This window comes from Salmo salar, chromosome ssa27 (genome assembly GCF_905237065.1).
Source record: "Salmo salar chromosome ssa27, Ssal_v3.1, whole genome shotgun sequence".
Classification (NCBI taxonomy): domain Eukaryota; kingdom Metazoa; phylum Chordata; class Actinopteri; order Salmoniformes; family Salmonidae; genus Salmo; species Salmo salar.
Window position 1 is genome coordinate 5383679 of NC_059468.1, and position 102265 is coordinate 5485943.

Consider the following 102265-nt stretch of genomic DNA (forward strand, 5'->3'; position numbering starts at 1 on the left):
ACGCCTTGTCCAAAGAGGTTTTAAGTACATTGTACCCTTGGCTATTTAAAAAAAAATACAATTGTACCGTCTTGTTTAATATAAGGAATTTAAAATGATTTATACTTTTACTCAAGTATGACAATTTAGTACTTTTTCCACCACTGGATGGATAGCATTTATTTCACATGACCCATCAATTTACACAAGTGTATCTGGGTAAGCGTCATCTATTTTTATTTGGACACTTTCTGTTTACCTGGAATGTATCCTTATTGTAGGCTTTTTAGTCTTTAGCACATGACCTTGTGAATCCTTAAAGAGATGGGTGGACTAAGGCTTAAGTGGGTGTGAACAATGCTGAATGGGTGTAGACAAAGGAGAGCTCTCTAGTAGGTACCAAAACATTCAAAGGCCCTTTTCTCAAAAGTGAGTTTACAAGTGTATCAACTTTCAAAGTAGAATTACTTTCCCATTGTTCCTCAAAAATGCCGTGTATGATATACCATTTTGTAGCGCTGAGTCTCTACTTGTATCCAATGTAAGAAACTGAAATTCTAATTTTGCTACATAAGACCGAATCCAGGTGGTGAGTCACAAATATACAAAACTGAAATACCTTATTTACATATTCAGACCTTTTGCTATTAGACCTGAAATTGAGCTCAGGTGGATCCTGTTTCCATTGATCATCCTTGAGAGGTTTCTAGAACTTGGAGTCCACCTGTAGTAAATTCAATTGATTGGACATGATTTGGAAAGGCACACCAAGCCATGAGGTCGAAGGAATTGTCCGTAGAGCTCCAAGACAGGATTGTGTCGAGACACAGAAGGGTAATCTGGGGAAGGGTACTGAAAAATGTCTGCAACATTGAAGGTCCCCAAGAATACAGTGGCCTCCATCATTCTTAAATTGAATCATTTTCGAACCACCAAGACTCTACCTAGAGCTGACCGCCCGGCCAAACCGAGCAATTGGGGGAGAAGGGCCTTGGTCAAGCCCACTTGGAGTTTGCCAAAAGCCACATAACGGACTCTGACCATGAGAAACAACATTCTCTGATCTAATAAAACCAAGATTGAAGTCTTTGGCCTGAATGCCAAGCGTCACATCTGGAGGAAACCTGGCACTATCCCAACGGTGAAGCATGGTGGTTGCAGCATCATGCTGAGGGGATGTTTTTCAGCTGCAGGGACTGGGAGACTAGTCAGGTTCGAGAGAATGATGACCGGAGCAAAGTACAGAGAGTCCTTGATGAACACCTGCGGCAGGGCGCTCAGGACCTCAGACTGGGGCGAAGGTTCAGGAGTGGCTTCGTGAGTGGCCCAGCCAGAGCCCGGACTTGAACCTGCTCGAACATCTCTGGAGAGACCTGAAAATAGCTGTGCAGCGATGCTACCCATCCAACCTGAGAGCTTGAGAGGGTCTGCAGATAAGAGTGGGAGAAACTCCCCAAATACAGGTGTGCCAAGCTTGTAGCGTCATACCCAAGAAGAGTCAAGTCTGTAATCGCTGGCAAAGGTGCTTCAACAAAGTACTGAGTAAAGGGTCTGAATACTGATGTGAATGTGATATTTCAGCCGTATTTTTGTAATATACATTTGCAAAAAATTCTAGAAACATGTTTTTGCTTTGTCATTATTGGGTATTGTATGTAGATTGAGGGGGGAAATGATTTAATCCATTTAAAAGGCTGTAACGTAACAAAATGTGTAAAAAGTCAAGTGGTCTGAATACTTTCCGACTGCACTGTAAGGAGGAAGGGTTTCTGCTGCTGGTCAGTCTGTGAGACAGACATGCAGCCTCTGACTGGGGAGAGAAACAGGCTTGCTTGAGCCTACTGAGAAACAGCCCTTCTTGAATTATGTAGCCTACTAGAAACCAGCTGTTTAAACGTTTATAATACTACCAAAGTTGTCTTTGAACTCACAAAATGTAGCCCAATATAAGCGTGACCAATTATCACTCATTTTGAGAAATACCGCTCACACGTGAGATACGCATCTTGTCACAATAGAAACTTTCTCCAATCGAAATATATCCTTTTCTATACTATTCTTATTTGTGCTTATGAATTTTACATGTTAAATGTGACTGTACTTATTTATGTGTTACAAGTTAGCTCACATAAAGAAGAAAGAGGACAGAGAGCGAAAGAGGAACTATTGCTCAGTTCACTACGGAAGTTCAGAGGACATATGAATAAATAAATAAAATTCCCTCCTTATGGAGAGATCACAACTTATCTCATCACTACAACACAAAAGTTTTGTCAGATCAAGATCATTTTCTTGTGATCACGACATAAAATGTCAAGATAATCAAAAGTACCATGCTGCTGCTGCATAGATCGCAATGCGCTCGTGGGGCATTGAAGCCCAGAACGATACCGGACAGGCAGCATGGTCTCCCAGGCTGCGTGGCGCCCCCAAGACCACAGCCAATCTCATGCAGCCAATCTCATGCAAGGAACAACGCAGCTAACTTGGCTAGTCTTGTGAGCTAGTTAGGTAGTCTTGTTAGTTTATCTATGCTGGTTGTTAGCTTCCATAACTGATGTGTATGCCCCATGAGGGCATAATGCCACATGAGCTCTTAGCTCAAGGTAAAGGACATTTAGCTTGCTAACGTTTTAACTTATAAACTGATGAGCTCTAAACACAAATGAACGCACGATGTCTCAAAACAGCGACGGTGGGTTTGTGCCCATAGGCAATGTTGTTGCCGGTGATGTCTGGTGAGGACCTGCCTTACAACAGGCCTACAAGCCGTCAGTCCAGCCTCTCTCAGCCTATTGCGGACAGGCAGGTCCTTACCAGGCATCACCGGCAACAACGTCGCCTATAGGCACAAACCCAGCGTCGCTGGACCAGACAGGACTGGCAAAAAGTGCTCTTCGCTGACGAGTCGCAGTTTTGTCTCACCAGGGGTGATGGTTGGATTTGCGTTTATTGTTGAAGGAATGAGCGTTACACTGAGGCCTATTCTCTGGAGCGGGATCGATTTGGAGGTGGAGGGTCCGTCATGGTCTGGGGCAGTGTGTCACAGCATCATCGGACTGAGCTTGCTGTCATTGCAGGCAATCTCAACGCTGTGCGTTACAGGGAAAACATCCTCCTCCCTCATGTGGTACCATTCCTGCAGGCTCCTCCAGAAATGTCCAGGAACTTGTAGGTGCCTTGGTGGAAGAGTGAGGTAACATCTCACAGCAAGAACTGGCAAATCTGGTGCAGTCCATGAGGAGTAGATGCACTGCAGTACTTAATGCAGCTGGTGGCCACATCAGATACTGACCGTTACTTTTGATTTTGACCCCTCCTTTGTTCAGGGACACATTATTCCATTTCTGTTAGTCACATGTCTTTGGAACTTGTTCAGTTTATGTCTCAGTTGTTGAATCTTGTTGTTCATACAAATATTTACACGTTAAGTTTGCTGATCCAAATAGGATCGGACCTCCATTATGGCATCTGCTGAGGGATTCCTTCGTGCTGCATCCCCAGTTGCTCTCTCGTCAAACAGCATCCAAACAGTAGACGTTTGTGGCACTACTGCTGGTGCTTCTGCTCCCTCTTCTTCCTGTTGCCCTGGTGCCTGACCCAGCTGACTGCTGGGGCTGTCCCTCCCTTCTGCTGAGGTTATTCTTTATAGAGCCTCATCAATCGCTCAGGCATCACTGAAGACTAACTTCTTAAACCTGGGGTCAAGTGCAGCGGTTTCTGATAGCATGTGATTATATTCCATTCTGTGGAACTTTCTGTCCATTGATGAACATAGGGTGTCCATTACATTTAAGTCATTTAGCAGACGCTCTTATCCAGAGCGACTTACAAATTGGTGCATTCACCTTATAATATCCAGTGGAACAACCACTTTACAATAGTGCATCTAAATCTTTTAAGGGGGGGGGTTAGAAGGATTACTTTATCCTATCCCAGGTATTCCTTGAAGAGGTGGGGTTTCAGGTGTCTCCGGAAGGTGGTGATTGACTCCGCTGTCCTGGCGTCGTGAGGGAGCTTGTTCCACCATTGGGGTGCCAGAGCAGCGAACAGTTTTGACTGGGCTGAGCGGGAACTGTGCTTCCTCAGAGGTAGGGAGGCGAGCAGGCCAGAGGTGGATGAACGGAGTGCCCTTGTTTGGGTGTAGGGCCTGATCAGAGCCTGAAGGTACGGAGGTGCCGTTCCCCTCACAGCTCCGTAGGCAAGCACCATGGTCTTGTAGCAGATGCGAGCTTCGACTGGAAGCCAGTGGAGAGAGCGGAGGAGCGGGGTGACGTGAGAGAACTTGGGAAGGTTGAACACCAGACGGGCTGCGGCGTTCTGGATGAGTTGTAGGGGTTTAATGGCACAGGCAGGGAGCCCAGCCAACAGCGAGTTGCAATAATCCAGACGGGAGATGACAAGTGCCTGGATTAGGACCTGCGCCGCTTCCTGTGTGAGGCAGGGTCGTACTCTGCGAATGTTGTAGAGCATGAACCTACAGGATCGGGTCACCGCCTTGATGTTGGTGGAGAACGACAGGGTGTTGTCCAGGGTCACGCCAAGGCTCTTAGCACTCTGGGAGGAGGACACAAGGGAGTTGTCAACCGTGATGGCGAGATCATGGAACGGGCAGTCCTTCCCCGGGAGGAAGAGCAGCTCCGTCTTGCCGAGGTTCAGCTTGAGGTGGTGATCCGTCATCCACACTGATATGTCTGCCAGACATGCAGAGATGCGATTCGCCACCTGGTTGTCAGAAGGGGGAAAGGAGAAGATTAATTGTGTGTCATCTGCATAGCAATGATATGAGAGACCATGTGAGGATATGACAGAGCCAAGTGACTTGGTGTATAGCGAGAATAGGAGTGGGCCAAGAACAGAGCCCTGGGGGACACCAGTGGTGAGAGCACGTGGTGCGGAGACAGATTCTCGCCACGCCACCTGGTAGGAGCGACCTGTCAGGTAGGACGCAATCCAAGCGTGGGCGGCGCCGGAGATGCCCAGCTCGGAGAGGGTGGAGAGGAGGATCTGATGGTTCACGGTATCAAAGGCAGCAGATAGGTCTAGAAGGATGAGAGCAGAGGAGAGAGAGTTAGCTTTAGCAGTGCGGAGAGCCTCCGTGACACAGAGAAGAGCAGTCTCAGTTGAATGCCCAGTCTTGAAACCTGACTGATTAGGATCAAGAAGGTCATTCTGAGAGAGATAGCAAGAGAGCTGGCCAAGGACGGCGCGTTCAAGAGTTTTGGAGGAAAGGAAAGAAGGGATACTGGTCTGTAGTTGTTGACATCGGAGGGATCGAGTGTAGGTTTTTTCAGAAGGGGTGCAACTCTCGCTCTCTTGAAGACGGAAGGGACGTAGCCAGCGGTCAAGGATGAGTTGATGAGCGAGGTGAGGTAGGGGAGAAGGTCTCCGGAAATGGTCTGGAGAAGAGAGGAGGGGATAGGGTCAAGTGGGCAGGTTGTTGGGCGACCGGCCGTCACAAGACGCGAGATTTCATCTGGAGAGAGAGGGGAGAAAGAGGTCAAAGCACAGGGTAGGGCAGTGTGAGCAGGACCAGCAGTGTCGTTTGACTTAGCAAACGAGGATCGGATGTCGTCAACCTTCTTTTCAAAATGGTTGACGAAGTCATCCGCAGAGAGGGAGGAGGGGGGGGGAGGGGGAGGAGGATTCAGGAGGGAGGAGAAGGTAGCAAAGAGCTTCCTAGGGTTAGAGGCAGATGCTTGGAGTTTAGAGTGGTAGAAAGTGGCTTTAGCAGCAGAGACAGAAGAGGAAAATGTAGAGAGGAGGGAGTGAAAGGATGCCAGGTCCGCAGGGAGGCGAGTTTTCCTCCATTTCCGCTCGGCTGCCCGGAGCCCCGGAGCCCACATAGGGTGTCCATCAACTGTGTCACATGTCCTGTGGTTACCTCCCATTCCTCATGGGTCAGAGCATCAACAGGTGCATTGACCATGGCCAGGTTAGAGATGATGGCATCCTTTGACTCAAGAAACCGCTTCAACATATAAAATGTTGAATTCCACCTTGTAGTGCAGTCTTGTTAGGCCTCAGCTCAGGCATCCCCATCTGGCGTTGTGTAGACTTTAGTTTTTCAGCACCGACTGTGCTCCTATGGAAGTATTCCACAACTGCTTTCACTTTGTTCACAGTGGGCTTCATCACCTTCAGAGCATCTCTTACAATCAGGTTGATTGTGTGGGCAAGACATGGCTGATGGGTCCATTTAAACATTTTCATGGCTTTGGTTATGTTAGCTTCATTGTCGCTAACACAACAGACCACTTTTCCATCTACTTGCCATTCTCTGGCCACTCTCAACAGTTCCTCTGCCAAGTTCTCTGAGGTGTGTCTGTCGCTGAACTCAAAGCAGTCCAGAAGACAGCTATACATCGAAAAATCTTCAATGAAGTGACATGTAACCAATATGTAAGAAGTGGTTACCCTTGATGTCCAGCAGTCAGTGGTAAGGCAAACTGCAGTAGCTTTTTGAACTCTTTCCCGTAATGAAGCCTGTGTGCTCTCGTACATTGTGGAATAAGTGATTTTGAAGGGGTTTTCCTGCTTGGAATTGTGTACATTGGATCTAGACTATTGCTATAATTTCTAAAACCTCTGTCCTCCACGATCGACAATGGCTGGAAATCGGTGGCAAACATTTTAGCCAATGCAATATCAATTTGGCATAAACTGGTCCATTGAAGACTGCGTTGCTGTGGGTCGTGGAGTAGGCCTACTGGACTGAGTGGATACATCTCCACCACTATCACTAGCAGGCCTACTTGACTGAGTGGATACATCTCCACGTGTGGAGGTGCTGGCTCCACCACTATCACTAGTAGGCCTACTTGACTGAGTGGATACATCTCCACGTGTGGGGGTGCTGGCTCCACCACTATCACTAGCAGGTCTACTGGACTGAGTGGATACATCTCCACGTGTGAGGTGTTGGCTCCACCACTATCAATAGCAGGTCTAGTTGACTGAGTGGATACATCTTCACGTGTGGAGGTGCTGGCTCCACCACTATCACTAGCAGGCCTAGTTGACTGAGTGGATACATCTTCACGTGTGGAGGTTCTGGCTCCACCAGTATCACTAGCAGGCCTACTTGACTGAGTGGATACATCTCCACGTGTGGAGGTGCTGGCTCCACCACTATCACTAGCAGGTCTACTGGACTGAGTGTATACATCTCTACGTGTGGAGGTACTGGCTCCACCACTATCACTAGTAGGCCTAGTTGACTGAGTGGATACATCTCCACATGTGGAGGTACTGGCTCCACCACTATCACTAGTAGGCCTAGTTGACTGAGTGGATACATCTCCACGTGTGGATGTGCTGGCTCCACCACTATCACTAGCAGGCCTACTGGACTGAGTGGATACATCTCCACCACTATCACTAGCAGGCCTACTTGACTGAGTGGATACATCTCCATGTGTGGAGGTGCTGGCTCCACCACTATCACTAGCGGTCCTACTTGACTGAGTGGATACATCTTCACGTGTGGAGGTGCTGGCTCCACCACTATCACTAGCAGGTCTACTTGACTGAGTGGATACATCTTCACGTGTGGAGGTGCTGGCTCCACCACTATCACTAGCAGGTCTAGTTGACTGAGTGGATACATCTTCACGTGTGGAGGTGCTGGCTCCACCACTATCACTAGCAGGCCCGCTAGTTTCTCGAAGCTCCGCTACAGCAAGCTTCACAGTTGGGTGCACAGTTCAGATTTGCCGGTCTAGGTTGTGCTTAGAACCGGCTTTATATGAGATTTTGTTTTGGCAAATTCTACACTGTGCTCTAACGTTGTCTACATTATTAAAATGCATCCAAATGCTACTGTGCTTCCGACTCATTTTTCAGCTGTTGTTTTCACAGCTGTCCTTCCTCTCTCTCCTCGGCTGCTAAGTGTGTGACTGTGAGTGAATTGGCTCTGGCCCTCCCTCACGCATCTTTGGTTCATTGGTTGACACTGTGTGTCTGATTGACAGGAACAACAGGTGAGGCTGTTAGTCTGAGCAGACAGTCAGAACGAATATGTGTGCACTTGAGCATTTAGGCCTATATTATTTTTAATTTTTTCGTTCTTTGAATTAGTTAATTCTATTCATTTAAATCTTTTGATTTTTCCCATTTGAATTTTTTTAAATAAATAGATTCGGCTCTTCTGACATGCGAGCCGGCTCCCAACGTTCACCTACAAGAGTCGGCTCTTGGAGCCGACTCGTTCGCGAACGACCCATCACCAATCTCCAGTTTAGAGAATATCAACTCGTGAGAAGTCAAGTGAGAAAGCTCCAGTCATCGGTGTGTTTTCCCACCCGTTAGCTTTCATTGTGTGTTAGCCAAGGCCAGTGTGTGTCCTTGTTGATATGCAAGTACATATTTCATATCTTTCAGGTGTTTATGTCTGAAGATGCACTCTGCGATAATGTGATATTTATGATTATGCTAATTAGTAGTTTCTACTGAGAGCTAGCTATTGCGAGCGGGCTCTCTGTTTTGGTTGTCATATTTCACACATTTAACCCTGTTTTTGTAAAGGAAAAGGTTCCCCAGTGTGTTGTTTATATGCCCTGTAATTGAATAGGTGTGTGGCATATCATTATATGGGTATTACATTGTATTTGACTGTTTGGGGGTATTCAAGTTAATTGTGCAGTTGTAGCCCTGTACTGAAGATGGTGCTATGCTTTGTAGTACATGTGCAGCGGCACCACTTTGATCTTAATTAGTGCAGTCACAGTCATTTTGAATTGCGTTGTATGGTCCTGTATAGCATTAAGTTATCACAGTCACGTTATAGCCATGCAAATTGTTTAAGAGAGGTGAATTGGAGATTGTATTCTGTCATTCACTGTTGTATCTTTATTTCTCTCTTGAACTTGCAGACCAAACACACTTTGGTTGAAACAAGTTGCCAGACCACTAAGTGCCTTTGCCCATCCATACTACATACACTGTGTGGTTCCGTGCCGGTGCATATTCAGTGTTATTAAACCACCTCAACTGGAATCCTACCCGTCTGTCATCTGTGCCCTTAACCCCCACAAGATAAAACCTAACCTAAAGAATATACAGTTCACCAAGTCCTCACTTACACAAATGAAAGCATGTTCGCATGAAATTGACCATCCCTTAGTGTAGCAATCAATAAAAACGTATGTGCCGATCCACCATGGGCTCACTGTCTCAGCCATACTGTCAATATGTCCACTCCTATTTCTAGAGTTTATTTCAGGATCTCGACAAAGCGACTTTTATGTCGTGATCATGATAAATAAGTAGCTACGATGGGAAAATAATTTCCAATCCATCATGGTATATTATTGAGGTGGTCAAATTGGCTTGTCTCAAATATTGGGGGCCTTGACCTCCCCGCAAGTTACACACCTGACTCCAGCACCATCACAGTTGAAAACCATATCTCAGTCTGGCTAGGAATGAAGCAGAAAAAGACAGCAAGGATCAACATACATTACTCATCCATTCTTAATGAATACACCAACACAGATTTCATACATACAGTATTTAATTAAAACAATTAAATATGACAAACAAATAAAAAGGCTCAACTTAGGACCAGGATCAGACAAAGACAAATCAAATGTATTTTACATATAACTATACTTCTAAAAGTGTCACAATAATTTCATAAAATCGGGCAAAAAATCTAGCGCATACTGTTACCGAAGCAATTTGTCAGTTGTATCTTATTAAGTACGATGTGCAGCCAACCACAATAGAGATGCAGGGTTTGGAGATTTTCAGAGGAATCCTTTCTTAGGGAAGCGGGCACTCATGTGGCACAACTGGACCACTGCATGTTGTTCTCTGTCTATAAACCTCTAGCTGTAACACGTCAAAGTTCTTTCAATAAAGATCTTCAGAAGAAATGTATAATGCCAGAGCAGTGGTCCTAAACAAATATAAATGTATTTCTGTCTAGCCTAGAATAATGGTTGGGTTACACCTGGGTTGCTTCCCAAATGGCACCCTATTTCCTATATAGTGCACTACTTTTGACCAGAGCCAACATTAGAGTACTATAAAGAGAATAGGGTGGCATTTGGGAAGCAATCCTGGTGTAACCCAACAGCCAGTTGCTCAGAGTCTAAAGATCACATTGTTTATTGCTATTCACTTTAGAACATACCATCACTAAACATCTACTAAATGATTAAAGGGAACCAGGGGTGAAAATCCCATGCATTACAGTAAACAGTTTGCCACTAGGGAGGCAGTGTAAAATATCCACTGTAGTGTCTAGTTATTAAATGCAACATTTTTGGTTGTGCATTGTGAGTGCCTGCCCACCTTATCATTTCCACAAGCTTTTTTGGTCCTGACACCTCAAAACTGATTGGTTCTGCATATTGTTGTGTTCTTGGCATACAGTATGTCAGTGGTACACACAAACAGACACCCAGGCGCACACGTTGGACAGTATTGTCATGTATCAATATATACGTATCAATGTAGAGAGGGACATATTGCCCTCATTGTTTTTAAAGTAAGATATCTTCTTTTATTTACTTGTTTTCAGCACCATCAGAAAAAGGCACGGTCTATGGAGTATAGTCCAAGGATGAACAACCCTTTCCCACAAAAAACTTTGAGAGATGCACACACACACACACAAAATCAGACGAAATGTCTCAGATGAAATCAACACTCAAAAATGGAGTTCACATTCACTACCTGTTCTAGTAGACTAGGCTCTGTGAGATGAATGGAATCTACTGAATGGAAGCTAGGCTACTCTCCAGAGATGATTAGTTCAATGAACAGAGAGGAGGGTGATGGGAAATAGGGGGGAGGTTCATCCAATCAGTCATTACAGAACACACCTGCCCCCCCCAAAAAAATCAACAATCCCCCGCACAGTAGGTCATTTATTTGCTACAGATGTAGCTTCGGTACGACACGCTTTGCTTGAACATGGAACAAATAAACACCACATCAGTCTATTGCATTTGGATTATTATTAGTGACCGTATTACCATTGTCTTCTATATTTTATTATCATTATTGTTTTATTTTTATAGAATTTGTTAGCAAAAATAAGTGTTCATTATAATATACAAATATATCTCAATTTCAGAATTGTAAATGGTTTAGAACAACACGAAAGAAGACATCTGATGTCCAGTGTTTAGAGAGGGGAGGCATCACATGGAGGAGCCTGGTTGAGTCCCAAATGCCACTGATTACCTACATAGGGCTCTTAACAAAAGTAGTGCACTATGGGCCACTGCATTCCCTACATAGTGCACTACTTTTTCCCAGAGCCCTGGTCAAGAGCAGTGCATTACATAGGCAATGGGCTGCCATTATATAGGAAATACAGTACATTTGGAAACTATTCAGACATTTTTCCACATTTTGTTACGTTACAGCCTTATTCTAAAATGGTTTAAATTGTTTTTTCCCCCTCCTTAATCTAAACACAATACCTCATAATGACAAAGCAAAAACATGTTTTTATAAAAATAAAAAAAATGAAATATCACATTTACATAAGTATTCAGACTCTTTACTTTGTTGAAGTACCTTTGGCAGCAATTCTTGGGTCTTCTTGGGTATGACGCTACAATCTTGGCACACCTGTAATTGGGGAGTTTCTCCTGTTGTTCTTTGCATATCCTCTCAAGCTGTCAGGATGGATGGGGAGCATTGCTGCACACATATGTTTCATCTGGTTCAAGTCCGGGCTCTGGCTGGGCCACTCAAGGGCATTCAGAGACATGTCCCGAAGCCACTCCTGCGTTGTCTTGGATGTGTGCTTAGGGTCGTTGTCCTGTTGGAAGGTGAACCTTCTGAGGTCCTGAGTGCTCTGGAGCAAGTTTTCATCAAGGATCTCTTTGTACTTTTCTCTGTTAATCTTTTCTTAGATCCTGACTAGTCTCCCAGTCGCTGCTGAAAAACATCCCCACAGCATGATGCCGCAACCACTATGCTTCACCGTAAAAATAGTGCCAGGTTTCCTCCAGATGTGACGCTTGGCATTCAGGCCAAGGAGTTCAATCTTGGTTTCATATGACCAGAGAATCTTGTTTCTCATGGTCTGAGAATCTTCAGTTGCCTTTTGGCAAACTCCAAGCAGGCTGTCATGTGCCTTCAACTGAGGAATACTTACGTCTGTCCACTCTATCATAAAAGGCCTGATTGGTGGAGTGCTGCAGAGATGGTTGTCCTTCTGGAAGGTTTTCCCATCTCCACAGAGGAACTCTGGAGCTCTGTCAGAGTGACCATCAGGTTCTTGGTTACCTCCCTGACCAAGGCCCTTCTCCCCCGATTGCTCAGTTTGGACGGGTGGCCAGTTCTGGGAAGAGTTTTGGTGGTTCCAAACTTCTTCTATTTTTGAATGACGGAGGCCACTATGCTCTTGCAGACCTTCAATGCTGCAGACATTTTTTGGTACCTTTCCCCAGATCTGTGCTGACACAATCCTGTCATGGAGCTCAGACATTTCCTTCAACTTTCATCACTTGGATTTTGCTCTGACATGCACTGTCAACTGTGGGACCTTATATAGACAGGTCTGTGCCTTTCCAAATCATATCCAATCAATTGAATTTACCACAGCTCAATTTCAAGTCTCATAGCTAAGGGTTTGAATACTTATGTAAATAAAGTATAATTTTTGTGCAAAAAAACTGTTTTTGTTTTGTCATTATGGGGTAGTGTTTGTAGATTCATGAGGAGAAAATCCATTTTAGAATAAGGCTGTAACAAAATGTAGAAAAGAGGTCTGAATACTTTCCGAATGCACTGTAGGCTGCCATGTGTCTCCCCTGTACTATCCCCCAGCCTCAGAATAATGCGTCATTCGTAAACCAAGTGGGAATTTACCACATACAACTGGGAAAATCCACTTGAATGGCCCTCCAACTGCTCATTACTAGTGGGAAATTTGTCCATCCTGTGCTCCCACATGGTGACCTCTGTCACCTACTAAGGAAATTACCTCGATAACAGCATTTTCAGAAGTTAAATGCAACAAAACATTTTTAAATAGCAATCTATTAATATGGTTTTTGAACACTAATTTGTTTGCAAGCATGAGAGCTGTACTTTTCATTTATGGTTTACGCAGCTTGTTAGCCATTAGCCAATCGGCATTTCTCAATGAGTTCAAAGCACGTGAATGCATCCCACTAGTATTTACGACTTCACAACTGGTAAATTCCCACCTCCCACAAACAGCAGCAGTTCCCCCCCCCCCCCCTAGATGCAAAACCCCGCCCACTGGGCACTAGAGGTCAATTCCGTGGCATCTTAGAGAGATAATTCCTTCATGTTGTACTGCTTTAAAAAAAAAAAGAATAATAATAAATCACACAAGCAGGGCAGCTACACATTAGCCCACAGTTACAGTTGATGAGATCATACCTACACTGTTCTTTAAGTAAAATCAAATGCTGGTTATGTCTGACATCTTGCAGGAAAGTGTACATTTTGCTGGGACTTAATTCACACATACAGTTTGGCCCCCGGGGTACTGATGACTAAAATATCACACCCTCTGGGAATTAAAGCATGTCCCCTGTATCATAAGTGGAAAGTCCTCTCTACTGTTACTCCTGATCCTTTAAAACACCAATGAAGCTCATAATGTCTGAATACAAGAGGGGGTTCTACTACCCCCCCCCATACTGCACCTCTCAGCACCAGGGTATGTGTCTCACCTGAAACACATGCATCTTTAAGTGCAGTACATTGTCATATTTTTATAGTCTCTCTTTGTACGAATATATATGAACAAAATAACATGTGGTATAGCAGCTAGTTTGGTTTCTGGTAACACGTAGCTATAGGACAATGAGTGTGGCAGAGTGCTGGCCATGCTACAACACTGCCGCTTCTTTTGCAGTGAGAGCAGGGATCAGCTGTCCCCCAGTCGGACAAGGCTCATACCACCCATGCTTCAAGCCCCATGCAGATGACCCCAGTCCTCCCCCTCACAATCCCACGAGGCACATTGAGTTTCGTCTCGTTCCAGTTTGACCAAACCAAAGGCCTCACCTGGAGGATACTGCACAGCAAGGCAAAGGGAGAGAGACAATGCCCTTCAAAATGTGACAAAACGGCTTGATAAAACTCAAATTTGAAGGCTTACTTTGAACAGTGCAAAATGAGTCCTACCACTAGAGGGTTAAAATGAACGATACAGATCTGTTAGCTAACTGTCCCCACCTTCAATTGATCAGTCTACATATTAAAAAATAATTCACATTAAAAATGAAATCATGAAACTGAATCCATGCAGCCATACACGCTGTGCTCTCTAACCCCAGACATTCCTAGACAACATATCATGCTTACAGTAATGCCTGGATGAGATTATTTGACTGTATAACTAAACTAATTAACTGATCTCAGAGGAGCTCCAACTAAAATAGATACATCCTTGGTCTTTCAAATTCTTCTTTCCACCTAAAACGGGCACATAATTCACCCCATTTACTAAAAAAACACGTATTGTGTCATGTCACCCCCACATAACCCACAACCTAACCATTTTGTGGCATCAGTCCTTGCCCCAGTTTACATTCTTTATCCGTTATCACCTGCCCATATCCGATCATAATGGCCCAAAAACATCAAAATCGGTATGTTAACCATAGAACCCCTTTTCATGCATTAACAACTTATTGCACTAAAAGGTGTGACATCAGTTCCTTAGCTCAAATTTCACAAACAAAACGAACAGTGCTCTATTGCTGAAAATGATAAATAAGATTCATCTCAAATCACAGAAGGAGGAAAAAAATAAAGATAAAGTGAAATCTATAGCTACCACAGTGAACTCTGTAAAGGTTCTGAGTAGGTCCATGGTGTGGCCAGGGTTGATATTCTAAAAGTACGACAAACAATACCTGTATAAAAAAAATAAAATGCCTTTTGATATTGAAAGAGGATTGCCGTGTTAAACTCTGACAGGCGCAATGACTGCAAGTAAATCACCATTGGCTTAAAGAGAGCAGAGTAACTGGGCGAGCAGCTTGCTCTATGAAAAAGGGCATAGCTGTGATTCACAAGCGTTCTCGACTAACAGGCATCGCCATGGCAATCAGACTTCTACAGAACATACAAAGACACACATATAATGACAACAAGCTAACGAAGACATTTAAAAGAGGTCAATTTATACAATTGAACATGGATAGGCAAGTCATCATATCAGCACTGGGTTGAAGAACAAGACTGATCCTCACTGGACCTGCTATAACCCCACCCACCACCTGAAACCATCCTTTCAATCAATTCCCCTGTCTTGTCTTCTACACTCTGGCATTTTGAAAGTAAGACAAAGCAAAAGTTGAGCACAGCTCAAGGAGCAGTATCAGAGACGATCCATTAATTAAAAACACAGCAAAGGAGAACAGGCTGGGAGAGGATTGGCTGGTTTCATATTGCATAACGTTGCTGTACTCCCCTCTGGTTGTTGTTATCCTTAGCTGCTTGATATCCCCTCATCAGGACCAGAGCTGCGCCAGCCCAGAGTCCGATGTGCGATGGCTGACCCCCACTAGGACACAGAGGCTGATAGGGTGGGGTGTTGGGAGGGGTATTCTACCGCTCAGGCGAAATACATAGTCCTCAGTGTGTCGTGATGAATCTGAACAGCCTTGGCGAGGGCCGTGGGGTCTCGGCCATTACTCTGCCCCGAGACGTGGCTGCCCTCCGCACTGCGTGTGTTCGAGAGAAGGAAGTGAGGAAACGAGAAAGGGAAAAGGACAGAAAGAGAGGGAGAGAACATTTATCTTGAATGAACTTGAATATTATTTTATAATCAATACATGACATCGGCCTCTAGTTTCTTTTTACCTGATAAACAGCACGAGACATTGATTTTAGCCCTACAGAAAAGTATACCGATCACACCGAAATGAATCCCTTTTCCCCCCTCACCTGTCATGTTCTTTGTCCACCAGGTGGTAGCGGGCGCGGAAGGCCACCAGGTGGGCATAGTAGGCTGGCGCGGGGATGGAGACGGAGCGGGTGCAGCGGACGTAGGTGTGGCACAGCTGGTAGGTGAGCAGCTGGAACTCGTCAGCTGTGAAGCAGTTGTCGTCCCACAGAACATGGTAGTGGGAAGGTCTGCTTGTACCCTGGAGGGAGAAGGCTAAGTCTGTAATACCACAGGAACAATGCAGGTTCCATGGAGAGAATACCAGCATTGATTCAACACTGACAATGAAGTGTAGTGGAAAGCAATAGAGGCCGACGAACCTCTGAGAAAGTATCAATGACGGCAAGAGTCGACATTAGGGAGAAATAAGCAGGATATTCTACCTGAACTTGTCCAATAAGAATGCTGACTTTAGTAGTAGAACGTTTTCCCATTTTATGCCTATTGAACACAACCCTGATATGAGTCTTGACACACACCTGTATTCCTGCGTGGCTGCAGAGGTAAAAGTCAAACTCATAGGGGTGAGTGATATCTGTGTCCACAGTGGTGCCTGCAGGAATGTTACCACTCCGTCCAACCTGCCAAAGAAACAACACCCCATTTAAAAACAGTTCAATCTAAGCCTGGCAGATAAAGTCAATCATTAATGTACAAGGCAAGATCCATAGCACCGCTTACCCGCTCATTGCGGTCTGCACAGAAGAGGCGTGTGTGGTGGCGTTTCTGCACCACGATGTAGGTGATGCCCGGCTGGTACTCCTTCTCCAACATGATACAGGCTTCCCTGATGGCCAGCAGCTCATAGTACAGCACCTGCCACACAGAGAGAAGTCAACTCACCAGCAAAGAGTGGCAAGCGGTGACGAATTTAAGTTTAAGGCTAATAGTCTATGAAGAACATTGCTATTTGTAATAAATGTATTTCTCACAATAGGGACATCATTTGGCTTGGCTGTCAACTTTAAATGAGAGACTGAGGGGGACAATTGTTTTTAACTAACCTGTCTGAACTGACCCTCTGACACGCCATCCCTGTAAAATATTATTCTGGTGGGTTTGTAGCGGGTGGACTTGTAAAACTGGATGAGGAGTTCCCGCACCATGGAGGCCAGGTCCTGGATCACCTCCTGTCTGGGTCTCTGGACCCTCACGGTGGCACAGTACCTGCTGGGGTGGGCGTCCATACTGCCCACCACCTGGATAGAGCCAGAGAGAGGAAGATGGTCAGAAACATGACTTCTGACACCATGTTTTCAGAAGGCTATTGTAGGGGTCTATGTAATAAAACAAACTAGTAGATTACCAATGTACTAGATCCATCAGACTCCATGACAACTAGATAGACAAGGCAGTGTTTGTGAGGAAAGTGGAAACTAGAGTGACAGGAAGAGACTGACCGCTGCGATGGATGGCTTCTTTCCGTCTCCAGCTGGAGGGTGAGTGACGTCGGCCCCCAGGAAGATAACAGGCTGCTGGAACACTGAGGGACTGGGTGGAGAGAGAGAGACAAACATCAGACATATACTACCGTCCAAAACTTTGGGGTCACTTTAAAATTTCCTTGTTTTTGAAAGAAAAGCAATTTGTTTGTCCAATGAAATACCATCAAATTGATCAGAAAAACAGTGTAGACATTGTTAATGTTGTAAATGACTATTGTAGCTGGAAACGGCAGTTTTTTAATGGAATAAGAGGCGTACAGAGGCCGATTATAAGAGGCATACAGAGGCCCATTATCAGCAACCATCACTCCTGTGTTCCAATGGCACGATGTATTAGCTAATCCAAGTTTATCATTTTAAAAGGCTAATTGATCATTAGAAAACCCTTTTGCAATTATGTTAGCACAGCTGAAAACTGTTGTTCTGATTAAAGAATTAATAAAACTGGCCTTCTTTAGACTAGTTGAGTATCTGGAGCATCAGCATTTATGGGTTCGATTACAGGCTCAAAATGGCCAGAAAAAAATAACATGCTTCTGAAACTCGTCAGTCTATTCTTGTTCGGAGAAATGAAGGTTATTCCATGTAAGAAATTGCCAAGAAACTGAAGATCTCGTACAACGCTGTGTACTACTCCCTTCACAGAACAGCGCAAACTGGCTCTAAATAGAATAGAAAGAGGATTGGGAGGCCCCGGTGTACAACTGAGCAAGACGACAAGTACATTAGAGTGTCTAGTTTGAGAAACAGATGCCTCACAAGTCCTCAACTGGCAGCTTCATTAAATAGTACCAGCAAAACATTAGTCTCAACGTCAACAGTGAAGAGGCGACTCCGGGATGCTGGCCTTCTAGGCAGAGTTGCAAAGAAAAAGACATCTCAGACTGGCCAATAAAAAGAAAAGATTAAGATGGGCAAATGAACGCAGACACTGGACAGAGGAACTCTGCCTAGAAGGCCTGCATCCCGGAGGCGCCTCTTCACTGTTGACTTTGAGACTGGATCTTCAGTTTCTTGGCAATCTCTCACATGGAATAGCCTTCATTTCTCAGAACAAGAATAGACTGACACGTTTCAGAAGAACGGTCTTTGCCATCCATCGCAGCAGTCAGTCTCTTCCTGTCACTCATAGGTGTTTTCCATCATAAAGTATATATGCGTTTCTGCTAAATAGGGGTTTTCTGCCTGTGGCCACACACACCCGTTCTTTCACTTTGCTTTACCGTTGGTGTGGGACCAGGATGTTGTTGATGCCCCCCAGTTTGACGTTGATCTTGAGGCAGAGGTTGGAGAGGGTCTGGGGGGACGTCTTCACCACGTTCTTCACCTGGACACACTGAGTGGCCATGCCGAGGAGGGTGTCTCCAACTCGCTTCACCTCAGCTGTTGGAGAGACAAAGGGAACCATTTTACACCTGGTGCCATATTGTAGGGCACAGGTAACAATTTACACCCAATGCCATATTGTAGACACCGGTAAACATCTTACACCTAATGCCATCTTGTACATGGTATACTAAGGCTATGGAAATAACCAAAATAAATACACAGTCGTGGAAAATTACATAATTAGTAGGCGACAGATTATGATTTTTCAACGCCGATACCGATTAAATCGGGTTTGTTTGTTTGTTTGTTTGTATGTATATACACAAATATATATATATGTGTGACAATTACAACAATACTGAATGAACAATGAACACTTATTTTAACTTAATATAATTTAGAAATAAAATCAATTTAGTCTCAAATAAATAATGAAACATGTTAAATTTGGTTTAAATAATGCAAAAACACAGTGTTGGAGAAGAAAGTAAAAGTGCAATATGTGCCATGTAAAAAAAAGCTAACGTTTAAGTTCCTTGCTCAGAACATGAGAACATATGAAAGCTGGTGGTTCCTTTTAACATGAGTCTTCAATATTCCCAGTTAAGAAGTTTTAGGTTGTGGTTATTATAGGAATTATAGGACTATTTCTCTCTATACCATTTGTATTTCATATGCCTTTGACTATTGGATGTTCTTATAGGCACTATAGTATTGCCAGCCTAATCTCGGGAGTTGATAGGCTTGAAGTCAAACAGCACTCTGCTTCAAGCATTGCGAAGAGCTGCTGGGAAATGCAGGAAAGTGCTGTTTGAACGAATGCTTACGAGTCTGCTGCTGCCTACCACCACTCAGTCAGACTGATACATCAAATCATAGACTTAATTATAATATAATAAACACACAGAAATACAAGCCTTTGGTCATTAATATGGTAAAATCCGGAAACTATCATTTAGAAAACAAAACGTTTATTCTTTCAGTGAAATATGGAATCATTCTGTATTTTATCGTATGGGTGGCATCCATAAGTCTAAATATTGCTGTTACATTGCACAACCTTCAATGTTATGTCATAATTATGTAAAATTCTGGCAAATTAATTACGGTCTTTGTTAGGAAGAAATGGTCTTCTCACAGTTCGCAACGAGCCAGTCGGCCCAAACTGCTGAATATACCTTGACTCTGCTTGCACAGAACGCAAGAGAAGTGACACAATTTCCCTAGTTAATATTGCCTGCTAACATGAATTTCTTTTAACTAAATATGCAGGTTTAAAAAAATATACTTGTGTATTGATTTTAAGAAAGGCATTAATGTTCATGGTTATGTACATTGGTGCAACTACAGTGCTTTTTTCGTGAATGCGCTTGTTAAATCATCACCCGTTTGGCGAAGTAGGCTACGATTCGATGATAAATGAATAAGTACCACAGTGATTATTTGAAACGCAGGACAAGCTTGTTAAACTAGTAATATCATCAACCATGTGTAGTTAACTAGTGATTATGTTAAGATTGATTGTTTTTATTAGATAAGGTTAATACTAGCTAGCAACTTACCTTGGCTCCTTGCTGCACTTGCGTAACAGGTGGTCAGCCTGCCACGCAGTCTCCTCGCGGAGTGCAGTGTAATTGGCCATAATCGGCGTCCATAAATGCAGATTATCGATTGTTATGAAAACTTGAAATCGGCCATGTCGATTAATCGGTCGACCTCTAATAATTAGTCAAGCTATCCTGTGTTTTACTGCTTAAAGAATAGTCTTGATATATGCTAGTGTTTTTTCTAACCTGATACAAACTTGTCTTGGTGTGACTTACAGTTGTCGGAAGTTTTAATGACTCCAACCTAAGTGTATGTAAACTTCCAACTTCAACTGTATATCCACAGTAAAACGAGTCCTATATCAACATAACCTGAAAGGCCGCTCAGCAAGGAAAAAGCCACTGATCCAAAACTGCCATCAAAAAGCCAGACTACCATTTGCAACTGCACATGGGGACAAAGATAGGACATTTCTCCAAAAGGTACTCTGGTCTGATGAAACAAAAATAGAACTGCTTGGCCATAATGACCATCATAATGTTTGGAGCAAAAAAGGGGGAGGCTTACAATCCGAAGAACACCATCCCAACCGTGAAGCACGAGGGTGACAGCATCATGTTGTGGGGGTGCTTTGCTGCAGGAGGAACTGGTGCACTTCACAAAATAGATGGCATCATGACGGAAGGAAAATTATGTGGACATATTGAAGCAATATCTCAAGACATCAGTCAGGAAGTTAAAGCTTGGTCGCAAATGGGTCTTCCAAATGGACAATGACCCCAAGCATACTTCCAAAGTTGTGGCAAAATGGCTTAAGGACCACAAAGTCAAGGTATTGGAGTGGCCATCACAAAGCCCTTACCTCAATCCTATAGAACATTTGTGGGCAGAACTGAAAAAGCGTGTGCGAGCAAGTAGGCCTTCAAACCTGACACAGTTACACCAGCTCTGTCAGAAGGAATGGGCCAAAATTCACCCAACTTATTGTGGGAAGCTTGTGGAAGGCTACCTGAAAAGGCAATGCTACCAAATACTAATTGAGTGTATGTAAACTTCAGACCCACTGGGAATGTGATGAAAGAAATAAAAGCTGAAATAAATCATTCTCTCTACTATTATTCTGACATTTCACAAAATAAAGTGGTGATCCTAACTGACCTAAGACAGGGGCTTTTTACTAGGATTAAATGTCAGGAATTGTGAAAAACTGAATTTAAATGTATTTGGCTAAGGTGTATGTAAACTTCCGACTTCAACTGTAGATACTTTTGTACCCGTTTCCCCCAGCATCTTCACAAGGTCCTTTGCTGTTGTTCTGGGATTGATTTGCAATTTTCACACCAAAGTACGTTCATCTCTAGGAGACAGAACGCGTCTCCTTCCTGAGCGGTATGGCGGCTGCGTGGTCCCATGGTGTTTATACTTGCGTACTATTGTTTGTACAGATGAACGTGGTACCTTCAGGCGTTTGGAAATTGCTCCCAAAGATGAACCAGACTTGTGGAGGTCTACAATTTTTTTCTGAGGTCTTGGCTGATTTCTTTTGATTTTCCCATGATGTCAAGCAAAGAGACACTGAGTTTGAAGGTTGGTCTTGAAATACATCCACAGGTACACCTCCAATTGACTCAAATGTTGTCAAGTAGCCTATCAGAGGCTTCTAAAGCCATGATATAATTTTCTGGAATTTTCCAAGCTGTTTAAAGCTATAGTCAACTTAGTGTATGTAATCTTGACCCACTGGAATTGTGACACAGTGAATTATAAGTGAAATAATCTGTCTGTAAACAATTGTTGGAAAAATTACTTGTATCATGCACAAAGTAAATGTCCCAACCGACTTGCCAAAACTATAGTTTGTTAACAATACATTTGTGGAGTGGTTGAAAAATGAGTTTCAATGACTCCAACCTAAGTCTATGTAAACTTCCGACTTCAACTGTAGCTGTAAGCCCTGTCTTATGACTAAGAGCCATTTGGGTGCAACTGCAGAATGTGACATCCCGTGGGTTTACTATCTACAGAAAGTCACAAACTTTGGAAACTTGCAGAAAGGAGTGCATAGAGTTCTTTTGAATGCAGTTAGCACAAGCTTGATAGCCCGAGGGCTCAACCGTCTATCTTAAGTCTGCACGGACAACTAATTACCTTTTACACACCATCAGCTGACTGCGACGTATACAGAAAGGGGTTGTATTTTCTCTATAAAGCAATTTAACTTTTTTCAACTCAGCCATTCTTGGTGATGGATGATTGCTTCATTTTTGCAAATCTTATAAAATTGTTGTTTGAAAGAGTCGGTCTCTCTCTTCCAATAGAATTGCTACCACAATTTGGCGATGAGGAGGGATGGCTAACTCCGCTTGCTGATTGCTCCCGAGGAGACCGAGGGATGATATATGTACGTCGTCCCCACAGTGACTGTACCCAACCAGAAGCCATGGATTACAGGCAACATTCGCACTGAGCTAAAAAGGGTAGAGCTGCCGCTTTCAAGGAGCGGGACTCTAACCTGGAAGCTTATAAAGAAATCCAGCTATTCCCTCTGATGAGCAATCAAACAGGCAAAGCGTCAATACAGGACTAAGATCGAATCGTACTACACCGGCTCCGATGCTCAACGGCTGTGGCAGGGCTTGCAAACTATTACAAAGGGAAGCACAGCCGAGAGCTGCTCAGGGACATGAGCCTACCAGACGAACTAAATAACTTCTATGCTTGCTTCGAGGCAAGTAACACTGAAACATGCATGAGAGAATCAGCTGTTCCGGACGACTGTGTGATCCCGCTCTCCGCAGCCAATGTAAGACCTTTAAACAGGTCAACATTCACAAGGCCGCAGGGTCAGACGGATTATCAGGACGAGCATGTGCTGACCAACTGGCAAGTGTCTTCATTGACATTTTTAACCTGTCCCTGACTAAGTCTGTAATACCAACATGTTTCAAGCAGACCACCATAATCCCTGTGCCCAAGAACACTAAGGTAACCTGCCTAAATTAATACCGACCCGTAGCACTCACGTCTGTAGCCATGAAATGCTTTGAAAGGCTGGTCATGGCTCACATCAACACCATTATCCCAGAAACCCTAGACCCACTCCAATTTGCATACCACCCCAACAGATCCACAGATGCGGCAGATGATTGCACTCCACACTGCCCTTTCACACCTAGACAAAAGGAACACCTATGCAAAAATGCTATTCATTGACTACAGCTCAGCGTTCAACACCATAGTGCCTTCAAAGTTCATCACTAAGCTAAGGATACTGGGACTAAACACCTCCCTCTGCAACTGGATCCTGGACTTCCTGACAGGCCGCCCCTAGGTGGTAAGGGTAGGTAACAACACATTCGCCACGCTGATCCTCAACACGGGGCCCCTCAGGGGTGCGTGCTCAGTCCCCTCCTGTACTCCCTGTTCACTCATGACTGCATAGCCAGGCACAACTCTAACTCCATCATTAAGTTTGCCGATGACAACAGTGGTTGGCCTGATCACCGACAACGATGAGACAGCTTATAGGGAGGTCAGAGACCTGACCGTGTAGTGCAAGCACCACAACCTCTCCTCAATGTGATCAAGACAAAGGAGATGATTGTGGACTACAGGAAAAAGAGGACCGAGCACGCCCCCAATCTCATCGACGGGGCTGTAGTGGAGCAGGTTGAGAGCTTCAAGTTCCTTGGCATCCACATCACTGACAAATTAACATGGTCCAAGCACACCAAAGACAGTCGTGAAGCGGGCATGACAATGCCTATTCCCCCTCAGGAGACTGAAAAGATTTGGCATGGGTCCTCAGATCCTCAAAATGTTTTACAGCTGCACCACCGAGAGCATCCTGATGGGTTGCATCACGGCCTGGTATGGCAACTGCTCAGCCTCCGACCGCAAGGCACTACAGAGGGTAGTGCGTACGGCCCAGTACAACACCGGGGCTAAGCTTCCTGCCATCCAGGACCTCTATACCAGGCGGCGTCAGAGTCATGGATTGTTCTCTCTGCTACTGCATAGCAAGAGGTACCGGAGCGCCAAGTCTAGGTCCAAGAGGCTTCTAAACAGCTTCTACCCCCAAGCAAAAAGACTCCTGAACATCTAATCAAAGGGCTACCCAGACTTTGCATTTGCATTGCCCACTCCCCCCTTTTTACGCTGCTGCTACTACTCTGTTATGATCTATGCAGTCACTTTAATAACTCTACCTACATTTACATATTACCTCGACACCGGTGTCCCCGCACATTGACTCTGTACCCCCTGTATTGTTACCCCCTGCTATTGTTATTTACTACTGCTCTTTAATTTGTTATTCGTATCTCATACTTTTTTTTAAAGGTATTTTCTTAAAACTGCATTGTTGGTTAAGGGATTGTAAGTAAGCATTTCACTGTAAGGTCTACACCTGTTGTATTCGGCGCATGTGACAAATAAAATTCGATTTTATTTGAAGTCACGTGTGTAAGAGATAACCAGGAGAGAGTCCTTATGAAAGCAATTCCAGAATAATATCCTGAGGTACTATAGCGATACCAGGACAAAGTCCTGAAGAAATATGCCATGGGTTACCATCGTAAGATGTAAATGTATGAGCTATGTGATTCCAGGACAGGGTCCTGAGGTTCAAGTCAAAAATATTCCTGCAGGTTAGACAAACATTGTAAAAGAAAATGAATGAATCAGTGTACTGGTAAAAGCTAGTTATGATTGGGAAACCAGCTATAAATTTAAAACCTACGTGGGAATTTGCATAGGAGGAACTGCCATGTGGGTATAACATTTAAAATAACATATAATAATGAAGAAAATATATTTTAGAATTATAAGAAAGGAAGATGGGTGGGTTCGGATTTCTAAACTTTAAATATGATTAATCATTAGTTATAATAGAGACATGAGGGGTGCCATAGTCTAGGGTCTGTAGGAAGAAGGTATATGGTGGGTGCAATTAAGCTTGGAATGTGCTGAGTGCAGGGAAAACGAGCACTGATAAGGGGAGAGAGCTGTGGATCAGTGATGAATGGGGTCGAGGTCAGGTCACATTAATGGAGAAGGAACAGTTTATTGCCCGTATCACATAGTTTCCTGCCTAGCAACAGAGATGTAGTGTTTAGAGAGAAGGAAGAGATTCCACCCCAAATTGGGGTATATATACCACCACTGGTGGAACCATGTCTTTGTCTGTTCAGCTTTTCGATCCTTCGGGGTGAATAAACTTGGTTTAAGCTTTCATAGTGTCCGTTGAGTTCTTACTCTGATATTTAGAACCTAACACAAATTAAACACTGTTTGTTTGTTTGTTTATATATATAGTGGAGTTTCACAATGGGAGCCAAGAGCAGCAAGGGAGAACCTTGCCTGACTGATATGCTCACGGGACCAGTGAAGGTAATGGCAGATAAATGGGGCAGGGACATTCTGGAACAGGTACCGCTCTGGCACAAAGTAGCAGATTTTCCCTTAAAAAGGCACATTGATTGAAATTTTATTAGCAGAATGTAGAAATAACTTAGAGAAGTTTGAGGAAACCAAGAAAGCCAAGAAATGTCTAATAGATTGGGGTATGTTTAGAAAGTGGGAGAGGGAAGCCAAAAGACAGACAGGAAAGTTAAAGGAATAATGCTGAAAGAAAGTAACAAGAAGAAACACACGGAGGAAGATAAGAAGAGGAAAAACATAGATGATGATGATGATGTTTCCACCCCCTATTATACCCCTGTATCCACTTCACCAGCACCAGCCCTGGTTGTCCGACAGCAGCTCGCTCAGCCGTCTCCCCCACCGCAGCTCTACCAGCAGACCACTCGGAGGAGCAGAAGTCCGATCCATGCATCGCCCACATTGAGTCCTGTCTCTGGTGTTGATGGACTCTGGGAACTTAGTCCACCATCGATGCCGACCCCTACCACGCAGCTAAGTCCCTTACCCGCAACGGTCACGACCAGAACAGATAAAAAAAGGGGACTTGAACACAACCTTTCTCCAAGCACCTCTGGTAACGTTCTCTAATTCACAACCGCGATCTGTGGACGGTGAGGAGGGCCATGTCGAATGGCACCCGCTCGTCGACATCCAGAAGACAGGACGAAATGAAGGACATTGCTAAAGAACATACAAATCTTACAAAGGACACTGGTGATTTTACCACACAGCTACTTAAGATGGCCCGACTGTACAAGCCATCTGCAGCTGAGATCACACACATTTGTCGTGTTAAGATGAGGTTGCGATGGGCAGACGTTGAGGGAGGCTTTGATGAAAACTACCAATGGGAAGAGGGTGGAGCGTATCAGACCCAACTGGTTACACTGTGTGATCAAATAAAATAAACATTACCCACCCATGACTGATTGGGCAGCTATCCATAGTTGCACGCAGAAAGCTAGAGAGTCATTGGAACACTAGACATGGGCTGGAAACCTGCTACTGAAAGCATAGCGGGCTCAAACCAATGACTGATGGCCGCCGCAATGACTATGACAGCCTCTTTAAATCTGACCTAATGAATGGACTTTTGCCAGCCCTTGGTAAACAGGTTAAAATGACCTGCATTGGCTGGGAAACTACCAGTCTACAAGCAGTTATTGAACACTGAAAATATGCTGAGAGGCAGCAACTGTCTCAAGAAGACAAGACAAAACAGAGAATAGAAAAAGAAGGAGTGAAGTTACAAGCTGCACAGCTGGCTTTTTAATCAAGGACAGGGCCAGCAGTGGCAGGCTCAGCGAACACCTCAAAATGATGGACAGAGGGGAAGAGGAACAGGTAGATGAAGAGGGGGAGCCAGTGCTAACGGGTGGGCCAGACAAGAGCAACAACAGGAAATTTGCTTGTTACAACTGTGGAAAGGAGGGACATTTCGCCAGAACATGTCGAAACGAACCTACCGACCAGGGGGCAGTGAGGTGGGGGGGAACGTAATCTGCAATGTCTGTCATAGATTTAGAATTGATGTCCAAACCTCCCACCACTGTAGGAGCTTCGGGAGTGACTATGAAAGAGTTGTTCACAATGCCCCTACCTGTTAAAGTTAATAACACATGCACTAACCATCAATACATTTTTGGGGGAATGTTGTCCTGTAAAGTTGGCAGGAAGCGATCTCTGTAAATTGGGAATTCATATTCTTTGTGAAGGAAAAGCCCTCACTGTTGTACAGCCTCAGGAGACGTCGCCTCATGATGTTGTCCGACACGGTCTCAACATGAGTGGTACTATGCATGGGACGTACAGGATATTCACGGGTCACACTATGACCCTACTGATGAAAATGTATCAACTGCTCGCAGTTGTTGGAAACAGAAGGTAGCTTTATGTCACAGACTGGCTTACATTGGATCGCACATTTCTCACTATTGACAAGAGATTTAGATTATGAACAAAGTTGGCTGACCGGGACCATACCCAAGAGAGCTTACTTTGCAGTGACATGTATAGTGGGCCCTAATTTTGTGCTTTAAGTGTTAAATTGACTACAGAACAGGCTTTGTTGTATGTATTTAGTGACAGGGTGCCACGTGTATCGGTAGCTAAAAACAGATGTTGCTGCTTGGGAGGATATTGGTATTTGGTTTAAGTCTGCGTTGCAGGGATGGGTCTAAATTCTCCCCCAGCATACATACTTTGTGTGTTCCATTTGTTGGGCTGTACATGTTCAATGAGATGTACATGGCCTTGATCGCACTAAACAGATGATTTCCATGGAGAATGAGTCGCCCTTGTTGATTGGTCTCCCGGACTCTATGGGCTAAAGATAAATATGACATTGGGCGAAGGGGGGGGGGGGGTTGAACCGCTTACTGTCACACCTAAGGGCCCACACAGACCAAGGTGAACTCAGTATCCCCTGAGGAAGCTGTCAAGGGGATTACCCGTTCATGCTTCATTGGTAGAAAGAGGAGCTATTGTGCCTTGTCCAGACTCTCCCTGTAGTACCGCCATTCTTCCTGTATGAAAAGTCTCAGGTGATTGCCGTTTTGTTCAAGATCTCAGACCTGTTAACAATGCAGTTTATGCAATGGCTCCTGTTGTGCCAAACCCCATTACGATTCTATCTTCTGTGTCGGCAAAATGGTTTTCAGTTGTTGATTTGGCTAATGCTTTTTTTTTTTGCATTCCCGTCGCACCAGAATCCCAGTTCTGGTTCGTGTTTACGTTTTTAAACAAGCGTTGGACTTAGACCATCTGCCCCCAAGGTTACTCGGTATCGCTGGTGGGATTTTCTGCTGCTTTGGCACAAAATTATGTTAATACAGTATGTCGACCAGTTACTGTGTTCTGAACAAGCATGTGAAGTCGACATCAGAGCTCTGTTAGTGTTTCTTGCTGAAAATGGCACAGAGAGCTCAGGGTGGGGTTTACAGACCTGCTCCACAATGCCAGCACAATCATGTGGTTCCCCATCATCGTCAGTTGGCAAATATTTTTAAAACCAAATACTTTCAGACTTTTACTCAAGTAGTATTTTACAGGGTGACTTTCACTTGAGTAAAAGTAAAGATACTTTAATAGAAAATGACTCAAGTATGAATATGTTGTACTTTTTCCACCACTGCCTACGGAGTTACTACTGCTGTAGATACTTTAGAGTGCAAAACTGCCATCACATCTGTCAGCTCAGGCTGCAGAATTGTTTTCACTGACTAGGGCGTGCATTCTAGCTAAGGATAAAACTGTTACCATTTATACTGATAGCAGATACGCGGTCGGGGTGGTGCACGATTTTGGAACATTGTGGCTGCATCGTGGGTTCCTTACATCATCTGGTAAGACGATTTCACATTCTAAACTGATTGCGAAATATGAAAAACTGTCTCTAAAGGGAATGCTATGGCTGACATGGCTGCAAAAGCAGCTGCCATGTTGATTGTTTCCCCCACTCTCCAAATGGTTTCACTTTTTGTTTCTGCAGCAAATATGGTCCCGTGTGGCTCAGTTGGTAGAGCATGGTGTCTGCAACGCCAGGGTTGTGGGTTCGATTCCCACGGGGGGCCAGTACGGAGAAGAAAAAAAAATGTATGAAACGTATGAAATGTATGCATTCACTACTGTAAGTCACTCTGGATAAGAGCGTCTTCTAAATGACTAAAATGTAAATGTAAATATGTTTTAATTACAGGGTGTTTCTGATCTGCAATCAGGCGCAGAGCCTGGGGAGGTGAGACAGTGGAGGAAGAAGTGTTCCTTTGACGGCCTTCCCATTTTACCCAGATCTTGCTGGCCAAGATCACGTGTCAAAGGGGGAGTAGTAGAAATTGTACATCATTTTTTGGTTTCCTCCTGGATTTTGTGCTAAGTGTTTGATTTGTATGACTAACAATGTAGGCAAAGGCTGCTTATGTCAGCCCACCCAAGGCCTGAAGGACCTTTTGAGCACATAATAATGGACTTCATTGAGCTTACTCTATGCCAGGGGTATACATACTGCCTGGTTGATGCCTTCTCCAAATGGGTAGAATAATTTCTTTGTAAGCATGCCACAGCAATGACTGTGGCAAAGGACCTACTAAGGGAAATCTTCCCTAAGTGAGGCCTGCCGTCCAAATTGAACGGCTCTCATTTTGTAAATAGTGTTATTCCGAACATCTCTGAAAGTTTGCAGATTGACCTGTAAATACATTGTAGTTATCATCCGTCCAGTGGTGATCTCAGAGAGAGCCAACCAAACACTGAAAATTAAATTGATTAAACTGATGGCTGAGACCAGATTGCCATGGGTAACAGTAATGCCTCTGATGTACATGTGTGGACACGCCCATCGTACCACTGGTTTAGCGCCTCATGAAATACACACAGGAAAACCCATGATAATGCTTAACACTCCATTCCCACAGAACAGGTTGACATTGATGGGTTGCAAGGATCAAATGGTAAGTTACTGTGCTGCACTTAACAATGTTCTGAAGTCTATTTTTCCCAGGGTAAAAGCAGCTTTACCTGAATAAAAGTAAGGACCCCTCCACAAACTTCAACCAGGCAATTGGGTGGTCATCAAGGACCTCCGCAGAAAGGCCTGGCACCAACAGCGCTGGACTGGTCCATTCCAAGTGCTCCTGACAACCCAGACAGCGGTGAAAGTTGCAGAGAGGTCTATGTGGGTTCACGCCAACCACTGTAGGAAGGTGCCCCACAACCCAGATGAAGATGTACCAGCTGATGTCCTGTCGTAGGCAACCCCAGATGCCATGGGAGGACCAGGACCGCACTCTACGCATCATGTTTGTTGCTTTCGTGGTCAGTCTTCTTATTGCAGCTGCTGTATGGACCCTGGGAGGAGCAGTACAGCCCAGAGTGAGAGAGTAGTGTCCACAATGCAACTGAAGAATACAACACCAGCATAGTCCCACGGTGTGACTTAAGTAACAGCCGCTCCAGCTCAGGACGGGAGTCCAGCAAACAATAGTCGCCTAGATACCAGGAGGAGGAGGAGGAGGAGGTCGATGCATCCACTTGATGAGCATCACAGCTGGAATCACGAGGGAAACACTTGATGGTCACTGTTTAATCATACAGTAAAAACTGAACTGATGGTAGAAAACAGCTCTTGCTATGTAAGTAGTCTTTCCACACTCAGCGATCTCACAACTCTTACAGTATTCAGTAGAGACCAGTATTAATGACACTATGTGCACTGGAAGTGCTCTTATCAACTGAACCTTCACGGGGTAAACCTTCACAGGGTAAAACGCATTAATGGTGATTTGTCATCGACAAAAAATATGAGGTGGATTTGATTGTCCACCAAAAATATTTTAGACCCAAGACACTGTACCAGAAGCTACTCTAATCCAAACCCGGTGAACCGCATTCCAAACATGCCATTGTCACAACCCAAGTAATATCTCCATACCACAATTCAACAAATCCTATCTGGGAATGTCAACATGTGTTAATTACACTGTCTTCCCAATAGGACGTAGCTGAATAAATGGAACATGTGCTTCTAGCATTCCCAGTAAACTAAATGTGGGGTACACCACTATTCAGACAGAAACAGACATTCACTCTCCACATCAATATGGCCACGTATACTGATCATTATTGGATCTGTGTTGATAAGGCATATCTTTATTTACCAACAAATTGGACAGGGTGCTGTGATTTTGGTCAACTAAATATCTCCATTGTTGTAATGCATAAAACCAACTGCTCCATTCCAAGCAGATTGAGACGGGTTAGAAGGAGCATTTCACAACTGAATGACGTTCCAATTGAGTGGTCCTTGAAACTTGAGATAATTGCTTGGTATGGAGCATCGGAAAATTCCCATGATTTAGATCGATTAGGATATCATTTAGAATCTTTGGTAAATTTAACCACTTAAGGATTTTCGATAATAAGACCGGCATTGCAGAATAGGGTAGCACTTGATATGTTGCTAGCACGAGAGGGGGGAGTGTGCCAAATGATAGGTGACCATTGCTGTACATGCATACCCTAGAAGGCCAGCATCCCAGAGTCGCCTCTTCACTGTTGACGTTGATACTGGTGTTTTGCTGGTACTATTTAATGAAGCTGCCATTTGAGGACTTGTGAGGCATCCGTTTCTCAAACTAGACACTAATGTCCTTATCCTCTTGGTCAGTTGTGCAACGGGGCCTCCCACTCCTCTTTATATCTGGTTAGAGCCAGTTCGTGCTGTTCTGTGAAGGGAGTAGTACACAGTGTTGTACGAGATCTTCAGTTTCTTGGCAATTTCTCACATGGAATAGCCTTCATTTCTCAGAACAAGACTGACGAGTTTCAGAAGAATGTTATTTGTTTCTGGACATTTTGAGCCAGTAATCGAACCCACAAATGTTGATGCTCCAGATATTCAACTTGCCTAAAAAAGGTCAGTTTTATTGCTTCTTTAAATCAGAACAACAGTTTTCAGCTGTGCTAACATAATTGCAAAAGGGTTTTCTAATGATCAATTAGCCTTTTAAAATGATAAACTTGGATTAGCTAACACAACGTGCCATTGGAACACAGGAGTGATGGTTGCTGATAACGGGCCTCCAAATGCCTATGTAGACATTCCATAACAATCTGCCGTTTCCAGCTACAATAGTCATTTACAACATTAATGTCTACACTGATGTTATTATCAATGGACAAAAAAAAAAAAGTTTTTCAAAAACAAGGACATTTCTAAGTGACCCCAAACTTTTGAACGGTAGTGTATTCAAAACCCTTTGTTGTGAGACTCAAAATTTAACTCAGGTGCATCCTGTTTCCATTGATCATCCTTGAGATGTTTCTACAACTTGCAGTCCACCTGTGGTAAATTCAATTGATTGGACATGATTTGGAAAGGCACACACCTGTCTATATAAATAGGTCCCAAAGTTGACAGTGCATCTCAGAGCAAAAACCAAGCCATGAGGTCGAAGGAATTGTCCGTAGAGCTCCGAGACAGGATTGTTTCGAGACACAGATCTGGGGAAGTGTACCAAAACATTTCTGGAGCATTGAAGGTCCCCAAGAACACAGTGGCCTCCATCAATCTTAAATGGAAACGTTTGGAACCACCAAGACTCTTCCTGGAGCTGGCCGCCCGGCCAAACTGAGCAGTCGGGGTAGAAGGGCCTTGGTCAAGTCTCTGACCTTGAAATGAGATTCCCTGGTCTGATGAAACCAAGATTGAACTCTTAGAGCCTGAATGCCAAGCTTCACATCTGGAGGAAACCAGGCACCATCCCTACGGCGAAGCAGGGTGGTAGCAGCATCCATGTGGTGGGGATGTTTTTCAGTGGCAGGGACTGGGAGACTAGTCAGGATTGAGGGAAAGATGAACAGAGCAAAGTACAGAGAGATCCTTGTTGAAAACCTGCTCCAGAGTGCTCAGGACCTCAGACTGGGGCAAAGGTTCACCTTCCAACCGGAAAACGACCCTAAGCACACAACCATGACAACGCAGGAGTGGCTTTGGGACAAGTCTCTGAATGACCTTGAATGATCCAGCAAGAGCCCGAACTTGAACCCAATCAAACATCTCTGGAGAGACCTGAAAATAACTGTGCAGCAACGCTCCCCATCCAACCTGACAGAGCTAGAGAGGATCTGCAGAGAACAATGGGAGAAACTCCCCAAATACAGGTGTGCCAAGCTTGTAGCGTCATACCCATGAAGACTCGAGGCTGTAATCGTTGCCAAAGGTGCTTCAACAAAGTACTGAGTAAAGTGTCTGAATACTTATGTAAATGTAATATTTGTAACAATTTCTAAAAACCTTATTTTGCTTTGTCATGATAGGGTATTTTTGTGTTGATTGATGAGGGGAAAAATACAATTTAATCCATTTTAGAATAAGGCTGTAACATAACCAAATGTGGAAAAAGTCAAGGGGTTTGAATACTTTCCAAATGCACTGTGTATAGACAGTACCAGTCAAAAGTTTGGAAAATCTACTTATTCAAGGTTTTTTCTTTATTTCTACATTGTAGAATAATAGTGAAGACATCAAAACTATGAAATAACACATATGGAATCATGTATAACCAAAAAAAAGTGTTAAATACAAATATATTTTATACAGTAGCAAGAAAAAGTATGTGAACCCTTTGGAAATACCTGTATTTCTGCATAAATTGGTCATACAATTTGATCTGAACTTCATCTAGGTCACAACAATAGACAAACACAGTCTGCATATACTAATAACACGTTTTCATGTCTTTATTGAACACACCGTGTAAATATTCACAGTGCAGGGTGGAAAAAGTATGTGAACCCTTGGATTTAATAACAGGTTGAACCTCCTTTGGCAGCAATAACCTCAACCAACCAAACATTTTCTGTAGTTGTGGATCAGACCTGCACAACGGTCAGGAGAAATTTTGGACCATTCCTCTATACAAAACTGTTTCAGCTCACCAATATTCTTAGGATGTCTGGTGTGAACCGCTCTCGAGGTAATGCCACAGCATCTCAATCGGGTTGAGGTCAGGACTCTGACTGGGCCACTCCAGAAGGCATATTTTCTTCTGTTCAAGCCATTCTGCTGTTGATGTACTGCTGTGTTTTGGGTCGTTGTCCTGTTGCGTCACCCAACTTCTGTTGAGCTTCCTTTGGTGGACAGAGCCTAACATTCTCCTGCAAAATGTCTGGATAAATGAATTCCCAAGTTATTCCGTCGATGATAGCAAGCTGTCCAGCCCTGAGGCAGCAAACCAGCCCAAACCATGATCCTCCCTCCACCATACTTTACAGTTAGGATGAGGTTTTGATGTTGGTGTGCTGTGGCTTTTACCCCTCAACACATAGTGTTGTGTTCCTTTCAAACAACTCAACTGTAGTTTCATCTGTCCACAGAATATTTTGCCAGTAGCGCTGTGGAACATCCAGGTGTATTTTTGCAAACTTCAGACGTGGACAGCAGTGTCTTCTCCTGTGAACACCATTCTTGTTTAGTGTTTTACGTATTGTAGACTCAGAGATGTTAGTGTGTTCCAGAGATTTCTGTAAATCTTTAGCTGACACTCTAGGATTCTTCTTATCCTCACTGAGCATTCTGCGCTGTGCTCTTGCAGTTATCTTTGCAGGACGGCCATTCCTAGGGAGTAGCAACAGTGCGGAACGTTCTCCATTTTATAGACAATTTGTCTTACCGTGGACTGATGAACATCAAGGCTTTCAGAGATACTTTTGTAACCCTTTCCAGCTTTATGCAAGTCAAAAAAATGTAATCTGAGGTCTTCTAAGATCTTTTGTTCAAGGCATGGTTCACATCAGGCAATGCTTCTTGTGAATAGCAAACCCACATTTTGTGAGTGTTTTTTAATAGGGCAAGGCAGCTCTAACCAACATCTCCAATCTCATCTCATTGATTGGACTCCAGGTTAGCGGACTCCTGATTCCAAATAGCTTTTGGAGAAGTCATTAGCCTATGGGTTCACATACATTTCCCAACCTACACTGTGAATAGTTAAAATTATGTATTAAATATAGACAAAAAAAATACAATAATGTGTGTGTTATTACATTTAAAACACACTGTCTATTGTTGTGACTTAGATGAAGATCAGATCAAATTTGATGACCAATTAATGCAGAAATCCAGGCAATACCAAAGGGTTCACATACTTTCTTGCCAATGTATTTTGTCATCTTCAAAGTAGCCACCATTTTCCTGGATGACAGCTTTGAACACTCTTGGCATTCTCTCAACCAGCTTCATAAAGAATACTTTTCCAACAGTCTTGAAGGAGTTGCCACATATGTAGAGTGATAGTTGGCTGCTTTTCCTTCAGTCTGCGGTCCAACTCATCCCAAACCATCTCAATTGGGTTGAGGTCGGGTGATTGTGGAGGCCAGGTCATCTGATGCAGCAATCCATCACTATCCTTGGTCAAATAGCCCTTACACAGCCTGGAGGTGTATTTTGAGTCATTGTCCTGTTGAAAAACAAATGATAGTGGGACTATCAAGTGCAAATCAGATGGCATGGTGTATCTTAGCAGAATGCTGCAGTAGCCATGCTGGTTAAGTGTGCCTTGAATTCCAAATAAATCACAGCAAAGCACCCCCACACCATCACACTCCTCCATGCTTCACACATAAGGAGATCTGTTCACCTACTCTGCATCTCAAAGACATGGCGGTCTTTTGACTCCAGACCAAATGACAGATTTCCACCAGTCTAATGTCAAATGGTTGTGTTTCTGGCCCAAACTATTCTCTTCTTCTTAATGGTGTCCTTTAGTAGTTGTTTCTTTCCAGAAATTCCACCATGAAGGCCTGATTCACGCAGTCTCCTCTGAAAAATTGATGTTGAGATGTGTCTGTTACTTGAACTCTGAAGCATTTATTTGGGCTGCAATTTCTGAAGCTGGTAACTCTCTGCAGCAGCGGTAACTCTGGGTCTTCCTTTCCTGTGGCTGTCCTCATGAGAGCCAGTTTCATCATAGCGCTTGATGGTTTTTGTGACTGCACTTGAAACTTTCAAAGTTCTTGAAACTTTCCTGATTGACTGACCTTCTTGTCTTAAAGTAATGAGACTGTCCTTTCTCTTTGCTTATTTGAGCTGTTCTTGCCATAATATGGATTTGGTCTTTTACCAAATAGGGCTATCTTCTGTATACCACCCCTACCTTGTCACAACACAACTGATTGTCTCAAATGCATTAAGAAGGAAAGAAATTTAAACAAATTAACAAGGCACACCTGTTAATTGAAATGCATTCCAGGTAACTACCTCATGAAGCTGGTTGAGAGAATGCCAAGAGTGTGTAAAGCTGTCAACAAGGTGGCTACTTTGAAGAATCTCAAATTTAAAATATATTTGAATTTGTTGAACACTTTTTTTGGTTACCACATGATTCCACATGTGTTATTTCCTAGTTTTGATGTCATCACTATTATTCTACAATGTAGAAAATAGTACAAATAAAGAAAAACCCTTGAATGAGTAGGTGTGTCCAAACATTTGACTGGTACTTTATATATACAGGGTTGGGTAGGTTACTTTCTAAATAACCTGTTAGTTACTAGTTACCTGTCAAAAATTGTAATCAGTGATGTAACTTTTGGATTACCCAAACTCAGTAATGTAATCAGATTACATTCAGTTACTTTCCCCTGAAGAGGCATTAGAAGAAGCCAAAAATGCATGTTACCAATTGAAAGACATCTATTGCAGGATAAATCAATGTTAAAGTTTAGATATCTGGCCATATATGGATGTTACATTTTACTTTATGGGTTGGTTATGTAGGCTTCTTCTAACCCATACTACTACACATAATACGACGATTAAATTATATCTTTAGTCTATCAGAATTCCAGCCATTCCAATAAATCTTAAACCCCTTGAAATACAGAAGTATAGATTACCGGTAGCCAAATTGTTTTACCTGAGCATAACCCCAAAACAAAGGACTTAGACAGCCCTACTCTGTTGTTTATGGTGTGTCCAAACTTTTGACTGGTACTCTATATATTTGAGAATCTTCAAAGTAGCCACCCTTAGCCTTGATGACAGCTTTACACACTCTTGGCATTCTCTCAACCAGCTACAGGAGGTAGTCACCTGGAATGCATTTCAATTAAACAGGTAATGATAATTTGATAATTTGTTTAAATTTCTTTCCTTCTTAATGCATTTGAGACAATCAGTTGTGTTGTGACAAGGTAGGGGTGGTATACAGAAGATAGCCCTATTTGGTAAAAGACCTTGCCATAATATGGACTTGAACAGCTCGAATAAGCAAAGAAAAACGACAGTCCATCATTACTTTAAGACATGAAGGTCAGTCATTCAGGAAAGTTTCAAGAACTTTGAAAGTTTCTTCAAGTGCAGTCACATAAACCAGCCCAAATAAATGCTTCAGAGTTCAAGTAACAGACACATCTCAACATCAACTGTTCAGAGGAGGCTGCGTGAATCAGGCCTTCATGGTTGAATTGCTGCAAAGAAACCCCTACTAAACAACACCAATAAGAAGAATAGACTTGCTTGGGCCAAGAAAGCAATGGACATTAGACTAGTGGAAATCTGTCCTTTGGACTGATGAGTCCAAATGTGAGATTTTTGGTTCTAACCGCCGTGTCTTTGTGAGACGCAGAGTAGGTGTGTGGTTCCCGCATGTGTGGTTCACACTGTGAAGCATAGAGGAGGAGGTGTGGGGGTGCTTTGCTGGTGACACTGATTTATTTGGAATTCAAGGAACACTTAACCAGCATGGCTACCAAAGCATTCTGCAGCGATACGCTATCCCATCTGGTTTGCGCTTAGTGGGACTATCATTTGTTTTTCAATTGGACAATGACCCAATACACCTCCAGGCTGTGTAAGGGCTATTTGACGAAGGAGAGTGATAGAGTGCTGCATCAGATGACCTGGCCTCCACAATCACCCGACCTCACCCCAATTGAGATGGTTTGGGATGAGTTGGACCACATTGATGGAAAAGCAGCCAACAAGTGCTCAGCATGTGGGAACTCCTTCAAGACTGTTGGAAAAGCATTCCAGGTGAAGCTGGTTGAGAGAATGCCAAGAGCGTGCAAAGCTGTCATCAAAGCAAAGGGTGTCTACTTGAAACAGTGTTTAGTCTGGGACCGTACCATAGACAGGGGTCTTCCCAGGTAGGATGACGATGATGAGCTGCAGGCCAGTGTAGGTGTTCTTCAGGTGCCTGAACATGGGCTCCACGCTGTCTGATCCCTGGGCGTATTTACAGAAACATGGCTGGCCCTGGATGGGCATCCCAGCATCCTTAGAGATCTTACGCAGCTGGTCAGTGAAACCCCTGGAGAGACAGAGGGAAGAAGAGAGAGAACAAGAAGGAGAGAGAGGACGAGAAGGAGAGAGAGGAGAAGGAGAGAGGACGAGAAGGAGAGAGAGGACGAAGAGACCCAAAGAGACGATATGGACGGACACACAGAGACAAAGTGTGGCAGAAACCAACCCAAATAAATCACTGGAAAAATACATAAAATGCAACATTTAAAATGTTGGTCCCATGTTTCCCATGCACATGATATAGAAGATCCCTGACATTTTCCATATGCACAAAAAAGCTTATTTCTATATAATTTTGTGCACAAATGTATTTCTCCTTCGCCAAGATAATCCATTCACTTGACAGGTGTGGCACATCAAGAAGCTGATTAAAAACAGGCCACTGTAAAATGTGCAGTTTTGTCAAACACAATGTCACAGATGTCTCAAGTCCTGAGGGAGTGTGCAATTGGCATGCTGACTGCAGGAATGTACACCAGAGCTGTTGCCAGAGAATTGAATGTGCATTTATCTACCATAAACTGCCTCCAACGTTGTTTTAGAGAATTTGGCAGTAAGTCCAACCAGCCTCACAACCGCAGACCACATGTAAACACGCAAGTCCAGGACCTGCACATCCAGGTTCTTCCCCTGCTGGATTGTCTGAGACCAGCCACCCAGACAGCTGATAAAACTGTGGGTTTGCACAACCAAAATTCTCAGCGAAGCTTATCTGAGTGCTGGTATGTGCAGCCATAGGCTACGGACAACGAACACAATTGCATTCTATTGTTGGCAATTTGAATGCAGAGATACCGTGACGTAATCCTGAGGCCCATTGTCGTGCCATTCATCCCCCACCATCACCTCATGTTTCAGCATGAGGTGACGTGTACGACAGCGTGTTCCAGTTCCCGCCAATATCCAGCAACTCCTCACAGCCATTGAAGAGTGGGACAACCTTCCACAGGCCACAATCAACAGCCTGATCAACTCCATGCAAAAGAGAGGTGTCACGCTGCACGAGGCAAATGGTGCTCACACCAGATACAGACTGGTGTTCTGATCCAAGCCCCTACCTTTTTTTAATTTTTTTTTTTAAGGTATTTGTTACCAACAAATGCATATCTGTACTCCGAGTCATGTGAAATCCATAGATTAGGGCCTAATTTATTTATTTCAATTGACTGATTTCCTTATATGAACTATATGTAACTCAGTAAAATCTTTGAAATTGTTACAGGTTGCGTTTATACTTTTGTTCAGTGTAATAAATGTGAAATAACAGATATGATAATAATATTTGTATGTATATTATGTTATTGCATTGTACTGAGTAGTTAACTGTTGAAACAGAGACCTCTCTGTCTGTGTGTGTTTATGATGTACAGTATATGTCTGCATGTATGAGACAGACAGCACTCACTTGAGGATCTCCTCGCGACACTGCCTCTGCGTGGCGAAGCAGGCGATTGCCCACATCTTGATCTCCACCCCGGTGTGGAACTGTTTGCCCCTCATGTCCCACACGCCGTGGCTGGGCGTGGCCACCGTGCGGTTCTGCAAAGACACCACAGGGTTCACCTGCTGGGGCTGACACACACAGAAGGGGGGAGAGTATCATTTAATGTATCTAAAAACACTGTCATGCCATTTGTCATAGCCTTCACACAAGAAAAGTAGAAGAAAAGAAAAAGAGGGAAAAACAGAGGTGGGTGAAATGGTGGTAGAAGTTGACAGTTTGTCAAAAGCGACAAAAGTGAAAGAACCAGGGGCAAGAAAGAGATGGTGAAGCTAAATCACAGACATGCACAGAGACATGCAGATGAAGGATGATTTAAAGGGTAGATACCATGAAGTGTTCCGAGCTCACCCTGCCGCCGTACTGCAGCCCGGGGGCTGGCAGCACACGGCCCGTCACCTGCGCCATCTCGTCACGCACGCGGAACTGGAACTCCTGGACGAACGGGTCCACCTCATAGTTCGCACTCCGCACCTGGACACAGAGAGGGGAATGATAGAGGATAGAGGGAAAACAGGAAATCATTAGTTTGGTGGTGGATGAGGCGAGTTTCCAGACTTACTACAGTATGTAAGCGCTTTGAGCATCTGGAAAAGCAGTATATCAATGCAATCAATTAGTATGATTAACTATATAGACATGTCACTCAATAGTTGTAATACCTCCCAGTCATTGGAGGGCGCTATAGACAGTACTCACCAGCCTGCTGATCTCCTCCTGTCTGTCTGGGGCAGAGCGGGCCGTGGCTTTGATCATGGTGGACGTCTGGTTATCAGTGAGTTTTTTAATACAGCGCTGGCCAGCTACTATGTTGCACACCTGCAAGGAGACATAGGAATGTGAGTTCAAGTAATTTAATACAGTAGAGAGCTGTATTGGTAGAGTTTTATGCTTAGGGCCCTGAGTTTATCCTGAGCAGATGATCTGACCAGGAAAGACAATAACTCAAGGCTCTACAAAGAGCCAATGGCAATAGTATTATTGGTACTCACCTCCAGGGGCAGGTAGGTGTGTTTCTGCTCCTGGCCCACCTGGAGGCAGGGGAGGTGGGGGTACTTCAGCTGCAAGCTGTACTTCTCTCTGAAGTACTGGGCCACCGTGCGCTCCACTGTCTGACCATTCTCCAGCTGCAGGGGGAACCTGGGGGTTCAGAGAGGAGAAACATGGAGTTTTGGGTCTTTGTGCTCATCTAGTTTTCATGTTCAACTCTTAGGGGTGGTTTCTCGGGACACAGATTAAGAGAAGTCCTTGATCAAAAAGCATATTCAATGGAGATTCTCCATTGAGCTTGCTTTTTAGACTTAATCCATCACGACTGGTCTGCCGACGTAATCGTCCGATGTGGTTTCAACAGGCTTTTCCGTTGCGATGTCGCCGAAGACCCATCCGCTAGCCCTGGTCCGCTAGCTTTCTGAACGCCGTTGTTTCCCGCTCGCCTGGCGTAGTAGCAACTACCGAACGGCTCCCTGACTCACCTATTGCTGCTCATTGGACCCTATCATCACTCGGCTACACAGCTGATGTACTGCGTTAGTGAATAGTTCAGCAGGCCTCTGTTTATCTGTCGGCCCCAGCCTCGAACTCAGGTCCTGTATGTACCTAACTGACCCTCTCTGCCCATTCATCGCCATTTACCAGTTGTTGTCTTACCTCTCCCGATCAACACCCGTGACTGCTCTATGCCTCTCTCTAATGTCAATATGCCTTGTCTACTGCTGTCTTGGTTAGTACTTATTGTTTTATTTCACTGCCCCCAGTCCCGATCAAAACGCCTTAGATAGCTCTTTTGTCCCACCCCCCACACGTGGAGACCTCACCTGGCGCCTCCAGAAATGCAATCTCTCTCATCGTCACTCAACGCCTAGGTTTACCTCCACTGTACACACATCCTACTATACCATTGTCTGTACATTATGCCCTGAATCCATTCTACCATGCCCAGAAATCTGCTCCAGCGCACTAGACGACCAGATCTTATAGCCCTTAGCCGTACCCTTATCCTACTCTGGTGATGTAGAGGTTAATCCAGGCCCTGTAGCCCCCAGTACCACACCTATTTCCCAGGCGCTCTCATTTGTTGACTTCTGTAACCGTAAAAGCCTTGGTTTCATGCATGTTAACGTCAGAAGCCTCCTCCCTAACTTTGTTTTATTCACTGCTTTAACACACTCCGCCAACCCTGATATCCTAGCCGTGTCTGAATCCTGGCTTAGGAAGGCCACCAACAATTCTGAAATTTCCATCTCCAACGACAACATTTTCCGTCAAGATAGAACTGCCAAAGGGGGTGGAGTTGCAATCTACTGCAGAGATAGCCTGCAGAGTTGTGTCATACTATCCTGGTCTGTGCCCAAACAGTTCGAGCTTCTACTTTAAAAAATCCACCTTTCCAGAAACAAGTCTCTCACCGTTGCCGCTCGCTATAGACCACACTCTGCCCATATGTGAATTGATTGCCCCCATACCAACCTCATCCCGTCAGTGGTTATTCTTTAAAAGTGCTTTCCTCCCCATCTTAAATAAGCATGCCCCATTCAAAAAATGTAGAACTAAGAACAGATATAGCCCTTGGTTCACTCGACTGTCCTTGACCAGCACAAAAACATCTTGTGGCGTACTGCATTAGCATTGAATAGGCCCCGCGATATGCAACTTTTCAGGGAAGTTAGGAACCAATATACACAGTCAGTTAGGAAAGCAAAGGCTAGCTTTTTCAAACAGAAATTTGCATCCTGTAGCAAACGCCAAAAAGTTTTTGGGACACTAAAGTCCATGGAGAATAAGAACACCTCCTCCCAGCTGCCCACTGAACTGAGGCTAGGAAACACTGTCACCACCGATAAAATCTACGATAATCGAGAATTTCAATAAGCATTTTTCTACGGCTGGCCATGCTTTCCACCTGGCTTCCCCTACCCCGGCCAACAGCTTTGCAACCCCCGCAGCATCTTGCCAGAGCCCCCCCACGTCTCCTTCACCCAAATCCAGATAGCTGATGTTCTGAAAGAGCTGCAAAATCTGGACCCCTACAAATCAGCTGGGCTAGACAATCTGGACACTCTAAAATTATCTGCCACAATTGTTGCAATCCCCATTACTAGCCTGTTCAACCCCTCTTTCGTATCTTCTGAGATCCCTAAAGATTGGAAAGCTGCCTCGGTCATCCCCCTCTTCAAAGGGGGAGACACTCTAGACCCAAACTGTTATAGACCTATATCCATCCTGCCCTGCCTTTCTAAAATCTTCAAAATCCAAGTTAACAAACAGATCACCGACCATTTCGAATCCCACCGTACCTTCTCTGCTATGCAATCTGGTTTCTGAGCTGGTCATGGGTGCACCTCAGCAACGCTCAAGGTCCTAAACAATATCATAACCGCCATCGATAAAAGACAGTACTGTGCAGCCGTATTCGTCAACCTGGCCGAGGCTTTCGACTCTGTCAATCACCGCATTCTTATCGGCAGACTCAATAGCCTTGGTTTCTCAAATGACTTCCTCGCCTGGTTCACCACCTACTTCTCAGAGTTCAGTGTGCCAAATCGGAGGGCCTGTTGTCCGGACCTCTGGCAGTCTATGGGGGTGCCACAGGGTTCAATTCTCGGGCTGACTCTTTTCTCTGTATATATCAATGATGTCGCTCTTGCTGCTGATGATTCTCTAATCCACTTCTATGCAGACGACACCATTCTGTATACATCTGGCCCTTCTTTGGACACCGTGTGAACAAACCTCCAAACAAGCTTCAATGCCATACAACACTCCTTCCGTGGCATCCAACTGCTCTTAAATGCTATTCAAACTAAATGGATGCTCTTCAACCGATCGCTGCCCGCACCCGCCTGCCCGACTAGCATCACTACTCTGGACGGTTCCGACTTAGAATGTGTGGACAACTACAAATACCTAGGTGTCTGGTTAGACTGTAAACTCTCCTTCCAGACTCACATTAAGCATCTCCAATAAAAAATGATATCTAGAATCAGCTTCCTATTTGCAACAAAGCATCCTTCACTCATGCTGCCAAACATACCCTCGTAAAACTGACCATCCTACCGATCCTCGACTTCGGCGATGTCATTTACAAAATAGCCTCCAATACTCTACTCAGCAAATTGGATGTAGTCTATCACAGTGCCATCCGTTCTGTCACCAAAGCTCCATATACTACCCACCACTGCGACCTGTATGCTCTCGTTGGCTGGCCCTCGCTTCATATTTGTCGCCGAACCCACTAGCTCCAGGTCATCTATAAGTCTTTGCTAGGTAAAGCCCCGCCTTATCTCTGCTCACTGGTCACCATAGCAACACCCACCCGTAGCACACGCTCCAGCAGGTATATTTCACTGTTCATCCCCAAAGCCAACATTTCCTTTGGTCGCCTTTCCTTCCAGTTCTCTGCTGCCAATGACTGGAACGAATTGCAAAAATCACTGAAGCTGAAGACATATCTCCCTCACTAACTTTAAGCATCAGCTGTCAGAGCAGCTTACCGATCACTGCACCTGTACATAGCCCATCTGTAAATAGCCCACCAACTTACCTCATCCCCATATTGTTATTTATTTTTGCTCTTTTGCACCCCAGTATCCCCACTTGCACATCATCATCTGCACATCTATCACTCCAGTGTTAATGCTAAATTGTAATTATTTCACCACTATGGCCTATTTATTGCCTTACCTCCCTAATCTTACTACATTTGCACACACTGTACATAGATTTTTCTATTGTGTTATTGACTGTACGTTTGTTTATTCCATGTGTAACTCTGCTGTTGATTTTGTTGCACTGCTTAGCTTCATCTTGGCCAGGTCGCAGTTGTAAATGAGAACTTGTTCTCAATTGGCCTACCTGGTTAAATAAAAAATAAAAATATATATCTCTGTATCCAGGAAGCTGCCCATTAGTCCAATTTAGAGGCAATTCAAGGCTTCGGTCCAGGCTGTGTCAGTTACCCTACATTGTGATATTTGAAATTTTATCCAGAGCAACTTAGAGGAGCAATCAGGGTTAAGTGCCTTGCTTAAGGGCATATCGACAGATTTTTCACCTAGTTGGCTTGGGGATTTGGTTACCGGGCCAACGTTCTTAACTTCTGGTCTGCTTGCCGCCAAACTACACATATCCCTGTCTCTCTGTGTATAGGTACTCACGTCTGGTGGCTGGCAGGGCGGCGGGTCACGTTACACACTCTGTACTTCCTCCGCATCGTCCCGCAGTGGGTCACTTCCACCTTCAGACCTGGACACAGCAAAGCACGGAGGAGGTGCATATGTTTGAGAAGAACTATTCATTCAAAATTAATTATGGCCCTAATCTATGTATTTCACATGACTGCCCATTCATGTGAAATCCATAGATTAGGGTCTAATGAATTTATTTCAATTGTTGAGCTTATATTTTTGTTCAGTAAAAAAGGATTCAGCAATACAGAAAGGAATGAGTGAACTATCACAATACCAATATCCCTACAACCAAAACAAAGTTATGACAAAAACATTAGCCCTGGATTTCAATAGTGATGCAAGGAATCTAGCAATGTGTTCCATTAAAGTGTTAGTTAGCATTGTTGTGCCTGGGGTGGTGGTGGTGACGTCACTCTGCATACCTTTGATCTCTTTGGTGAACTTTACCCTGTGGGAGTCGGTGAGGGGCCGGGGCTGCTCGTCTATGTTATGGATGTCCAGGACCTCACACATGAACTGGATCACCGGCTGGGCCTTGTAGAAAGCCGTGGCCGATACTACAGAGGAGAAGTGGTCAAATTAAAATAAGGTACTTGAATGCGGCTTAAGATCCATGTTATGATAGTCAACAACCAAATTCAAATAGCAAGAGTTAGAATATGTAAATTCCAATCAAAGACATGACTGACTAAACAAAATGCAACTAAACACAGACAGAGACTGACTGAGATGCTACATCATTGTCATCCAGACAACATGGAAAGAAACAAGTCCCTGCCACCAGTGAAGAATACGTTATTATTGTCCATGTTCCTTACAGTCAAGGGAAAAGGCCCTCACCGTCAATGTTAAGCATCATCTTCCACATGGCGGGCCGCACCGACTGGTGGAAGCCGAACCACACCTCCCTGCCCCCGCCCAGGGGATGGTCGTAACCCTCAGGGGAGGAGAAGAATGAGCGCCCCACTGGGGTATACCTAGGGAGAAGAAAGAGAGGGTCACCTTTCACAGCCAGAAAATGTATTGAATTAGTCTACTCATGTTTTATTCAAGACATAGCTTCATTAGGTTGTATATCTTTTTTGAAAGAATCTATACTATAAACTACTACTATATTCTGGACTATGAGTGTTGATAAATACACACTCTTAAATTACACAACCAACAGAATAGCTTGTTCCACATCTGGAAAAACACAGCAAAGAGCTTCTGACAGCAGTTCTATAGTACATGAACACTCCTAGGCCCATACATAAAGAGAAATCTGTAATGCCACTGCTGTCCAGTAGGGCGGCAGTGACTCACTTCATGGAGGGCAGGTGTCGCAGCACCACGTCCACAGCGTGGACAGGGTTGGTGCTGATGGGCTTGTCCAGCTCCAAGGGCTCAGGCATGGTGCGCCCTGTCAGGACCTCGTGCAGCAGGTGCCAGCTGACTAGCGACACAAACCTGATGGACACTTTGAAGGGGCGATCCTTACCCCCCTCCCCTGGCAGGGTGACATCCAGATCCACCTGAGGAGAATATAGATAGCTTGAACTTCTATGGCAACTCAATGAATCACCAGAACACCCATCTGACATTCAATATGGTAAATTACACTACAAATGTTATTGTGTGTGTGTGCGCGCGTATCTCACCCCTGCTGTGGCGACCGGTAGGGGGTTGGCTGTGTAGAGGCTCCTCTTCCCATCGTAGACTGGCCTTCGGTCCCCAAAGATGGTCACCTTGAAGTGCTTCACCATGGAGTCCACCACCTCCCTATAGGGAGAGACAAATATATCGACACTCCAGCACTGATCCATAACCCTGGTCTTTAATGTGGGTAAAGTGATGCTGAGTACAGTTCATGTGATCACATGAAAGATCTGCAGCCAGTTTGTGTTGTTTTGAGAATGTTCACACATATGATAGGTCTGTGGGTTTGATCAAGCGCAGCTTGTATACCTGTTGACGCGACGCGGGCACTTCTCGGGATTGATGTCTACTTCATAGAGGTAGATGTCCATCTTGGGGATATCCACCTGGAAGCAATTGGCCAGAAGCTTGATAGGCTTCCCCATGGTGCCAAAGCCAGGCCGCCGCGGAACTGAGAACAGGGCCTGGGCCCCAACATCTCCTAGAGAGAGGAGGGTGAGAGTTAAGAGTGAGTGAGAATTCTCCTGACTAACACAAACTTTGTTGGAGAGTATAGTAAGGGTGTGCCAGCCACACTACACCCATACTCTACCAAAGCGCTTTCATGACAGCCTCGTCGAAAACTACTCCGGTAACCATGACATCACAAAACCACACACTACCCACACTTACAACTCAGATGAGCCACACACTAACTACTCTGACACACACACACACACACACACACAAAAGACATGACACTAGTGACGTGTAGTTTGTGAAGGATTCGTTCTTTTTTAACTACTCTTTCTACTGACTCGAGAGTCATGGTTTGTATTTCTGAGTGACTTGTTAATTTTAGTCGTTCGTTTGACCTGCTGGCCTCAATGAATTCTACAGCACGCGCTCCTCCGGTGACTCAGGAGAGGTGATCCAACCAACAAATGCCTGTAATATGCAGTGAGGTAAAAAAGTATTTGATCCCCTGCTGATTTTGTACGTTTTCCCACTGACATAGAAATGATCAGTCTATAATTTTAATGGTAGGTTTATTTGAACAGTGAGAGACAGAATAACAACAACAAAAAAATCCAGAAAAACGCATATCAAAAATGTTATAAAATGATTTGCATTTTAATGAGGGAAATAAGTATTTGACCCCTCTGCAAAACATGACTTACCGTAATTTCCGGACTATAAGCCGCTACTTTTTTCCCACGCTTTGAACCTCGCGGCTTAAACAATGACGCGGCTAATATATGGATTTTCCCGCTTTCAATTTTTTTTTTATAATAATAAAATAAAAAACACATTCTGTGACGTGCTCAGTTTTTTGGCGGCATGAAGCTTTCATTAGACCAATGAAATTGACGAATGGGTTAAGGTCAAACAACTTTTTTGTTTACTGTTTAGATTAAATCGAGCGCGCTCAAACTTCCCATCATTCTGATTACGGTAGTCATTTTGTCACCCTCATCATGGCAAAGACACGGAGAAATGCATATGATGCAGCTTTCAAGTTGAAGGCGATTGATCTGGCTGTTGGGAAAGGAAATAGAGCTGCTGCACGGGAGCTTGGTCTGGAGCAATGACTTTGTTGGTAGGCTACTGTTTACTGCTAAATTTTTCTTTTTTGTTACAAGCCGTGTTTCGTTAAAGCCTGTGCAAAGTTCATTTGTTTCAATGTACCGGTAGGCACCTGCGGCTTATAGACATGTGCGGCTTATTTATGTTCAAAATATATTTATTTAATTCAGTGGGTGCGCTCAATAGTCCGGAAATTACGGTAGTACTTGGTGGAAAACCCCCTGTTGGCAATCAGAGGTCAGACATTTCTTGTAGTTGGCCACCAGGTTTGCACACATCTCAGGAGGGATTTTGTCCCACTCCTCTTTGCAGATCTTCTCCAAGTCATTAAGGTTGAGGCTGACATTTGGCAACTCGAACCTTCAGCTCCCTCCACAGATTTTCTATGGGATTAAGGTCTGGAGACTGGCTAGGCCACTCCAGGACCTTAATGTGCTTCTTCTTGAGCCACTCCTTTGTTGCCTTGGCCGTGTGTTTTGGGTCGTTGTCATGCTGGAATACCCATCGACGATCCATTTTCAATGCCCTGGCTGAGGGAAGGAGGTTCTCACCCAAGATTTAACATCAACGTCCCTTTGATGCGGTGAAGTTGTCCTGTCCCCTTGGCATAAAAACACCCACAAAGCATAATGTTTCCACCTCTATGTTTGACGGTGGGGGTAGTGTTCTTGGGGTCATTGGCAGCAATCCTCCTCCTCCAAACACAGCGAGTGGAGTTGATGCCAAAGAGCTCCATTTTGGTCTCATCTGACCACAACACTTTCACCCAGTTGTCCTCTGAATCCTTCAGATGTTCATTGGCAAACTTCAGACGGGCATGTATATGTGCTTTCTTGAGCAGGGGGACCTTGCGGGCGCTGCAGGATTTCAGTCCTTCATGGCGTAGTGTGTTACCAATTGTTTTCTTGGCGACTATGGTCCCAGCTGCCTTGAGATCATTGACAAGATCCTCCCGTGTAGTTCTGGGCTGATTCCTCACCGTTCCCCACGAGGTGAGATCTTGCATGGAGCCCCAGGCCGAGGGAGATTGACAGCTCTTTTGTGTTTCTTCCATTTGCGAATAATCGCACCAACTGTTGTCACCTTCTCACCAAGCTGCTTGGCGATGGTCTTGTAGCCCATTCCAGCCTTGTGTAGGTCTACAATCTTGTCCCTGACATCCTTGAAGAGCTCTTTGGTCTTGGCCATGGTGGAGAGTTTGGAATCTGGTTGATTGATTGCTTATGTGGACATTTGTCTTTTATACAGGTAACAAACTGAGATTAGGAGCACTCCCTTTAAGAGTGTGCTCCTAATCTCAGCTCGTTACCTGTATAAAAGACACCTGGGAGCCAGAAATCTTTCTGATTGAGAAGGGGTCTAATACTTATTTCCCTCATTAAAATGCAAATCAATTTATAACATTTTTGACGTGCTTTTTGACATGTTTTTCTGGATTTTTTTGTTGTTATTCTGTCTCTCACTGTTCAAATAAACCTACCATTAAAATTATAGACTGATCATTTCTTTGTCAGTGGGCAAACGTACAAAATCAGCAGGGGATCAAATACTTTCCCCCCCCTCACTGTATGTGCACAGGCAAAATATACTGAACAAAAATATAAAACACAACATGCAAGGTTGTTTTCTTTACAGAAATGTTTGGCAATCGACTAGAATCGGTGGAATACATGTTGGCTTATAGAGCAAAAACTATTCTGGGTACCAGAGTAAAAGTATTGTAGGGAATACTCAGTAGCGTCTGTAGAACGTCACCGAACAAAAATATAAACGCAACATGTAAAGTGTTGGTCCCATTTTTCATATGCTGAAATAAAAGAACCCAGAAATGTTCCATATGCACAAAAAGCATATTTCTCTCATTTGTTTACATCCCCAGCCTCAACTGCAGACACGTGTAACCACACCAGCCCGTGACCTCCACATCTGGCTTCTTCACCTGCGGGTTCATCTGAGACCAACCAATATCCAGAAACCTGACAGCTGATTAAACTGTGGGTTTTCCCAACTTAAGAATTTCTACACAAACTGTCAGAAACTCAGGGAAGCTCATCTGCATGCTCGTCGTTCTCACCAGGGTCTTGACCAGAGGTCGACCGATTATGCTTTTTTCCCCCCCAACGCTGATACCGATTATTGGAGGACCCAAGAAAGCCGGTACCGATAAATCGGCCGATTTCTTCTTTTTTTTGTAATAATGACAATTTCAACAATACTGAATGAACACTTATTTTAACTTAATATAATACATCAATAAAATCAATTTAGCCTCAAATAAATAATGAAACATGTTCAATTTGGTTTAAATAATGCAAAAACAAAGTGTTGGAGAAGAAAGTAAAAGTGCAATATGTGCCATGTAAATAAGCTAACGTTTAAGTTCCTTGCTCAGAACATGAGAACATATGAAAGCTGGTGGTTCCTTTTAACATGAGTCTTCAATATTACCGGGTAAGAAGTTTTAGGTTGTAGTTATTATAGGACTATCTCTCTCTCTCTATACCATTTGTATTTCATATACCATTGACTATTGGATGTTCTTATAGGCACTTTAGTATTGCCAGTGTAACAGTATAGCTTCTGCCCCTACCTGGGCTCGAACCAGGAACACATCGACAACAGCCACCCTCGAAGCATCGTTACCCATCGCTCCACAAAAGCCGTGGCCCTTGCAGAGCAAGGGGAACAACTACTCCAAGTCTCAGAGCGAGTGACATTTAAAACACTATTAGCGCGCACCTCGCTAACTAGCTAGCCATTTTACATCGGTTACACCAGCCTAATCTCGGGAGTTGATAGGCTTGAAGTCATAAACAGCTCAATGCTTGAAGCACAGCGAAGAGCTCCTGGCAAACGCACGAAAGTGCTGTTTGAATGAATGATTACGAGCCTGCTGCTGCCTACCATCGCTCAGTCAGACTGCTCTATCAAATAATAGACTTAATTATAACACAACACACAGAAATACGAGCCTTTGGTCATTAATATGGTCGAATCCGGAAACTAGCATTTCGAAAACAAAACGTTTATTCTTTCAGTGAAATACGGAACCGTTCCGTATATTATCTAACGGGTGGCATCCCTAAGTCTAAATATTACTGTTACATTGTACAACCTTCAATGTTATGTCATAATTATGTAGAATTCTGGCAAATTAATTACGGTCTTTGTTAGGAATAAATGGCCTTCACACAGTTCGCAACGAGCCAGGCGGCCCAAACTGCTGCATATACCCTGACTGCTAGCACGGAACGCAAGAGAAGTGACACAATTTCCCTAGTTATAAGAAATTCATGATAGCAGGCAATATTAACTAAATATGCAGGTTTAAAAATATATACTTGTGTATTGATTTTAAAGAAAGGCATTGATGTTTATGGTTAGGTACACATTGCTGCAACGACAGTGCTAAATCATCACCCGTTTGGCGAAGTAGGCTGTGATTCGATGAGAAATTAACAGGCACCGCATCGAAAAAATGCAACGCAGGACACGCTAGATAAACTAGTAATATCATCAACCATGTGGTTAACTAGTGATCATGTTAAGATTGATTGTTTTTATAAGATAAGTTTAATGCTAGCTAGCAACTTACCTTGACTTCTTGCTGCCCTCGCATAACAGGTAGTCAGCCTGCCACGCAGGCTCCTTGTGGAGTGCAATGTAAGGAAGGTGGTTAGAGCGTTGGACTAGTAACCAGAAGGTTGCAAAAACGAATCCTCGAGCTGACAAGGTAAAAATCTGTCGTTCTGCCCCTGAACAAGGCAGTTAACCCACCGTTCCTAGGCCGTCATTGAAAATAAGAATGTGTTCTTAACTGACTTGCCTATTTAAATAAAGGTGTTAGAAAAAAAGAATAATTAAAATTGGCCACAACCGATTGTTATGAAAACTTGAAATCGTCCCTAATTAATTGGTCATTCCGATTAATCGGTCGACTGCAATTTGGCAGCATACCTGACTTTAGTGGGCAAATGCTCACCTTCGATGGCCACTGGCAGGCTGAAGAAGTGTGCTCTTCACAGATCAATCCCGGTTTCAACTGTACCGGGCAGATGGCAGATAGCGTGTATGGCATCGTGTGGGAGGGCAGTTTGCTGATGTCAACATTGTGAACAGTGCGCCCCATGGTGGCGGTGGTGTTATGGTATGGGCAGGCATAAGCTACGGACAACGAACACAATTGTATTTTATCAATGGCAATTTGAATGCACAGAGATACCATGACGAGATCCTGAGACCCATTGGTGTGCTATTCATCCACCGTCATCACCTCATGTTTTAGCATGATAATGCACAACCCCATGTCACAAGGATCTGTACACAATTCCTAGAAGCTGAAAATGTCCCAGTTTTTCCATGGCCTGCATACTCACCAGACGTCACCCATTGAGCATGTTTGGGATGCTCTGGATCGACGTGTACAACAGCAAGTTACAATTTCCGCCAATATCCAGCAACTTCGCACGCTGCATGAGGCAAATGGTGGTCACACCAGATAGTGACTGGTTTTCTGATCCATGCCCTTACTTTTTTATTTTAAGGTATCTGTGACCAACAGATGCATATTAGTATTCCAAGTCATGTGAAATCCATAGACGAGGGCCTAATGAATTTATTTCAATTGACTGATTCCCTTATATGAACTGTAACTCAGTGAAATTGTTGCATGTTAATTGATCGCATTGGGCAATATTTAATTATGGAATGTTATGATGGACACAGCTTTGTAGAGCCAAAACATACACAGCCTCTGCTCAACTAACTAGACAATGAATTGTTTGGGGTGCTGCAGTTCAAATTATATTGTGCTCATCACCCTCACGGCAGTCAAGCAATGCATTCTGCCAACAGTCGTTCACAATCTAGTCCGGTTGTGACCACAACTAGACCTTGTTTCAAATGTAACAATAAATAATCGTATTTATATGTCTAGCAATCAACAAATGTACATTGTAACGTTGGTTTTGTAGAGTCAGATTGTACTGTCTGTGATGCCGTGTCCCCAGTGTCTATCACTCGCTCCCATGTGTGTCATTGCCATGCCAACAGCACCCATGTAGATGCCACTTCTCCATGGCAACACAGACCATGCTGACAAGATGAAAAACAGACACACATACCAACCTAATCAAGGGTCCAGCTCAAAAGAAGATGATCTAATCATGAGTTGGACAATGCAAGGTTTTGCCAGCCAGGAACACAATTAGCCTATACACTCAAACCTTAACTCATACACTGACTGCACTACTAAACAACTAGCTAGCTACTGAACCTAAACCTAACAAGAAACAACCGAGTGTACAAGATTGGGCGGCAATGGAGGTGTGGATGGCTAACTGCCTCTTATTTCTCATCCTCTTCCATTTACACTTAGGCTGCAAGTCTACCCACACAGAGCTCTGGATCATGGGCTCTCTTGGCTTCCACATACGGAACCTACACGACAAACACCATGTGGAAGTTGTAAGCCTATACAACATAGATCATCAAAGTGAGTGCCAGTGTTCAGCCAGGTACAGGCACTCAGCAGCTGTATCCTACATCTATGGCTCCACTCTCAAGGCATGTTAACACACATGGGTCATTTTGTGGGTGCAAAATGTATCAAAATATTTTAATTCCACTAAAATACAGTACAACAAAGTGTCCTTTGGAGGAAGTAGGCAACTTTACTTGGCATTTACAGTGGGGGGAAAAAAGTATTTGATCCCCTGCTGATTTTGTACGTTTGCCCACTGACAAAGAAAGGATCAGTCTATAATTTTAATGGTAGGTTTATTTCAACAGTGAGAGACAGAATAACAACAAAAATATCCAGAAAAACACATCAAAAATGTTATAAATTGATTTGCATTTTAATGAGGGAAATAAGTATTTGACCCCCTCTCAATCAGAAAGATTTCTGGCTCCCAGGTGTCTTTTATACAGGTAACGAGCTGAGATTAGGAGCACACTCTTAAAGGGAGTGCTCCTAATCTCAGTTTGTTACCTGTAAAAAAGACACCTGTAAACAGAAGCAATCAGATTCCAAACTCTCCACCATTGCCAAGACCAAAGAGCTCTCCAAGGATGTCAGGGACAAGATTGTAGACCTACACAAGGCTGGAATGGGCTGCAAGACCATCACCAAGCAGCTTGGTGAGAAGGTGGCAAAATTTGGTGCAATTATTCACAAATGGAAGAAACACAAAAGAACTGTCAATATCCCTCGGCCTGTGGCTCCATGCAAGATCTCACCTCGTGGAGTGGCAATGATCATGAGAACGGTGAGGAATCAGCCCAGAACTACACAGGAGGATCTTGTCAATGATCTCAAGGCAGCTGGGACCATAGTCACCAAGAAAACAATTGGTAACACACTACGCCGTGAAGGACTGAAATCCTGCAGTACCCGCAAGGTCCCCCTGCTCAAGAATACATATACATGCCCGTCTGAAGTTTGCCAATGAACATCTGAATGACTCAGAGGACAACTGGTGAAAGTGTTGTGGTCAGATGAGACCAAAATAGAGCTCTTTGACATCAACTCAACTCGCCGTGTTTGGAGGAGGAGGAATGCTGCCTATGACCCCAAGAACACCATCGCCACCGTCAAACATGGAGGTGGAAACATTATGCTTTGGGGGTGTTTTTCTGCTAAGGGGACAGGACAACTTCACCGCATCAAAGGGACGATGGACGGGGCCATGTACCGTCAAATCTTGGGTGAGAACCTCCTTCCCTCAGCCAGGGCATTGAAAATGGGTCGTGGATGGGTATTCCAGCATGACAATGACCCAAAACACACAGCCAAGGCAACAAAGGAGTGGCTCAAGAAGAAGCACATTAAGGCCCTGGAGTGGCCTAGCCAGTCTCCAGACCTTAATCCCATAGAAAATCTGTGGAGGGAGCTGAAGGTTCGAGTTGCCAAACATCAGCCTCGAAACCTTAATGACTTGGAGAAGATCTGCAAAGAGGAGTGGGACAAAATCCCTCCTGAGATGTGTGCAAACCTGGTGGCCAACTACAAGAAACGTCTGACCTCTGTGATTGCCAACAAGGGTTTTGCCACCAAGTACTAAGTCATGTTTTGCAGATGGGTCAAATACTTATTTCCCTCATTAAAATGCTAATCATTTTATACAATTTGACATGCGTTTTTCAGGATTTTTTGTTGTTATTCTGTCTCTCACTGTTCAAATAAACTTACCATTAAAATTATAGACTGATAATTTCTTTGTAAGTGGGCAAACGTACAAAATCAGCAGGGGATCAAATACTTTTCACCCCCCACTGTATCTCCCAGGCCTCATTTAAGACACCAGATACAGATTAAGATTTGATATCAAACTGGCATAAAATCGGAAAACATGACAATCCACCAGACTGTGTCGAATGAGTGCTAAGATAGCAGACAGCACAAATCATATCATCCATCTCCAATCATGGTTGGTTTCAATGGTTTTGACAGCTCAAAAGTATGCCAACAAATATTTTTCTCACAAAGCAGCTGCCCCTAGGTGATAGTTCATTGACTTTGTGGCTTTCATGCTGAATTGATTGATAATTAAGCGAGCCAAATGGCGCAGCGGTCTAAGGGACTGCATCTCAGTGCTGGAGATTTTACTACAGACCCTGGTTCGATCCTGGGCTGTATCACAACCGGCCGTGATCGGGAGTCCCATGCTGGGCCAATTTTCGCATGGACACAGAGTTCCATGCAACAATTGACCCAGTATCGTCCGGGTTAGGGGAGGGTTTGGCAGGGGTAGACAGTCATTGTAAAAAAATAACATTTGTTCTTAACTGACTTGCCTAGTTAAATAAAGGTGAAAAAAAAGCACTATTCAATAACTTTGACACCAGCTGGTGTGGAAGGCAGGCAGGCAACTCCCAAACAGCCAGCCAGCCTCTCATGGGCTTGAGATAATTAGACACACCTGACGGGCTTGCCACCTGCTTATGACAGCCGTCGACAAACCTAATTTAGGCGTAAAAGAAAAGCTTGAAACTAGATACTGTCAGGGGAGATTCTCTTCTGCACTGTTCAACCAATCCAGTAAATGTGGAGGAGTTAAGATGGAGTGTTGCCTTGTTAACGTCCTAAAGCGTAAGTCACGTCACAGGCTCTCTTTCCATTTCCCCTGAAAACCAGAACATCCGGTTGTTGGGGACTCTGCAGAGGTCACGTCACAGGCTCTCTTTCCATTTCCCCTGAAAACCAGAACATCTGGTTGTTGGGGACTCGGCAGAGGTCACGTCACAGGCCCTCTTTCCATTTCCCCTGAAAACCAGAACATCTGGTTGTTGGGGACTCGGCAGAGGCAACCAACCAGCAAACACCTCCATTCCGCCAGCATGCAGCACAGGGAGAAAAAAAAAAGAATCAAAATGGTCATAATATTTTACAAGGAAATGCTAGCAGACAGAATTTTAAGAATATGAAAAATTTGAAAAAATATTTTATAGCACAAATAATATTGACATTGTTAACAGTATAAAAAAATTGATTACTATCAATCAAATATATTTATAAAGCCCTTCTTACATCAGCTGATATCTCAAAGTGCTGTACAGAAACCCAGCCTAAAACCCCAAACAGCAAGCAATGCAGGTGCAGAAGCACGGTGGCTAGGAAAAACTCCCTAGAAAGGCCAGAACCTAGGAAGAAACCTAGAGAGGAACCAGGCTATGAGGGGTGGCCAGTCCTCTTCAACCACCCCTCTTCTGGCTGTGCCGGATGGAGATTGATAGATATTTGTATTACTGTTGTTACATGATAACTAACTCAACTTTATAATGCTACTAATAATAACAACAAAAATAATAACAATACAATTATTTGTATAATATTAAATCAACCTTAGAAAATCCCACTGTTAATTTGCCCATTTGTATTGCACTACGTTCAGAATGTTTTTCATATTGGACATCCATATCACACAGCACATAATTCCCTGTACATTGTGTCGCAGTAAAAGCGGGGTCCATTCTACGCATAAGCACATCTACTGTTGAAGTTTACACCCAGAGGAGCGTCACTTCTGCAGCCCTTAAGAGTGGCCTATCAGCCTAAATCCATTTTTCATATTGGACTATATTGCACCGTACATAATTCCCTGTACAAAACAGATGAGTTTGAACAAAAAGCTTGGTCATAGGAAGTGTTAGACTTTCACGGTGGTCAAATAGGTTTGGGTGTGGCCCCTGGACACTATATGGTACAAATACACTGCTCAAAAAAATAAAGGGAACACTAAAATAACACATCCTAGATCTGAATGAATTAAATAATCTTATTAAATACTTTTTTCTTTACATACTTGAATGTGCTGACAACAAAATCACAAAAATAATCAATGGAAATCCAATTTATCAACCCATGGAGGTCTGGATTTGGAGTCACACTCAAAATTAAAGTGGAAAACCACACTACAGGCTGATCCAACTTTGATGTAATGTCCTTAAAACAAGTCAAAATGAGGCTCAGTAGTGTGTGTGGCCTCCACGTGCCTGTATGACCTCCCTACAACGCCTGGGCATGCTCCTGATGAGGTGGCGGATGGTCTCCTGAGGGATCTCCTCCCAGACCTGGACTAAAGCATCCGCCAACTCCTGGACAGTCTGTGGTGCAACGTGGCGTTGGTGGATGGAGCGAGACATGATGTCCCAGATGTGCTCAATCGGATTCAGGTCTGGGGAACGGGGGGGCCAGTCCATAGCATCAATGCCTTCCTCTTGCAGGAACTGCTGACACACTCCAGCCACATGAGGTCTAGCATTGTCTTGCATTAGGAGAAACCCAGGGCCAACCGCACCAGCATATGGTCTCACAAGGGGTCTGAGGATCTCATCTCGGTACCTAATGGCAATCAGGCTACCTAGCACATGGAGGGCTGTGCCACCGCCAAACCGGTCATGCTGGAGGATGTTGCAGGCAGCAGAACGTTCTCCACGGCGTCTCCAGACTCTGTCACGTCTGTCACATGTGCTCAGTGTGAACCTGCTTTCATCTGTGAAGAGCACAGGGCACCAGTGGCGAATTTGCCAATCTTGGTGTTCTCTGGCAAATGCCAAACGTCCTGCACGGTGTTGGGCTGTAAGCACAACCCCCACCTGTGGACGTCGGGGCCTCATACCACCCTCATGGAGTCTGTTTCTGACCGTTTGAGCAGACACATGCACATTTGTGGCCTGCTGAAGGTCATTTTGCAGGGCTCTGGCAGTGCTCCTCCTTGCACAAAGGCAGAGGTAGCGGTCCTGCTGCTGGGTTGTTGCCCTCCTACGGCCTCCTCCACGTCTCCTGATGTACCGGCCTGTCTCCTGGTAGCGCCTCCATGCTCTGGACACTACGCTGACAGACACAGCAAACCTTCTTGCCACAGCTCGCATTGATGTGCCATCCTGGATGAGCTGCACTACCTGAGCCACTTGTGTGGGTTGTAGACTCCGTCTCATGCTACCACTAGAGTGAAAGCACCGCCAGCATTCAAAAGTGACCAAAACATCAGCCAGGAAGCATAGGAACTGAGAAGTGGTCTGTGGTCACCACCTGCAGAAGCACTCCTTTATTGGGGGTGTCTTGATAATTGCCTATAATTTCCACCTGTTGTCTATTCCATTTGCACAACAGCATGTGAAATGTATTGTCAGTCAGTGTTGCTTCCTAAGTGGACAGTTAGATTTCACAGAAGTGTAATTGACTTGGAGTTACATTGTGTTGTTTAAGTGTTCCCTTTATTTTTTTGAGCAGTGTATATCACTGTACAGGAATAAATATTAATTGTTTGTGTCCATAAAACCAGGGTCCAGTCTGCCCTTTTGTACTGTCGCTTTAACTCTTTGCTGACTGACTAATTCAGGACAATATCTTAATTACAAAACAATAAATGAGAAATGTTTGCTTCCAGTGTGAAATAAAATGCCATTCTATACCAGACTTGCACTCTTGGCTTGCCCTATAATGGAGGTGACAAATTCTGACCGTTTGGCATTTCATTAGGATCCCCATTAGCTGTTGCAAAAGCAGTAACTACTCTTCCTGGGGTCAACACAAAACATGACATAATACAGAACATTAATAGATAATAACAGCTCTAAATAAATGTTTAAAAAGGAACACGTAGCTTACATATCAAAGTATACACAAACTATCTAGGTCAAATAGGGGAGAGGCATTGTGCCACGAACTATTGCTTTATCTGTTTTTTGAAAACAGATTTGCTGTTTATTTGAGCAATATGAAATGGAACAGAGTGCCATGCAATAGTGGCTCTATATAATACTGTACGCTTTCTTGAATTTGTTCTGGATTTGGTGACTGTGAATAGACCCCTGGTGGCATGTCTGGTGGGGTACGTGTGTGTCACAGCTGTGTGTAAGTTGACTATGCAAACAATTTGGGATTTTCAACACATTAATGTTTCTTATAAAATAAGTGATGCAGTCAGTCTCTCCTCAACTCTTAGCTGAGAGACTGGCATGCATAGTATTTATAATCAGCCCTCTGATTACAATTAAGAGCAAAACGTGCTGCTCTGTTCTAGGCCAGCTGCAGCTTAACTAGGTCTTTCCTTGCAGGGCGTGCTAAAACGTGCATCAGGTCAAGTGTTTTGGCCAAACAAACATGTATTTCTTTTAGGAAGTATCCGAAGAAACAAATCATATTTCTACATGTTGGTATAACCCCAATCACATAGATTTTGTTCTGAAAATGACATGGAAACTGTCATTTTGCCCACTGGGCTGAGACTACCTGAAGAGGATCTTGCATACAATTTGAATCTTCTGTTTTACTGTTGATGTTTTACAGTTTCATGAAAAGTTTGATTAACTTTAGTGATATTTATCATGAAAAAATAATGCTTTTTTTTTACCAAATTGCACCTCATGAATCAACATATTGTTTGTTTGTAGAATGAGTGACTCAAAACTTTGTGGATTTTGAAAGGAATAGGGCTCCCGACACAACATACATAAAATGGTGTACATTGCAATAAATGATAGGAACACAAAAACAATGTTGACAATTTAGGCTTGAAAAATAAGCAAATCACAATATCTCAGAAATACTTAAATTATCCCATGAGATTTTCGAAATTGACATCAGGTGCATCCTGTTTCCATTGATCATCCTTGAGATGTTTCTACAACTTAATTGGAGTCCAATTGTGGTACATTCAATTGATTGGGTATGATTTGGAAAGGCGCACACCTCTCTATATAAGGTCCCACAGTTGTCAGAGCAAAACCCAAGCCATGAGGTCGAAGGAATTGTCCATAGAGCTCCGAGACAGGATTGTGTCGGGGCACATATCTGGGGAAGGGTACCAAAACATTTCTGCAACATTGAAGGTCCCCAAGAACACAGTGGCCTCCATCATTCTTAAATGGAAGAAGTTTGGAACCACCAAGACTCTTCCTAGAGCTGGCCGCCCGGCCAAACTGAGCAATCGGGGGAGAAGGGCCTTGGTCAGGGAGGTGACCAAGAACCCGATGGTCACTCTGACAGAGCTCCGGTTCCTCTGTGGAGATGGGAGAACCTTCCAGAAGGACAAACATCTCTGCAGCACTCCACCAATCAGGCCTTTATGGTAGAGTGGCCAGACAGAAGTCTCTCCTCAGTAAAAGGCACATGACAGCCCGCTTAGAGTTTGCCAAAAGGCAGCTAAAGAACTCAGACCATGACAAGATTCTCTGGTCTGATGAAGCCAAGATTGAAGGCTTTGGCCTGAATGTCAATCGTCATGTCTGGAGCAAACCTGGTATCATCCCTACAGTGAAGCATGGTGGTGGCAGCATAATGCTGTGGGGATGTTTTTTAGCGGCAGGGACTGGGAGACTAGTCAGGATCGAGGGAAATATGAACAGAGCAAAGTACAAAGAAATCCTTGATGAGGTCCTGAGCGCTCAGGACCAGGTTCTCAGACTGGGGCGAAGGTTCACCTTCCAACAGGACAATGACCCTAAGCACACAGCCAAAACAACGTATGAGTGGTTTCAGGACAAGTCTCTGAATGTCCTTGAGTGGCCCAGCCAGAGCCCGGACTTGAACCCGATCTAAAGTTTGGACACACCTACTCATTCCAGGGTTTTTCTTTATTTTGGACTATTTTCTACATTGTAGAATAATAGTGAAGACATCAAAACTATGAAACAACACATATGGAATCATGCAGTAACCAAAAAAGTATTAAACAAATCAAAGGACATTTTATATTTGAGATTCTTCAAAGTAGCCACCCTTTGCCAAGAGTGTGCAAAGCTGTCATCAAGGCATTCTCTCAACCAGCTACAGGAGGTAGTCACCTGGAATGCATTTCAATGAACAGGTGTGTCTTTATTAAAAAGTGAATTTGTCAAACGTATTTCCTTCTTAACGCGTTTGATCCAATCAGTTGTGTTGTGACAAGGTAGGGGTGATATACAGAAGATAGCCCTATTTGGTAAAAGACAAAGTCCATATAAGAACAGCTCAAACAAGCAAAGAGAAACAACAGTCCATCATTATTTAAGATATGAAGGTCAGTCAATTCGGAACATTTCAAGAACTTTGATAAAGTTTCTTAAAGTGCAGTCGCAAAAACCATCAAGCACTATGATGAAACTGGCTCTCACGAGGACCGACACAGGAAAGGAAGATCCAGAGGATAAGTTCATTAGAGTTACCAGCCTCAGAAATTGCAGCCCAAATAAATGCTTCAGAGTTCAAGTAACAGACACATCTCAACATCAACTGTTAAGAGGAGACTGTGTGAATCAGGCCACATTGAAGACAGTGCCACATTGAAAGTCACTGAGCTCTTCAGCAAGGCCATTCTACTATTGTTTGTCTATGGAGATTGTATGGCTGTGTGCTCGAATTTATACACCTGTCAGCAACTAGTGTGGCTGAAATAGCCGAATCCACTAATTTGAAGAGGTTTCCATATACTTTTGTTTATACAATTTGACAAGCACTTGATAATGCCTCGAATTTCACGGCGGCATTCCTTCGTGGCCATGATGCACCCTAAAAAATCCATGCCTTTTGCAGCCAATGGTCATTGTGCCCTTGCCCCGGAGTGCTGCGTTGTGCCCTTCTCCCTGAGTGCTGCGCAATCCGAAGCGTCTCTCACTCACATGGCTCTCCATAACGTGATCGGGTCTTTCTCACAGGCTACAAGTGAAGACCGACACATCAGGGACGCAACTGCGTGCGTCGTTATTCAATTCCGAGGTGCATATTGAAGATATTGGAAGAACTGTCCACATTTACTTTTCATGCACCGGTCTCAAAACAGGGGCAGCGGGAAAAAAAGTACATGTCATCTATGCACTTAAATAGCGAATGGAGGATGCATTTGCATTGATGTCAGAGTGATAATAGAGTGCTGAGTACCAGGCAGTTAGCAAGTTTGGTAGGCTACTAATGACCATCAGCAGCATCAGAGCTTGGAGAAGACTAATTACCGTGACTAAACGGTCACATGTAATTTGACTGCCTTCATGACTCGTGGCCTACTCCCAACCACAGTTTTACCTCTGAACATTGAATAGTTTTTCCAGTATGTAAATGTTTAGGTCTACAGTGTATTGCATTGGGACCATTTGAGTGGGTGGAGTAGAAAGTGTTGCTGGGCATATAGACCTCAGTCCCGCATGAAATAACACCATATATAGATTCTACAGATCCTTCTAAGTATTTATTATCCTACGTTTCCTGTACAGTGCTATATTTGTACCGTATAGTGTCCAGGCAGCACATTTTTAAGCTATTTGACCACAGTAAAAGGCCAGCAACACTCCATAAAAGGCCAGCAACACTCAGAGCCCGATGAAATGACACCAACATATACAATTCTAGACTCTACTAAGTATTCCCTACAATACTTTTACGGCAGCACCCTGAATATTTTTTGCTCTATATAGTGATTTGCATTGTGGCCGCCAATGTAACGGTTGGAGTAAAGGGCCAACAACACTCCGTATTATTCAGATCCCTTGAAATGACACCGTATATACAATCTACAGACCCTACTGAGTATTCCCTATAACACTTTTACTACGGCACCCAGAATAGTTTTTGCTCTATAAGCCAATATGTATTCCGTATACAGTGATTCGCATTGACGGGATTTATTTGACCTTCAAACATGTTTTTTTAAAACCCACATTGAATGCAAATGATTTCTTAAATATGAACACATATGAATCATTGTTAATGTTTAGACACTTATTTGTCATATAAATAAATACAGGTATTTACACTTTTCTACTATTACGTGGGGGACTTTTATTTAGAAATGTTCCCAAATTCTGTGACCCGGAAGTACTTGTTTGTTGCTGCTGACGAGACGTTGATCCGGCAAACTATTTTACCAATGGTATGTCTGGTCACCCAAATTCGTTTTCTAACCCAGATAGTAGAGTGAAAGGCCTGAATGTGTTTATTTTCATGCATTATCTGATTGGTAGGCCTACTAGGCTTTTGGTTGGACTGTATGCTATCCTTTAAGGACAGCAACTGATAGTCAGCCTACAAAACTTCAACACCAAACTTCAGCAATTTAATAAGAATAAGGTGTTTGACAGACAGGTGTATGAATATACCTGAAGTTCCGATTTCCATTCATGAGGTCTCTGTCCCCGGCTCCCAATGGTCAAATCTCAACGCAGTTCCTGTTCGTCTGACGCTATTACCTCAGCGTTGGAGACGTTCCACCCGACCACTCGCTCAAGCCGACACCCCGGCTTCTGTCGCTGATTTGGACACGGGCCGCTGGGGTGTCCGCTTAACCCGAGATCCTCCCAAATTGCCCCCGTTGTCAACCGGCACAAGTTGAACGACGTGTCCCCTGCCTTTCGTTAAAGCACTAATTGTTCTCAGGTGACAAAATATATATATATATTTTCAAAGACTCAAGTCGCAGAAAATATTTCAGAGCCTCGGATACTCCACTGCTCCTATTCCTGAACGGTTTTAAGGCTATATCTCAATCGTTTAGGGTTTCGCCTTGTCATTAGTTGCCAGGATAATATCAACAACATGTTTGTTTTTTCGGACCATAAAAGGTAACCTTTTGGTGTTCTTCTGCCGGCAAAATTGGTGTTTCACTCCCTGGTGCGTTCTCTGTACTACCGCTGTGAAGCGGGCAAGATTAACTAAGTACTTTCCGGGTCACGGATATCGTCTTCTTCTGTGGTATATTGGCGATTGCACAATTTAATGTACATCCCGCCACCTACTGTGCGGGATGGAAACAGGATTCCCCCCAAAACGGCCAAACTACCAACAACAAAAAAACGACCAAACTACAAAAAATAAACTAAATCAAACAACTTTACTGTTTAAAAAAAAAAAAAGATTTTTGGCTTGTCATGTTTCGTAGGACGCATTACTCGACCTTCGCCTCTCCTGAGACCGTTGCAGCGATGAGACAAGATTGTAATTGGATTGCAATTGGATAACACGAAATTGGTGAGAAAAAGAGGGTACCTTTTTTTTTTAAATAAAAAGATCTGATCCCTTACAAAAGCTCAAGGGGAGCCTGGAAGTGCGAGTGGTCTTCTGGCGCCAGTACCCCCTGCAAGTCTTCAGATGTAAAATTCTTAATTCCCCAAAACTTTTCTGCCGCAGCCACAATAATGTCCGGTTTCTTTGACTTCTTTGAGACTTGAGCCGTACAGTTAATAACTGTGGCAACGAACGCCACAAAATCCACCTTTTTAATTAACACACTGGGTATCTTTTGACTGGCAGCAAACATTAACTACAGGCTGTGGTGTTTCCACTACCATATCTTCACTAGCATCACTTGTTTTCTCAATTAATTTAATCGCCTCCGCATAGGAGATTTGATTGGTCGCTCTTTTGCCACCTCAATCTCCTTCACCTCAATCTCCTTCAGGGCACTCCAGGAACTCGGTATCATGATCCGCACCACAATTGCAACACCGTTGTCCTTCTACACACCGTTCTTCAGTATAATCTGTCCGTCTGCACCCACTTGAAACATGGCCAAATGCTTTACAGTTCTTACAATGCAGTGGTTTGGGGACAAAAGCTCTTACATCTTACATAACTGAGCTTCACATGCATAGGTAAGTGCTCTTTAAAAAAAAAAAAAAAGAACAGGGCCGACAGACTTTCTTATTTTTCGCCATTCACCCAACGGGTCAGACGCCTGGCACCAACCACACCAGGAAATCTCTTCCTGAACATCTGTTGTCACCCCTAAGATGACTCCTCTGACAGGTGCTCTACTCCGAAGTTCAAAGCAGGAAACTTCTGTTGTCTGGATTCTTTTGAGGCCTACTGCAATCTTCCTCTGTTTTTCATGAATACAATCAATCAAAATATGACCACTCCTGGTCACTCAGACAGACTCCACTTTTCCCAGCGCATTCACACCTCAAACGGGTTTCCATCCTTACTCAACAAGCGCATCCCAACAAGAAGCGATTCATTATCATTCACAGACTTATCCTCCACTCCAATTTCAGACAATTTCCTTTTTGTTCCAGTTTTCGACCCTACTGTTGTCCATTCAGGACTTTCATCTTCATCAACTTTGCTCGACACACTAAATTGATTCGTACTTCTGCCATTTTACCTTACTGAAACGTCGCACTCCACACTCCTGGGGTGGCAGGGTAGCCTAGTGGTTAGAGCGTTGGACTAGTAACCGTAAAGGTTGCAAGATCGAATCCCCGAGCTGACAAGGTACAAATCTGTCGTTCTGCCCCTGAACAAGGCAGTTAACCCACTGTTCCTAGGCCGTCATTGACAATAAGAATTTGTTCTTAACTGACTTGCCTAGTAAAATAAAAAAATTGAACTCCTTAGCCAAACTGTAATTTCTACAACTTCCACTAGGGTCACGCATTTTTGGAGTCCTTCAGAATATGAGTCAAATCAAATCAAAGTTTATTTGTCACGTGCGTCGAATACAACAGGTTTGCAGTGCAGTTGCAGTTGCAACCTTGCAGTGAAATGCTTACTAACAGGCTCTAACAAATAGTGCAAAAAAAGGTATTAGGTGAACAATATGTAAGTAAAGAAATAAAACAACAGTAAAAAGACAGGCTATATACAGTAGCGAGGCTATAAAAGTAGCAAGGTTACATACAGACACCGGTTAGTCAGGCTGATTGAGGTAGTATGTACATGTAGATATGGTTAAAGTGACTATGCATATATGATGAACAGAGAGTAGCAGTAGCGTAAAAGACTTAGTCCTATCCTATACACTTATCCTATACACTTTGTTAATGAATAATTAGGGTGAAAATGTGCACAGTTATCAATATATTTTATACAAATTATCATACAAAGAATAATTAAAAGTATTTCTATAAGATATGTGATTTATTTGTTTATTTTTCATAGGGTGTCCAATCAAAAATACAGTTGTGTAGATACTACTCGAAGAAAACCAATGGTCCAAACCTCATGTCGCTACCATAATCCATTCAAAAGTTATTGGAGTTTTTACACTTGTAGAATGGTCAAGATTAGGGTGACTAAATCAATGGAGGCCAGAGAAAAAAAGTGCTCAAAAATCAGGACAATGGCATTGCGTCAGCTAAGCTGGATGCTGTGCGAGAATTAAGGCAAACTGACAGGCATGAAACTCTTCTTTTTTCTTGAATCCAGAAAACATACAGCAATATAGAGGTTAGGTAGATATTGATTTTGAGACATGACATACAGTATTTTCATATTTTAGTATATGATTTTGTGACACCCATAAAGTTATGTATCACATTTTATATACACTGAGTACACAAAACATTAAGAAAACCTGCTCTTTCCATGACATAGGTTGACCAGGTGGATCCAGGAGAAAGCTATGATCCCTTATTGATGTCACTTGTTAAATCCACTTCAATCAGTGTAGATGAAGGGGAGGAGACAGATTAAAGAAGGATTTTTAAGTTTTAAGCCTTGAGACATGGATTGTGTATGTGTGCCATTCAGAGGGTGAATGGTAGTAGGTGCCAGGCGCACTGGTTTGTGTCAAGAACTGCATGTACAAAGTGTTTGTTAGGTGTTAAGCCTGAGTTAAAAGATGCTTAAAATTACTAAAAGACAAAAAGCGATTGTAATTGTGTTGATTGTGCTTGGGAAAAAAGATAGACAAGGTTTTAAAAAGGTTGCGGTAATATTTCATTCAGTAGAGAAATGTGTCTGAGGCTTAACTAACTCTGTCCCCCAGCTCAATTTACCCCATAAGTTGTGCCAAGAGAGCCCTTTTTTTGAGGAAAAGCCATGTTTTCAAAACTGTAATGTTTACATGAACTCTGATAATCTCCAGGGATGCACAACATCCTGAAATATTTAAGCAATAAGGCCTGTCGTGCCTGGATACTTGAGTAAAAATAAATGTTTTGTTATATTCGTGGTATATGGTCTGTTCCCAAGAAAGCTAAGGTAACTGAGCTAAATGACTATCACCCCGTAGCACTCACTTCCGTCATCATGAAGTGCTTTGAGAGACTAGTCAAGGATCATATCACCTCCACCCTACCTGACACCCTAGACCCATTCCAATTTGCTTACCGCCCCAATAGGTCCACAGACGATGCAATCCCAATCACACTGCACACTGCCCTAACCCATCTGGACAAGAGGAATACCTATGTGAGAATGCTGTTCATCGACTACAGCTCAGCATTTAACACCATAGTACCCTCCAAACTCATCATTAAGCTCAAGACCCTGGGTCTCGACCCCGCCCTGTGCAACTGGATCCTGGACTTCCTGACGGACCGCCCCCAGGTGGTGAGGGTAGGAAACAACATCTCCACCTCGTTGATCCTCAACACTGAGGCCCCACAAGGGTGCTTTCTCAGCCCTCTCCTGTACACCCTGTTCACCCATGGCTGCGTGGTCTTGCACGCCTCCAACTCAGTCATCAAGTTTGCAGAAGTCACTACACTGGTAGGCTTGATTACCAACAACAACGAGACAGCCTACAGAGAGGAGATGAGGGCCCTTGGAGTGTGGTGTCAGGAAAATAACCTCACACTCAATGTCAACAAAACAAAGGAGCTGATCGTGGACTTCAGGAAACAGCAGAGGGAGCAGCCCCCTATCCACATCGACGGGACAGTAGTGGAGAAGGTGGAAAGTTCTAAGTTCCTCGGCGTACACATCACGGACAAACTGAAATGGTCCAACCACACAGACAGCGTGGTGAAGAAGGCGCAGCAGCGCCTTTAGTTACATCACCACACTCCCTCTCTTGCTCTTGGTCCTCATCTTTGTAAGTCACCTTGATTTTGCACCTGAGTGTTTTATCAGTTTCTTTATGAAAATATTTAGCAAACTCCATGACAGTACCTTAAGCAAGGTGCTATAGCAGCACACAAGTAGCCTACAAATGCATGCTGGGCCGGGCATGCGCTGAGCTAATTAAGTGAAGTAAGCGCTACTGGAGCGAAATTGGAGTGGGCTAGAAGGCCGATGCTTCAGCCTTTGCGAAACTCGCTCCAGACTCTAGTCAAATTGGGCATGCTCCACTCCTTGCTCCACTCCAGCTCACATACTCTGGTAGCTGTAGCTAGTTGGCTAGCTAGCAGCAAGCAAGGGATAAGAACTTTGCCACTGAGCATGGCAACGGAACATAAAGAACTAACGACTGGGTCATGTTTGTAAAGATCAAACTAATCTAACGAACGACTGGGTCGCGTCTCTAGCAATCAATAGATGAGTAAGTATTAATTTGCTTATAAAAAGTATGAAAATATCAACAACAACAAAAGTTTCGATCTTGTCTCATCGCTGCAACTCCCCAACGGGCTTGGGAGAGGTGAAGGTGGATTCATGCGTCCTCCGAAACATGACCCGCTTAAACGCACTCCTTAACACCCGCCAGTTTAACCGGGAAGCCAGCCGCACCAATGTGTCGGAGGAAACATCGTTCAGAAAGCGCAATGGGACAAGGAAACCCGGGTCTGTACTAACCGCTATGCCACTAAGGAGGCCCAAAAAATAAGTTTTAATACCGGTAAATGTGTGCTTTAATATTTTTTGGGGGCAACTGTGGTATAAGGGGGATAAACGCCTCTGTTCTGTACATTAATGTATATCAGCACGTCTAATGTACAGAACGTCTAATGTACAGAACGTCTAATGTACAGAACCTTGGCATTTATCCCTTACATATCTTTGTTAGAAAGAATAGTATATTTCCCTTGATGGAGTGATGCTGATTGTAAAAATGGGATAAACATACTCGTTCTCCCCTACACCCAGAATGCGCTGATTGGCCTGTTAGGCATGATTGAATAAGGCTTCAACCAATGACCCACAAAAGAGGGCATGTCCCATAGTGAGATGTCGAACCAAATCGACTGAAAGAGAATTACACTTTGTGAAAGAAAAACGTTGTCAGTGATCCTTTATGTATAAGGGATTTGACAATGCAATGCATAGGGACAAAACACACTTCCATCTCTAGTCCAAACTTTATCACTGGCCTCAGTACTATGCATCCAGAATAACATTATTTATATATTTAATATGGTATATAGTACTGTACATCCATAATTAAGTTATTTATATATTTAATATGATATATAGTACTGTACATCTGTAATTAAGTTATTTATATATTTAATATATAGTACATCTATAAATAAGTTATTTATATATTTAATATAGAGTACTGTACATCTATAATTAAGTTATTTATATATTTAATATAATATATAGTACTGTACATCCATAATTAAGTTATTTATATATTTAATATGATATAGTACTGTACATCTGTAATTAAGTTATTTATATATTTAATATGATATATAGTACTGTACATCCATAATTAAGTTCTTTATTTATTTAATAGAATATATATCAATTATATTAAATTAATTATTTACCATGCAATTCCACACTCCAGACTTCAGATGGCACTTTTGATCTATTTCAGCATCCGTTTACTAACCAAACCTGAAGAAGAGAAGAACCAGGGCTGTGGTAGCAGAGGCAGGGAAATACTTGGGACTGTAAGGATTTGCTGCAGAACAGCTGCAGGGGGTGTTGAGTGATAGTGTTCTGACACAGGAGGTTGGTGCCACCTTAATTGGGGAAGACAGGCTCGTGTTAATGACTGGAGCACAATGGGTGGAATGGTATCAAATACATCAAACACATGGTTTCCATGTGATTGATGCCATTCCATTTGCACCGTTCCAGCCATTATTATGAGCTGTCCTCCCCTTCAGTAGCCTCCATTGGTTCTGGAATAGGACTAGATAGGGTTAAATAGTGGAATGGGTTGGTGTTTTTTAGAGAGGGCTAATAGTTGGCAGGGCAATTTTCCTTTTTCCCAATTTTGTATTTATTACCTTATTAGGAATTTGATGTCGGTTGGCCGTGAATGGCCTCACACACCAGCACAATAGGTGGCAGTGTATGCATCTAAAAGTTGGATGCGATCTGCCAGCCAATTCGCTAAGAAGAAGAACAGGAAGAGAAGAACCAGGAAGCTTTAAAATTGAAGGAAATGCTTTGAGAAAATGTGAAGTGCCACGTCTATTTAACAGGTATTTACAGTATGACATACTAGTTTACTCTTAGAAATTCTTCAGTGACGTGAGATTTAGTAAGCTACATCAAGTGTAAGAACTGGATCTGGCAGTAATGTGACCAGAATTCAAACAAACATGATTCGTTTGCGGTAGCTTATAAACCTATACATTGCACCTGGTATATATATATATATATATAAAAAAAATATTGCGTTTTGGTGTGTCCTTTGCATCCTGATGCACAGGAAATTAAGGGGGCTTTCGCACCAAATTGGTTTCGAGCGTTTTTTATGAACTCTCGCATATTCGCCCTTATTTCGGTTCGTTTGGACGGGTGTGAACTCTATCAGCACACGGGAGCGCACCAAAACAACGCACTGTGGGGGTGGTCTCGGTCCGATTCCATTCGTGACGTGGTGCCAGTCTGGACCAAAAACAGGAAAATAACCGGAGGCACGCAGTATTATTGGTTTGACTGCGAACATTCGATGATACTCACGCAGTAGCTTACCATAACTTGATATGTCTGAAACATTATGTGAGTAGTCAGCGCATTTATGAGAACATGCTGATTAGGGCCCGAGTCTATACCAGGGATAAAGACTACTGAATTTATTTACCCTATTGACGGAGTGGTTAGAGCGAGTGGTTATTGTGCTGTTTTCTCCTGCATGTTGTTGGAAGACGAAAGTGATATGAAGTTTGAGAGACAAGTTATGCTTCTTGATAATCAATAATGGATTAAACATGAGCATTTTTTTTCTCCAATAAACAAATACTTGCATGAACACATGGTTTTGTTAGGCGTTTTAGTTTGTTTGACATTGGGCAATCAGAAACCAATCAGATGCCTCAAGTCCTCAACTGGCAGCTTCATTAAATAGTACCCTCAAAACACCAGTCTCGAGGTCAACAGTGAAGAGACGACTCCAGGATGCTGGCCTTAGCAAATAGCATATTCAATTTTACCACATTATACATACATTATCCTTATCCTCATTTCTCTTGTCAAATACAGTAGAATGGACAAGGTGATCAACTGCTTCAGTAAGAGACCTGATGCCGTGGCCAGGCTGATATGCTTCCCATGGGCAGGTGGAGGCTCCATACACTATGCACGCTGGGGGAAAATCCTCACCTCCATTGAAGGTAATGATGATGATGATAATAATAATAATAATACATAGCCATTTTCAAAGACCCAAAGGCGCTTTACGTAAGGTACTATTATTTTTAGAGCCCGACCGATAAATTGGTTGGCCAATATTAGTCTTTCACAGAAATATTTGTCGGCCTTTATTCCGCATATAATCCTGCGATATTATATACATAGAAGTAACGAATACAGTAGGTCTTCTCATTTGCTGTCATTTTTAGAATTTTTCAATGGTTGCCTAAAGATGGCACTCTACGAGCTGCTTATTGAACAACATTCAGCCCTAAGTCGAGAGAGAGAGTAGGCATGGTGGTTTGACGGTGAGTAGCTTGCCACATCTAGTGACGGCATATTTGAATAAGTAAATAATCAGAAGTACACTTCACCAAGCAAACAGCCCTGTCCTCATCCCATTCTCACTTAGTTAATGTTAGCTGGCTAGCTAGACAGCTATGTAGTTAGGCTCTATCTAGCCGGCAAGATACCTTTGGGCATGTAGTGTGTGTGGACACCTGCTTGTCGAACATCTCATTCCAAAATCATGGGCATTAATATGGAGTTGGGCCCACCTTTGCTGTATAACAGACTCCACTCTTCTGGGAAGGCTTTACACTAGATGTTGGAACATTGCTGCAGAGACTTGCTTCCATTCAGCCACGAGCATTAGTGAGGTCAGGGACTGATGTTGGGCGATTAGGCCTGGCTTGCAGTCGGCGTTCCAATTCATTCCAAAGGTGTTCGATTGGGTTCAAGTCAGTCAAGTTCTTCCACACTGATCTCGACAAACCATTTCTGTATGGACCTTGCTTTGTGCACAGGGGCATTGTCATGCTGAAAAAGGAAAGGGCCTTCCCCGGACTGTTGCCACAAAGTTGGAAACACAGAATTGGCTAGAATGTCATTGTATGCTGTAGCGTTAAGATTAACCTTCACTGGAACTAAGGGGCCTCGCCTGAACCATAACAAAACATCCCCAGACCATTATTCATCCTCCACCAAACTTTACAGTTGGCACTATGCACTGGCATCTGCCAAACCCAGATTTGTCTGTCAGACTGCCAGATGGTGAAGTGTGATTTATCGCTCCAGAGAACGCGTTTCCACTGCTCCAGAGTCCAATGGCAGCGAGCTTTAACCTCTATGGGCTAGGCGGGACGAATTCGTCCCACCTACGTAACAGCCAGTCTAATCCAGTGGCGCGATTTTTGAATCGTTTGAAATACTATTACTTCAATTTCTCAAACATATGACTATTTTACAGCTATTTAAAGACAAGACTCTCGTTTATCTAACCACACTGTCCGATTTCAAAAAGGCTTTACAACGAATGCAAAACATTAGATTATGTCAGGAGAGTGCCCAGCCAGAAATAATCAGACACCCATTTTTCAAGCTAGCATATAATGTCACCAAAAACCCAAACCACAGCTAAATGCAGCACTAACCTTTTATGATCTTCATCAGATGACACACATAGGACATTATGTTATACAATACATGCATGTCTGTTCAATCAAGTTCATATTTATATCAAAAAACAGCTTTTTACATTAGCATGTGACGTTCAGAAAAAGCATACCCCCGCAAACTTCCGGGAATTTACTAACAGTTTGCTAAATTACTCACGATAAACGTTCACAAAAAGCATAACAATTATTTTAAGAATTATAGATACATTACTCCTCTATGCACTCGATATGTCCGATTTTAAAATAGCTTTTCGGATGAAGCACATTTTGCAATATTCTAAGTACATAGCCCAGCCATCACGGCTAGCTATTTAGACACCCGGCAAGATTAGCCTTCACCATAATCACATTTCCTATAAGAAAAATGTTCTTACCTTTCCTGTTCTTCGTCAGAATGCACTCCCAGGACTTCTACTTCAATAACAAATGTAGGTTTGGTCCCAAATAATCCATAGTTATATCCAAATAGCGTCGTTTTGTTCGTGCGTTCTAGACACTATACGAATGGTAAAAAATGTCAAAATATTCCATTACCGTACTTCGAAGCATGTCAACCGCTGTTTAAAACCAATTTTTATGCCATTTATCTCGTAGAAAAGCGATAATATTCCGACCGGGAATCTGCAATAAACTAAACAGCCGAATTAAAATACTCCACGGGGGCTAATCGCGCACGCGCCTCATTCCATTGTCACCTAATGGGACACTTGAATAAGGTGATAATCTGTTTCAGCCTGAGGCTGCCTCGTCAACCTTCATGATTTTCCCGGGTCCTGAGAGCCTATTGGAGCCCTGGGAATTGTCACGTTACAGCTAAGATCCTTACTCTTCAATAAACAGATGCAAGACGCACGACTCCTTGTCAAACAGGCCACTTCCTGCATGAAACCTTGTCAGGTTTTTGCCTGCCATAGGAGTTCTGTTATACTCACAGACACCATTCAAACAGTTTTAGAAACTTTAGGGTGTTTTCTATCCAAACCTGAACAATAATATGCATATTCTAGCTTCTGAGTTGGTGTAGGAGGCAGTTAAAAATGGGCACATATTTTTTCCAAAATTCTCAATACTGCCCCCTAGCCCAAACAGGTTAAACTACCCCAGCCGACGCTTGGCATTGCGCATGGTGATCTTAGGGTTGTGTGGCTGCTCGCCTGTGGAAATCCATTTCATGAAGCTGCCGACCAACAGTTACTGTGCTGGCGTTGCTTCCAGAGGGAGTTTGGAACTCGGAGTGAGTGTTGTAACTGAGAACAGACTATTTTAACGCGCTTCAGCACTGGGCGTCCTGTTCTGTGAGCTTGTGTGGCCTACCACTTTGCGGCTGAGCCGTTGTTGCTTCTAGACGTTTCCACTTCACAATAACAGCACAGTTGATTGGGGCAACTCTAGCAGGGCAGAAATTTGACGGATGACTTGTTGTGTTGGAAAGGTTGCATCCTATGATGGTGGCACGTTGAACGTCACTGCTCATTCTACTGCCAATGTTTGTTTATGGAGATGGCTGTGTACTCGATTTTATACACCTGTCAGCAATGGGTGTGGCTGAAATAGCCGAATCCACTAATGTGAAGGGTTGTCCACATACGTGTGTGTGTGTGTGTGTATATAAGTAGTTAACCTAGCTAGCAATCTCTGTGCTACTCATGTGCGAACACTGGACTGGCGCCAAAGTGAACACTCCTTGATACAAAAATAGCACTTACTGTGTCGGCCTATTATGTTAGTGGGCTTATTTAGTTAGTTTTCCACAAACTGCAAGATAGTTGGCGCAGATCTATCATCCGGGTCATGTGCTTGCAATCATGAGATAGACAGCTAAATTAGGTGTATGACTAAAACGCAGGAAAACGGTTAACGTTTTCAGTCATCAGTGTATACCATTTGCAGTTGAAATATACACTGAGTGTACAAAACATTGACACCTGCACTTTCCATGACATGGACTGAACAGGTGAAGCTATGATCCTTTATTGATGTCACTTGTTGAATCCTCTTAAATCAGTGTAGATAAAGGGGGGAGACAGTTTTAAAGATGGATTTTTAAGCCTTGAGACTCCTGCGACATGGATTGTGCGTGTGCCATTCAGAGGGTGAATCGGCAAGCCAAAAGATTTAAGTGCCTTTGAACGGGTTATGGTAGTAGGTGCCAGGCGCACCGGTTTGAGTGTGTCATGAACCGCAACGCAACAGTTTCCTGTGTGTATCAAGAATGGTCCAACACCCAAAGGACATCCAGCCAACTTGACACAACTGTGGGAAGCATTGGAGTCAACATGGGCCAGCATCCCTGTGGAACGCTTTTAGCACCTTGTAGAGTTCATGCCCTGTCAAATTGAGGCTATTCTGAGGGCAAAAAGGGGTGCTACACAATATTAGGAAGGTGTTCCTAATGTTTTGTACACTCAGTGTATAGCCAATACATGTTGTATTGAATATCAGTGTAATTTACATTATGGTTTCTGTAAGAAATCATTGGCGTAATGAACAGCTAGCATGTGCACTAACCAAGATCTCAATGCAAGGTTTCCATAAAGTGTTTGCTTACATGACCTTTGACTATTGACAAAAGGAACACCTATGTGAGAATGCTGTTCATTGACTACAGCTCAGCGTTCAACCCCATAGTGCCCATGATCACTAAGCTAAGGACTCTGGGCCTAAACACCTCCCTCTGCAACTGGGCTGTAGTGGAGCGGGTCGAGAGTTTCAAGTTCCTTGGTGTCCACATCACCGATGAACTATCATGGTCCAAACATACCAAAACAGTTGTGACGAGGGCACAACAAAACCTTTCCCCCCCTCAGGAGACTTAAAAGATTTGGCATGGGTCCCCAGATCCTCAAGGTTCTACAGCTGCACCATCGAGAGCATCCTGACCGGTTGCATCACCGCCTGGTATGGCAACTGCTCGGCAGCTGACCTTAAGACACTACAGAGGGTAGTGCGAACGGCCCAGTACATCACTGGGGCCAAGCTTCCTGCCATCCAGGACCTATACAATAGGCTGTGTCAGAGGAAAGACTCCAGTCACCCAAGTCATAGACTGTTTTCTTTGCTACCACATGGCAAGCGGTACTGGAGCACCAAGTCTAGGACCAAAAGGCTCCTCAACAGCTTCTACCCCCAAGCCATAAGACTGCTGAACAATTTATAAAATCGCCACCGGACAATTTACATTGACCCCCTGCTCCTACTGCTCCTACTCACTGTTTATTATCTATGCATAGTCACTTCACCACCACCTACATATAGAAATTACCTCAACTAACCTGTACCCCTGCACACTGACTCGGTACCAGAGCCCCCTGTATATAGCCTCGTAATTCTTATTGTGTTTCTTTTTATTTTAGTCTACTTGGTAAATATTTTCTTAACCCTTCTTGAACTGCACTGTTGGTTAAGGGCTTGTAATTAAGCATTTCACGGTAAAGTCTACACTTGTTGTATTCGGCGCATGTGACAAATAAAGTTTGATTTGAAAGCACTGCATTGAATCTACTCAAAACAAATACTGACACCTAGTGGTGACATGAACTGCATTTCACTGCATAGGTTGTGAACTTGTGAACAGTGAAGTTTCAGATTTGAGACTAAGTGTAATTCATTCATCCCTTGTTTAATTAATAGTTTGCTTGTGGTGCTTCAGCAACAAAACAATTCTGCATTTTTATCCTCTGCTATAGATGGACAAATCTTTAAGTTCTACCTAAGAAGGTAAACTGAACAAGTGTTTTGTATTTATGGAGGATTTAGTAGCTTTTTGATGTAAACCACATTTTTAATATTTAGTTAAGAAATCATCCTTTATAGTATCTGTTAATCCTTTGGAGCACAGTTTGTGTAAAAAAAAAAAAGAACGTTGTTTTTCATTCCACCTTTAATTTTTTTTTTTGATAATCAGTGACTTTTTCCTCCCTAAAATCAACATCGGACCCAAGAAACCCATATCGGTCGGGCTCTAATTTATATTATAAAAATAGGATTGGTTAATTGAAATTGCATCACGATTCATGAGCAGTAGGTTTAGTGAAGGGGAAGGAGAAACATTGTCTGTTTTTAAAGACATTTTCTATCTCCCACTTTTTTCTTTGCTAGTGTTTGCTGTTAAACTTCCTGGCAGGGAGGCTCGAGCCAAAGAGCCCTTCTTTCAAAGCATGGAGCAGATTGTAGATGAGGTCATCAATGTGCTACTGCCGGTGCTCAAGGAGAAACCATTTGCCCTCTTTGGCCACAGGTACAAGTAGAAAAATGTCATCAGTGTCACTTAGGTATGAATCTCCTCACCTAGAACCAAATCAGGTTGTCACGAGTACAGTTAGTAATTAAGTGTGCCATCAAAAACTGAGGGTACTGTTTGCTCTATAATCATCATGGTCCTTTCTTATCTGAAGCTACATTTTATTGATCCAAAGTTGTCAGAATTGTGATTACCTTTTATAGCTATTCTGCACTGTCACAGCTTTGGCGCCATGACCAGCTTTGCTATAGCAGATACTTTGAAAAGAGTCCACAAGTTGGAACCAATTCACATCTTCCTGTCTGGTGCCTCAGCACCCTACGTGAGTACTATAATAGCAATCATGTAAAAACGGAACAGCATTTATACAACTTTACTACGACATTTGTATGACATGTAACCATATGGCCATTTCTGATAACTTTTGAAATGCTATTACTTAATGTACTGACCTAAAGCAGTCATCCTTTAGTTTTTCCTTGCTTTCTAGTCTGAGATGCGTATCCAAGCCCCAAAGAGAAGTGATTTATCAGATGAGGAGTTCCTCCAGTGGATGACCAGGATTGGTGGGACTCCCCCCGAGTTACTGGCCAATCCTGAGGTTGTAAAGCTCTTCCTACCTGCGCTGAAAGCCGACCTCCACGTGGTGGAGAACTACAGGTGGGCATCTCTAACTTTGTCACAATTCTCTCTTTCCTCCCAAAGTGTGCACTTTCACTAATTTGAAAGGAAATTGCTGGTATAAGAAATATGGTGGAAATTTCCCCTAGTAGTGAACAAGTGCACACTTCAGAAGTAGGGAGATATTATTGGGACGCACATTCTATTAGCATCTCTGGCCTGTAAATGTTAATTAGCAACACGTTTATTGCGCCTTATACCATGGCATTGTTGAATACTCAATTCTGATTGTCAAGAAGGGCAATCTAGAGCGTGCATTATTTCCCTATAATGCACTGTATAATTCAATGGCTATGAAGTTAAAGAGCATCTGAACACGCCGATTGGCGCGTGTGTTTTTCTGTTTCTCATTAGAAAAACAAGATTTCAGTCTTGGAGGTGTGTTTCCTGACCGATTCCGCGGTCTGTTAATGTTTGGCCCCAATGAGACACTGTAGCCTATTTCAATTCCTCAAAATCTTCAGAATGAATCTAAGATAATTCAAGAAATCTGTAATAAATGTTGCCGTTTTTTGTCGGATGTTTTAGTTGAGTAATTATTTGGGGTATTTCTCAAGTAAAAAAAAAAAAGAAAGTGCAACATGTCTTAATCAGTCGGAGCTGCTGGGCAGGTCTGTTTCGCTGTCTATGCTATTGGATGGAGTGCAATCATCGCAGCTGTTCACCACATGTTAGTGGGAAAATAGACAGTCAAATTAAATTTACCCATTGTGGCGCACGGATGTTCCAAACTCCATTTTAGATGAGACTGACTTAATAACAAAAATAACTTTGACTTTAATCGATTCTACATAGCCCGTTTTCAAAGGGATTCGTTGCTTTTTAAAGGCAGTCGCTCTTTAATTCTAACATGGTCTGTTTGAGCTGCTTTTGTATACATTATTACACATGTATAAATATGTAATAAAGATTGTTCTTGTGTTCCAGGTGTGACAGGCCAGAGAGTCCTCTCTCATGCCCAGTCACATGCTTCGATGGAAAGCAGGACATGCCTCATGACTTACAAGGTCAGAGCTCTGATGTCTCGTGCATGTCTGCTTTCCATGTGATGTCTAGCGATTCTCTCCATAAGTTACACTGCTGTAACACCCTGTGATTAACACAAATTGCATGACTATGAGTACTGCACCTGTGTAAAGAAACATGGCCATTAAGTCCTAAGTGATGAGCACAGTTCAGCTGTAGGTTCCTGGCTGTTTGTGTAAGGTCTTCAGAGAACTCTTCATCAATTCTGTGGTCCTTTTGAAGTTGCTTTAGAACTTTAGTTGCTGATAGCGAATTGTGATCTGTTTCCATTGCAACTGTAAATGTGGTATGTGTCTTTCCCTTTTCTCATTTAACAGCATGGAAAGACATATCATCTGGAGATTTTACAGTGCAAATGCTACCTGGAGCTCACTTTTATTTAAAAGATGCAGCCAATGAGAAGGTCATATTGGACTACATCACAAAGTATCTGGAGATGGCGGAAATTGACTACTTGTAGCTATGAAGGGCACAGTGGCAGAAAAGGAAATGTATCATGTTATGTTTCCATTGTAGTGACACAACCAGTTTTACTTAGTTTTTGAAGAATAGGAGTCCAAGAAGCATTTCAACAGTAGTATCTATGCCTTTGAGCAATAATGCAAATGATGGAAGTAGGGTTTGTTGACCATGTGAATCTAGCCGATGTGTTTAGGATTTTACGAGTGACGTAAGATGTATTACAGCCTAAAATGGAATCCAGAGAGATTGCCTGACTAGTCCTCAAATTAAATTGTATTGGCCACGTACACATGATTAGCAGATGTTATTGCGAGTGTAGCAAAATGCTTGTGCTTCTAGTTCCGACAGTGCAGCAATATCTAACAAGTAATATCTAACAATTCCACAACAAATACCTAATACACACAAATCTAACTAAGGAATGGAATAACAATATATGGATGAGCAAGACAGTGGCATAGGCTAAGATGCAATAGATGTATTAAATGCAGTATATACATGAGCTGAGTAATGCAAAATATGTAAACGTTATTAAAGTGGCATTATTAAAGTGACTAGTGTTCCATTATTAAAGTGGCCAATGATTTCAAGTCTGTATGTAGGCAGCAGCTAGTGATGGCTGTTTTCACAGTCTGATGGCTTTGAGATAGAAGTTGTTTTTCAGTCTCTCGGTCCCTGCTTTGATGGACCTGTACTGACCTTGCCTTCTGGATGGTAGCGTGGTGAACAGGCAGTGGCTCAGGTGGGTGTTGTCCTTGATGATCTTTTTAGCCTTCCTGTGACGTCGGGTGCTGTAGGTGTCCAGGAGGGCAGGTACTTTGCCCCCGGACGCGTTGTGCAGACCACACCACCCTCTGGAGAGCCCTGCGGTTGTGGGCGGTGCAGTTGCCGTACCAGGCGGTGATACAGCCCGACAGGATGCTCTCAATTGTGCATCTGTTAAAGTTTGTGAGGGTTTTAGGTGACAAGCCAAATTTCTTCAGCCTCCTGAGGTTGAACAGGCGCTGTTGCGCCGCCTTCACCACACTGTGTGAGTTTGTCAGTGATTTATACGCCGAGGAACTTAACTTTCCACCTTCTCCACTGCTGTTCCGTTGATGTGGCTGGGGGGTGCTCCCTCTGCTGTTTCCTGAAGTCCACTATCATCTCCTTTGTTTTGTTGATGTTGAGTGAGAGGTTATTTTCCTGACAGTACGCTCCCGTGTGGGCCCCCAGTGTTGAGGATCAGTGTAATGGAGATGTTTCCTGCCTTCACCACCTGGGGGTGGCCCGGAGGGTACTATGGTGTTGAATGCTGAGCTATAGTCAATAAAGTCCTCTGTATACTAATGTTTGCCTCCCAAATTGCACCTTATTCCCTTTTATAGTGCACTGCTTTTGACCAGCACTATGTAGGGAATTGGGTGCCATTTGGGACATAGTCTGTTACCATTACTGTAACAATGACATTCTGCTGAGCCTGATGTCTGTAAGGTTGGTGAATATCTGCCAGTTTTGGCACCATCTGTGCATCTGTCACTTGTGTTCTGATCAAAAGTGTTAGCATGCTAGCTGTTCCTGTAGACTTCGAGTCTTTGCGCTAAGCTAATTAGCATTTTCACACAAAACGACCTCTAACTTCCATCATACTGGATGCAGGTTCTTGAATTCATCAGAAACTGTGGGAGGTGCACAGTACTACATCGAGCCATGACTACATGGAACTCTATTCCACATCAAGTAACTGATGCAAGCGGTAAAATTTGATTTCAAAAACAGGTTAAAGAAAAAAAAACACACCTTATGGAACAGCGAGGACTGTGAAGCAACAAACAGACATGCATACATACACATGGATTTAGTACTGTAGATATGTGGTAGGGGCCTGAGGGCACACAGTGTGTTGTGAATGTATTGTAATGTTTTTGAAACTGTATAAACTGTCTTAATTTTGCTGGACCCCAGGAAGGCAGCAGCTAGTGGGGATCCATAATAAATACAAACCAATGAATGAAACCAACTATGGAAGTGTATTGTAGCGAATCAAACGTCTTGACTAACTTACAAAAGCGGATGGTTAGGGTAGTGAATGGGAATCTCAACACAATACATTATGCAGTGGTGAACTTAACATTAGACAGAGGCAATTGCCACAGGCCTCACATCAACAATGGGCCTCGTGAGCTGGACATAAATAATAGTAATCATTAGCGATATGATTGCAGCTAACATCCTATCGTGCTTAGGGTCATGTATAAAAATGAAATTAATAATATTGTGAAAGGAAACTTCAATAAGATGCCAGAAAAGCTAACATGCTGACCACACCACTCGCGTTGCTTCTATTTGTGGAGCAGAAAGCGCTGCAAGTCCTGTCTCTCCCATCTCCTCATTGGTTTGCAGATGCCCTCGTGCCATCTCATTGGTTTTACCCACGTGGGTGATTGAAAGATGAACGGATGTCGGTCAATTGTTTTGTGTGTGGATTCATGTACACATACACTAAGTTGACTGTGTATTTAAACAGCTTGGAAAATTCCTGAAAATTATGTCATGGCTTTAGAAGCTTCTGATAGGCTGTTTTTAGTCAATTGGAGGTGTACCTGTGGATGTATTTCAAGGCCTACCTTCAAACTCAGTGCCTCTTTGCTTGACATCATGGGAAAAGCAAAATAAATCAGCCAAGACCTCTGGAAAAAAATGGTAGACCTCCACAAGTCTGGTTCATCCTTGGGAGCAATTTCCAAAATCCTGAAGGTACCACGTTCATCTGTACAAACAATAGTACGCAAGTATAAACACCATGGGACCACACAGCCGTCATACCGCTCAGGAAGGAGACGCGTTCTGTCTCCTAGAGATGAACGTACTTTGGTGCGGAAATTGCAAATCAATCCCAGAACAACAGCAAAGGACCTTTGTGAAGATCCTGGAGGAATCAGGTACAAAAGTATTTTTATCCACAGTAAAACGAGTCCTATATTGACATAACCTGAAAGGCTGCTCAGCAAGGAAGAGCCACTGCTCCGAAACCGCCATAAAAAAGCCAGACTACGGTTTGCAACTGCACATGGGGACAAAGATCGTACTTTTTGGAGAAATGTCCTCGGGTCTGATGAAACAAAAATAGAACTCTTTGGCCATCATGGCCATCGATATGTTTGGAGGAAAAAGGGGGAGGCTTGCAAGCTGAAGAACACCATTCCAACCGTGAAGCACGGGGGTGGCAGCATCATGTTGTGGGGGTGCTTTGCTGCAGGAGGGACTGGTACACTTCACAAAATAAATGGAATCATGAGGTAGGAAACTTATTTGGATATATAGAAGCAACATCTCAAGACATCAGTCAGGAAGTTAAAGCTTGGTTGCAAATGGGTCTTCCAAATGGACAATGACCCCAAGCATACTTCCAAAGTTGTGGCAAAATGGCTTAAGGACAACAAAGTCAAGGTATTGGAGTGGCCATCACAAAGCCCTGACCTCAACCCTATAGAACATTTGTGGGTAGAACTTAAAAAATGTGTGCGAGCAATGAGGCCTACAAACCTGACTAAGTTACACCAGCTCTGTCAGGAGGAATGGGCCAGAATTCACCCAACTTATTGTGGGAAGGTTGTGGAAGGCTACCCGACACGTTTGGCCCAAGTTAAACAATTTAAAGGCAATGCTACCAAATACTAAATGAGTGTATGTAAACTTCTGACCCACTGGGAATGTGATGAAAGAAATAAAAGCTGAATTCAACTATTATTCTGACGTTTCACATTCTTAAAATAAAGTGGTTATCCTAACTGACCTAAGACAGGGAATTTTTACTGGGAATAAATGTCAGGAATTGTGAAAAACTGAGTTTAAATGTACACTGCTCAAAAAAATAAAGGGAACACATAAACAACACAATGTAACTCCAAGTCAATCACACTTCTGTGAAATCAAACTGTCCACTTAGGAAGCAACACTGACTGACAAATTTCACATGCTGTTGTGCAAATGGAATAGACAACAGGTGGAAATTATAGGCAATTAGCAAGACACCCCCAATAAAGGAATGGTTCTGCAGGTGGTGACCACAGACCACTTCTCAGTTTCTATGCTTCCTGGCTGATGTTTTGGTCACTTTTGAATGCTGGCGGTGCTTTCACTCTAGTGGTAGCATGAGACGGAGTCTACAACCCACACAAGTAGCTCAGGTAGTGCAGCTCATCCAGGATGGCACATCAATGCGAGCTGTGGCAAGAAGGTTTGCTGTGTCTGTCAGCGTAGTGTCCAGAGCATGGAGGCGCTACCAAGGAGGAGCACTGCCAGAGCCCTGCAAAATGACCTCCAGCAGGCCACAAATGTGCATGTGTCTGTTCAAACGGTCAGAAACAGACTCCATGAGGGTGGTATGAGGACCCGACGTCCACAGGTGGGGGTTGTGCTTACGGCCCAACACCGTGCAGGACGTTTGGCATTTGCCAGAGAACACCAAGATTGGCAAATTCGCCACTGGCGCCCTGTGCTCTTTACAGATGAAAGCAGGTTCACACTGAGCACGTGACAGTCTGGAGACGCCGTGGAGAACGTTCTGCTGCCTGCAACATCCTCCAGCATGACCGTTTGGCGGTGGGTCAGTCATGGTGTGGGGTGGCATTTCTTTGGGGGGCCGCACAGCCCTCCATGTGCTCGCCAGAGCTAGTCTGACTGCCATTAGGTACCGAGATGAGATCCTCAGACCCCTTGTGAGACCATATGCTGGTGCGGTTGGCCCTGGGTTCCTCCTAATGCAAGACAATGCTAGACCTCATGTGGCTGGAGCGTGTCAGCAGTTCCTGCAAGAGGAAGGCATTGATGCTATGGACTGGCCCACCCGTTCCCCAGACCTGAATCCAATTGAGCACATCTGGGACATCATGTCTCGCTCCATCCACCAACGCCACGTTGCACCACAGACTGTCCAGGAGTTGGCGGATGCTTTAGTCCAGGTCTGGGAGGAGATCCCTCAGGAGACCATCCGCCACCTCATCAGGAGCATGCCCAGGCGTTTGTGGTGGCTATTTTCCGCATTACCAAATGAGGAGTTAAACACACCAGTCCGAGTTAAACTACATCTTTAATACTTAAGATACTTTTGCAAAAGTTCTTGACCCCCAATAAATGCACTCTCTCGAATGAATCATTGAATGAGGTGATTACCCAATGGCTACAGGGATCTTTTATAGCAACGATACACCCCCTTCAACGTACATTGACAAACCACAGATACTTAGTAACAGTTCAAAGGTTAAGTTTTGTATGACAGATATCAATAAAACACATCAGACAGTAACTCCTATGTCAACAGGATTAATGGTATAGCCCAGTATCTGGTCTCTTTAGAACCGTCCCTCCCTGGTACGGTATTGAACAGAACTATTTCATCCAATGGCATATATCAGTTGTCAACTCTAGATACTCCCATCTCAAGCAAACCCCCTCTTGACCCCACTCCTGGACAGGCTCACTGGGGGGAGTGAGCCTCTAGGCCATATATTATCACAGGATAAGTGTGAGATCTAAGAGGACATACAAGGGTCCATTTACTGCCATAATCCTCCCCACAATAAAGAAAAGGAGGGAGTGACTTGCTCACAGATATTGTGGAGACAAGTCATTGGTTCCCCATTAATCACGCATCCCTTCACATGGTTTAAGAAATAGGTAAAGACACACTCCCATGATGACAAATCTGACCTCTCCCCTCTCTGGGCCCCAAGTGTCTGAGCCCCAGCTAAGGTAGACGTGCAACTGAAAAGACACCAGAGTCCAATGGACACTTTCTAATGACTAGTACCTCAAATAAGCATATTATAATAATGAAACGTTGTAGGGAGGTCATACAGGCACGTGGAGGCCACACACACTACTGAGCCTCATTTTGACTTGTTTTAAGGACATTACATCAAAGTTGGATCAGCCTGTAGTGTGGTTTTCCACTTTAATTTTGAGTGTGACTCCAAATCCAGACCTCCATGGGTTGATAAATTGGATTTCCATTGATTATTTTTGTGTGATTTTTGTTGTCAGCACATTCAACTATGTAAAGAAAAAAGTATTTAATAAGATTATTTCATTCATTCAGATCTAGGATGTGTTATTTTAGTGTTCCCTTTATTTTTTTGAGCAGTGTATTTGGCTAAGGTGTATGTAAACTTCCGACTTCAACTGCATATACTCTATGTAAAGAGTTTACAATGTTTAGTGAATATTGAGACCTAATAACAGTTGAGTTGACATGTTTTTCAAATGTTATAATACAAATATACTGAACAAAAATATAAAATGCAGCAATTTCAATTAAGATTCCTTATATGTATCTCAGTTACTGAGTTACATATAAGGAATCAGTCAATTCATTAGGTCCTAATCTGGATTTCACTTGACTGGGCAGGGGCACAGCCATAGATGGGCCTGGGAGGGCGTAGTCCCACCCACTTTGGAGCAAGGCCCTCCCACTGGGAATTAGAATTCGTTTTTCCAGACGAAAGGGCAGAAATACTCCACAGTTTCATCAGCTATCCGGGTAGCTAGTCTCAGACGATCCCGCAGATGAAGAAGCCAGATGTGGAGGTCCTGGGCTGGCGTGGTTACACGTGGTCAGCGTTTGCGAGGCTGGTTGGAGGCTGGTTGGATGTACTGCCAAATTCTTTAAAACAATGTTGAAGGCAGCTTATGGTAGAGAAATTAACATTTAAATTCTCTGGCAACAGCTCTGGTGGACATTCCTGCAGTCGTCATGCCAATTGCACACTCCTTCAAATCTTGAGATGAATTGTGACACAAAACTGCACCTTTTAGAGTGGTCTTTTATTGTCCCTTGCACAAGGTGCACTTGTCTAATGATCACCTTGTTTAATCAGATTCTTGATATGCCACACCTGCCAGGTGGATTTAAAAAATATATATTTTACCTTTATTTAACTAGGAAAGTCAGTTAAAAACAAATTCTGATTTTCAATGACGGCCTAGGCACAGTGGGTTAACTGCCTTGTTCAGTGACAGAACAACAGATTTTTACCTTGTCAGCTCGGGGATTCGATTTTGCAACCTTTCGGCAACTAGTCCAACGCTCTAACCACTAGGCTACCTGCCGCCCAAGATTAATTATCTTGGCAAAGGAGAAATGCTCATTAACAGGGGTGTAAACACATTTTTGCCCCAGATTTTAGAGAAATAATCTTTTTATGCATATGGAAAATTTCTGGGATATTTTATTTCAGCTCATGAAACATGGGACCGGCACTTTACATGTCATGTTTATATTTTGGTTCAGTGTACATAAGTTCATATTTTATTATCAAACTAAAACATAAACCTTTTTATAACCTAGAGGATAGTTATTTAAGTTTAATTTGTGTTATGATAATGATTTACAACCGTGATCCACTTGCTTTTGGGTTGATAGGTATGCTCAGTTAGTCCTAAATACAGACAATCCAGACACATGATTGTATAACTCTCTGTGTTGTAAAGGAAAGAATGTTTGTGTTCCTGGCAATATGAGCTTTCAGGAATGGGGTCACAATAGTTGATATCCGCTAATTGTGGATATCAATGGTTACTCATCAAGGTTCTATGAGCTAAAACTCATTCTGCTGACTGAGATTGAGAACAATTTGCACTACACATACATTTAGATTATTGTTGCGATTAGAGTAGCAATCTACTGGTGTTTTAAAAGTTACTGGAATTTTCTGTAATTTTGTTATTTAACCGTATCTATCTAAAAAAAGGTAATTTTATAATTGAATAACTAACATATTTTTTAAGATAAAATAAGATTAATAGAATTAAAATAGAATGACAACTCAATGAAACATTATCCTAAATAATACAACCAACTAACTGAATACCTTTTTGTGTTTAATATGAATGTTTCAGCATGGAAGGTCCTGTATATATTTTTTTACACACTTATTTTTAAAGGTGCTACACAGGATTTTTGCAGTGATAGTGGAATTATAGTGTTTCACAGTATTACCCACTGTTAGGTTCTAATTTTAGGAGTAAATGACTCCACGGACACTAGGAAAGCTTAAGCAAGTTTAATTCTTCCCAAAGGGTCGATTCAGCTGTAATTCAGACAAATGACATTTCACACAAGCACTGATATTTAACCCTTTCTCCTAGGCCGAGTCTCCACCTCCACAACTGAACAGCCAATGCATCTGTTGCTTGACAGAACCTTAGTGATATCTGTTCTTCCTCACTTCTTCTTCCTCACTTCATCTGACTTCAAGTGCTCACTCCTCCCCAACTCAAGGCTGTCATGGTTATTGATACCAGACTGTCTCTTCTCCTCCCAGAGGATCCCTCCCATTAGATCCCTGATGGCTAACAATAACATATCCTGACATAATGTAAACGTTATACATTTCCCTCTCTCCCTCAGTGACATTGTTAGTTTCTAAGATCTCTACCCGTCTCCCCTACACATTCCAAACCCATCTGACTCCTACAGATAATCATTAACTTCTGATGTAAAAACCAGTCTCGTTCACTGTTAGACACTCCTGAGTATAACAATGTTCCAAGTTCAACCCAGAATCTAACACCGCCAATCACAACACTGGCGGGTAAGTAATACACTGATCACGCCGGCATCTGTCAAAATGGGAAAGCTGTTTTGATTTCGTGGCTGTGGAAAATCGGGTCAAGCGGCCAATGTAGAAAACGCTTTGTCATTACCTGGTTGCTAAAATTCTACACTCTATTTCAGTTTATGTGAGAAAACAAGCACTGAATAGTGTAGGGAATCATTGTACCATCGAAATCGCTCTGAGATACATTTTCAATTACAGCTGTTCTAAGCTGGTGGACCATAACCGAAAGTAAAAGGTTCAAGCGCAAGTCTCCGACATGTTATGGGGAAATGGGAGACTTGTTATGAATGCAACCTAGTGCTGTTACAATTCACATAACTTCCACATAGGGGAGAAATGAGAAATTCTATGTAGCACCTTTTTAATATGTCATGTCTTTGTTGTAAGTGTTTTGGCACCAAACTGTTGGCAGTTGCAAAACAAAGTCAATAGTTGTAGAGTTAATTGCCGATGTCATTGTTGACTTGATTATTTAGACTTCTCTTGAACCATATGGTATATCCACTAGAAACTCGTAGATCATATAGACACAGCTAGAAAGATTAAGAAACATATTTTATATGAATACAAGTTATTCAAGTAAAAACTACTTTTCTATAGATCAACTGTACCAAAATTACTGAATGTCATTAAATTTGTTAAAATATGTCGCACATCACTACACAGGAGCGCCTTTTGAATGCAATTTTTTTTATATCAAAATGTTTTTTTGCAGAAATGCCTTCTGGTACATGTGCCTTTAACAAACTTGTATGCCATCTGTAAATACGAATACAATTGTTAAATTACGAACATAGTTGGTCAGCATCCTTCCCGCTAGCCATGATTGGCTGAGATGAGTGGGCTGGACATACCAAAAGATGAGCTCAGATTGGTCTGACATGTAGCACACCTCTGTCTATAATATGAGCTGGTCAGTATGTGTAGGTAATCCTTTCTAATGCAGCTTTTTTGAAAGATATCAGGTAGTAGAACTGAATAAGTGTTGCTCTCCACTTTCTGGAGGACTGCGTTTTGAAATCAGTGGAATTAGAGTATGATAGCTCAGTAGATGGAGAAAATACTGCCGTTTTGATTGCAAATATGCAGACGGAGTCGAAAAGAGAACACAGGAGGCTCCAAATTACATCTTCAAACCATGGCATCCATGACAGAGCGGGAGAAGCGTCCATCCATGTATTTATTTAACCAGGTAGGCAAGTTGTGAACAAGTTCTCATTTACAATTGCGACCTGGCCAAGATAAAGCAAAGCAGTTCGACAACATACAACAATAGAGTTACACATGGAGTAAAACAAACATACATTCAATAATACTGTAGAAAAATAAGTCTATATACAATGTGAGCGAATGAGGTGAGATAAGGGAGGTAAAGGCAAAAAGGCCATGGTGGCAAAGTAAATACAACATAGCAAGTAAAACACTGGAATGGTAGATTTGTAGTAGAAGAAAGTGCAAAGTAGAAATATAAATAATGGGGTGCAAAGGAGCAAAATAAATATACAGTAGGGGAAGAGGTAGTTGTTTGGGCTAAATGATAGATGGGCTATGTATACGGGTAAGAGAGTCTAGCTAGATACATTCAGATATTACACATTTCAAATTTTGTCAAAGTCGTTTTCATTTCAAGTTAGTGTACCATTAGCTAGCTAGCTAATGTTAACTGTGTATGATCTGTGCAGTTATATTTACATTTACATTTTTTACATTTTAGTCATTTAGCAGACGCCCTTATCCAGAGCGACTTACAGTAGTGAATGCATACATTTCATTTCATACATTATTTTTCTGTATTTGCATTGCTAGTTATAGCCTTATGTTAGCTAGCTAACATTGAACCTGATTGGTTAGCTACCTGCAGATTCATGCAGGGTAGTAACATTATGAGTTGGGATTATGGTTAATTGTTTAGCTAGCTAGCTACATGTTTTCTTATTTTTCTTAATCTTTATCCTGTTTTAGCATATAAAAAATGCTTGGAAAGATCAGAGGTTGGACCTAAGCAAGTGTTTAAATACTTCCCTACACATAGAATATTTTTGTAAGTAACTGTTTCAATAGAATGTGTGTCACTGCGACAACTATCGATAGACGTAGCTAGTAAATTCACTCTGGCTATCTACTCTGATTTCAGAGCACTCTTGTTGGAGTGTTTACCAATTCTCAACAGCCGTTGAATATGGCCGGTGTCAGTAAACTTTGGCAAAAAAAAGCGTAATTACATTTTTGCCAGCAGCACAGTTACAGTCACCAATGCTCTGGATAATATAAAAACAGCCTAACCAGCTCTGCTAGTGTGAGTAAAATGGTCAGAATGAGCTGTTCTCTCATTTGTGTCTGGAAGTAGTTAGCCAGTTAGCTTGGGTGCTTGACTGCTGTTGTTTGGTCAGAACACTCGGAATAACCCTCCTTTTCGGTCAGAGTGTCCAGTGTGCCCTCTGAGAGCGAAACGCTCTGACTTTACGAATGGCCAATCTGACAAAGCTCAGTTTATGAACACCCAGAGCACACCGGCAGTAAAAACCAGCCTTTAGTATTGATAGCTTTGGTTATTTAGTACATAGCCTCAAATGTGAATACTTAGAGATGGGTGAGGCTAAAGCTTAAAAGGGTCTGAACGATGCTGAATGGGTGTAGACGGAAGAGCTCTCCAGAAGGTACCAAAACATTCAAGGGCAATTTTCTCAAAAATTAGATTACAAGTTTATCAACTTTCAAGGCAGAATTACTTTCCCATTGTTCCTCTCTACTTTTATCAAATGTAAAAAAATAAAATGTTTTCTACAATGTATGCTTTGTTTTACCCATCTACCAATAGGTGCCCATCTTTGCGAACCATTGGAATACCTCCCTGGTTTTTGTGCTTGAATCTGTGCTTGAAATTCACTGCTGGACTGAGGACCTTACAGATAATTGTATGTGTGGGGTACAGAGATGGGGTAGTCATTTAAAAATCATGTTAAACACTATTATTGAACACAGAGTAAGTCCATGCAACTTATGTGACTTACGTACATTTGTACTCCTGAATTTATTTAAGCTTGCCATAACAAAAGGGTTGAATTCTTATTGACTCAAGACATTTCAGCTTTACATTTTTTTAATACATTTCTAAAAACATAATTTCACTTTGACATTATGGGTATTGTGTGAAGGTCAGTGACACATTCCCAATTTAAAAGTCAGGCTGTAACACCACAAAATATGGGAAAATTCAAGAGGTGTGAATATTTTCTGAAGGTACTGTATGCGTTGTGCAATTTGTGTTCACTCAGTCAGCAGAATGTACCTTAGCTCACAGAACCTTACCGTAAATTCCGGACTATAAGCCGCAACTTTTTTCCCAGGCTTTGAACCTCGCGGCTTAAACAATGACGCGGCTAATATATGGATTTTTCCCGCTTTCAATTTTTTTTCTCCAAAAAAACACATTCTGTGACGTGATCAGTTTTTTGGCGGCATGAAGCTTTCATTAGACCAATGAAATTGCCGAACGGGTTAAGGTCAAACAACTTTTTTGTTTACTGTTTAGATTAAATTCGAGCGCTCTCAAACTTCCCATCATTCTGATTACGGTAGTCATTTTGTCACCCTCATCATGGCAAAGACACGGAGAAATGCATATGATGCAGCTTTAAAGGTGAAGGCGATTGATCTGGCTGTTGGAAAAGGAAATAGAGCTGCTGCACGGGAGCTAGGTCTTAATGAGTTGATGATAAGACGTTGGAAACAGCAGCGTGAGGAATTGACTCAGTGCAAAAAGACAACTAAAGCTTACTGCAAATTTTTTCTTTTTGTTATAAGCTGTGTTTCATTAAAGCCTATTTATTTTTGTTACAAGCCGTGTTTCGTTAAAGCCTGTGTAAAGTTAATTTGTTTCAATGTACCGGTAGGCACCTGTGGCTTATAGACATGTGCGGCTTATTTATGTTCAAAATAATATATTTTTTTAAATTCAGTGGGTGCAGCTTATATTCAGGTGCGCTTAATAGTCCGGAAATTACGGTAATAACATGATTAACCGTCAATATCCACCATTAGTGGTTGGGACATGCATACAGGTTTATATCGCTTCTCCTTGCCCCAATCTGGGCTTGAACAGGGGACCATCTGCAAACAGACAGCAGTCACCCACAATGTATCGTTACCTATCGCTCCACAAAAGCCACGGCCCTTGCAGGGCAAGGGAAACAATTTAAATGTCTCAAAGTGAGTGGTCAACAATTGAAATGCCTCACAAAATGCCTTGCCAGCAGTTCACAAACCAAGTAGTAGGCTTCTGGGAAGGCAGGCAGCACTTAACTTCTTACATCTAGACGTTCCGCTAGCGGAACACCGCTCCAATATCCAATGATAGGGCGTGGCGCGAAATACAAACTCCTCGAAAATCCGAAAACTTCAATTTTTCGAACATATGACTATTTTACAGCATTTTAAAGACAAGACTCTCCTTTATCTAACCACACTGTCCAATTTCAAAAAGGCTTTACAACAAAAGCAAAACATTAGATTATGTCAGCAGAGTACCCAGCCAGAAATAATCAGACACCCATTTTTCAATCAGACACCCATGGTTCCAAATAATCCATAGTTATATCCAAATAGCAGCGTTTTGTTCGTGCGTTCAAGACACTATCCGAAGGGTAACGCGCGGACGCGTATCGTGACAAAAAATGTCAAAATATTCCATTACCGTACTTCGAAGCATGTCAAACGCTGTTTAAAATCAATTTTTATGCGATTTTTATCGTCAAATAGCGATAATATTCCGACCGGGAGACGTCGTTTTCGTTCAAAGACTGAAAATGTAAAATGGACTCTTCACGTGCACGCCCGTTTCATTGTTCTCAGATCGACCACTATCCAAATGCGCTACTGTTTTTCAGCCAGAGACTGCAGAGTCATCATTCAGCGTTCTGGCGCCTTCTGAGAGCCTATGGGAGCCTTAGAAAGTGTCACGTTACAGCAGAGATCCTCTGTTTTCAATAAAGAGGCTAAAGAAGGCCAAGAAATGGTCAGAGAGGGCACTTCCTGTTTGGAATCTTCTCAGGTTTTGGCCTGCCATATGAGTTCTGTTATACTCACAGACACCATTCAAACAGTTTTAGAAACTTTAGGGTGTTTTCTACAATTAAACAATTATATGCATATTCTAGTTGCTGGGCAGGAGTAATAAACAGATTAAATCGGGTACGTTTTTTATCCGGCCGTGAAAATACTGCCCCCTATCCATAACAGATTAAAGTAGATGGCCCTAGCTAGCAAAAAGACAGTACTAGACAACGTATAGAAAAAGTATACTTATGACTCCTGGGTATATCAGGAGACCTCCAGCTATAGAAAGAAGCACCAAGCTAGTCATTGTGGTAAAACTCCTGGCTATTATGAATGACACCATTGTAAGTGAATGAGTTTTGCAGCCTCACCATCTGTGAATATGTCTCCCCTGATAAATATTCTGCTTCGTGGTGTGGTGGGTGTGTGAAGACCTGTATATTCCTGCTTGTTGGCTGTTACGTTCCCCATTTTCTGTGTTGTAGTTTGTATATTTGTGAGTGTGTTTCAGGTAATGGCTTCCTGAAATTCTCCAAGCAGCTGATTGGCCGGCCCCATTGCTGATTGGAGAGCTGACCCCGCCCCCTCGTCAGGACGCAGCTGTCTCCAATTAACAACCCCACCTAAAGCTATATAAGCCAGTGTGCTGTTGCTCAGAAGAGGAGACCCAGAGATATTTGCTGAGAGGTATTTGCTGAGAGAGGAGGTTGATGGCAGAGGGATATATATGTTGGTTGTTTCTCAGAAAGAGACTTTGGTATGTACTTAGTTGTTGCTGAGAAACCTTATTATGTTCTGTGTTGGTTTGTTGCTCAGAGAGAGAGAGAGAGAGCTTCTTTAATGTCCTGAGGTTTTTCTCAGTTTAGTTGTGAAATTGTTTGTTATTCTGTTTCCTTTGTTCCCAGGGGGGAATGGGAAGGCAAGAGGCCCGCGGGCATACATGTACCCGTAGTAATTTATTGTCTATGCACACTAGGAAAGACCTGGGCGGACCATCCCCTGTATTTTGGTTAGTGCACCAGGTGGTGCTAGTTAGGTAAGTAGTGGCTAGGCAGGTAAGGTAGAAGAGGGGGCTTTGATATTTAGTTTCTTTGCTTTGGTTCCGTCCAGCCCCTTTTCCCCAACCTTACCGCGTGAAGGAATAAATTCCCTGTTAACGGTATTCTCTGCCTATTTGTCATCCTTGCTCACACCTACACTTCCCTACCTTTTTCACAACACGGGAGTTAAGTTGTAGCAGGGTGTTGCGTTCCCTCTTTCTAGAGGCGTGCGTAACATTGGCTACATTTGTTGGCCAGGAAAGAGGGTGGCCTGGAAGGGTAAGAGCCTAATTACACACACCTGAATCTAATTAGCGTGAGTGGTGGCTGTTTTAACCTGGCTTTGGCCAGATTTCTTTTGTTGATCTGGAGCAGCAACAGCTGACATGCAGGGCCCTCCAACCCTGGGATGAATATCGAACCCAACTGGACAGGAAACTACCGGACGTTACTTTTGGATACGCCGGTAAACAGCTTAGCTGTCCGGTTGCAGAGAGAGACTGGAAGACCCATGTAGAAAAGCTCAAAGACGAGTTTTGTTTTATTGTTACCCGGTGCATTCTGTTTCTTTCCCTGAATAAAAGTCCTGGGTTGTTTCCCTGGAGAAAGGTACATTTTTATCAACGCTTGTGTTACTTCACTCGTCAGTTAATGCAAAGGAAAACAAGCTGATACAAGTCTCTCAAAAATAGAAAAAAAACTAAGCAATTAAGACTGATAAAATTGCAATATCTAAAATTGCTATATCAACAATATAAATGTAGGTTCTTTGAGGGGTGATGTCACAAAAAGGACTGAATACATGCGCAAAACTTGCTTGTTTGGTCTCATTCTATGGACTTATGGTGAGGTTTAACTTTTACTGTCAGGCAACATGGGATCTAAGCGAGCCAGTCAAAGCCTGGGTTGTTTAAGGGATTGGTTTTGTCAGGTAAACTGAGTCAGAATTGATCATGAATTTGGACTGCGAGGTCACATGTCCAATCGTTCTTATTTGGTGTTGGTCTCATGATTATCTCCCTGTGTTACTGATAAAAGAGTTTTATATCTTGATATAATAATCAATCAATACGCCTTGACTAATGCCCAAGGTTTGTTAGACAATGGGTTAAATAATTAGGCAAGGACTCAGCTTTCTGCAAAAGGTTTCTGTAGCTTTATTCAGAGAACGTTCTGAGGTCAGGATAACAAAACAGTCATTATATAGTTTATTCCTCACTTACGCACATGCATTTACACACAAACTGTTGAACTGCATCCCCCCTTTGACTTCCCACACTGTTTATCACTATCCTGCTCAGCCTGTTCCTTTCCCTCAAGGTTAGAAACCCCTTGAAGTTTTTACTCCTTTTACCATCTGTCCTCTGTTCCCATGGGCACACTAAATACTCACACACATTTCTTTCCCTCTACAGCCTCTACTAGATTTTCTGGGACTAATCGATCACTACATTGATCATTACATTGATTATTCATTAACCATGGTGTATGACTAATAATTCATCATGGTTTATTGATTAATTTACCTTTATTAGATAATTCTCTTATCAATTCCACCCTTAAATGATTAAATAATTCACCATGATGATCAAACGCTATATGGGAACCCAACTAATCACATGCTACTGTGGGGCAAAAAAAGTATTTAGTCAGCCACCAATTGTGCAAGTTCTCCCACTTAAGATGAGAGGCGTGTAATTTTCATCATAGGTACACTTCAACTATGACAGACAAAATGAGAAACAAAATCCAGAAAATCACATTGTAGGATTTTTTATGAACTTATTTGCAAATTATGGTGGAAAATAAGTATTTGGTCACCTACAAACAAGCAAGATTTCTGGCTCTCACAGACCTGTAACTTCTTCTTTAACCTGTTAGGGCTAGGGGGCAGTATTGACACGGCTGGATAAAAAACATACCCGATTTAATCTGGTTACCACTCCTACCCAGTAACTAGAATATGCATATACTTATTACATATGGATAGAAAACACCCTAAAGTTTCTAAAACTGTTTGAATGGTGTCTGTGAGTATAACAGAACTCAAATGGCAGGTCAAAACCTGAGAGATTCCTTTACAGGAAGTGGCCTGTCTGACCATTTCTTGAACTTCTTTTCCATCTCTATCTTTTACTAAGGATCTCTGCTCTAACGTGACACTTCCCACGTCTTCCATAGGCTCTCAGAGCCCGGGAAAAAACAGAATGTCGTCATTCCAGCCCCAGGCTGAAACACATTATCGCCTTTCTCAAGTGGCCGATCAAGGGACTCTGGGCTTATGCGCGTGACCCGACCGCCCCCGCCTTTGTGATTTTTTTCCTCTGTTTGCCGAAAAGGAGATTCCCTGTCGGAATATTATCGCTTTTCTCACGAGAAAAATGGCGTAAAAATTGATTTTAAACAGCGGTTGACATGCTTCGAAGTACGGTAATGGAATATTTAGAATTTTATTGTCACGAATTGCGCCATGCGCGCGACACTTCTTTACCATTTCGGATAGTGTCTGGAACGCATACGAACAAAACGCCGCTATTCGGATATAACGATGGATTATTTTGGACCAAACCAACATTTGTTATTGAAGTAGACGTCCTGGGAGTGCATTCTGACGAAGACAACAAAAGGTAATCAAACTTTTATAATAGTAAATATGATTATGGTGAGTGCTAAACTTGCCGGGTGTCTAAATAAGCGAGCCCGTGATGCCTGGGCTATGTACTTAGAATATTGCAAATTGTGCTTTCACCAAAAAGCTATTTTAAAATCGGACATATCGAGTGCATAGAGGAGGTCTGTATCTATAATTCTTAAAATAATTGTTATGCTTTTTGTGAACGTTTATCGTGAGTAATTTAGTAAAATGTTAGCGAATTCCCGGAAGTTTGCTAGTTCTGAACGTCACATGCTAATGTAAAAAGCTGTTTTTTGATATAAATATGAACTTGATTGAACAAAACATGCATGTATTGTATAACATAATGTCCTAGGGTTGTCATCTGATGAAGATCATCAAAGGTGAGTGCTGCATTTAGCTGTCTTCTGGGTTTTGGTGACATTATATGCTGGCTTGAAAAATGGGTGTCTGATTATTTCTGGCTTGGTACTCTGCTGACATAATCTAATGTTTTGCTTTCGTTGTAAAGCCTTTTTGAAATCGGACAGTGTGGTTAGATTAACGAGAGTCTTGTCTTTAAATAGCTGTAAAATAGTCATATGTTTGAGAAATTGAAGTAATAGGATTTTTAAGGTTTTGAAAATCGCGCCACAGGCTGCAAGTGGCTGTTACGTAGGCGTCCCACCTAGCCCATAGAGGTTAAGTAATTATCCTCTAGGCCATCACTCTTTCCTAACTGCTCTACTATCCTAACTACTCTACTATACTTCCCTCCCATTGATACATTGCTTAGCCTATGTATCAATATTGCTGCATATGATTTTAAATGTCTATGTGCTTGTCTGTGTAAATAGTAACTTTTCTCTCCTTTCTTGTTTCACCGGTTCTAGTCAATGCTACTATTTCGGCCTACTGTGCAGAATAGTGTCTGGGCAATGGTTGTGTCTAACACCTGAAACCAACTAAGCTTTCATTGCCCTTTTAGTTAGGGTAACAATTACTTTGAACAAAATTATCATATCTCCTCCTAGCGAATTTACCAAACATAAACTTAAAATCAAAACTAAAATACATGCCTGCCAACGGAGCCGATAGTCTCTCCATGAATTAATATCATAGAGCTAAGTGAACCAAATTCTCTTCCTATCTAGTCCTGCTGCCCCCCCCTCCTTTCTTCCTGCTTCTCCCCAACCCTCAAGGTTTCAGCAGTGCAGGGGAGGATTTCTCAGTCTGCCCTTTCTTCTATCTGTCTCCTGCTTTTTCTCATTAACAGTCAGTATCAAATATGGGTTGTTTCCAAATATTTACTAAATGTCTCATTGTCTCCTTGGTTGCACTCCTGAATTTTAGAAAAATCAACCTGCCTAGATATTGCATATCTAGTTAAATTTATCTCGATACCCTCAATGATCCTGGATCACCTACAGATGTCATATATCCCTGTCCTGTTAACATAAGTCTACCATTATTAAACTTATTCACAACAAAATATAGTAATACTATTATATCAATTCCACAGCCTTGTTGTGTTAAATCTCTTCCACTGACTATAACAATAGCTGACTTCCTAAGGGAAAATACTTGTCTAGATAATGTAAAAAATACCCCTTCTACTGGTCAAAATATTTTCAAATAACATAATCAGATCAAAATGACTAATCTGAATTACTCCACAAAGAAAAATCATTGTACCCTTATCGTCATCCTGTCTTCTCATTGGTTCAAATTATCAATTGTGTCTAAGAACTTTAACTCCATCGTAATTATCAGTTCTACCAATTTCCTTAAAATCAATATCACCAATGACCTTAAATTCACCATCCAAATGGCTTTTCATTGCGGCTGATCAGACCACAAAAGGAAAGGTCACCAGAGGGGTCAAAATTCATACCACCCTTTCAGAACCGTGTTTCTTACTACATTAACCTGTTGGGGGTAGGGGGCAGTATTTACACGGCCGGATAAAAAACGTACCCGATTTAATCTGGTTATTACTACTGCCCAGAAACTAGAATATGCATATAATTATTGGCTTTGGATAGAAAACACCCGGGTTCTGAGAGCCTATGGGAGCCGTAGGAAGTGTCACGTTACAGCAAAGATCCTCAGTCTTCAATAAACAGAGCCAAGAAGAACAAGAACTTGTCAGACAGGCCACTTCCTGTAAGGAATCTTCTCAGGTTTTTGCCTGCCATATGAGTTCTGTTATACTCACAGACACCATTCAAACAGTTTTAGAAACTTTAGGGTGTTTTCTATCCAAAGCCAATAATTATATGCATATTCTAGTTACTGGGCAGGAGTAGTAACCAGATTAAATCGGGTACGTTTTTTATCCGGCCGTGCAAATACTGCCCCCTATCCCCAACAAGGTTAATTAAAACTCAGAAAACAAAACTTCCAAAATGCCATGTGTGTATACCCCTTTAAGATATCCTGTCCCTAGGAATTTTTTCCCAAAGAGAGCTAAGCGCTCCTTTTTCCATAAAATAGAACCACTTGGTCAGCATTTCATCATACTACACAGATTCAGAAACGAACTCAATGACCTTGTTCAATAGCCAAATATAATAATACTTCTTATTCCATTGTACTCCCCCCAATCATTCGTTTTAAACTTCCTCAATGGTTTATGTGATTGAACATGCCTTTCCTTCCTCCTCCTCTGAGTCTGGCTGTGGGCACCTGACCTTCTTCTCTCTGTATTTGTCTCAACCCCCTCTCTGGCCTCTCTTACTTCCCTCAGATCTGCTAGCCCCCACCCTACGAGGTTCTGTTTGATGGCACGACTTATCTCGGGACGCGTTCCACTGAGGAAAGCAATTTTTAATTGCTGATAACACGGGGCATCAAATTCATCCACTACCAGGGGTTCTATTAACTCACTATTTGCGTTGAACATGTCCTTTAATCTCTCTAGGTATTGGCTTATAGTCTTATGAAATGTCCAAGGGTTTAAAAAATATCATGTATATCGCCACAATTCTGTCGCAATTATTAATTTCCTCTCCTTATAATTCATTAGATTTAGGTAACTGCCTTTTCCTTGATTTCGTCATTCAAATACAACTCCCATTCTCTATAAATCCTTTAAGCAGGCCATTTAGACCACAAACAACGTACTTCATCGAATTCGCCTAGCTATTATTTTGAATGAATCTGTCTTTCAATTTAACCTAAACAAGCTATCAAAACATTCGGTTTCTATCTTAAACAAACACTAACAACCGTATCCTTTCAGTCAAAACATAACAATAATTAAATACAATTTTTGTCCGATGGTGCATGGGCTGGGATCCGAACTCGGGCCTCCCGCATGGCAGGCAAGAATTCCACCACTGAACCACAATGCTATTGAACTGATGGGCACTCCTCGCAAATAACCCTATTTATCAATGTCTGTAGTCGTAAAATTAAGCACGTACTATCGATACAATTTCCAGAACATAGCCCTAATGTAAATGTCTAAGCCTTTCTCCTGCGACCGTTGACTCTGCCTCACTCTTTTTCTACACTTGCATTCTTATGCGGGCTTCAGACAGCCACACCCTGGCTATGTCTAACCCTCGACATGCTGTTTCCCTGTCTTGTCCCCACATACCTTATGCATCTTCCTTACCATTAGTCCCAACTTTTCCACATCCAAACCTCCATCAAATTCATACTTCCTTCTCCACATTGGACCGAAATAAATATTTATTTTATAACCTTTAACTCCATGTATCGCTCATCTCCCGTTAATTCCTGCACCTCCTTTGAGGATTTACTACCCATGTTTGTTAAATTACTATCGTAGTTATTCTGCTCCTTCTCCCACTCTAGAATTTTTAGAAGGAGTATTTGTATGAATCCTGAATTATCTTTTATTCTATGTGTATGCTAGTTAGTATTCGTATGGATCCTAAATGATCTTTTATTCTATGTGTATGCTAGTTACCGTTGTTAATCTAGAATTGAAGAATAATTATTCGTATGCTCCATGACACATTGCTTCTATCTCACGCGTAGAAGAACAATCCTGTCCTTTCTCGCGACTGTCGACTTGAACAATATATACACCTCACACGCGACCAATTATCTTTTACCATTATTAACCTGGAATTGAAGAATAATTATTTGTATAGACACATTGCGTTTATCTCACGCATAGACAACCCTGTCTTTTTCGCGACTGTTGACCTGAACAATATATTCCCTTCGCACGTAACTAATTATCTTCCCACTCCATGTGTGTTTTTAAGTCAATTTAAAACATCTATGTGTATCAACACCCTATGTATTTCCTTCTCACAATATAGAATTTTGTTCCTAGAATGATCATTCGTATGGACCCTGACACACTGCTCATATCGCACGCATAGACAAACACGGCACCCAGTTTTACTTTTAGGTCTTACTGCCTGTCTTTTCTCGCGATTGTTGACTGGACAATATATTCACCTCACACGCGACCAATCATCCCAGCATAATCATTCTATCTCTCTCGAAACTCACAATATAGAATTGTTTGATCGGACATTAGGTCGCATACGTATGCAACTATAAACTATTTTCCAGGGGTCGTAAAGCCCTAGTTAACAGCCTATTTATCTGTTGCTCCATGTAACTGTTGACAATAACATCTGTATCTCACTCTGCCATATTAGGTTTCCCTTTTTCCCCGTGGATATCAGACTTAAATGGACTCCCCCTTAAAGCTCTGACTATCCCCTTATGGTTATATTTTGACCCGTTGTTTTACATTATCAGGTCTCACCATAAGCATTAGTTTAGTTTTATGCAGTAGCCACAGTTGCACAGGGTCGTTCCGGACCCTGTTTCGTCATTTTTGAATTCGTCGTTTTTGAATTTACAACTAATTCCTGCCTTCCATTTGCGCAGAATACTTGGTTCCCTTTAAAACTGTTTTCTCCACACAAACTCCTGAAGCCAGGTCACCAGCTATAACATTCACCAATTTCAGCGTCTAACACCCAGAGTACATTAAAATCCTCTACTTGCTCCTGCCTTTCACTCTCACATCAATCGCTTTTGCCTTTCACTCACATCAATGTTTCCTCATTTAATGCCAACACCCAATTGTATCCCTTATTC

The 102265-nt window shown here is 42.8% G+C and overlaps 2 protein-coding genes across 6 annotated transcripts; one reads left to right on the forward strand and one right to left on the reverse strand.

Annotated features, from left to right (window-relative positions):
* Window positions 1-12356: 12356 nt before the first annotated feature.
* i2c3 (Eukaryotic translation initiation factor 2C 3) lies at window positions 12357-64458 on the reverse strand. 5 transcript variants are annotated; one of them, XM_014176829.2, is made up of 19 exons: window positions 63896-64458; window positions 47066-47237; window positions 46759-46879; window positions 46424-46632; window positions 45959-46095; window positions 45541-45675; window positions 45086-45173; window positions 40922-41069; window positions 40629-40748; window positions 40281-40403; window positions 39834-40000; window positions 38251-38435; window positions 18549-18708; window positions 17281-17371; window positions 16885-17079; window positions 16562-16696; window positions 16360-16461; window positions 15880-16079; window positions 12357-15656 (listed from the first exon to the last, which is right to left on the reverse strand). In XM_014176829.2, the coding sequence occupies exons 1-19, from the start codon at window positions 63912-63914 to the stop codon at window positions 15548-15550; spliced, it is 2616 nt and encodes an 871-aa protein (XP_014032304.1). In that variant the 5' UTR covers window positions 63915-64458; the 3' UTR covers window positions 12357-15547.
* A 6338-nt stretch (window positions 64459-70796) lies between these two features.
* olah (oleoyl-ACP hydrolase) lies at window positions 70797-80404 on the forward strand. The gene is given in 7 exon segments (NM_001141261.1): window positions 70797-70840; window positions 71844-71974; window positions 77549-77687; window positions 77913-78012; window positions 78181-78350; window positions 79299-79378; window positions 79715-80404. Coding segments are annotated over 6 exon segments (759 nt in total). The 5' UTR covers window positions 70797-70840; window positions 71844-71847; the 3' UTR covers window positions 79858-80404.
* Window positions 80405-102265: the final 21861 nt, after the last annotated feature.

What these genes read in the sequence shown, in the direction of transcription:
- i2c3 (XM_014176828.2), bottom strand. An exon ending in TGTCGCGAGGAGATCCTCAA is followed by an intron (nt 38,436 to 39,833) that starts GTGAGTGCTGTC and finishes CTGTCTCTCCAG; the next exon opens with GGGTTTCACTGACCAGCTGC. An exon ending in ATCCTGGTCCCACACCAACG is followed by an intron (nt 17,372 to 18,548) that starts GTAAAGCAAAGT and finishes CTCTCCACCCAG; the next exon opens with TCCCTCAGTGTTCCAGCAGC.